Below are 142474 nucleotides of genomic sequence, written 5' to 3' on the forward strand. Positions count from 1 at the left end.
TATTTGAAAATTAAGACTTATTGCATTTACGGTTTTCCCAGAGATGGGTTGCAGCTGGAAGGGCATCCGCTGCGTAAAAACATGCTGGATAAGTTGGCAATTCATTCCGTTGTGGCGACCCCGGATTAATAAATGGACTAAGCCGATAAGAAAAAGAATGAATGAATGAATGTATTTACGGTACGCAACGCGGTGGCGCTGTAGGTAGTGCTGTCACCTGACAGCAGGTTGCTGGTTCGAGCCTCGGCTGGGTCAGTTGGCATTTCTGTGTGGTGTTTGCATGTTCTCCCTGCATTCGCGTGGTTTTCCTCCGGGTGTTCTGGTTTTCCCCACAGTCTAAAGACAGGCGGTACAGGTGAATTAGGGTTCATTCTGCTGTGGCCACCCCAGATTAATAAAGGGACTGAGCTGAAAAGAAAATTAATGAATGAATGTATTTATGGTAGAAACTTTATAAATCATATCTTTACTTTTACTGAATATTGGCAGTAAAAGACAAATCTGGATTGTTGACCCATACAATGTGTTTTTGACTTTTGCCAAAAAAGCATCTGCTAAATAACTAAATGTAAATGTAAATATACCACGGCAAAATTAATGTTTTGTTCCAGGGTCAGATATTCTATTCTATTCTATTCTATTCTATTCATTCATTCATTCATTTTCTTGTCGGCTTAGTCCTTTTATTAATCCGGGGTCGCCACAGCGGAATGAACCACCAACTTATCCAGCACGTTTTTACGCAGCGGATGCCCTTCCAGCCACAATCTCTGGGAAACATGCACACACTCATTTATACACACACTTATACACTACTGACAATTTAGCCTACTCAATTTACCTGTACCACATGTCTTTGGACAGTGGGGGAAACCGGAGCACCCGGAGGAGAGCATGCAAACTCCACACAGAAACGCCAACTGAGCCGAGCAGAGGTTCGAACCAGTGACTTAACAACTTTCTTGCTGTAAGGCGACAGCACTACCTACTGCGCCACTGCGTCACCCTATATTATATTATATTATATCATATTATTAATTTTTGTCCACTTTTCCGGGCCGGGACGAGGGACAGCAGTCTTAGGAGAGAACCCCAGACTTCCCTGTCCTCAGACATTTCCTCCAGCTCCTCGGGGGGATCCCGAGGCGTTCACAGGCCAGCCGAGAGACATAGTCCCTCCAGCTTAAACTTGAAGTTGTTTTGTCTGAAATAATACAAATGTTATTTAAAAAAACCCTTCAATTATTTCTCAATTATACTAAAATAACATCATGCCATATGACACTTTATGCCAGGCAAAAGTATGCAAGGCCATGCATTCCAGAATAATGTCTGAACAATTCAATTCATCTACATAACAAACTAGTGGTAAAACTTATTTCATTATCTTTATCTAACACACTGCTTCTTTTCTTCTTTCTTTCACTTTTTTAATTAACCATTGCTGCCCAGGAATTGCAGCCTAGCCTACATATTTTGCAATCATATTTATTACTCTGAAAGCACTTAACAAATTGCTTCAATAAAGTTTGTGCCAACTTCCACAAACCTAATGATTAAAATAACTGTCGTCCAAAGAATAGAGTTCAAACTTTTAGATAAAACCTGTTTCCATTCATGAGCTGCGTTAAACTGACATGCCAATCAAACAGTAGGTGGGCTGGACTAAAATTATAAAGGACCACTCCCTGTTACACCGTTACCCCCGCCTTCTTCTCCAGTGTAGAACTCCACAGTCCAAACCCAAACTCTGCCATTCTCCATAGCCCGGAGTTACAGGCACACTGAGAGAAGAGAGAAAAATAAACAGCACGAAAGTGAGAAGAAGAGAGAGAAAGAGAGCGAGCAAGTGATATAAAGTAACTTAAACAAGACAAATATAAAGAGAGGTTCCACGCCTCGAGAACGAACGAGAGTACACGAATAAGTTGAGTTCAGAAAGCGTGGTGGAAAACTTCTGGGCTGTGGCAGAAAGCTGTGGACCGCGGAGGATGCCAGAGCAAAGGCGTTGAAGGATTCAGGTAAGTTTGTGTGTCTAATGAGGTTAGATTAATGAGTTATGAACTTCTTACGTTTTACGCTTACGTTTTAGAGTAGTTTTCTCTCAAATCGTTTTATATTCTAGAGCTTTCGTAAATCTTTAGTTGTTTATTAACGCGATATATTTGGTTCTAATGGTAATGTACTATGTCTTACCAACTTTATAATCCTTTGGATGGGTGAACATGAAGGGTGGGTGGGAGTGTGGGTGTGTATCTGCTCTGCAATTGTCATCTGTTGCGCACGTTTTTTCCCCCAACAAAAGTTTATCCCAATATTATTACTAAAGTTCGCCATTGTTCAGCGTTTCGTAAACTTGACCTGCTCAATCACTCAGGATTCATAATTAACGCAAATTTTATTTGGATTTTTGCATGTTATGCAAAAAGATAAACCCAAGTTAAAAGAGTGCAACGTGGATAAGAACTGTGTCTGACTTTGGTTGCATGACTGTAAAATAACACGTATATGTATATACACATGTGAAGAAAGTCATCTGCGCACAGTAGTGTTCATGCGCATACTGTAACTCATGCCACGCTTGCATAGATTTTTTTTTTACTTTCCTCTCAAAATGGGTATAATCCTCCCATACCAAATCTGGTCATTGCTCAAGATTTTTTTGGACAACGTCAGCACATATTCTGCACTGTGGGTGAATTATGTTTCCATATTTTTATCCATACTTATTTTTTATGTGCAAATTAAGCTCGTTTTTAACATTCTTATTGTGTTTTAGAATAAAAAGTGAATTTTTAGATTTATTTGAGAAGCCTGTCCCAGTTTGCCTTGATTTTCGTAACCTGGAGCCCTGGCCAGGGTGTGGGTATAGTGAGTAAGAGGGGTGAAGGGAGGAGGGGGTAATGGAATGTAGTGGTTTGGAAAGACTTACTAATTGAAACCAGGTTTGAAGCACAGAGGAGGAAAGTAAGGCTTGCTATGGAGAAGAAAGAATGAGGTGTTTTATTCACACCCGACTGAGGCGTGAGTTTAGTTATGGAGTCGTTTTGCCGTAGGACAACTGATGGTTTGTTATATAACAGAAAAAGAGAATGAATAGAATGGATAAAAGAAAATGAGAAGGACATTAAGAGGAGAGTTGTTGATAAGTGCTGACAGATTTGAGATATGCATGGAGTGTTGACATACAAAAGGCTGTTTTGCAGTTTGTCTGATTTAAGATAAAAATGTTCCTGAGCAGATTTTTCATCAGTGAAACATTTGGAGCCCATCCCCCTCCTCCTGCCACACCCAAAGCTTTCTTCTGTTTTGTCAGAACAGATGACTCCACAGCAGAATAAAGCATACTGTAACACCATACAGTATTAAATCTGCACCTGATTCATATCTTATTTTGAAAGTCTAAATGCGCACAGCATTTGTATTCTCTGTTTTATGTTCTTTATTAGTAGTTGTGTAATGTTTAGTAGCGTCTCAACCTTGACTGTATTTGAAGCTTTCATAATGTTTAGTTTATAAAAAAAAGAACAGGGAGTTTCTTGCTTATCTCAGAAGATTAAAGATTTGGATGTTGAGTAGAAACACCGTTTGGGGCCCTCTGTGTCTTTATCTGATGCGCAGTTGTCCTGGAGGTTTACAACGGAGGCAAACTTTCTCCTGCTGTGTGTTGATAGGTCAGATTAAAGTGTGCTTCGTAGAACTCTCTATTCCACTGTGAAAACGGAAAGAGTCTGGACTTGCGCACACTTCCTTTGTCGTTTCCTTACACGCTTGTTGAAAACTCCATGGGAGGTGTGGCAGGCTTCACATTTGAGCATTATGTTCCTTGATTATTTGTGTTTTTCAAAAGTGTACAGGATGACAGAAATAAATTCTTCATGAAATTGTGATGATTATCCATCACAGATAAGTTGGCAGCGCACTTGTTTTTATAGATAATGCCTTACAGGATGTGGGGATCATTTGAAATGTTTTGTAATATGAAGTCTGAGCTGAAGACTTTGTAGCATTATCTTGGTACATGCCTTTCTGTTCAGACAGACTCTGGAGTTATCATTATTCCATGGTTGAGAAATATTGGCGTAACGCTAGCACAAAGTTGGACAATGCTGTATGCCTTTGCCAATATGGCTCTGAGTCAGAGTCAGGCATTCTTCTTTCATCATTTTTCCATATTGACAGAGTTGTGTTGTAATACCCGGTCTGGCAAACATATGCCTTAATGACAGGCATATTTGTAAATTTTACTTGAGGTTTTCGTTTAGCTCTTAAAATCTCTAATTTATTTTTTACACAGTCATTTTATTTTTACCCAGTAATCTACTTTTAATAATTTGTGTTTCAGATGATCCTGTTTACCACTTCGATTTAAATGTTACTGACAATAAATAATTTGACTTTTTCTGCAAATAAACATGATGCATACGTTTTTGAACATTATATTGTTTAAATTATTATTTTTTAAAATTATTATTTTAATTTTGGACTTCGGGTCAAGTTTTGCCTATGATAATATGTAATAGACTGTACTTTCATTGTATTTCTGCAATCCAGTTGGATTACTAGATTACATTTGTTGTCTGTCTTGAAATAGAAAATACGATGTGCATTTGATTAAGGCTTAGGATCACATGACAGCAGAATGATTAGTCTGTTTATAGTTTAAAGGCCTCAGTGTCCAAGGCTGCATGTCCATTTTAGCTGAGCTTTAATGCTTCAATTATGTATGAGTCCTTGTGTTTTCAGAAACGGCTATGAAAATAGCTGTTGTTTCTGACCTTTTGGCGATGGTGTATTTTATATGCACAAACCACTATTTATTGGTTATGCTGTAACTAAGGTGAAACGCATGCACTAACTTGCATGCCATGTTGCAATTACTTTCTGGTTGCCACACCTGCCATTGCAGCTTTATATAATAAGCTAATTGTTGATTTTAGTTTGTGCATTTAATTACAATAAGTACACATTAGTATGCTTATTTCTCACATGATGCGTTTTTAACATTTACCATTAGTTTTGAATAGTTTTTTTGTGCGTTCAGTAGTGTCTAAGGTTATTCAGTTATTCTATATCTTGATGTAGACCAAACATTTGACATGCAGCTCATGCTACTTCACGCCATCCCAGTAATGTAGTTATGCAGAGCTTCTTGTTTACAACAGCAGAGGGATACAGGCATAGGTTAGGTTATTCTAGGTGCAGTTTACGTGAGTTTGTTTCTAGTTGAATTGTAGGTAGAGAAGCAAGAAGTTTTCATCTGAATTATATGGATATTTAAATCCACATGCCTGTTGACTTTTACAAAGCTCTTGGCAGTGGCATTATAGACCGAACTATAAAGCCGACTAATGGCGTTTGAAATATAATGCACCCTGAGCTGGACAGGGAACCACCTTGCCATCAATCAGCGCCATGTATTTGATTGCTGACTCATATTCTTTGACTAGGTTTGAAAAGCCTTGTTAACAGGATAAACAAGTAAGCGCATGGACAAAAAAAAAAATGATTCAATGAAGGGATTGACAGACTTTAATGTATCTAAAAGGTTTATGTAAACATGTTTCTAATCTTTCAGTGATCAGGGTTATTTAAGGTAATTGTCTACAACAAGTTTTTATGTGTTCTATTTGTTCCTCTAAATTGGTCATCTTCCACAAAAAGACAGAAAGCTACAACTTTTGCACGAGAGTTTGGTCACTTGTGGGTTTGAATTGTGTCCATGTGGAAGTAAAAGTGGAACTTCTAACCAAAGAACAGTTATTCCTTTTTATGTATCAGCTCTAAAATTGTCTGCCTGCTGCAAGAAAACATGAATGATGAGCCTTTAATGGAGAAATATGACTTGCACTTGCCGCATTAAAATCAATCCTGTAATTTGCTTTGGAAAAACGTGTCTGCTAGGGGGCGAGTAACCAGGCAACTCCTGTAAGCGAAGCCAAAGGCCACAATTTATGTCGTTGCATTGTGTAATGCTCGCTGTGTGCGTGCGTGTGCTTCTTATTAAACATTACAACACTTTAATGGAAACAGTGTGGCATTAAACACTTACAGTGGCTTTTCTATAATTAGTGGTCTGGTTGTTTGCCCGAAAATATATCATTTATCTAAGCCTGAACATTGCTGAACCTTTTTAAATTTAGATTTATAGTTGTGCAATTTCTCCCATTGACTCTGAGGCAGTAAGAATTTTGAAAAAAAACAAAAAAAACAATTATTTTTATGGCATCTTTACGGCTGTGCGTTAATGTTATGAGGGGCTTCTGTTAGTCTTTATAAATGCGCAAATTGTCTTCCTTCCTTAATAATGATAATAATGTAAAGAATTAATTTTCCTTCCTCCAATGGGTGTTAGTAAGTAGAAACCATAAAAGAGTACCCTGTTTTTGTACCCAGCTCAGACCCACTGGGTGAGTTGGGTAGAGAGTAGGACATTGCTATGGAGTTAGTCACTGCAGGAGAGGCTGGGCTCTCTTCCAGTTGGCCTGACGGCTCTATCAAGGAATGCTATGACTGGAGGCCTGGGTGGGGCTCACAGCTCACTGTGCGGGCTGAGAGATGGTGTGCATGTAGTTTCTTTCTTATTGTACGAAGGGCGTGCCTCCTACTTTGGATTTGCAGAGTTTGTCGACTGTGTTGTGCCATAAACTGTGCTCCTTTTAGATTTGCACAGTTGTTGCCAAACGACCTCTGGAAGCATTGTGGTGTCGTCTGACACATCCTAGACCTGTGATTATGGTTGTGTTTAGTTCTAGTACCAGTCTTTCTCATGCACGACAATACAAACTATATATAAGTTTTTTTTTTCCTTCAATTGAACGTTTGCTAAGTTTTTTAATGCTAAGTGGCATTCTTTAACCCCATATGTGCAGAAAGTTAGTTACTAATTATTACCGAGCTTGTTTTTTAACAAACATTTTTGTCCTGATAGCTCCACCTATAGCGAGGTGACAGCAAACTTGATACAACTAAGTACTGGGGCTCGTAGATGTCACTCGTTTGAGTGTACACAGCTGCTCTGCCAAATGTTGTTCTTTGCAAACAGTGTGACAGCATAGTCCAGACTGGCCTTTATCACAGAGAGCCTATTTCAGTCCCAGCTCAGAAATAACCATGCTAATGAAACAACAGGGTAGTGAGAGGTTCTAGCAATTGTTTCCATATAGACATTTAGAGCTGGCGAGGTTCTTACTCATTTGACCCCCCACAAACTCACAAACAAAGCTGCCCCTTCAAAATAGGTCATATTTAAGATCTATTAAGCAAACTTCTAATCAGATGACTTTATTTTCCCCCTTAGTGCAAACTTTATTTCAAAGGAAACAGAGATCTTCTTTGATTATAAGATTATTACCGTTTTCTTGGGGTGAGTTTAAATGAGCACTTTTTTGAAGTTGTTGTTTTTTTGTGAATAACAGTGGAATAGTACCGGGAAACAGTGATATCAGGGCAGGTCCCCGCAAGCATGTACCTGTCTGTGCTGATTCCGGCATTTGTTTGCAGTGCTAGTGTTACATGAAGCAATTTTTTTTCTTTTCTGCTGTAGGGAAAACCTCTACATTTCATGTAACCATATATGTGATCTTCAGTCATTTTTTAAATGATGTTAGCATCACTGAAACCACTTTTAATATATCTTTGGCAAAGTGTTCACAGAAGCAAACATGCTTGTCTTGTCATGCACCCTTGCCTTAAAGGCCTGGAAGACATTTATGAAATGAAACAAATTCCTAACATTTCTCTGGCCTTGACTGGAAAACTTAAAACAGATATCTCTTTGTCCTTGGCCTCCTCCATGCAGAAATTATCAAAAGGGGATGCTAAATTGGACGAGAAGCCACAGGACAGCTTCAAAGACCATGAAGCTTGAAGGACAATTTAACAATTTAAAGATTCAGAGACAGTTGATGGCACTTGCATAGATACACAAGCTCAGTCATTTCTCTCGGCGATGCCTCGCTCAGTCAAGGGAGTATTTGATTTGGTATTTGAAAATAAGTCACTTGACTTGGTCTTTTGAACAATTGACACTTATCAGTTTTAGTCAGCTAGAAAGGTGCATTATTGAGCAAATGTAGAGCAGAGCAAATATTGAACTACATGACAGAGAAAAGGTTTCCCACATGAACTGCCCATCTGAACGTTTTAATTAAATAAAGAAATGGACTTTTTACCTGTCTAAGATTAGAGTGAAGAATAAAGATTCACAATTTGGAATGTGTAATATTAAATAAGCAACTTGACAGCATAGTTTAGCTTTGAGTATCTTTGGCCAAAGAATGTGAGTTATGGGGTTTTTAGGAGATCAAATGAGGATTTGCTCATGTCTGCTTTTACTGTGAGAGAAACTTACATGATCTTTGTTTTGCTTCTCAAGTTTCATGGCATTGACATAACAATGAATGGCTTGCAATATTTCATGTTTTTAATTTACAGTCATTAAACTACTTAGGGCTTATGTCTAAATGTGGAATTTTAACTTGCTTTTGTTACATTTTTCATTTTAGGATGGCTGAAATTCCCATGAATAAAACAATAACATCTTAAAGTGACATTTGACTTTAGTCTGCAGTTCAAACAGTTTCCTAGTGTTCAGATTGCAGGGTGGATTTTCAACCACGTGAAGATGAGTTTACTTTAAGGGAGTGATGCTGGTAAATGTATTTAACAATAGCTACTTATCAAACTTCAAATTTAAACACAAACAAAGCTAATTGTGTTTCAGAGTTTATGAAAACTAGTCTGACTATTAATCAACAGAAATGTCTAGAAGAGATGTTTAAGCTTGTGCAGGCATGTGTAAGCTTCTGTGTTTGGTTTGGGCAAAGGATAACTCCCCATTTTGTGTTCTCATATTGTTACTGTTTCAGTCACTGTCGCCCTCTTAGGGCAAACCAAAGTATAAAACAAACTAGGGTGGGGCTGCATTTTTGAAGGAAAAGGGAAATAAGTTCTGCCTGACAAGACTAGCTTAAGGGCTCGAAACCATGTCTTTTAAACCCTCTTTGATCGAGAGCTTTCAACATTAATGCATTAACATTTGAGATTTTTCCTTTTCTACTGAAAAAAAAACATTTTATATTTAGTTTTTTAATAATGAAAATACTGATATCTATCTCTATCTTTCTTTCTATAGTTACCAGAGAGTTTGAGCATTAGTACAAGTTGATGAGTTGATGTACAGTTATTTTCATTGAACAGTCTGTAAGGAATGTTAATGGTAAATTAAAAGTGCATCTAATTCTAACATGATTTCATAAGTGGCACTAAAGCGATGCCTATACAATAAATGCACAATATGTTAATTTTTTTTATTAAAATATCCAAATACCACTAGAGCACGGTTTATGTATATTGATGACTTATGCCCTTCCTTTATCCCAAATATTTAAATATAGAAATTAGCAAATTTTACTAGTGACTTTGGCCATGTCCTGTTGCATCCTAAAGATGTCATAACCTCAATTTCTGTTTAGATTTTGTAGAGAACAAGGACACAACAAAGACACTTAAATATGGTGTGCCTTTTATTAGACTTCACAGAGCAGCATTATAGCAGAAACTTAAAATGTATTTAGTATAAAACCAATGCTTCACATGATCGTGGGCAGAAGATCTAAAAGTGGTCAACTATGGTATATTAAAATCTTTGCTGTTTTCAAAACCGCACTGCACTCATTACTTATCAGGAATTGCTTTAGCATTCTCATCTTGCTTCAACGACTTTTAGTCTTATTTTGCTTCATACTATGATTATAAGTCTTGAATAATTAACTCATCCATGTACATAATTTCTACTTTCATGATTACACAGTCAGCCACGACAGCAACAAACTATGCCTTTGTTTGTTAATTAATACATGCCCATAGCGGCAAAAACTACATAGTCTGCCTTTAGTAGTTGAGATTTACCCCATTTTTGTCTTGACAACAGACCCCCCCATCCCCCCCGACTCCTTTCTCAGGTTTGTACAACTTTGTCACCTTTTATTGTGACAAGGTCACATTGTCTTTTAGTGTTGTCAGACCGGCTGATTAAAGCTGCATGTTCTCAGAGCCACAGCATATCAAATCCCCTTTTTTTTCAATGATTTATCACAAGTTTTGCAAAGATACTGGAAAGATTGCTGAAAACATGATTATATCTTGGTGTACAGAAGAAAAAAACTGTCAGTATGCATGTCAGATGTGTGAAGTCATATCCCAGGAGGTGTGGTTAGCCTATAGCATGCATAGAAAATTATATATATAAGGATGCAATTACGTTACAATGGTGTGAAAAAAGGATTTATCTGGTATTTTGAGAATGACAACACTTTCAAAATGGTCTCACTTCACTCCGATTCATGAAAATTATTAAAACACTGTAATATAATTGCAATGTCAATTTAAAAACACTTTGCGTCTGCTCACAAACAAACCTTTATTTTTGCTTTTGCTTTCCTGTAAATGTATGAACAAAATGCATAAAAAGACTTAGTTAAGGGAGCAATAGCTTCTAGGATGAAGCTTTTGTCAATCAGTTGCTCAGTAGTGGACTGAATAAATGCAGAAATGGTCTTACCTACTTTGCTTGTCTTTGAGTAGGAATTGCTGGAAATATGTTATGTCACCTAAGATTTATGAGCCAATCTGGTAGTTGTCAGTCAGTACTTTAAAATAACTGGGGGTTTCCTTTCTGCTAGTTTTGTTTGAATCTTTCAGATGCTGCACTGTTACCCGCCATTGCTAGACCTCAAAGGTTGATGTGTCTAAAAGGTGGACAATGATGTGTTCTATCCTATGCGTCTTATGATTGCTCAATCACTGAAGGCAAAATGAAGTGCCTGCTTACATGGATCATAGGAGATATTTGGAAAAGAGCCAGTTGCTTTAAGCATTTACCCTCTAAATAATTCTGTCATAGTGACTCTGTTCATATTATTGTTAAAGCCAATGGATTTATAACCTATCCATAGAAAAAAAGTAAATTTGTTACACTTAGAGGTTTTGTGTTGATTTCACATGGTTAAAATCACAATGTCAAAATATGAACTGCTTTTATTGTTTATGGAATCATGTAGTATTTATTATAAATGTCGTATGCAAATAATAAGCAAACCGTTCAGTGGTTAGCAGTGTCACCTCAGAGCAAGGAGGTCACTGGTTCGAGCCTCGGCTGAGTCAGCTGGCATTTCTGTGTAGAGTTTCCATGTTCTCCTCGTGTTCGCATGGTTTTCCTCTGGGTGCTCCGATTTCCCCCACCGTCCAAAGACATGCGCTATAGGTGAATTAAATAAACTGAACTGGCCGCAGTGTATATGTGTGAATGTGAGTGTATGGGTGTTACTCAGTACTGGGTTGCAGCTGGAAGGGCATCCGCTGCGTAACATATGCTGGATAAGTTGGCGGATCATTCAGCTGTGGCAACCCCATAAATAAAGTTACTAAGCCAAAAAGAATACATCAATTCCTGATAGCGTGAATTTAGATTAAATCATTAATTTGAGAAAGCAATTTCACTCAAATATGTTAGGTGGATAAAAGATAACAACTTCTGTTTCATGCAGAATTGAGATAAAAGTGAAAAAATAGACGAAGAAAATTACAAACAAACATGTTTTTCTCCTCTCCTACCCTCCCACTCTCAGAGTTTGCTTGTCTGGAGGCGCACTGTGAGGAATGTGTTAGAACTGTGAGAACAACTGTTGTGTAAATAGTACTGCAGATCATATAGTTTTAACACACGGTGAAGTAACTTGACAAGCATGCATTGGTAGTGCAGGATTGTTGATAGAGAGTGCAGGGTGTGGCATCATGTTAAGAGGCAGAACACATATGTGCAAGGAATAAAAAAACAACAACCTTTTGTTTAACTTATGTGGAAGTTCTTGAGCATACAGCACTGTACAGCACGTTTTCCTTTTCTCTTTTCATAAATTCTGCTTTTAGCTTGTTGCAGGCTTTGGTTTCACCTTTTCCACATTTTGTGTCTAGCCTTTTTCCCTCTGTGGCCTTTGCAAATTAATTTGCTGAAATTACATGCAGAGACTTGATATTTCTGAAATTCTAAATATTGTGCGATATGCTTGTGCAAATAACCACAAGTTCTTATTTGAAGCATTTAGAGTTTGGGATGCATGGTGACAATCAAATAGAATATAACTTTTTAAATAAGAAACTACTTTCAGGTAAATTGTTTATTTGTTGTTGCAAGACACGTTGTTTTGTTTTCTTTATAGCGTTGTGTTTATTGCTGATGCCATTCTCCCTTTAATATTCGAATGCATTCGATAGTTCTTTAGCATAAATAAAATGTTTGGTGTACAATTCAGTTGGGCCACAATTTTGTGGACTGTGCCGTGTTATTGGGCTGTTATGTCTCCTCGAACAATGAATGGCAGATACGAAATCAAGCTAACCTAAAACTATTTAAAATAGATTGAAAAAATAACTAATTATTAAGGTATTATATTTTATTTGACCATAAATTCTTTGCAGTTCTTTTATCACATCTTAAAAATAATCACATATTTTCGTACCAGCTGTCACAATTTGCCACGTCGTGTTGTTCACATCTTTTATTTTGAGGGTTTACATTAATTCAGTAATGCATTAAGGTCATTTTTTGAGTATACTTACTTTTTTGAATCAAGGAAGCATTAAGATTGCTTGAATAACTCTCATACATCTAAATTCACAAGCTGAAGATTATTGCTATTTTTGTTTACTTATTTTTTTGAACTGCATCAGGCAATGATCCAAGGATAAAATGGGAAAACGCTGCCCTTTATGGTGCATTCTTTTTCATCTGTATGTCTATACTTGTGCATAAATCTCATAGATCTCAATTAGATTATATGCCCCAATGGAATATATTATTCTGACCTATCATCGCAACATAATACTACTTCATATACATTTTAGAAAAGAAGGCCATAGGTTAAATTGACTTAAGTTTTGCTACAATAATATGTCTTTCATTTATTTAGCATTCAGTTGTTTTTTTTTTTTTTTTACCTCAGGTTATACTGATTTTAAAATGCTAGAACTAATTACACACTTTAACTTATTACCCAATCTCAATAAGAATAGGTTAGTGTGTTAGAATGTTTCGTGAAGTATGAATGTAGGTGTTTTCCTATTCAAGAAGTCCTGTGTAATTGCAGGGTGGATGATTGTGAGGGGGTGATATCTATGAAACAAAGAACTTTGTGTTGAAAGCTGGAATGGCAGGCCCTCGAGTTGGCTCCATGTTAAGCAATGTTCATCAAGCAGAGACCTTTAATGTCCAATATTAATTTTAAGAACATTTTAAACATTTTTAGATGTTTCGGTATGTTTATCTATATATAATAACCTGATGTTGATTCATTTAATGACCTTGGAATGCAGGTTTTGTATTGATACTGGATATGAGCATGATACACATATGTAGTCTTGCTAGAAAGATGTAGTGAAACTTCTGTGAGTTCCCAAATTAATACCACGTGTTAACTTACTTTGTTAAAGAGTGTATTGCCATCTAGTGGTCAGCGCTTTATTCAGAAATCCTCACTTACAAATATGAAAAAAGTTTGAATGTCTCATCTACCTATTTATTTATACACAAATCTAATTTACATGAAGACACTAATATTCTTTTTTTCTTATTTCTGTTAGGGAACGAACAAGGGCTGACACGGTCCACACTAGGGGACAGGTGAAGAAGCAACACATTCAAAGGTAACTGTTCATTCTGCATACATGTGTTGTGATGTTAATAGCTATAGCCACTCTCTGCAAGCATTATCTGTCCCCAAAACAAAGTAAGCACTGCTTTAAACACTATTGGTATTTATTTTAAATTGTTTAGTTGTATTATATTGTTTTTCCTCATTTATTTAATACACTTTTTTTTTTTTTAAAGATGGATGATGACCAGGACACAAGGGAAGTACTTTTCCCACAGTGGATGGGCGCTGATAAGCATGGGCTCACCATTGAACAGAAAGGCCAAGGAGAGATTTTTGTCAAAGAGGTGAAAGATGAGTCACCTGCTGCTCACACTGGAAAAGTTCATGAAGGTATTAACCCAAAGTAAATCTACACTTTCTGACTAGGGCTGTGCAATATGTCTTTAGATTCTTTCACAAATATAATCTATTTACAATTGACCCTTCGCTAAGCCACATCCAAAAACCGCCACCCACCAATCGTGGCTTAGCAACCGTAGCTATGCGCAGGGGCTCTGTCAAGCTTTTAAGCGAGGGAAACAGGCCAAAGCGTTGTTCATATGGATTGAGCAGTGATAGACCAACGGCAACAACTCGCACACCTCTTACCCTAAACAGATCTAAACTGTTTCCTACAAAAATACAAAGCAGGTTATTTTTCCCAGATTTTTTTTCACTCGATATTATGAGCACTGCTTCGTTTAAGCCTTCGTCATAATAGTCATACTTATAGTGATCATATTTCCATCTGTTTCAAGCTACAAAAATTACATATCAACATAACAAAACAGAGATGTGATCACAAACTAAGCACTTGCAATCAATATACTTCTATATATACTAATATTTGCTGGTTAAGAAAACCTATTTGTTCACTTCTGCTATTTATACTTTGATTTGCATTTCAATTTATTTATTTCATCCACTTAACTGCAAATTAGAATAGAAACTGTATAAAGAGCACACAAACATACTGACAGTAATAGGTACTGTACATTGACATGGGTCAATATTCGGCACAAATCCATCAATTTCGCCTTTCTGCCTGCTCTTTCTGTGAATTATGTAAAAGCATTGTTCATGTGTGTTTCCTCGTCAGTTAGTAACTCTATATTTCATTGCACAACAATAGTTTATCAGGCTTTTCGGCTAAAAAATAGAAATCACGGTTTAATTAGGCATTATTAGATTATTTTTAAATTTCACCTCTCCAGCTGTGAATTAGCTGTTAGCGTAGGAGGCGGCTAGGCTAACCTAGCTTAAATTTTTATTAAATTATTCTCTAATCGGTTGCAATTATGTCATAAAGATGCCCCTGTAATGCATACTGCAGCATTTTTTTGCCTGGCTTTCACGGATATCTCACTTGTTCGCCAAAACTGACTGTAATATCCCTGGAAATGTCTGACACCGGTGCATACACACTGTAATAGATGTGGCAGACACGAAAGTTTGACAGGCGTAGCAACGGTAACTGAGGAGGGCGGGGCTTAGTGAAGGGTCAATTTAAATAGATTTTTCCGTCACCCAAAAAAACTTAGTTTCTTGTTATAAACCTATATAATTAGGTTAAACATACAATAATTAAATAATTATAAGAAATCAAAAATGCTAAAGTAAAGTAGCTTTCCCACAAGAACATTGCAAGTTGACATTTAAAGATCAAATTGAACAAGATCTGTTTAAACCTGCAAACAAGACTTCTATAATACTGATGATAATATCAATTTAAACCATTTTATAAAGCTACAGTAAAAGTAAACTCATAATTGTAAAATAAGGAACATTTCATGATGATTTATTTTCTTATGATTTTGTACTGTTTATTTCAACATAAACATACATTCAGTGGTTTTATGAATTTTTATTTAGCATTCTATCAGTTTTTATTAATTACACACACTAGGGTAATGGCCTAAATTGTATTGCTTTTATTTGTGTTGGGCCACTGCATCTGGTAGACTACTAGTGCACTGAGTGAGTTTTGTCACAGAACGTGTTGATATTTACAGTACTGAACGTCTTTTTCGGTGGGGGGAATAAAGGAACTCAGAGAAGAGTGACGCATGAGTGAAAAACGATTCATTCAATCAAATCGATAAAATGGATTTATCGCCCAGCCCTAATTCTGATGCATTGCATAAAATTGAGAAAACCTTGTTCTCTGTTCCTCATATGTTCTGGTTCTTGGAGCAGCATTTGGCAGGATTTGTACTTTTTTTGGTCTTGGGCTTTTATCTTAATGTCCTAATGATCTTGCAGTTCAAATTTAACTTGGCCAAAAAGTAGTTTTGTTGTAAAATTCAGTTCACTGTTGTAAACAGTTTAGTTAGAATTTTACATGTTCTCCCCTTTGTCACAGGTGACCAAATTGTGGGGGCCACCATTTACTTTGACAACATGAGTTCAGAAGAAACAGCTGAGCTATTGAAGACTCTAAACCGACATAAAGTTGGATTAAAACTACAAAACAAGGGTGGAGACAAATCACCTTGCCGCTCTCCAATGGGAACGTTGTCATGGGAAGGACGTGGAAGTTTCGGAGGATCAAGTTCAGACATTCTCCTGGTAATGTGAAATTTCTTTTAAATCATGTGTTGTATGGAACTAGTACCATGACCATTTCAATCAGGAATTTTATACAATTTAAATGTTGTTATTCTGTGTTAATATTAGGCATGGGCCAGTAAAAGATTGTGATGGTATGATAACACTGGATAAGAATTCCATGGTTTCACGTTTTTTATGGTATTGTGATTACTGCTCTAAAATAGATTCTTTTTAAATGTCTGGGAAAAAACCTTTTCCCCCTTTGAACACAATATATTAATAGGAGCATTAAATATGTCAGGCTAAATAATTCAAATACGTCATTGACTTCTAATATTTTTATTAGTTTCAAAGACAGTGATTTCTTTACAATATAAATGGCATCTTTGGATATCTTTTCTGCTGGAGATAGTGTTGTACTATAAAACTAAAACATAAAAAATATCTTACATATACCCTAGGAACAGTATCGCAGAAAATTTTGTTGGTTTTAAAACCTAGACTTTTCCAACCACGGTATACCTTGAAAACGGTTATTGTCCCATGCCTAGTTGATATCATACCTGCCAACACTCCAGTTTTTTCATAGGAGTCTCTCGTATTTTAGACCCATCTCCCATTTTGTTCTGTCTCTTGGAAAACTTGGTACAGTCCCCGGATTGCTGACCTTGGTAGTACTGACCAGGGCCCTTAGTTTAAGTTACGATCTCACAACCCCACCCACAAAATTTAAATAATGTGACAAAACAAGCAAGATACTGCTGTATACATACACTTTTTATTTAACAAAAAAACTGACATTTAAAAAATATGTATTCTCATGCATCTAAAGATCCCAGATAACCAATTAATTATGCATACAACAACATATTAAAGCAATATTATTGTGAAGGATGATTATTAAACTATATTAACAAAAATAACAGCAAGCAAAAGAAAGCGAGTAAAAAAACATTGTGCACGTTAATGAAAGGATGATGCTGCAGACACGCTTAATGTTAGGCCAGTTAATAATCTGTTCAAAGAATGGGTAAAGCGAAAAGCGACGGCAACTGCTGCTGCTTAAAAACAATCTTGAGCCCTTGAAGGACTGTGGGTGCACAGGCATCACTCTAGTTTAGTTTCCAGGCTTATAAACTAACAGTCTAATCTGTAGTGACGACGAGCCAGCACTGGCAATTTAAAAACGAGTTTTAGCCTAAGTGGCTAGTGGGAGTGGCTGTCTAACCCACCACAACCGAAATCTACCCGCTTTTGACGGGTTGGTGGGTGTTAATGTAAAGCCCTGTTAATATACATTAGAGAACAGATTTATGCCATGTACCAATTTATTATGGTCAATATTTCCCTATTTGGCTTTTTGATATTTTTTGTTTATTTGTGCATTTCTTTTTTTACATAGTTTTTATAGAAGTATTGTTTAGCACATTACAGGGGGCATCTTATGTTAGGGCTGTGCAATTAATCAAAAATCCGATTTTGATTTTGGCTTCTAACGATTATGAAAAACCATTAATCAAGATAAACGATTATTACATCATATACCGCCCCCTTTCCAGCTGTACAGATTTGTTGCTCTTAAAAGTGCGAAAGACCGCATGCTTCTGTTTGTGTGTGCGGCGCACACACACAGTCAGAGGCATGCAGTCAGCATTCGGTCTTCTTCGCACACAGAGCAGAGCGGTCGCATCTAAAGTCATCTTAACGTGAGCGCTTTAATGATCAAATAGGTGTCAAATAGGTGTCAAAACGCGGTGTTTAGTGATTATTCATATTAACCCTCATTTGTGTAATAAACAAATCAGTTATGGATTAAAAGACATGTGAAAGAGAAACCATTAAAGTGACAGCGCACAATTCCTGCTGCTGTTTGTTTTTGTCATTAATCAAACAACAAAAGAAGAAAATCCCTCACTGCTCTTGACTGAAGGACTTACCTACTTTTTTTTTTTTTTTTTTTTTGCAGTGAAGATGCTTAAAGCACAGTTTGTTTCATATTTTTTTTCTGTTGTATTTATTTCTCATTCTTTTGCAGGGTGGAAAATAACTGTATATATTTATATGCAGTTGAAGTCAAAATTATTAGCCCTCATGAATATTAGCAACTTTTCCTCCCCAATTTCTGTTTAATGGAAAGAAGATTTTTTTTTCAACTTATTTCTGAACATAATAGTTTTAATAACTAATTTCTAATAGCTGATATCATTTATCTTTGCTATGATGACAGTACATAATATTTTTCAAGATACAAGCATTCAGATTCAAAGTGCGATTCAAAGGCTTAATTAGGGTAATTAGGCAAGTCTTTGTTTAACAGTAGTTTCTTCTGCAGACAATCAAAAATATATTGCCTAAGAGGGCTAATAATATTGACCTTAAAATGGGTTTCACAATATTTAAACCTGATTTTATTCTAGCCAAAATAAAACAAATAAGCCTTTCTCCAGAAGAAAAAATATTAGAGGAAATGCTGTTAAAATTCCATGCTCTGTTAAACATAATTTGGGAAATATTTATAAAAAAAAAACGCTATTAATTTTGACTTCAACTTATAGTCGTTTTGAATAATCGTGATTATGATTTTTCCCAAAATCGAGCAGCCCTATCTTATGTAATAATGTCCTTTTTTTCTTGTAGAGTGGGGATGATGAAGACTACAAGAGAATCTATAGCAAGAAGATTAAACCTAGACTGAAGTCTGAGGACCTTGCTGAGGGTGTTGATGTGCGCACAGAACGCCACAGCAGCACAAGCAGTGATGGTTGCACCATCACTACAATCACTCGACGAATAACTACCTACACAGTTGATATGCCTGGGGGCACTAGTCAGCAGATTGATCCCTCAAGTCCTGAGTTCAAAATTCAGCTCTTGCAGCATGAGCAGGAAGGGGGTGATTCTTCACAAATAGGATTACCACACAGCAGCCTTGTTAGCAGTGAACACGGGGGTAAAAATTTAGGGGACATATCTTTTGGTGGGCCCCATGTCACTGGCTCGTCTGTGAAGCACTGTAGCACAGGATCTATCAGAGCAACAAGTGAATTAGATGGCAGTGGGAGAGAGATTACAATTAATGTGTCAGACACTGGACTTTCAGGGGGAAGAGGACAAAGATTTACAGAACATTTTGTAGGGACTGAAACTTCTCTAGAAGGTAATTTCTCTGGTAGAGTAACCACAGGGTTAGAAAAACAAGTGGGAAATATTTCTTCACCAGTAGAAGCTAGTTTTAAAGCTTTAAGTACGAAAGGAGGAACAGTAAAGGGCTCTGTTCTGGAAACGCATGGTTCAGGCTTTTCCATAATTGGAGGATCTAAGGGCAGTATTGGCAGAGAATCTTCTTCTGAAGTACTTAAGGATGGATCTGATGATCTAACCAAGCTGTCCAAGTTTAGCATAGATGTTCAGAGACCCAAAGTAAACATCAAACGTTCAGAAGCCGATATCAGCCAGGGTTCTGATTTTGCTATTCCAGACATGGACAGTAAAGCCAAGTTACCAAAAGTTGAAACTAGTGGATCAGTTGTTCACTCTAAGGAAATTGGTGGTGAATTCAAGCTTCCAAATGTGAAAGGCTCAAAACAGTTTACTGTGGAAAGTCCAAATGTAGAAGCAAATTTTAACAATCAAAATCTTAAAGATGTTAGTCAGAGAGGTTTTAGCTTAACTGGAAATCAGGATTTACCACATCCATCATTTAGAATGAAAGGCACTAATTTAGAGGACTCCAATTTGGGTGCTGATATGGACATCAGTGGTCCAGAGTTTCAGGTTCAAAGATGTGAGATTAAAGTCAAAGATACCCAGTTTGATGTGCCTTCAGTCACTGGCCAGGGAATTTCAATTTCAGATGTAGACTTAACTCTGAAAGAACAAAAAAGAGGTGTTAATGTGTGTGTTCAAAATATTGAAAGCAATGTTATGACACCAAAAGTTGAAATCAAAGGACAAAGTCTTAAAGGTGTAGAGGATGGCTTTATGATGAAGGGTCCCAATATTGATGCAAATGCTGCAAATGCCAAAATAGAGATTAAAACCCCAAACATTGATATGAAGACTCAAGAGTTTAATATTGAAGGACCTGAAAGAAAATACAAAGTTTCAAATGTCAAGGTACCATCAATTTCCGGTACATCTGTGCAAAATGTAAACATCACAGGACCTGCTGGGACAGCAGGGGACTTCAGCATTTCTGCTCCAAAAACGGAAGGAGATATTAAAGCACCATCCATTGAAATCAAAGGTCCAAAATTGATGGGTTCTAATGTAGACTTAAATCTTCCTAAAGCAGAAATAGAAAACAAACAAACAGGCGTAGAAATTAGGCTTCCCTCAAAGCCTGATATTGAGGGAGCTGATGGAAAAATCACATACCCAGAATTCAAGAAGACATCAATCACTGGGCCGAATATTTCTATGCCAGAAGTCAACTTGAACATCAAAGGTCAGAAATTGAAAGGCAGTGTTGAAACATCTGTTCCAAAAGTGGAAGGACATATTAAAGAACCAGAAGTAGCAGTTGAAAGACAAGATGGTCCTGAGAGGGGTTTTGGGATGCCAATATTTGGGTTGAAGGGGCAAAAAGTGGAGGGTCCAGGTTTTGATGTAAAAATCTCCAAAGCTGATGTTGAACTTAAGGAATCAAATTTAAACATTAAAGCTTCAAAGCTTGACACTGAGAGATCTGATGGAACAATCAAAGACAATAAAATCGTTATGCCTTCTGTTTCTGGGCCAACGATTTATATGCCGGGTGCTGATTTTAACCTGACAGGCTCTAAACTAAAAGGAGATGTTGATGCGTCCCTTCCAAAAATTGAAGGAGATATTAAAGCTTATGATATGGACTATAAAGCTCCAAAACATAACATTGACAGACCTGAGGGGAAACTTAAGAGCCCTGAATTCAATATGCCATCAGTATCTGGGCCAAATATTTCTATGCCAGATGTTGACTTAAATCTTAATGGTTCGAAACTGAAAGCTGATGTTGATGTTGATGTTTCTGTTTCGAAAGTGAAAGGAGATATTAAGGTACCTGATGTGGACATTAAACCTCCAAAAGTTGACATTAAGGTACCTGAGGTGGAAATCAAGGGCCCAAAATTCAATATGCCATCAATATCAGACTCAAATAATTCCATGCCAAATGTTGATTTTAACCTCAAAGGCCAGAAGATGAAGAGTGATGTTGATGTGTCTGTTCTAAAAGTGAAAGGAGATCTAAAGGACCCTGGTGTGAACATTAAAGCTCCAAACTTTGAAATTGAGGGATCTGATGGGAAAATCAAGGACTCTAAATTGAGTATGTCATCAATATCTGGCCCAAATATTTCCATGCCAGATGTTGACTTTAACCTCAAAGAATCGAAACTGAAAGGTGATGTTGATGTTTCTGTTCCAAAAGTGGAAGGAGATATTAAAGCACCAAAAATTGAACATGAAGGCCCAGACCTTGAGGGTGGTTTTAAGATGCCAAAGATCAATATACCAAAATTCGGATCCAAGGGCCCAAAAATGGAAGGACCAGACATGGATGTAAAATTCCCTAAAACTGATATCGATATTAAAGCACCTGATGTGGACGTTAAAGCTGCACAGCTTGACATTGAGGGACCTGAGGGAAAAGTCAAGGGCTCCAAGTTCAAAATGCCTTTCTCCGGACCAACAATTTCTATGCCAGATGTTGATTTCAACTTGAAAGGACGGAAAATGAAAGGTGATGTTGATGTGTCTATTCCAAAAGTGGAAGGAGATGTAAAGGTCCCTGGTGTGGAAATTAAAGGTCCAAGAGTGGACATTGAGGGACCTGAGGGGAAAATCAAGGGCTCTAAATTCAGTATGCCATCAATATCTGTCCCGAATGTTTCCATGCCAGATGTCGACTTTAACCTTAAAGGTTCAAAACTGAAAGGTGATGTTAATGTTTCTGTTCCAAAAATGGAAGGAGATGTTAAAGCACCAAAGGTCGAACTTGAAGGCCCAGACATTGAGGGTCCTGAGGGTGGTTTCAAGATGCCAAACATCAAAATGCCAAAATTCGGATCCAAGGGTCCAAAAGTGGAAAAACCGGACATAGATGTGAAAATCCCTAAAACTGATATTGATATTAAAGCACCTGATGTGGACATTAAGGCTCCAGAGCTTGACATTGAGGGACCTGAGGGAAAAGTCAAGGGCTCCAAATTCAAAATGCCTTTCTCTGGACCAACAATTTCTATGCCTGATGTTGATTTTAACCTGAAAGGTCCGAAACTGAAAGGTGATGTTGATGTTTCTGTTCCAAAAGTGGAAGCAGATATTAAAGCACCAAAAGTCGAACTTGAAGGCCCAGAAATTGAGGGTCCTGAGGGTGGTTTTAAGATGCCAAAGATAAAAATGCCACAGATTGGATTCAAGGGTCCAAAAGTGGAAGGTCCAGATGTCGACGTAAAAATTCCCAAAACTAATATTGACATAAAGGCACCTGATGTGGACATTAAAGGTCCAGAGATTGACATTGAGGGACCTGAGGGAAAAGTCAAGGGGTCTAAGTTCAAAATACCTTTCTCTGGGCCAAACATTTCTATGCCTGATGTTGATTTCAACCTGAAAGGTCCGAAACTGAAAGGTGATGTTTCTGTACCAAAAGTGAAAGGAGATATTAAAGCACCAAAAGTCGAACTTGAAGGGCCAGAAATTGAAGGTCCTGAGGGTGGTTTTAAAATGCCAACAATCAAAATGCCAAAATTCGGATTCAAGGGTCCAAAAGTTGAAGGACCAGGCATGGATGTGAAAATCCCCAAGACTGATATTGACATCAAAGGACCTGATGTGGACATTAAGGCTCCAGAGCTTGACATTGAGGCACCTGAGGGAAACATCAAGGACCCCAAATTGAAAATGCCTTCACTGTCCAGGCCAACAATTTCTATGCCAGATGTTGACTTTAATCTCAAAGGTCAAAAACTGAAAGGTGATGTTGATGTTTCTGTTCCAAAAATGCAAGGAGAAATTAAAGCACCAAAAGTCGAACTTGAAGGACAAGACATTGCAGGTCCTGAGGGTGGCTTTAAGATGCCAAAGATAAAATTGCCACAGTTCGGATTTAAGGGTCCAAAAGTGGAAGGTCCAGATGTCGATGTAAAAATTCCCAAAACTGAAATTGACATTAAGGCACCTGATGTGGACATTAAAGGTCCAGAGATTGACATTGAGGCACCTGAGGGAAAAGTCAAGGGCTCCAAGTTCAAAATACCTTTCTCTGGGCCAACAATTTCTATGCCTGATGTTGATTTTAACCTGAAAGGTCCGAAACTGAAAGGTGATGTTGATGTTTCAGTTCCAAAAGTGGAAGGAGATATTAAAGCACCAAAAGGCGATCTTGAAGGCCCAGAAATTGAGGTTCCTGAGGGTGGTTTTAAAATGCCAACAATCAAAATGCCAAAATTCGGATCCAAGGGTCCAAAAGTGGAAAAACCGGACATAGATGTGAAAATCCCTAAAACTGATATTGATATTAAAGCACCTGATGTGGACATTAAGGCTCCAGTGCTTGACATTGAGGGACCTGAGGGAAAAGTCAAGGGCTCCAAATTCAAAATGCCTTTCTCTGGACCAACAATTTCTATGCCTGATGTTGATTTTAACCTGAAAGGTCCGAAACTGAAAGGTGATGTTGATGTTTCAGTTCCAAAAGTGAAAGGAGATATTAAAGCACCAAAAGTTGAACTTGAAGGGCCAGAAATTGAGGGTCCTGAGGGTGGTTTTAAAATGCCAACAATCAAAATGCCAAAATTCGGATTCAAGGGTCCAAATGTTGAAGGACCAGGCTTGGATGTGAAAATCCCCAAGACTGATATTGACATTAAGGGACCGGATGTGGACATTAAGGCTCCAAAGCTTGACATTGAGGCACCTGAGGGAAACATCAAGGACCCCAAACTGATAATACCTTCATTATCCAGGCCAACAATTTCTATGCCAGATGTTGACTTTAACCTCAAAGGTCCGAAACTGAAAGGTGATGTTGATGTTTCTGTTCCAAAAGTGCAAGGAGATATTAAAGCACCAAAAGTCGAACTTGAAGGATCAGACATTGCAGGTCCTGAGGGTGGCTTTAAGATGCCAAAAATAAAAATGCCACAGATCGGATTCAAGGGTCCAAAAGTGGAAGGTCCAGATGTCGATGTAAAAATTCCAAAAACTGATATTGACATTAAGGCACCTGATGTGGACATTAAAGGTCCAGAGATTGACATTGAGGGACCTGAGGGAAAAGTCAAGGGCTCCAAGTTCAAAATACCTTTCTCTGGGCCAACAATTTCTATGCCTGATGTTGATTTTAACCTGAAAGGTCCGAAACTAAAAGGTGATGTTGATGTTTCTGTACCAAAAGTGGAAGGAGATATTAAAGCACCAAAAGTCGAACTTGAAGGCCCAGAAATTGATGGTCCTGAGGGTGGCTTTAAGATGCCAACGATCAAAATGCCAAAATTCGGATTCAAGGGTCCAAAAGTGGAAGGTCCAGATGTCGATGTAAAAATTCCCAAAACTGATATTGACATTAAGGCACCTGATGTGGACATTAAAGGTCCAGAGATTGACATTGAGGGACCTGAGGGAAAAGTCAAGGGCTCCAAGTTCAAAATACCTTTCTCTGGGCCAACAATTTCTATGCCTGATGTTGATTTTAACCTGAAAGGTCCGAAACTGAAAGGTGATGTTGATGTTTCTGTTCCTAAAGTGGAAGGAGATATTAAAGCACCAAAAGTTGAAATTGAAGGCCCAGAAATTGAGGGTCCTGAGGGTGGTTTTAAAATGCCAACGATCAAAATGCCAAAATTCGGATTCAAGGGTCCAAAAGTTGAAGGACCAGGCATGGAGGTAAAAATCCCCAAGACTGATATTGATATTAAAGGACCTGATGTGGACATTAAGGCTCCAGAGCTTGACATTGAGGCACCTGAGGGAAACATCAAGGACCCCAAGCTGAAAATGCCCTCATTGTCCAGGCCAACAATTTCTATGCCTGATGTTGACTTTAACCTGAAAGGTCCAAAACTGAAAGGTGATGTTGATGTTTCTGTTCCAAAAGTGCAAGGAGACATTAAAGCGTCAAAAGTCGAACTTGAAGGACCAGACATTGCGGGTCCTGAGGGTGGCTTTAAGATGCCAAAGATAAAAATGCCACAGATCGGATTCAAGGGTCCTAAAGTGGAAGGTCCAGATGTCGATGTAAAAATTCCCAAAACGGATATTGACATTAAGGCGCCTGATGTGGACATTAAAGGTCCAGAGATTGACATTGGGGGACCTGAGGGAAAAGTAAAGGGGTCCAAGTTCAAAATACCTTTCTCTGGGCCAAACATTTCTATGCCTGATGTTGATTTTAACCTGAAAGGGCCAAAACTGAAAGGTGATGTCGATGTTTCTGTTCCTAAAGTGGAAGGAAATATTAAAACTCCAAAAGTCGAACTTGAAGGCCCAGAAATTGAGGGTCCTGAGGGTGGTTTTAAAATGCCAACGATCAAAATGCCAAAATTTGGATTCAAGGGTCCAAAAGTTGAAGGACCAGGCATGGATGTGAAAATCCCTAAGACTGATATTGACATTAAAGGACCTGATGTGGACATTAAGGCTCTAGAGCTTGACATTGAGGCACCTGAGGGTAACATCAAGGACCCCAAGCTGAAAATGCCTTCATTGTCCAGGCCAACAATTTCTATGCCAGATGTTGACTTTAACCTCAAAGGTCCGAAACTGAAAGGTGATGTTGATGTTTCTGTTCCAAAAGTGCAAGGAGATATTAAAGCACCAAAAGTCGAACTTGAAGGATCAGACATTGCGGGTCCTGAGGGTGGCTTTAAGATGCCAAAAATAAAAATGCCACAGATCGGATTCAAGGGTCCAAAAGTGGAAGGTCCAGATGTCGATGTAAAAATTCCCAAAACGGATATTGACATTAAGGCACCTGATTTGGACATTAAATCTCCAGAGATTGACATTGAGGGACCTGAGGGAAAAGTAAAGGGGTCCAAGTTTAAAATACCTTTCTCTGGGCCAAAAATTTCTATGCCTGATGTTGATTTCAACCTGAAAGGTCCGAAACTGAAAGGTGATGTTGATGTTTCTGTTCCTAAAGTGGAAGGAGATATTACAGCACCAAAAGTCGAACTTGAAGGCCCAGAAATTGAGGGTCCTGAGGGTGGTTTGAAAATGCCAACGATCAAAATGCCAAAATTCGGATTCAAGGGTCCAAAAGTTGAAGGACCAGGCATGGATGTGAAAAGCCCCAAGACTGACATTGATATTAAAGGACCTGATGTGGACATTAAGGCTCCAGAGCTTGACATTGAGGCACCTAAGGGAAACATCAAGGACCCCAAGCTGAAAATGCCTTCATTGTCCAGGCCAACAATTTCTATGCCAGATGTTGACTTTAACCTCAAAGGTCCGAAACTGAAAGGTGATGTTGATGTTTCTGTTCCAAAAGTGCAAGGAGATATTAAAGCACCAAAAGTCGAACTTGAAGGATCAGACATTGCGGGTCCTGAGGGTGGCTTTAAGATGCCAAAAATAAAAATGCCACAGATCGGATTCAAGGGTCCAAAAGTGGAAGGTCCAGATGTCGATGTAAAAATTCCCAAAACGGATATTGACATTAAGGCACCTGATTTGGACATTAAATCTCCAGAGATTGACATTGAGGGACCTGAGGGAAAAGTAAAGGGGTCCAAGTTCAAAATACCTTTCTCTGGGCCAAAAATTTCTATGCCTGATGTTGATTTCAACCTGAAAGGTCCGAAACTGAAAGGTGATGTTGATGTTTCTGTTCCTAAAGTGGAAGGAGATATTACAGCACCAAAAGTCCAACTTGAAGGCCCAGAAATTGAGGGTCCTGAGGGTGGTTTTAAAATGCCAACGATCAAAATGCCCAAATTCGGATTCAAGGGTCCAAAAGTTGAAGGACCAGGCATAGATGTAAAAAGCCCCAAGACTGACATTGATATTAAAGGATGTGATGTGGACATTAAGGCTCCAGAGCTTGACATTGAGGCACCTGAGGGAAACATCAAGGACCCCAAACTGAAAATGCCTTCATTGACCAGGCCAACAATTTCTATGCCAGATGTTGATTTTAACCTGAAAGGTCCAAAACTGAAAGGTGATGTTAATGTTTCTGTTCCAAAAGTGGAAGGAGATATTAAAGCACCAAAACTTGAACTTGAAGGCCCAGAAATTGAGGGCCCTGAAAGTGGCTTTAAGATGCCAAAGTTTAAAATGCCACATATCGGATTCAAGGGTCCAAAATTGGAAAGTCCAGACTTGGATGTGAAAATCCCTAAAGCTGATTTTGAGGTTAAGTCACCTGATTTGGACCTTAAAACTCCAGAGCTTGACATTGAGGGACCTGAGGGAAAAGTCAAGGGCTCAAAGTTCAAAATGCCTTTCTCCGGGCCAAAAATTTCTATGCCTGATGTTGATTTTAACCTGAAAGGTCCGAAACTGAAAGGTGAGGTCGATGTTTCTGTTCCAAAAGTGAAAGGAGATATTAAAGCAACCGAAGTAGATATTAAAACTCCACAAATTGACATTGAGGGACCTGAAGGAAAACCTAAGGGCTCTAAATTCAGTATCCCATCAATATCTGGCCCAAATATTTCCATGCCAGATGCTGATTTTAGCCTCAAAGGTCCGAAACTGAAAGGTGATGTTGATGTTTCAGTTCCAAAAGTAGAAGGGGATATCAAAGCTCCAAACGTTGAAATTGAAGGCCCAGATATTAAAGGACCTGAGGGTGGTTTTAAGATGCCAAAGATCAAAATGCCAAGATTTGGGTTCAAAGGTCCAAAAGTGGAAGGTCCAGATGTCGAAGTCCCCAAAACTGATATTGACATCAAAGCACCTGATGTGGACATTAAATCTCCTGAGCTTGACTTTGAGGGACCTGAAGGCAAGGTCAAGGGCTCCAAGTTTAAAATGCCTTTCTCTGGGCCAACGATTTCTATGCCTGATGTTGATTTTAACCTGAAAAGTCCAAAACTGAAAGGTGATGTTTCTGTTCCAAAAGTGGAAGGAGATATTAAAGCACCAAAAGTCGAACTTGAAGGCCCAGAAATTGAGGGTCCAGAAGGTGGCTTTAAGATGCCAAATATCAAAATGCCAAAATTCGGATTCAAGGGTCCAAAAGTTGAAGGTCCAGATGTCGATATAAAAATTCCCAAAACTGATATCGACATTAAGGCACCTGATGTGGACATCAAAGGTCCAGAGATTGACATTGAGGGACCGGAGGGAAAAGTTAAGGGCTCCAAGTTCAAAATACCTTTCTCTGGGCCAACAATTTCTATGCCGGATGTTGATTTTAACCTGAAAGGTCCGAAACTGAAAGGTGATGTTGATGTTTCAGTTCCAAAAGTGAAAGGAGAGATTAAAGCACCTGACGTGGTTGTTAAAACCCCAAAAGTTGACATTGAGGGACCTGAAGGAAAACTTAAGGGCCCTAAATTTAACATTCCATCAATTTCTGGGCCAAATATTTCTATGCCTGATGTTGACTTTAACCTGAAAGGTCCAAAACTGAAAGGTGATGTTTCTGTTCCAAAAGTGGAAGGAGATATTAAAGCACCAAAAGTTGAACTTGAAGGCCCAGAAATTGAGGGCCCTGAAAGTGGCTTTAAGATGCCAAAGTTCAAAATGCCACATATCGGATTCAAGGGTCCAAAAGTGGAAGGTCCAGATGTCGATGTAAAAATACCCAAAACTGAAATTGACATTAAGGAACCTGACTTGGACATTAAAGGTCCAGAGCTTGATATCGAGGGACCTGAAGGAAAAGTCAAGGGCCCAAAATGGAAAATGCCTTCTTTCTCCAGACCAACAGTTTCTGTGCCAGATGTTGATTTCAACCTGAAAGGTCCGAAACTGAAAGGTGATGTTGATGTTTCTCTTCCAAAAGTGGAAGGAGGTGTTAAAGCACCAAAAGTCGAACTTGAAGGCCCAGACATTGAGGGTCCCGAGGGTGGCTTTAAGATGCCAAAGTTCAGATTGCCAAAGTTTGGATTCAAGGGTCCAAAAGTGGAACGTCCAGACATGGATATGAAAATCCCTAAAGCTGATTTTGAGGTTAAGTCACCTGATTTGGACATTAAATCTCCAGAGATTGACATTGAGGGACCTGAAGGAAAAGTCAAGGGCCCCAAATTGAAAATGCCTTCTTTCCCCGTGCCAAAAATTTCTATGCCAGATGTTGACTTTAACCTGAAAGGTCCGAAACTGAAAGGCGATTTCGATGTTTCTGTTCCAAAAGTGGAGGGAGATTTCAAAGCACCTGATGTGGATGTTAAAACTCCAAAAGTTGACATGGAGGGACCTGAAGGAAAATTTAAGGGCCCTAAATTCCAGATGCCATCATTTTCTGGGCCAAATATTTCTATGCCTGATGTTGACTTTAATATCAAAGGTCCAAAACTGAAAGGTGATGTTGATGTTTCTGTTCCAAAAGTGCAAGGGGATATTAAAGCACCAAAAATTGAACTTGAAGGCCCAGACATTGAGGGTCCTGAGGGTGGCTTTAAGATGCCAAATATCAAAATGCCAAAATTCGGATTCAAGGGTCCAAAAGTGGAAGGTCCTGACATGGATGTGAAAATCCCTAAATCTGATTTTGAGGTTAAGTCACCTGACTTGGACATTAAATCTCCAGAGATTGACATAGAGGGACCTGAAGGAAAAGTCAAGGGGCCCAAATTTAAAATACCTTCTTTCACTGGGCCAAAAATTTCTATGCCAGATGTTGATTTTAACCTGAAAGGTCCGAAACTGAAAGGTGATGTCGATGTTTCGGTTCCAAAAGTGGAAGGAGATATAAAGCTCCCTGGTTTGGATGTTGAAGCTCCAAAAGTTGACATGGAGGGAAGTGAGGGAAAACTTAAGGGTCCTAAATTCAGTATGCCATCAATATCTGGCCCAAATTTTTCCTTACCAAATGTTGACTTTAACCTCAAAGGTCCAAAACTAAAAGGTGATGTTGATGTTTCTATTCCAAAAGTGGAAGGAGGTGTTAAAGCACCAAAAGTTGAAATTGAAGGCCCAGACATTGAGAGTTCCGAGGGTGGCTTTAAGATGCCAAATATCAAAATGCCAAAATTCGGATTCAAGGGTCCAAAAGTGGAAGTTCCTGACATGGATGTGAAAATCCCTAAAGCTGATTTTGAGGTTAAGTCACCTGATTTGGACATTAAATCTCCAGAAATTGACATGGAGGGACCTGAAGGAAAAGTTAAGGGCCCCACATTGAAAATGCCTTCTTTCTCTGGGCCAAAAATTTCTATGCCAGATGTTGACTTCAACCTGAAAGGTCCGAAACTCAAAAGCGATGTCGATGTTTCTGTTCCAAAAGTTGAAGGAGGTATTAAAGCACCAAAAGTTGAAATTGAAGGCCCAGACATTGAGGGTCGCGAGGGTGGCTTTAAGATGCCAAATATCAAAATGCCAAAATTCGGATTCAAGGGTCCAAAAGTGGAAGGTCCCGACATGGATGTGAAAATCCCTAAATCTGATTTTGAGATTAAGTCACCTGACTTGGACATTAAATCTCCAGAGATTGACATTGAGGGACCTGAAGGAAAAGTCAAGGGGCCCAAATTTAAAATACCTTCTTTCTCCGGGCCAAAAATTTCTATGCCCGATGTTGATTTTAACCTGAAAGGTCCGAAACTGAAAGGTGATGTTGATGTTTCGGTTCCAAAAGTGGAAGGAGATATAAAGCTCCCTGGTTTGGATGTTAAAGCTCCAAAAGTTGACATGGAGGGAAGTGAGGGAAAATTTAAGGGTCCTAAATTCAGTATGCCATCAATATCTGGCCCAAATTTTTCCTTGCCAAATGTTGACTTTAACCTCAAAGGTCCAAAACTGAAAGGTGATGTTGATGTTTCTGTTCCAAAAGTGGAAGGAGGTGTTAAAGCACCAAAAGTTGAACTTGAAGGCCCAGACATTGAGAGTCCTGAGGGTGGCTTTAAGATGCCAAATATCAAAATGCCAAAATTCGGATTCAAGGGTCCAAAAGTGGAAGGTCCTGACATGGATGTGAAAATCCCTAAAGCTGATTTTGAGGTTAAGTCACCTGATTTGGACATTAAGTCTCCAGAGATTGACATAGAGGGACCTGAAGGAAAAGTCAAGGGCCCCACATTGAAAATGCCTTCTTTCTCTGGGCCAAAAATTTCTATGCCAGATGTTGACTTTAACCTGAAAGGTCCGAAACTGAAAAGTGATGTCGATGTTTCTGTTCCAAAAGTTGAAGGAGGTATTAAAGCACCAAAAGTTGAAATTGAAGGCCCAGACATTGAGGGTCGCGAGGGTGGCTTTAAGATGCCAAATATTAAAATGCCAAAATTCGGATTCAAGGGTCCAAAAGTGGAAGGTCCCGACATGGAGGTGAAAATCCCTAAAGCTGATTTTGAGGTTAAGTCACCTGATTTTGACATTAAATCTCCAGAGATTGACATTGAGGGACCTGAAGGAAAAGTCAAGGGCCCTAAATTCCAGATGCCATCAGTTTCTCGGCCAAAAATGTCTATGCCTGATGTTGATTTTAACCTGAAAGGTCCGAAACTGAAAGGTGATGTCGATGTTTCTGTCCCAAAAGTTGAAGGCGGTATTAAAGCACCAAAAGTTGAAATTGAAGGCCCAGACATTGAGGGTCGCGAGGGTGGCTTTAAGATGCCAAATATCAAAATGCCAAAATTCGGATTCAAGGGTTCAAAAGTGGAAGGTCCGGAAATGGATGTGAAAATCCCTGAAGCTGATTTTGAGGTTAAGTCACCTGATTTGGACATTAAATCTCCAGAGATTGACATTGAGGGACCTGAAGGAAAAGTCAAGGGCCCTAAATTCCAGATGCCATCAGTTTCTCTGCCAAAAATTTCTATGCCAGATGTTGATTTTAACCTGAAAGGTCCGAAACTGAAAGGTGATGTCGATGTTTCGGTTCCAAAAGTGGAAGGAGATATAAAGCTCCCTAGTTTGGATGTTGAAGCTCCAAAAATTGACTTCGAGGGAAGTGAGGGAAAACTTAAGGGTCCTAAATTCAGTATGCCATCAATATCTGGCCCAAATTTTTCCTTGCCAAATGTTGACTTTAACCTCAAAGGTCCGAAACTAAAAGGTGATGTTGATGTTTCTGTTCCAAAAGTGGAAGGAGGTGTTAAAGCACCAAAAGTTGAACTTGAAGGCCCAGACATTGAGAGTCCCGAAGGTGGCTTTAAGATGCCAAATATCAAAATGCCAAAATTCGGATTCAAGGGTCCAAAAGTGGAAGGTCCCGACATGGATGTGAAAATCCCTAAAGCTGATTTTGAGGTTAAGTCACCTGATTTGGACATTAAGTCTCCAGAGATTGACATTGAGGGACCTGACGGAAAAGTCAAGGGCCCCACATTGAAAATGCCTTCTTTGTCCGGGCCAAAAATTTCTATGCCAGATGTTGATTTTAATCTGAAAGGTCCGAAAGTAAAAGGCGATGTTGATGTTTCTGTTCCAAAAGTGGAAGGAGATATAAAAGTCCCTGGTTTGGACATTAAAGCTCCAAAAGTTGACATTGAGGGACCAGAGGGAAAACTTAAGGGCCCTAAAATTAATATTCCTTCAATATCTGGCCCAAATATTTCCTTGCCAACTGTTGACTTTAACCTCAAAGGTCCAAAACTGAGAGGTGATGTTGATGTTTCTGTTCCCAAAGTGAAAGGAGATGTTAAAGCACCCGATCTGGATATTAAAACTCCTGAAATTGACATTGAGGGAGCTGAGGGAAAAATTAAGGGCCCTAAATTTAGGATACCATCTGTCTCCATGCCAAAGATTTCTATGCCAGAAGTTGATTTCAATCTGAAAGGACCAAAACTGAAAGGTGATGTTGATTTTTCCGTTCCAAAAGTCGAAGGAGACGTAAAGGCACCTGATGTTCATATCAAGGGTCCAGAGGTTGACGTAGAGACACCTGAAGGAAAAATCACAGGCTCCAAATTCAAGGGGCCATCATTTTCAGGTCCAAATATTTCTCTCCCAGATGTTGACTTCAACTTGAAAGGACCTAAACTAAAGGGTGGTGTTGATGTGTCCGTTCCAAAAGTTCAAGGGGATATTAAAGCCACAGATTTTAACATTAATCTGCCGAATATTGATGGTGATATACCTGAAGGAAAAGTAAAGGGCCCAAAACTTAAGATGCCATCTTTATCCGGCCCTGAAGGCTCCATTGAGGTTAATTTACCAGAAACAAATGTGAAAAAGCCAAAGTTTAAAATGCCAAAGTTTAAATTTCCGTCATTTGGGCACAAAGGTCCAAAAGTGGAAGGCCCTGATGTTGATGTAAAAATTCCTAAGGCTGATATCAAATTTAAATCACCAGATTTGGACAATGAATCTCCAGAGCTTAACATTGAGGGACCGAAGGGAAAAATCAAGGCCTCCAAATTTAGTATGCCAACAATTTCTGGTCCAAAGGTTTCAATGCCAGATGTTGATCTAAACCTGAAACGTCCGAAACTGAAAGGTGACGTTGATGTTTCAGTTCCAAAAGTAGAAGGAAATATTAGTGTACCTGATGTGGATCTTAAATCTCCTGAAGTGGAATTTGAGGGACCTGAGGGAAAAATTAAGGGCCCCAAAGGGAAAATTCCATTACTGTCAGGGCCAAATATTTCTATGCCACACGTTGACTTCAACCTCAAAGGTCCAAAATTGAAAAGTGATGTTGATGTTTCTGTCCTGAAAGTGGAAGGAGATATTAAAACACCAAAGATTGAACATGAAGGACCAGACATTGAGGGTCCTGAGGGTGGCTTTAAGATGCCAAAGCTCAAAATTCCACAGTTTGGATTCAAGGGCCCAAAAGTGGAAGGTCCAGACATGGATGTTAAAATCCCCAAAACCGATATTGACATTAATGCACCTGATGTCGACATTAAAGCTCCAGAGCTTGACATCGATGGACCTGAGGGAAAAATCAAGGGCCCTAAATTGACAAAGCCTTCTTTATCTGGGCCAACAATTTCTATGCCAGATGTTGATTTTAACCTAAAAGGTCGGAAAATGAAAGGTGATGTCGATGTGTCTGTTCCAAAATTGCAAGGAGATATAAAGGTCCCTGGTATGGACATTAAAGGTCCACAAGTTGACATTGAGGGACCTGAGGGGAAAATCAAGGGCTCTAAATTCAGTATGCCTTCAATATCTGGCCCAAAAATTTCCATGCCTAATGTTGACTTTAACCTCAAAGGGCCAAAACTAAAAGGTGATGTTGATGTTACAGTTCCAAAAGTAGAAGGAGACATGAAGGCACCAAAAGTTGAACTTGAAGGCCCAGACATTGAGGGTCCTGAGGGTGGTTTTAAGATGCCAAAGGTCAAAATGCCAAAAATTGGATTCAAGGGTCCAAAAGTTGAAGGTCCAGATGTTAATGTACAAATCCCTAAAACTGATATTGACATTAATGCACCCGATGTGGACATTAAATCTCCAGAGCTAGAAATTGAGGGACCTGAGGGTAAAGTCAAGGGCCACAAATTAAAAATGCCTTTCTCCGGCCCAACAATTTCTATGCCAGATGTTGATTTTAATCTAAAAGGTCTAAAACTGAAAGGTGATGTTGATGCATCTGCTCCGAAAGTGAAAGGAGATATTAAAATACCCAATGTGGATATTAAAGGTCCTGAAGTTGACATTGAGGGACCTGGGAGAAAATTTAAGGGCCCTAAATTTCAGATGCCATCAGTTTCTGGGCCAAATATTTCCATGCCTGATGTTGACTTTACGATGCCAGATGTTGATGTAAACCTGAAAGGCCCAAAACTGAAAGGTGATGTCGATGTTTCTGTTCCAAAAGTTGAAGGACATATAAAAGCACCAAAAGTGGATATTGAAGGTCCTGATTTTGATGTAGATGGTCCAGAAGTTGGCTTTAAGATGCCCAAATTGCCATCACTTGGCCTTAAAGGGCCAAATGTGGAGGGCCCAGAAATTGGTGTGAAAATCCCTAAAACCAATATTGATGTCAAGGCTCCTGGAGTTGACATTGAATCTCCAGATCTTAATATTGAGGGACCTGATGGAAAAATAAAAAGCCCTAAATTCAAGATCCCGACAGTTTCTATTCCAAAGGTTCCCATGCCAGATGTTGACTTTAACTTGAAAGGTCCTAAACTGAAAGGAGATGTTGATGTTTCTGTACCCAAAATGGAAGGAGATATTAACGGAGCAAAAGTTAAATTTGAAGGCCCAGGCTATGAAGGTCCTGAGGGTGGCTTTAAGATCCCAAAGATGCCATCATTTGGACTTAAGGGTCCAAACGTGGAAGGACCAGATGTTGACATAAAACTCCCAAAAGCAGGTGTTGATGTTAAAGGACCTGAAATTGAGGTCAAATCTCCTGATCTTGAAATTAAGGGACACGAAGGAAAAATTAAGGGTCCTAACTTCAAAATGCCTTCTTTATCTGGTCCACAGATTTCTATGCCAGATATTAATATCAAAGGCCCCAAAGTCAAGGGTGATATGGGGATTTCTGGACCGAAGACTGGAGGTGACCTAAAGTCTGCAAAAGTGGACATTAAAGGTCCTCATGTTGATTTAGAGAGCCCTGAAGGTGGACTAAAAATGCCAACGATAAAAATGCCAGCATTCGGATTCAAGGGTCCAAAAGTGGACGGTCCAGATATTGATTTCAATCTCCCGAAAACAGATGTTGATATGAAAGGACCCGAAATCGACATTAAAACTGCTGATCTTGACACTGATGGACTTGGGGGTGGTCTAAAGAATGTGAAGTTTCCAAAATTTAAAGGTCCTCACTTTGGAATCAAGACTTCGGGTGGCAGTCTTTCAGTTCCTGAACAGGATGTTGAGGCAACCATAGATGCCAAAAGCCCTGATGTTACCCTCAGTGGACCAGATGCAAACATCAAAGTGCCAAAAACTAAGAAATCTAAATTTTCACTTGGAGTTAGGAGCCCAAAGTTAGATGCAGATATCCCTGATGCTGGTGGTAATTTTGAAGGACCTGACATGAATGTAGATGTCAAAGGAAAAAAGGGTAAATTCAAATTGCCAAAAGGGAAAGGGAAGTCTAAAACATTTGATGCTGATTTAAAGACGGAAATGGTCGAGTTGGAGACAAATGAACCTGAAATTCACATAAAGTCCACCAAAGTAAAGAAACCTTTTTTTGGAAGGTTACATTTTCCTGATGTGGAATTTGACATAAAATCTCCAAAAGTTAAAGCTAGTTCATCTGCATCTGGAACCATGAAATCATCAGATGTTGATTTGCCATCGGCAAGCCTTAAAACTGACATTCAGACACCAGATGCTAGTTTGGACAGTCCAGATTTGAAAACGAAAGGGGCAAAAGTAAAAATGTCAAAATACAGCATGTCTAGCTCCAAACTAAAAACTTCAGACTTGGATGTTAGAGATGCAACATTGGAGATTCCAGAGAAGACCATGCATTCTCCAGATGTCAGTGTAGCAGGATCAGGGATTAATGGAAAACGCAGTGCTAAAATTGACATAGAAGGAAAAGTACAAAGTGTTGAGTCGGCAGTGCCATCTACAAATGTCAGCGGGGGGGTTATAGATGCTGATTTAGGTATCGCTGAACAGAAAGGAGTAAAAGGGAGCATTGGAATAGCTGGCTTTAATGTAGGAGGACAAAAGGAAGATACTGCAAGTGGGATAGGCTTGAAGTCAGATGCATCATTATCTGGTGGGATAGAGAATCAAGAAGGTAATTTAACATTTCCTAAAGTCAAAGTACCAAAGTTTGGTATTGCATTGCCTAGAGTAGAACCAAGAGAAATGCGAGAAGATATAGGTTCGGGTGAATTGGCTGGTGGAGCTAAAGTTAGTTCTCAAGGTTTAGAAATGCAGAAAACTGATGTCAAAAGCAGTGGTGGCAAAGTGAAAGTAAAAATGCCGAAGCTGTTTGTCAAATCTAAATCTAAAGGTGGCAGTGCAGCTGATCTAACTGTTGAGGGAGAAGATGCTGATGCTACTAGTAAAGGTGCTGCTAAAGTGTCTAAGGAGTTGAGTCTTAGTTCTGGGGAACTGACAAGTGGCAAGTTAACAGTAGAGGAAAGCTCTGGATTTAAAGTTTCTCCAAAGAGTAAATCTGCCTCTCTTGACTTCTTTAAAAAGTCACGACATCACTCATCCTCTGTCAGTGAAGAGGGAGCCTTAGCTTCACCTGTTTCTACTGAAGGGCACTTACAAGCAGAAGCTGGCAATGTTTCTCTAGATGTTGGAGACACTAAGGTTAAAGGCAAAAAAGGAAAGTTGAAGTTCTCTACAATTGGAGGTTTTAGTTCAAAAAGTAAAGGTTCATATGAAGTGACTGATGAGAGTGAGGCTATGACTGAGAGTGCTAGTGGGGTTGCTCAGCCTTCAAAGAAGTCCAGAATGTCATCGTCATCTAGCAGTGATAGTGGTACAAAAGGTAGTATTCGGTTACCACAACTCGAGATATCAGTTTCACCAAAAAAATAAGTTTTTACGTTGATATCTAGGCACAGTTCAAATACATTTATTTTATTATGTCAGTCTAGATGATTATCGTAAATCTGGCTTTCATTGTAATTATAATGCACTGCCTTATAAACTGTTTCTTCAGTTTCCAAAAATGCTCTTTACAGGCATTGATATTATTTGAATCACAATTTAACTGTAAATAAGAGAAAACTGTAGGTAATTTTAAATTTTTTTTGTAGATAGGAAATTCAGATTCAATCCAAAAATGTGTGTACTTAATATAAAAAAGAAATCGATGCGAGTTGTCATCAGATAATGTGGTATATTTTTCTATGTTTTGACTTGGTTTTGTGACTCCTTTCTAAAATTGTCTAAACACGTTTACATGCAAGAGGCATGATTTTAATTAAAACTGAAAGGATTTTATGACTTCAACTTCACATATATTTAGTGCTGTATCACATGTACTTATCACTGATGAAAATCTAATTTTAAACAAAGCATTAGTAAGCAGAATGAAGTTTAAGGGCTGTAAAAATTGTAAATAAATTGATTCAGAATAGATGCATGGGATTATATTACTTTGTGTCCCAAATAATATGGCAGTTCAGATATTCTGTTATGAAATTTACACAGAGATTATTATCTTCTAAAGTATTTATATCTTTTCTATAATTGAATTGCTTTAAAATGCACACATGGAGCAGCTGACAAAGGGCTGTGACTGGCTTTGATGTTTTAAATGATTTCAAAGGCATTTTAGTTGTATCTTCCACATTTCTTTACATCCAATTGACTCTCTCTCTTCCTCTTACTACATTAATGAAATGTCGTGCTGCAAAGTGGTGATTATACCTACAGAAATGCTAATGATTAAACAATATTTTTTAAAAGGCTAAAATGTACATCACCTTTGTAAATAGTGGGACATTTAGGCTGTATGTTTCTAACTTTTTCTTGTATCTGTTGCAAAAAAATTTAATAAAGAGTTCAATTCTAAACATGTGTTGAAAGTTGTTTACACTGTTTGCATGACAGTACTGTTTTGTTATATAAAAAAGGCTTCTATATAATTACACACAAACCATCTGATGGATAAACTTTACCTAAAACTAAAAACTATGTCATTGTTTAATCCCATTTTACTTTTTCCAAACCATTTAACTTTCCTCACTTGAACGGAAAAAAAGATATATTTTGAAGAAAGCTGGAAGCCTATAACCATTGACATCCATAGTATTTTTCAGTTTTCTTTCGTCTTTTCTGTTATGCAGAATAAAGACATAAAGGTTTGGAACCACTTGAGGATGATTAAATGGGGAATTTTCATTTTTAGGTGAACTACCCCTTTAATATTAGCATTGAAGGCTTTGGAATAGGATTGCATTCGTTCAGCTTTGGGTTTATCCATCATTCTTTTAGCTTTCTATGAAAACTTTGATGGGAGCCATCACTAAGAAAACAGGAAATAGGCTTTCCTGTACTGGCTCCAACCAGGAAATCAGGAACTTCCTTTGAGGGAGTGTAGTTTTGTTTTGTATGCAAATGTTCGTTAGCAGTACTGGGATGAGAAAGTTAAGTCAGGCAGTATTCTGTAGTTAGAAGCTGAGGAGTACAGACAAACACATTTTTCTTTTGTTCAAACGGTAAGAAGTCTTTTTTTTACCATGCAGTTGCTATTCAATTTAACCATTTTAACGGATGAAGGTGGATTTATTTAATTTTTGAATGTGTTTGATTCTTTGGTTTGGATTTTAGACCTCTGCTTTGGTATTTTTTATATCTGATTACTCTAGTTTGACATTATGGAATCTCTTTTTTTCATTTGTGCTTTGAGGTATATAGTTTAGCTTTGATTCTTGTTTTATTTCAAAGACATAGCCATGAAAAACGGTAGAGAGATGGGAGAATAGGCTATATATAAATATATATATATATATATATATATATATATATATATATATATATATATATATATATATATATATATATATATATATATATATATATATATATATATATATATATATATATATATATATATATATATATATATATATATATATATATTATATATATATATATATATATATATATATATATATATATATATATATATATATATATATATATATATATATATATATATATATATATATATATATATATATATATATATATACATATATATATATGATAATAAAAATTGTGGTAATATTTACCTAGTAATATAAACAGTCCTAAATAACCCGTGGGTAAGGCCAGACGGAATCTGCGGACATTTTTTGCTATTTCTGCACAGAATGTGTTAAAAAACCTGCAGATTTATGTGGAATTATTTTGTGAGTATCATAACCAAAATATTTTATTATATAAAATAAAAAGTAATAGCTTTCAACTTTTAACAATGCAAATCCCATAAGATTCACTTTATTCTGTGAAAAAAGCAAGTGTTTCATATAATATCATACTAAAAGACAGAAAATACTTTACAAACTGTTTTAAAAAAATCATATGAATATTTTCATATGTCAATATTATTACTGTAATTAATTAAAAAACTGAATAAATATAAGTTTACACACATTTAAACAAATAAATATACAGACTCAATGATGGGCTAAAAATCTGCGTAATTCTGTGCACACATTCAGTCTGGGCCTACCTATCGGTCATGGGTTAAGAGTGTGATTCTTTATTTATTAAAAACATAACTTTCTTAGTCCAGAAATGTGTTATACATTTCTTACAGGAATTTAGGACATTTAGGGTTATTTAAGGACATTTTGATTAGCAATAATGCGTTGAGATTTGAAACGTATCGTGCAATATTGGCGTGAACGTATTTCATTCTCCTGGCAGACATAAATCTTTCAATGTTGAAATGATAATTTAGACAAAGTATAAAATATTAAGAATGATATTTTGATATTATATAATGATATGCTTGGCCTACAGTATATTAAGATAGGACTATACAAAAAAAAAAAAAAAAAAAAAAAACACTCTGCACTGTGTTCTTGCATTTAATACTGTTACCAAATTATACATGCCCCCTTATACATACAGAGCTATGCTATGCTGTATACAATCAACTTGTTGAAACATGAACAATGAATTTGTTATTTTCAAGATAGCTGATATATTAATTCAAGCTTGTAATGTAGTTCAGTTTCAGACTAAGACTGCATTTATGTTGCTATTTTTTTTAAAAATTTGATTTATATTTGTGCTGTCGTTCAATTTTCACGGTGAGCTGCAGCTGCCTTATGTCATTATTATTCATAAACATGTTTTTTCTCTTTAAATTAATAAATTAAAAATCAAACGGCATCAAAATGTCGCCATTGAATAATTATATAGGTTCACATTATTTAGCAGATACCTGCAATTACAGTATAGCATCAAATGAGATTAGTTTGAGCATCCAGTGGAAATTAATTCATTAGCCATATGGCTTTCGTCACCTGCTGTTCGTTGCTCACATTAAGGTAAATAAATGTCCAAATTTCACAGGGTGTTGTTAATTTCACAGTTTTACACAGCTGAAGAAAGAACAACTGAATGACTAAATCCCCATCAAATGTTTAATTCATTTTTTTTCTTTTTGGCTTAGTCCCTTTATTAATCTAGGGTCGCCACAGCGAAATGAACCACCTACTTAACCAGCATATGTTTTTTACGCACAGATTTCCTTCCAGCTGCAACCCAGAATTTGGAAACACCCACACACACACACTCACACACACATACACTATTGACAATTTAGCTTACTCAATTCATGTGTACATGTCTTTGGACTTGTGGGGGAAACCAGTGCACCCGGGGGAAACCCACGTGAGGGGAACATGCAAACTCCACACAGAAATGCAAACTGACAAAGCCAAGGCTCAAACCAGCGACATTCTTGCTGTGAGTCGACAGCACTACCTACTGCCCCACCGTGTGATGATACATACACAAAAACAAAATTCAATTATCAAAGCATAAAATAGATTATTATTATTTTTATTATTATTGATGTTGTTGTTAGGATAAGTGAGGGTGCCCTATGTGTTATAGTGTCAAGTATCAGGCCAAACTTTATTGTAATGAAAGTGACGTGAGCCAAAAAACATACATTGAACTGAACAGTGGATTTTTTTCTCAGCCATGTGCACGCAGATCCACCGCAACAGGCGTCTCTAAGCCATTAAAATGGCTTTATTCCATTCATTTAAATGTTTAGTCAGTTCCCTAACGATTTTGCGATTAGATCCATAAACATACATTTTTTATCATGCCCTATTTAAAATTCACTTCGGCTCCTCCCCGTTGCGGAAGCTATGACCGCGGCGGCGCAGGACAGGTGTGTGTTCATCAGTTGTAAAAATATCAGCATTTTTGCAATTTTGTCATAGATACGGTTTTCAACATAAAATGCTTTTCAAAGTGAAGGCTGGCCTGACCACACTATACCTTACTGCTAGTTTTCACATTCTCTATATTCGCCCCTGATGACACCACAGGTTCCTCCAGCAAAAATATAAGATATCATATGCATTGTTTGTGAAAACGAAATAACGCCATTGGAAAATGTAATAAAAAACGTATTACTGTATGGTAATTCAAACAAGGCAAAATGATTAAAGATGTCAGGAAACACTTTTGATTAGATCAAGAGACAGAGATCTGTTTTTTTTTTTTTTTAAATAATGACTCATCCTGAAAATACATTTATTAAATTATGCACGTGAAATTCATTTATTGACAGATTTGTTTTGTGCACTTCAAATGAGTTTTTTTTTTAGAAAGTTAACGAATTACTCAAATCCAGACAGGAGTGTTTTGCTTGAAATATTCAAATGATAAAATAATAATAAAATAATAATAATAAAAATGAAATTATAACAATACAAAAAAAAAAAAAAAACTCTTCATGCTTCAACATGTACAAAACAAAGTTTGCCTCTAGTTTCGAATCGAAAGATGCATTTTGCTTAACGCAAGAGTTTCTATCATTTAAGGAATCTGTATCAAAATTTGTCCATTAGCTTATATGTATATTTAAGACTCTCTTTCAGGCTCTATTTTTACAGTGGATGCAATATGTATATTTATACAACAGTTCTGTCTGGTTCTTGAATATGATTGGCTGATAGCCGTGCAATATTTTGTCAGAAACATCACACAAAGGCCTCTTCACCCTTCCCTATTACTCCGCCCACATACTGCCAGCCACAAGCACGCTACAGTTTGACAAAAATTACTGTTGTTAGTCAACAAAATGTACTTTTGATGCTTTTTTTTTGTCAAGAATGTAATTGTTTAGATTGCAACTATGCAGTTTACTTGTAAGAATAGCGCCTATTTTAAAATATTTACAATTTCTCGTCGGTGGCCAAAGATGGTTGATGTTGTCTATCCACAAGATGGCGCCAGAACCGCATAAGAAGCCCTTGCTTTTTGTGTTTTCCTGAGCGCAAATAAGAAGCTGAAAAACGGAAGTGTCACGGTTTTTAAGGTGAACCGAATAGAGTCAATAAGAAGCTGAGAATAAGAAGCTGGCTGTAGCGTTCTTTTATTTCAATAATGTAACATTTTATTTTGCGATGGATGTTTGAGTGTATTTTTCTTTTCCTTTTGCCTACTCATTGTCGTTGACTGGCATGCATGTAGTCGACAGCACTTGGGAGAAACGCAGAAAGGCCAATATGAAGAGCGAAATAGTTTCTGTCTCCTTTTATTATTCCATAAAGTCTCCGGGTAAACGCTGGGACACCTGGCACCCGTCACAATACCGACGGCAACAGAGAAATACTGTAAACTGTAATAGACTGTAGGGAGAAATTTCTGTAGATGGATGGCATTTCATGTCACGTTCAGCCTTGTAATCTTAAAATGTGAGCAAAATTCAGCTGCTTTGTCATCACCTTAAGGGGGTCACACACCAGAAGCGCCGCTTCACATTACGCTATAGTACTGGTATACCACCAGTGCTGATATACAACCATATTACACTGCTACTCGTATGAGTATATATATATATATATATATATATATATATATATATATATATATATATATATATATATATATTAGGGCTGGGCGATTTGTCAAAAAAAATCTAGGTTTTTTATAAAGTTTGACCGATTCGCGATTTTGAATTTCTTTTTTTATTGTGTAACCAGTCAACTTAAAACATTACAACAACATGGCTGAAGTAACTTGAAAAACCATCTGGGTAAGGAAGATTGTTATTTTAATGGCCATGCCATACATAAATTGGTCAACAAGGTGTAAATAAATGTAAAACAAATTCAGGAGTTAAATATCGTTGCAGAAGATTTTAATAAAAAATATGTGTGTAAATATTGCAGTTGCAGAAATACAGAGGTATTTTTTTGCAAGGTTTGCTGAGCCTAGAAAAGATAGGCTGTCAGCTCGGTTTTGAATTTGTCATCTTCTGATTGATTGACAGGTTGTGATGCTGCTGCCTTTTTCTTAAAAAAAAAAAAAATACAGTGGAAGAAAAGGACTGAACATGGAAACTGTAAAGCCTAATTTAACCCAATGCGTGAAGTTGTGGATGTATAGCAGGAGCAAATAAAAGCACTAGATGTGTGTCTAGTATAAAATAATATATTTAATAAATTTTTCTTTTTTCCCCTTTTAAATATCAATCATTTGATGCGCTTTGCAGCTCTCTCTATATTATGCTGCCTGATCTGTCTGGTTTTCAACTAGGTCCGCAAAATGACGTCATGGGGCGGGTACTTTCATTTTCACTGCTACAGCTGCTGCTTACCTCTGCTCATGTTCAAACCAAAAGATCAGCGCTGTTCGAACTAAGATCGACGTCGTTTTTCACATGGCAGGTTTTTACGTCCTTCATACATGTTGAGATCGAGTTTATCAACTTAATGAGGTAATATGTCTTGACAATCCACACAGTGACTTAGCAAAGCGTGAAGTCATGTAGGATTTTACTTGTTGCATTGGTCTGAATGTAAATCCCCTCGTCAGGCAGTGCTGTGGTAGTGTGAGAGAGGACCAAAGCATGTTTGATGCAAAGGTATTAACAAAAGAAAAATACACAACTGAAGACACTTAAATGCTTGTATTTGTTGTATTTGCACCAGCTCTGCGTTGCATGCCCACAACTTCATGCATTGGGTTGAATTAGGCTGTCCAGTCTTTGCGTTCAGTCCGTCACTACCATCATTGAAACCACGACAGGCAGTCAAGCCGGTCGCACACCAGAAGTGCCGCGACACGGCGTGCACATGACAGTTTAAACTATCACACACCAGACGCGCACATTCGCATGATATTTAAACTGGAACTAATCGGATGCCGCTCTGTGGCGCGGCTGAAATATGAACTGCGTCCTGAATTGTTGCTGGGCAGCGCCGGTGTGTGTATAGAATTCTATAGAATTTTTGTTTAGAATTCAAAAATCTATGATGCTGCATGGTGCTACACGGCACGTCGCCGAGTGGCGCTTCTGGTGTTCGACCTGCTTCATACAGAGAGTAAACCAAACCGCATTTTTGCCATCATAATGTATCAAATATTTTTAGAAAAAAATCTCGATTTCTCGATTTAATATAAAATTAAATCGTTGTCAAAACTTAAATTCAAATTAATTGAAAAAAAAACACCCAACCCTATATATATATATATATATATATATATATATATATATATATATATATATATATATATATATATATATATATATATATATATAAGCAATAGGAACAGGAAGAGGTTAAGAAGGAAAAAATAAAAAGGATTTATTATAATACTCATTTTGTTTAACTTAAAAGCCAAGAAAAGTCCTTTAGTTCCTAGTGTATTGTATAAAAAAATTTACCACTGAAATCTTACAGCTGCTGGTTGCCCATGTACAAACTGGGGAACATAAAATTCTACACTTTGAAAATAAACCTACATGTGAAGTTAATAAATATGAATTGCCCATTTCGAATAAACATATTTTTAATTATGTAAAATATAAGGTTTAGCTTATAAAAGTCAATGGCATATACAGAAATTAAATACAGCTATAAAATCTACTTCACTTTTTATTGTATTTGCATATTGATTAAAGTTACTATAGTTATTTAGTGAAGAGCAGCAAACAAATTTCTCATTGTGTTTAGTTTGATAACAGAGGTGTTAATGTAAGAATGCACAGATCTATAATAAAGCATTCGACTACTTTAGTAATATTTTTTTGTTCATTTAAGAGAAAATTTGTTGTGTTTAAAGTAAAACACGCAGGACAGAGCAAAAAAAAAAAAAAAACACGAAAAAAAGAAGCACTTTTTCAAGGGTCCCTTACTGAGAGCTCCGCTCAGCATGAGCTCTCCTGGCTAAACAAGCGAAAAAAAGAAAAAGACAGCTGTGAAACATAACCAGCTTTGTCTTTTTGGAGGAAACACACTTTAGATCTTTTTAGGATAAGAGGTTTTTGAGTTATTGCCGTCTATCACTAAATGTGTCAGGAATATCGATAACAAAACCAACTTAACCACGCTCATTTCTGGCGCCCCCCTGGATGTACAGCGCCCTTAGCATTTGCCTATATGCCACAGGCCGGCCCTGGTCCTCAGCGCAGATTTGAAAGACGACGTTGCTTCTTCGTACTGTTGCCTCACTTCGCCTGCGCTTCCTTGTAATGTTGCCCTAACCTCACTTCACCGCCGCTTGCCATGTTAAAATGTGGAATGATGGTCAAGCGCCCCCTAATTTTAGAGCATAGTGATTGGACATTTACTCGCGGGGAAGAGTTTCCTCATCTCAGCTCATGGACTTACAGGCACACACAGTCAAATCGGGGAGATATAAAACACACATAAATTATTTAAACGCAAAACCGAGAAAACCGCAATTCACAAGCGTGTATTGAAATGTAGAGGTCGTACCGTACGGTTCAATATTATATTAAGAACCGTGGCATGTCTATAATATATAAATAAATAAATAAATATATATATATATATATATATATATATATCATCACCATTGAATTATAAGGTTCTATCTGCTTTCTGAATGATTTTGAGATATTGAGCTTCAAAGTTTTGTGTATGTGTGTAATATTTATTTTTCAAATAAGTCTTAAAATGTAAAGGGATTATAAAAAACTTCATATAATGTAAATAAGTTGTCATCTAATAAGAATATGTCAATAACTCAATTTTAAAGGAATGAAAGCTTAATGAATATTCTCACCATAATAGATGCCATAATCTAAGGTTAACATATTTTCAGCTAAACAATAGAACAGCCAACTAAAGGCACTGCACATTAATAAATCATTGACTATCACCAGTATAAAAATAGCAAATATTTGGATACAAATAAAGTCAAATATCTGATGCTGCAGCACATTAAATCAACATTTACTGAAAGTCTATCAGACGAACAATCTTTGAAAAAGTAGAAAACTGTCACATCACATTGCACATCAGTGCTTGATTACATAGTGATGAAAGAACAGCATTGCTTTAAATGCATTTCAAGCACACTGTATAAAAGTGAGGGTTTTAATATTTGGCTTGCATTATAAATTAACCAGGAATAATCAATTATTCAGTTAATAATCAGTTAATCAGACCAAAACAGTCTGAGCAAGTGAAACTAGCCCACATTTTTTCTTGCATATTATTTAGTGTTCAAACAGCAAAAGGTGTTTTGTACTGTATACTTTATACACTGTATAAGTTCACTAATAATTTACTGCATACTATTCACGGTCACATAGTGTGGCTTTTTCCTGAACATTTACTTGAAATAAAACACTGACTGGTTCCCTGACGAAGAAGTCAAAACAGTGATACTCTTTGGCGTTTATCTGTCACTACAGCACGAGACAGACAGTGAGAGAATAATTTTTCTGCATGGTTTACTTTGCCGAGAGGCTGAGACTGTCTCCCTCGGGATCCCGTCAGATGCGGGGACTGTGTGAGAAGACATGCCTATGTGCATGCGTGAGCGAGAGAGAGAGCTAGAGCGAGGGAAAGAGCATGTGTGTGCACACATAAAGGAAAGGGGCAGAGTGTGAGTGCGAGCGCAGATGATGCTGCTTGTGGAAGGACATGGTGCTGCTTTTGGCTTTCCTTCCTGTGCTACAAGATTTTCTCCACTAAGCTTTGACCTCTGTGTTCTGTCAGTCTGGTATCTCACCTTCTCGGGTAAGAGCTGTTCTTTATTTGCTGCTGGAATGAAAGCAGGTTGCTGTAAACGTTCCTCATGTGTGTGTGTGTGTGTGTGTGTGTGTGTGTGTGTGTGTCGCATGTGCAGAGAGACTCAGAACGACAAAGGGAAGGGAGGAGGGTGGAACAGGCAGAGGATATCATGTGTGTGCTATAACTAAGGACAAGAAGCAGACAGAGTTGGAGAAGACAGGAGAGAAGACACAAGGCAGAAGCTGCAGACATCATCTCTTTACTGGCCAGAACGGACAACAAAGACAAGAGGGGTATAGCCTCTGAAGCTGGCGATCTGCCTCGTTATTTCACCGATTCCATGTGCCACTGACATTGCATCGAAGGCAAATAGGATGTCTGTCTCTGGAAAAAAGGAGTTTGACGTGAAGCAGATCCTCAGGCTCCGTTGGCGCTGGTTCAGCCACAGCACTCAGACCTCAGCTGGGAACGGGGGCTATATTCAGCAGGAGGGTTTTGATCACCGAGGAACACCGGTCCGGCTGAAGAGTCACTCTCGGGACAGAGGAGGACTCCGTAAGAGCAACAGCCCAGTGCACAGCATTCTGGCTCCGAACCCTGGACCCACATCTGTTTATGCCAGGCCGGGCAATCAATCATGGCATCAGCAAAACATCATCCAGCAGCTCCAAGCTAGCGAGGAGCTTCCCAAGAGCAACTCACCTTGCAAAGAGGAGGCGAAGAGCGGCCATGAGGATGTAAAGAGCAATTCAGAGGATCCCTCTGAGGAGGAAGCCACAGACAGGTAAAAAAAAAGCTCAGACATGTGAAAAGGTGCCTGCTGTTGTCAGCCAACTCACACATTCAGGGTGCAAGCAGCTAAGTTTCGCCTGTAGGCATAAAAGACGTGCAGATTTTTGATGGAAATCCTGTTTTTTGCCCTTCATGCGGTAATAAAAACAGGCAGCGCGGTGCTAGGAGATGAGCGAGGTGTTATTTTGGCACAGAGTGGATTTACGGTAAGCCTCAGGGAGCTTCAAGATTGAGTACAAGTACAGTATTTAACTGTCACTCTAGTCAAGCTCATTACGCCAGTGAAATTTGCTCAGAAATGACAGTTTGTTTTATTTTCTTTCGCTGTGTTGCCAGTACTCAGGGCCGCCGCTAACACGGCGGTTTGGTCTTCTGAGAATATCGTTTTTCAATCAACTCCACCATTGCATCTGCCACCACTGTTCACCTGGGAATAGTTCATTCACATGGCATACGGGTTGTAGAAGCATGGCTCTGAAATAACCATAGATAAATTATTCATCAAGCAGACACATCTCACAAAACACAGAGGAAAACACAGAGGCGTCTGGATATAGCTGGTAGGATAGCACACTCTGTAAGCTGAGGTGGTTCGCTCTTCATTTCAGTAGCCTGCATTTTCATGACCTGAAGCAGGAATATTTCATGGCATGTTAATGCACGGACCGTTGGACTTTTAAATGTTACAGAGAGCATGCCATGATGTTAGAGACCATTGGTGCTATTGCTATAAATTTTGTGAAGGGCAACCGGATGAATTATATTTAGTGGGGATGATATTTACACATCAGTGCAGTTCAGAGAAAGACAACATTTAATTGGCTTGCTTCAATCGATCACAATTTATGAGATTATAAAGCCCTGCCTCCACAGATGCTTTCAATTCACATCTTAAGTGCTGGACGCTAAGGAGAGAAGCATCTTTTCTCACTGAGTGGATTTGTCTAGCATAAAGTCACAGCAGAATAAGACAGAAACTAAACATTTTCTCAGATAGGGATGTGGAGAGACTGACCTGCACCAACCCCGTCTTTAAATTAATGTGCCCAGACCAATATTCATTTATTCATTCATTTTCTTTTCAGCTTAGTCCCTTTATTAATCTGGAGTCCCACAGCGGAATGAACCGCCAACTTATCCAACATATGTTTTATGCAGTGGTTGCCGTTCCAGCTGCAACCCATCACTGGGAAACCTCAGATCAATAGTGCAACAGAATCTATATTTAATGAACAGTTATTTTTACATACACCTATTTAAAGCCCTTCTTTAGATGCACAAAGCTGTAACTGTTGATCACATTTTTTTTTATTTAGAATTCTATTCCATTTAAATAAGTCTTCATTGAAATAATATATATTGATATTAATTCATTGGCATTTTAGATATTTAAAGGGATAGTTCTTCTGGGATAGTAAATTAGTCATCATTTACTCGCCCTTTATGTGTTTCAGTCCGTTTCTTAGTTCTTTTAAACACACAAGAAAAGCTATTTTGAAGAAAACTGGAGATTTGTAATTATTGAGATATTGTGTTGTACTACTACTATGGAAGTCAATAGTAGTAGGTTCTCATCAGCTTTCTTTAAAATACCTTATTTTGTGTTCAAAAGAAGAAACTCATAAAGGTTTGAAACCACTTGATGGTGAGTAAATAGTGAGTACATTTTCATATTTTGGTAAACTACCTTTTTAATTATGATCACTTACACGTATCAATGCTTAATGTAAAATGTACCCACATAATATTAATATAAACATATCATTGTTAGGCTAATTAAAGAAATAATTTGAAACAAGTTAAAATACAGTTGAAGTCAGAATCATTAGCCGGCCTTTGAATTTGTTTTCTTTTTTAAATATTTACCAAATGATGTTTAACAGAGCAAGGATATTTTCACAGTATGCCTGATAATATTTTTTTCTTCTGGAGAAAGTCTTATTTGTTTTATTTTGGCTAGAATAAAAGAAGTTTTTAATTTTTTTTAACACCATTTTAAGGTAAAAATTATTAGCCCCTTAAAGCTATATATTTTTTCTATAGTCTACAGAACTAACCATGGTTTTACAATAACTTGCCTAATTAACCTAACCTGCCTGGTTAACATAATTAACCCAGTTAAGCCATTAAATTGCCCTTTAAGCTGTATAGAAGTGTCTTGAAAAATATCTAGTCTTATATTATTTACTGTCATCATGGCAAATATCAAATAAATCCGTTATTAGAAATGAGTTATTAAAACTATAATGTTAAGAAATGTGTTGAAAAAATCTCTCCATTTAACAGAAATTGAGAAGAAAAAAAAAAAAACGGGGGCTAATAATTCAGGGGGCTAATAATTCTGACTTCAACTGTATATATTTTTTCTCAGTATCTCGAAAACACTGTTATGTCCTCTTTAATTTTTTCCCCCTTTTTTGTAGTATATATTTTTAAATGTGTAAATGCCTCTTCATTTCCTTTCTTGCATATTCTGCTAAGAAGCATTGCCTGGCCATGGTTTATGCCACCCATTAAAGCTCTGCTATACGTCCTTGTATAGACACATCACCCATAGATATTTACAGGTCTATCAATATTTTAGTGTGTATTTTAACAGTACGAAAATAGAATCAATTCAAGTCAAAGGCTATAAATAAAACAGGTAAATCAGGCAAGATTTTTCCTTGTTAAACCATCTTCACATCAGTCCTATCAACATTGCCTATAAAAGCAAGACATGAACTCTCAAACATCAAGTTTTGACCCTTTAAAAGCTTATGTTAATTACTTTGCTGGTCTGAAAGCTTTCTTCGTGTTAATAGCCTTGTCTACTGATTGATATGGTCTTGTGAATCTAAGTCCCATGACTGTATTCTTCATCTACCATGTAAAAGACTTATCTTCAGACGCAAATGACATTAGCAGCAACATTAAAACAAATTGCAAATTTAATCCTGTACACTATTTCTTACCCTTGAAAATGAACGGCTATGTTTTCATAAGTACCACAGTGAGGCTATCATGCGTTGTGTTATGAATATTTAATCAGAGAATGAGTTCGAAACAAAAGAGATTTGATCCCTTAAGACTTCCACATCACATGCTTTAAATTATCATACCTAAGAGCCTTTAGGTATACAATTATATATCTGCTGGTACATTTGTTTGTTATTCTGTGTTTTTCTTCCCTCGTCCTTTTATCACTTATCATTTAGTATGCGTAAATAAAGCATAAATTTGCCTTACAGGCACAATGTGATGGAAATGAGGCCTTTAATGTGCCTCTAGACTACAGATTTTGTTGTGCATCTTTGTGGTGAGAGCTAAAAAAAAAAAAAAAAAAAAGATTTACTGGTTATTCGTTTTTATACCCCCTATGACATTTAATAATAAGGGAGATCTAAGTAAACAGGAAGCTGCTCTTTTAATGCAATGACAGAGTGTGATCATAATGCAGAAAAAAATGTATATTAAATTAGCTTGTCCATCTTTCAGCACAATCTTTTCAATATACACACACGAAGGAAATGTTCTGTTCTTATTGTTATCATGCAATATAGCAGGACTTCAGTTCGCTTGCTGATCCTATTTCCATTTCCTCCATTTGCTGGAAATAAAAATGATGAAAAGAGCATGAAAGAGCCTCCATTAACATGCCGTGTCTCAAAACAAAACGCACAGTTTGTTGACTTTCACATTTATTCATATTGTGCCAAACAAGTCAAGCTTAATAGTATAAGCGATATAAGACAGTGTAAGTATATTCATCTGATATAATGCTCACAGATTTCATTACCAGCAAAACGTCAAACCGGGGGAACATCAAAACCTTGTGAGGCAGCCAAAGCAGTAATGAATAAAATATTTTAGGGAAGAAATTAATCTGGATTCAGCCTAGAAGCTGTATTACTATGGGAATTGATGAAAAGTGCTGAATACTATGTTTAGAATGCTTCTGTCTATCTTCTTTAATATCGAGGCTGCAGACCTGCTCATCATAAATAATTCAGAGAGGTTGATGAAACATCTATCTTTTTTAACTTTGTTTGTTCAAAAGGAAAGCGAGATGAAGAGGTTTATACAGTAATATATGCTGAAATTACAGAGGTCATAGTGATTTTTAAAACGGAACTAAACCAGTTGGCGTTTCTGCTGAAATCAATGAAAGCATGAATAATGTTCAAAATGTTTATAGTACCCTGAATTACTCTATGAAGAAACCTTAATCTATGTGCTGACAATAATTTAATGAGCTGTTATTAAAGGGCAGTTATTTTACCCCTTTTTTCAAGATTTAAGATGAGTGTTTTGTGTCTCCAGAATGTGTCTATAAAGTTTCAGCCCAAAACACCCATCTGATTATTTATCATACCTTTAAGAATATTGGATTTTTTTGCTCTGAACACAATGTAGCTGGTTTTGTTGCCTGTGCCTTTAATGCTAGTTCTTCCCGCCCACTGTTCCCACATGCCTGTTAGATTGTCCCCCATTTTTGGCTGCGTCAGATAAACAGCACAGTGACAGACATGAAAGGAGCAGATCTCATGTAACATTTGCGCACGTTTTGCAATTTTGCACTGTTTTTGCACGGCAAATGTGACAGGATACATATTAATATCCACTGCTGTATAGATATCCGTTATGTTAATGTAAAATAGAAACCTGATTTAACGTCCACAAACTGGGATTAATGTGTCGTCTTTTATAATTGTTCTTACATGTGGCTGTGGTGATAAAGACGGTAAAATGGCTGTAGTTCATTACAAACATGCTCTGTTTTAACAACGTTTTAAACCTGTAAAACTCATTCTTGTTCACATTTAATGATGATTGATGATCACAGTGAGCTCCACAGTTCTTTTAATCCCAGTTGCTTTGCGCACATCCTGTCTTGTGGATATGATTATAAGTTTTATTACGGAGACATGTTAATACAGGGGGGTCAATCAATTCAATGGCGGGTAAACCGCACTCCTACCTCACGTTGTGGTGGGCCTCAAAATGATAGGGATTTGGATCCTATTTTAACAAGAAAATTTTACATAGAAACTTATTGTCTTTATATCTTCCCAATATGACAGTGGACACACTATACCTGCACACAGTTCTGTACAAACAGCTTCCAAAATATAATTTTTATCACAGGTGCCCTTTATGGTGACAGTTGACACCAAAAAAATTAAAATTTGGTTTCATACCATTATGAGTTTTTTCTTCTGTTAAACACAAATGAAGATGTTTTGAAGAAAGTTGGAGACCTGTAACCATTGACTTCCATAGTATTTATTTTTTCTACAATGGAAGTCGGTGCTTACAGGTTTGCAGCTTTCTTCAAAACATCTTCTTTACTGTTAAAGAATCATTAAGGGTTTGGAACCACACAAGGGTGAGTAAATAGTAAGTAAAATTTTTTGTGGATTATCAAAAACTGGAGAGGTTAAAAAATATGAACAAAAACGCCAACCTTTGGAACATATACCAGCATCTTACTTAATCTAAAATCTAGAATCTACAGCTACAAATATAATTGGGATTTAAAACCAGATATTGACATCCATGTGGAATTAATTCATATTTCTGTCCAACGGCTGTTTCTGATCTTTTCCAAAAGCTGAGCATAGAGAGAAATGCTGGTGTCCTACATATCCCTGCGGGCGTTGAGGGCTTAGGGCCATGCCTGTGATCTGTGTTACCATTTCTTCAACTACTCTGACAGCCGACAGCGAGCCGCTTGCAGAGGGTCATGGGGTGCTCAACTACACATTGTTATGTGCACGTTTAATGTTCATATCAAGCATTCTCATGAATAGGCAAATAGGCAAAAAGTCAACTGGTTGGTGTCGGAAAGGGAATAATCTTGAGGTACATTTTACAAAAAAATGACTGACTATATATCTCTGGGCCTCATGGTGGCACAGTGGGTAGCAAGATCGGCTCACAGCAAGAATGTTGCTGGTTTTAACTCCGGCTGGGTCAGTTGGCATTTCTGTGTGGAGTTTGCATAAAACATTTGCTGTATATATAATAATTTGGTGGTTCATTCTGCTGTGGCGGCCCCCTATTAATAAAGGGAATAAGAAAAGAAAATGAATGAATGAATAATATATCTCTACATTTGAAGGTGGTGTATTTCACCCACAAACAAAAATTATGTCATCATTTATTCACCCTGTACTTGTTCCAAACCTGTTTGAGATTCTTTTTTCTGTTGAGGACAAAAGAAGATAATTTGAGAAAAGCTGAAAACCTGTAAGCATTTACTTCCATAGTAGGAAAAATAGTACTATACCCCCCACCCCCAGCCCAAGTATTTTCTTTAGTGTTCAACATTAAAAAAATTACCACAAGGGTGAGTTAATGATGAGTTCATTTTCATCTTTGGGTAAACTATTCTTTTTAGTATATAGCATGTGTGATAAAAGCTTTTTAACATGTTCTTGAATGTGCTGTTCTCATTTCATCAAAGTTGATTTAAGGTTAGGAGAGTTCAATTGGAATTTTGCCTTTTCTCACTGTAAATACTTGCAAGTATTTACATTTGTTTTTGGATTTTTTTGTAAATCTTTTGCTATAGGCTATACAAATATATGTTATTCAGTCCTTTAAATAATGTACACAGTATTAATGATTTAGTATACAGGTCTATCTTGAACAAAAATAATCACTCCCAGTTCTGTGTTTACATTTCATCAATTCTAAGCTCTGAAAGAAAAATACAATATGAAAAATGTGTTTAGTGCATTGGTACTTGAGCAGTCCTTGTAAATGACATGCTGCCTATGAGAAGAATTTTGGCCCTGACCCTTTAATAAGGAAACAGCAGAGACTTGAGTCAGCAGCTGTTGTGTTGAATGATATCTCAATTTCCTCTCAATTGCCTTGGAAAATAATGGCACCATCTTGTCTTAGGATGAGTAGAGCTTCATTTCAGGGCGAGATTTATAGTATCTTCACAGAGCATTGATAAGTCAAGAGACATTGTCCAGGTGGAGGAATGGAAATGTAGTTTGAGGAGAGGAAAAAAATTATAAGAGGCAAACTTGATGTGAAATGATTGCTAGTTGGTTTGAAGTATTGAAATCATTGTAGTATTTCTAACAAACAAGACTTTTTAGAAGAGAGTTACAATCTTCATAAATCAAGACTTTGCCTTGCAGCTTGATTTTTTTGTGGCTTATTGATTAATCAGTGAATTACGTTTTAATGTTTTCAAAAGGAAACATCACACAGTAGCCCTGGAAATATCTTAACTTCACAAGAGGTTTATTAAAACTTTAATAAAGGGCAGCAGCGAAACAGAGAACATAGAGAAATTTTCAAAGGGTGCCAGCATGTAAACGCATCTAATGCATTAATCTGTGTATAGTTTGAGATGGCAGCAGACTGTTGGGTTGAAATCTCAATAGCCTTTATAATTAGTTTCATACCAAGTTTGCATAAATGTCTATAACAAAACACTGCTTTCATCTGTAGTGTTCTCAATGCTTTTACTGAAGCAATCAGGCATCAGCCTAATGCTTAAACATTTTATATGCACATTCAGAAATGTATGTTTTTCACAGTTAAAAGTGCCACATAAGCGACGCAGTGGGTAGTGCTGTCGCCTCACAGCAAGAAGTTTGCTGGTTCAAGCCTTGGCTTGGTCAGTTGGCATTTATGTGTGGAGTTTGTTTGCTATCAAACAGATGCGTTATAGATGAATTGGGTGAGCTAAATTGTCTGTAGTGTATGTGTGTGAATGAGAGTGTAGGATTTTTCACAGTGATGGGTTGTGGCTGGAAGGGCATTCCCTGTTTAAAAACATATGCTGAATACGTTGGCGGTTGATTCTGCTGAGATGACCCCAGATTAATAAAGGGACTAAGCTGAAAGGAAAACTAATAAATGAATGAAACGTGCCACATACTGAAAGTTTTTATTTCTGCAGCAGAATGTAGTTTGTCTTTGGAAATACAGCGATTAGCATAATTATTGATTATTCAGGATTTGTTGTCACTTGAGATCAATACATTAAAGCTAAGCAATAAATTATCCTAACACTGCTGAGTGTTCCATATTCAATCAAATTATCATTCAGCTTTTCAACATGTCTATTAGTCTCAGCATAATTGGTATATGTTCATAATTTGCATCTGCTGCTGAGAGAGTAGGAAATTAAAAAAACTGCACACTTAGCAAACATCTGCCTTCATTTTTCTTACTGAATCCGATAGAGGAAAAACATTAATTTTACAACATAACACATTCATGCATAGTGCATATTTTAACCAGTCCATTTAAATTTCTGCTTTAAATAATGGACTGCATGTTGGAAAGTTCCTCTGTCAAAACTCTCTTAATAGCATGTGATGGCACTGGTGTAACACTTTAATTCTGTAGATTTTCTATAGGTTTTAATAACCCTTGAGTTAAGTACTATTTAAATTAGAGACAGTTAGCTGTGATGAGACATTGCACTCTGAATAAACATACAGTAGTTTGAAGATAAAGAAAAAAACAAAAAACAAAATCAATTGCTAATAAGAAAAGGTCGGACCTGGAGGTTCTGTTGCACTTTGGAAAGAAGAAAAAAAAAAAAAGCTTTCATCTTCGCACCTGTTCAGCTTCTGAGGCCACTGTGTGTGGTTATGTTTACAAATATTCTCAGTTATCTTTGTTCTGAAGTGCAGAAAATAGGAACAATCCTGAAAACAGCAGCAACAACAAAAATTAAAACAACGTCTGCGGGTATTGTCTTTTTGTGAATAAAAACCTTAATAAAAGGCAAAGCAATGAATTGAAGTAAAACACCTTCGGTGCACTTCACTATATTTTAAGTACCACAAGGACAGGGTTATTATAGCTCTATATATGAAGACATATTGATATACCATGTAATTGCGTTTCCAGCCTTTCTTAGTGTGGTATGTTTAGATTTAATACATTCTAATTAAAGTCTTTGAAGATCTGTAACCTGTATTGCTGCTCAAGATGTTATTGTTGTTGCCTCATTAATAATGCATTCGCAGAAGTTGTTCACAGAATGTGGAATACTAACAGCCAATTTCAGGCAATTAACCTTTATCTTAAAATGAAATGTATCATCAGTTGACACTGTGTCGGGTGCTGGAATGTTAAATAATGATTATTAAAGAACAGTCTGTAGCATTACCACTGTGTATATTCATGATCTAATGAAAATCTTAGACGAAATCTGTTGACACATCCTTCCTCACTTCAACATAGAGATCTTAACTTTTAGAAAGTAATCACAGCCACACTTTTGATCTATTTAGTCTGGGTCGAAAGTTTGCTGGCAGGATTCGACTTTTAGATAAATGGTATGTTGAGAAAATGCATTGCAAAAAAAAGCTTTTCTTATATAGGGTTTTTGTCTTGTTTCTAGTCCAAATATCTAAAATTCTTAAATCAAAAAGCATTTTAGACAGGAGCAAAATATTGTCCTCTTTTAAAAAATAATTAGTAAAAATTAAATGTTTTTTTGTTAAAACAAGCAAAATAGGGTAAGCAAAATAATCATGTTTTCGCTTTGAAATAAGATTAAGTTGCTTACCCTATTGGCAGACTGCATACTTTAAAAAAACTCACTTAATTCTGATATTATTTCTCAAAACAAGACATTTTTTTTTTTTGTCTAAAAGATGATTCTTAGTTTAAAACTTTTTTAGATATTATATTTGGACTCGAAACAAGACCAAAATATTTAAGGGCACCTATAATGAAAATCATCTTTTGAAAGTCGTTTGGACAGAACTTTGTGTAGGTATAGTGTGTCCACAGTCATATTAGATTAATATAAATACAACAGGTCTATTTTTTTTTATTTCCTGATGTTAAAATAGAATTCAAATCCCTCCCATTTTGAGGCCGACCACAGCGTGACATAGTGTGGTTTCCCTGCCCAAAATTGATTGACAGCCGTGTATTAACACGTCTTCATATTAACATGTATAATCATATCCACAAGACAGGTGGCACGCAAAGCAACCAGGATTCAAAAATCTGTTGAGCTCTCTGTGATCATCAATCATCATCAAATGTGATCAAGAATAAGCTTTACAAGTTAACCATGTTTTTAAAACAGTGCATGTTTGTGATGAAGTACAGCGATTTTATGGTCTTTAAATCTGCATCTGCATGTCAGTACAATTATAAAAGGTTTGTGGACATTAAATCAGGTTTTATCAGGTTTGTACATAAACTCAACAGATATCCATACAGCAGTGAATATTAACTTGTATCCTGTCACATTTGGTGTGCAAAAAAGTTAAACGCACACTGTGTATGTCTGTGTGTGTGAACTTTGTAACAACATTGTGTAACTCATCGTTGCAGAAAGGCTTGAATTAACTCCACAACAAATACATCAAATACTCATTGGTAAAGTTCTTACTGTAGTATTTCTCACAAACATTACGTAAGACCTGTTACTGTGTCTGTCACTGTGCTGTTTATCTGACGCAGCCGAGGCAGAGATTGAGGCACACTCTGACAGGCATGTGGGAACGGTGGGCTGGCAGAACCAGCATTAAAGGCCCATGCAACAAAAACTGCTACAATGTGTTCAGAGCAGCAAATTCCAATATTCTGAAAGGTATAATAAATAATCCGATGGGTGTTTTGAGCTGAAACTTTACATACACATTCTGGAGACACAAAAGACTTATCTTAAATTTTGAAAAAGGGTTAAAATAGGTGCCTTATATGTAAAAAAGCATTTTTGAGGTTATGTTGATTATACAGCAACAGAAGCTTTGTGTGTGCAGTCAAAAAGGCCCATAGCTGCTCTTATAACTGCTCTTCTAAGCCTTAGCTATGACTTTTCTTCTTAAAGAGGTTAGGATGGCTAATTACAACAAATGTAAACAGGAGATGTGTCTTCTTAGAAACCAATCACTCATTCGCTAATCCCTAGAGCATGGCAGTTGAGTGCACTGTATTAGCAAAGAGGAAGTGAAAATGAATGAGCGAATTCGGATGCTGATGTAGCCTAAATAGCATGAGCCAGTGAGCAGACAGATTTATCATGAACATATACACCTACCCATAAGACTTGTTTTCTGTATGAATTTTTGTCTACATCCGAGTCTTTTTGTCATTTGTCATTTTTATTGTACTATTTGATAAGTTAAAAAATAAAAAAAACATGCTTGTTATGCAGTGGGCTGGGGTTATAAAGAGATAACTGACACTCAGTGTAAAGCACTAAAGCGTCTACAACTAGGGCTGTTATATGTTTAATGTCTAACTTTATAACTTTATTTTGGGTGAGGTATAAAGGAAGATGGTCGTTGTATTTTAAATACAGTATGTTAAAAATGTTTTTTTGCTACATTAATAAAAAAGTAAGAAATGTAAAAAAATGAGGACACATATTTGTAATTGTTCCTTTCCGTCTATTTTAGGGGTTCCCAAACTTTTCAGCCCACGACCCCCATAATAACAATGTCAGTGACTTGCGACCCCCAAAATTCTATGAGGTGGTTTTAAATATATAAACCTTGCACACAACGGCGCACACATACCAATAGACCCAAGTCTATTTGTTGTCTAATTTTGGAGACCATCCTCCATGGCCTGTATTTATTTTTAATGTACAGTACGTGAGTGCAGTAATAATGTCAGAAAGTTTAACTTGCCATAAAATCAATCTGCTGCATCTGACACTATTGCTGTGTCTTTAATATAATCACCCCAGGGGTTGCAAAAAAATTGAAAGGCTGATGGTTTTTTATTTGCATGTAGTTTTTAATGTTTATCATTAACATATTAACAATGTTACTATTAACTATTATTTTGTTCTTCAGTAGCTTATGGATAAATTATGTTAATTCTAATAGTTCGAAAATAAAAGAACAATAATAATTCAATTTTTGGAAATTGCCAAATTGGTGGAGTGGAAAGTCAGTGGATGGGGATGATTGGAAGGGCATGATGGGTAAGGACCGATGGAAGGAATTTGGCCAGGACTGCAGGGAGAACATGCAAACTCCACAAAGTAACGCCAACTGACCCAACCAGGGCTTGTACCAGCGACCTTCTTTCTGTGAGGCGAAAGCACTAACTACTGCGCCACAGCGTCACCCCCACTATTATAGCATTAACTGCAAAAACCAAGCAAATGAGACACTGAAAACTCTGTCATGAGCTGCTCAGGTCAAAAGATCCCAGTGCTAATTCAATATAGTTACAATGCTTTGTGATTTGATCAATGTGTTAAATCACATCATGTTTAGGCATCGTTAAATTTTTGCCCCTGTTTATGCCCAATCTGATGAATGACATTCAGGAACAGAGAGCTTTCTCTGAATGCTGATTTATCTCTGAAACAGAAATTCTCTTTGATTGCTGGAATTGAGCAATTTGAGCTGAAAGAAAATAGTTCCTTCGGCACAAATCCTGGGGCTTACATGAATACAGATCCATCTTAAAAATGAGGTTGAGCTCCCCCTGTATTCGCTACATCAGACCTAAAGGACACTGGGTAAAAATGCTGGAGGAATGAAGCCCCAGTTAAGCTGTCTGAGCGATAAAGATGATTTCTACACACGGCTTTGAGCGAGCACAGATAGCTGTAATCCTCTTTTAGAAGCGAGGTTCATTCATCTTCTTTTAGTTTATTGTTATGGAGTTGTCTCGTAGACACACAAGCCATATTATTAGGATTCAACATTTTACTATGAACTGGCGAATTGTAGATATGCCAGGTGCTTTAATAGATATGCAAGGCACCCTGGCCTGCTGTTTTTCTCCACCAACCCCCACTTTTTTCAGCACTGCAGGTTAAAGATTTTCAAACATACTCAGTATTTTGTTTTCGCAGCATTTGGATGGTGCTGTTTATAATTCATAAGCTGAATTATGCTACATTGTTTACAATGACAATGGAAGAAAATCTTTCCTGTTCAACGATGTTTTGGAAAAGGAAAGCAAATTGAGAAGCAGATGAAAACCTCACAGACACACAGCAGTGGTTTCAATATTTTGTTTTAAGCAGGAAAGCACTGTTGAGCATTTTCAACAAAATGTATGCACTGCGCATCGCTGAGTAACAAAGAATGCTTCAGAAAAGTGGGAAAGAGGCATTGACGTGCTGTTCTGTGAGGAATAAGATCCTGCCAAATAAAATCACTTAGGGCTGCTTCAGTTTGTTTGCAACCAGCTAGCAGCTATTTCTTGAAAGGTTAACCGAACACATGCGCAGAACACACGTGGGCAGATATGCTGACACATATTTTGTCATAAGATCCTTGAAGAATCCTTTATACCTGCCTCCTAGCAAAATTCGGGCTTGACTGACAACCACTCTCACAGCTGCACCATTGAAATGTCAGTATTTTGATGCAGTTTATGTAGATTTTATTGCTAAGCTAGTGCGCTTTAACATGTAGCACTTTTTAAAGAAATTATTCAATGCTGATTTACTGACGATAAGCATTCCTGATAGAAAGAGAATGATGTGTGCAAAATCTGATTTAAGGGAAAGTTCATCTGAAAATTAAAATTTACTCACTATTCACTTACCCTTTTGTGGTTCCAAACCTTTATGTGCTGCTTTCTTTAGTTCAACATAAAGGAAGATATTTCAAAAACATATAATGGAAAAAAATATATAATGGAAGTCAGTGGTTACAGGTTTCCAGCTTTCTTCAAAATATATGCTTTTGAAAGAATATTCAGAAAAAAGTCAAAAAGGTTTGAAACAAGTAGATGGTGAGTAAATGATGACAGAATTTTCATATTTGGGTGAACTATCACTTTAAGCACATGCTCTCTGTGTTAGGCTCTTCAAATAGCATTTGGAGAGCCGTTTGGCAGCCTCTTGTCAAGAAATACTCAGGTAACATGTAACAACTGCCCACTTATTATTGATCTGGTTGAATGGAGTGATACAGTTCAAGTTCAATAACTGCTCTGATGCCGTAGTGATATGGAGATATGATGGGTTATGTAATGCCCCACATAACACAACAAATAGACTGCTATAAAAGTCCTCTGAGTTCATGGTTTGAAATACATCATAGAGCAGTTTCAACTGCCAAGCTGTTCTGTTCATAATGCAATAATGATATGAAGATTTATGTAGAAAGAAGAGCTACTTGAAAACCAGTGTGTAACAACAAATAATAATTAAAACAAATAAATAAATACAACAAAGACATAAACCGGTAGAAAATAATGATAAAGAACTATAAAATTAAGACTGTAAACATTAACTTCAATGCAGCTGTAAGATTAATGTGTATTAAACACAGCGTGTAGGAAACAAAGGTTATAAAAATGTGGTTTTGTTTGCTATATATCATGCCTCAGGTGCACTGTGGCTCGTAAAGACCCTTTATATAAAAAGCCAATTTCACAGGCAGAAAGAAAACATTTTCAGTAAATTTACAACCTTTCAGAAAGTGATACAGAAGCAATTTGGTTCTCTGATATTGGTAGACATAAAAGTCTCCTCAGCATTCCTTTGAGCAAAAGTAATGCATCTAGATTTTACAGCCCCTCTTATGTTGGCTTATTTCCTATTCAGTGCACCCAGCTCTGTGCCAAAATGTAGTTATAATGTCACTGAGATAAATTACCCATCTATTTAGCATAAAAAACAACCCTATAATGACCAGCAGGAGTCTGGGACTAGTAGTTTGTGCTGGCCACAGTCATGATGTAAACATGCCATTATAGATATCTAAATGTATAGCAGCCGCTAATGCTTCCTTCATAAAAAAAACAAAAAAAACAAAAAAAAAACATCTGGGCCTTTTGTAAATAATGTAATGTAAATGTAATGTCTTCTTTAAACAGGCCATATGTAGAATTTAATTAGTGACACCGGGTGGTGCAGTGGGTAGCGCTGTCGCCTCACAGCAAGAAGGTCAGTGGTTCAAGCCCCAGCTTGGTAAGTTGGCATTTCTGTGTGGAGTTTGCATGGAGTCTCCAGGTGCTCCGGTTTCCCTCACAAGTCCAAACACATACGCCATAGTTGAATTGGGTAAACTAAATTGTATGTAGTGTACAGTATAGGTGTATGTCCTGGTCTTCCAGGTTGGGGGTTGAGTGTTGGGCTAATGACTCACCTCCTTAAAATTAGATGTGACAAAACACCAACATGGTGCTGCTAAATATCAGCTTCGATATAAACTTGGGAGGAAATAAGTATTAGTGACACCAGTAGCCATTACGTGAACTTTATTTCTCATGCTAACACTTGTGTGCTTGTAACATACAACAGACAAGTCAAGATTAATATTCTCAAAGATCATTTTCGTTCTTTAATTAGAAATTAAAAAAGGTTGGAAATACCTTGGCAGGAATATGCTTAAAACGAACATCCCTGCCGCCTTCGCTATATTTGCTATACTACTACTACTACTACTACTACTACTACTACTACTACTACTAATAATAATAATAATAATAATAATAATAATAATAATAATAATAATAATAATAATAATAATTTCCTTACATTTATATAGCACTTTTTTCAAAGAACTTTACACATTTTTGGGGGAAATCTCCTCATCCAACACCAGTGTGCAGCATCCACCTGGATGACATAACGGCAGCCATATTGCACCACACACCTCACACCAGGTGATTGGTGGAGAGGAGACACTTAAGACAATTATGATATGGGGATGGCTAGGATGCTAAGGTTAAACCCCTACTCTTTTTCGAAGGACATCCTGGGATTTTTAATAACCACAGAGAGTCAGGACATTCAGATGTCTCACTGAGAAGTATAGAGTCCCCCAAAATATACTAGGGCGTTAAGAACCACACAGACCGCAGGTTGAGCACTCCCTGCTGGTTTTACTAACACCACTTCCGGCAGCAACCTAGCTTTCCCATGTGGTCTCCCATCCAGGTACTGCCCTGTTTAGCTTCAGTGGTTGATGATGTGAAAATTGCAGAATTGCTATATATTGCTATATGTGCTGCATATTTTTCTCTTAATTAAAAATACACACACAACAGTAATAACGGTTGAGAAAACAGCAGTGTAGAAAGCATCTGATTAAATAGGCGAGGATATGTTTGCACAGGCTCAGCAATTCATACGGATCATGTTGACAACAATACTTTCAATTACACTTATGATTCATTCATTCATTCATACATTCATTCATTCATTCATTCATTCATTCATTCATTCATTCATTCATTCATTTTCTTTTCGGCTTAGTCCCTTTTTTATTCAAGGGTAGCCACAGCGGAATAAACCACCAACTTATCCCTTATCCAGCATATGTTTCACACAGCGGATGCCCTTCTAGATACAACCCAACGTTGGGAAACACCTATAAACTTGCATTCACACACATAACACTATGGCCAATTTAGCTTATTCAATTGACCTATACTGCATGTCTTTGGACTGTGGGGGAAAATCGGAGCACCCGTATGAAACCCATGCGAACACGGGGAGAACATGCAAACTCCACAAAGAAATGCCAACTGACCCAGCCAGGGCTTGAACCAGCGACCTTGCTGTGAGGCAATCGTGCTACCCACTACGCCACCATGACACCCAATTACATTTATGATGGTGTGCTTAAAGTTTAGTTTGATTCTTTGACACATTGCCGGTATAGACTTTTTCAATATTTTCAGCTTTATCTTGAACAATGTATAAGCCTACATTTCATAGTATCATGAATGAAACGCATGTAGACATTAGATCTTTTTGATTTTTCTGTTAAATTTCTGATAGGTCTCAATTTCTTTAAAATTGAGTTGCTGTTCACGTATTTGTAATAAAAAATGCAACATAAAAAGCCCCTCTATCACTTGATTTTCTTTCAAGCAGAAAACTAAAACACCACAATGAAACAAAATGATATTTTTTCAGAATACCAATCAAGCGAGTTTGCTTGGGCACATAAAGCTCCAAAACCAAAAATAAAAGCATATTTTGTATCTCTACAGTCTACGTGAAATACCAGGCTATTTAGTATGATCTATCATCCAGACAGCCTGAGCCTGACTTTGCATGTGGCATTAGATCAGAGGAACCCAGGACAATTTTAAATGTTTAGAAGTCAATCCCCCTTCGCTTGTAAATATCAGTGCGATCACCCACCCCTGACAGCTGACCAGAGAGATAAAGATAATGTATTCCGTATGAGAGTCACCTTGCTCATCAAGCCAACTCACGTCAAAGCAGCTCCATCTTTTAAAATGGGCCAACTGACTACTTATCACAGATATTCTGCTATAAAAAGAGCGCAGAGGTGTGTACTCTGGAATTAATGTGATTTATATGGCGGTATGCTTAAAAACTAACTCATACGATGGAGCACGTCAGCCTTCAAAGTCGAGGACACAAGGGTGAGATTCTGCTTTATGTTTCGCCTCTAAGGACGGAGTCACAGTTCACAAAACCATTGATCCAGCTTTCACAGGGATTTACTCTGTAATTAAAACTTTTACGAGATCATAATGTTTTATGCAGTTTTTAATATTCAGTCGCAGCTTTATAGTTTTGCTACTCTTGTTCAATGAAGTTGACACATTGTTTGGCAGCAAGTAATATAACCAGTTATACAAAGCAATTCGTAATTATTGCGTTTTTGAAAATGCCCTTCTCTTTGGCATTTATTAAAGAAAAGTAATCAAAATGCGCAGCTCTACTACGGTCCCTAAGGTAGCTGGAGTTTTTGAACAGTATTGTGGACTGGTTAAATGTCAGCCACAGATTTGTTCCGTGAAGGACAGCAAAATAAAGGGTTTAGATTGTTTGCTGTGAGTCAGAGGGATTATTTAGATGCAGCACAATAGCTTGTAATCTACTGGTCTGCGGGGAGAGCAGCTCAGAATTTACATTATCAAGGCTCTGTGAAGAGACCAGATCCTCACAAAGTCCTGTGCATCCGAAAGAATAAATATATAAATAAAAACACTGAAGTTTGTGCAAATGGTAATCTGCCCCTTTGGAAAACTCTGGCTTTCAATCCACTTATTTACGGAGGTTTAGTGCTAATGGTTTCAATTTTAGCTCTGACAAGTGTGAAGGAAGATATACATATAATCGCTTATGTCCAGCTGAGAGTAAAATAAGTATTTTTTATTACTTCCGCACAATGTATAATTCATGCATATAATAATTCACATTTTGTGCAAATAGACTTCATAAATAAAACCCTAAATAGCATACAACCGGGTATATGCACACAGACACAGTAAGCAAAGCCTCAGGGATTCCGGTGAATTGTCATCCAATACAAAATTGCTGCGTTTAAGATCTGATTTCTTTAAAAAAACAGCGATCTTCACTGCCTGATAGGTATATGATATAAAGTGGATATCAGACCAAACAAGAAGCGCAGCATTAAATTATATTTTTCTGCACCATGTCTTTAAAATATGGAAATTAATTTTACCCCAGTATTTTTAAGGAAGTTTTTGCCCTAGCCTGCAAATAATAATGGCATCTGCGTTTAAACTGTCTTTCTGCTCTTTTATGCTTTAACAACCAAATGTCTATTTAACTGACTATTTTTGAATTACATTACAACATTGATGCTTTAAAAGGTACCTTTTAAAATTGAAAATAATAACACAAACATTTCACTGGAAGTTTATCATTGGCTGAACAACACTAGCATATAACCCATAGTGAAGGTAACAGTACTTATCAGTAGGTCTAATTGATAAAGAAAAGCTAGGAATGTGTTTCTTTTGTAATGATGTGAACAGCATGCATGTGGCAAAGCCATTTTCCTACTATAATGCTGTTGAGGAAATTGAAAGAAATTGATACAAATTTGTTCATGTCATATTTATTAAGATCGTTCTTGCTTACCGCTTTTTAAATAATATACAAAATTCATATTTGAAATCCTGTTTAGATTTCATGGTTGTCAATTGTTAGAGATCCATTAGCTCTGCATGTTTAAATAATGCATTACCATTGCCTAGCACATATTTCAGGAATATGTACACAAATAATTCAGTAGCTTATACAAAAAAATGAAAATCAACACAAGGGTCCAAAACAGCATTTATTATACAAATCACTCAAACTAAATTATAGAAGATTGGACCAATTGATTGTGAGCAATATGAGTTATATAAATTTTCTCTTTGTTGTCTTTGAGCAAACAGCTATTGGAGCTGTAAGGATACTGCAGTTTGAAATGCACGCCTGTGACTCATACTTTGCCGAAATGCTCTTTTCTCCAACATGACCTGTCAGTCAGCAGAACTCTGTGGAGTCTCAGAACTGGTGGGTCAGTTGAAGAAAAAATAAAAGATAAAGTCACAGGCGGACACAGCAGCTTGTGCAGGTAGTAGTTTAGTTCTCCCTATCACCCGGGTAGATCAAATAGTCCCATCAAACTGTCAGAAGCCCAAATCGCAGAGTCCCAGCTCAACTGCAGTCTTCCTCTGTCCCACAGGTTGGCTTTGAGCAGTTTCTCTAGGATGAGCTCCAACTGCTCAGATGAGTTTTTCCAGGCCACAAATCATGCGGAACAGACCTTTCGAAAGATGGAAACCTATCTTCAGCACAAGCAGCTGTGTGATGTACTTTTGATAGCTGGAGATCACAAGATCCCTGCACACAGGTGAGTATTCCCCAAATCAAGCCATCTTACCTGCAAAAAAATCTTACTTTAAGTGGAAAAACAAACTGATGAACAGGACAGAAGTGAACACTGCTGAAAATGTAGTGCACTTCTACTCTAGAAATCAATTAAAATCAATATTCATTCTTAGACTAATTCAAACTATTAGTATAGCCACTTAATACATCAAAACATATGTTTGAAAGGAGACTGATCAGTCATTTAATCAATTATTCCTATTTCAAGCATGAAAACAAACACTAGAATACACAAGATATGACTTCTACAGTTTTGAATGGGAAAAAGTGTTACGGTCAATATGGTGAATGAAGCCCCACCTACTAGTACATGAACCAATCATTGATCATTATAGACTGATGTTTCTCCGGGGAAGAAGCTCGGACCAGACGAGTGCTTTTACAACAGTTTTGGTGGACAACAAACAGGCTGGAATCTCAGCGAATACTTGCTTTACAGACATAAGACATACATCCACATAAAGTTTGAAATCTGTACTTTTAAATTAACCAACTACACTTGAACACAAAAGCTTTTTGGTTTTGTAATCTATAAAAACGAACACGAGGTACAGTCCGTCCTGTTAAATGCACATTACATAAAAGCTACTACACAAACGTCCACAAATCTGTAAACAAAGGCTGCATTTACATTGCACTGTTCAAGTGACTCAATTACTATTTTTTTCTCCAATGTGGCACAGATCAGATATGGCTCATGTCCTGTACGTGTAAGAAGGAACAAATGACATGTATTCCGATTTACTAAAATCAGATTCAGGCCTTGTTCATATGTGGAAATTTATCCTATATGAATCGGATTTGTGTTCTCGTGTCTGCAGTGTAAGCAGGTCGGATTTTCACCTGTCAATGCGAGTCATGCATCATTAAAAACCATAGCGAATGACACCAAGTCCGACACTTTCATTTCAGAACAGACTACAGCAGAGTCCCAAACCTTAAACCTTATACACGAGCTCTTAAACAGCTTTTATATTGTTATATAGTACAGGTATTTAAGCATGTTTACGAGAGTGAAGAGCGCAATGTTTGCCACATAACAAATAAAAACTAAAATAAAACTAGTGCATAGCTACATCACGTGCATAAATCATGCCATGGCCATTACATTAAGATGCCAAAAGGTTTACAAAAAGCCTATATATCAAATAAAGATGGACAATTGAAAACATTTCTTTAATAAACTATATTAAAACAGCTTGTCTAGAGCTGCGAACAGATTACATACAGGAATAGAGAAAATAGCACTATTTAATAATTAGCTGTTAGTCAGCGCCCACTCTTTTTTTTTCCTGGTCATTGCGCCTTTGCCATGTGCTGTGTAAATGCAGACAATCGAATATGAGTCATCTTTAAAAGATGATGTAAGCAGGTCCTCAAAAAAATCGGATACAGTCACAAAATCGGAATTGACCATCAAGATCTGCAGTGTAAATGCAGCCAAAGAGTCACTGTTATTTCACCGTCAAAACCAAATTGTGAATTACTTCAGAAGACCAGCGTGATCTAACAAAGTATTATTTAGATGATGATGATGTGTATACGGCCATAAATGAGGTTGGTGTCGTGATCTCGTTCATTTCGAGTGTGCCTGCACTTTAACTCAAGCAACCTGAAAAATCTTAATTTTGTTTGATTTGAATGTTTAGAAACAAAACTTATGAGACAGTTGTTGTTTATTTTTATTGGTAATTCCAAATATGTATTGTAATCTTAAACTTGGCAAACAGTTTTGGATTTTTTAATGTTTTCCCACACACAGAATTCCTGAGCATACTGCCCGAGAGGTGTTTTAAAAATGGCCGTCGAGTAAAATTACTTGTCTTAAAGGGACTGCGATGAAAAGCAATCATTCATTGTATAAATTATAATTTTTTTAACTAAATGTATTTTAACTTTTGAAGTCAGTTTAATATAATGCAAGTTACTTAGAAAATGTATTTGACATTGTAAAAAAATTTAGACAGCAACTAATTAGGAGGCAAATAATGCGTTTTCAGTGTTGAGCTCTCTCAGCTATGTTTTTTTTTTTTTTGCAGCATCCCTTTACCTCCCTATCACCTCTATTGTATTACATTGTCATCAAACAAAGCAAAACTGTTTGGGAGGATATTCTTAAACCATTAGTTTTCTTTTTTTTAAAAGCTTGGGTATGTTGTTTAAATTTAGAATAAAGTTGTACTATATGGGTTTGAAACAACTTAAAAGACATCAAGATTGTTTACTATTCATTTGCAGTGGGCAAGCAACCTTATAAAATGCTCTTAGTTAACTTTGTATCTGCTGCCTTAACAGGCCCAAAAGTATGCTTTTATCTATGGAACACAAAAAATGAATTTTCACATTGTTCATGAAATAAACATGAGTCTTCATTATTCAGTAAAGCTGCACAAGAAACATAAAAGAGTTTCATGTGATTCATGAGCTGCATTCTTATATTGTCTTCTGAAGTAATATGTTAACTTTGAGAATAGTACAAAACAGTTGATCATTTACACATACAATTTTGTTTCAGGCCCTTAAGGAGTTTATTCATCTTCATAACAAAATATAGCCTCAGTGGCTTCTTGTGCATCAAGCAAACTTAATTGCTTCATCAGATCATGTCGCTTCGGATGTCTTGGATAAATCTGCTCAATTTTTACATTTCAAAAGTGTTACGGTTGAATCAACTTTCAATTTATGAAAATGTTTTAGGAAAATGACTGAAGTCTTGGTTCTGGAAGTATTTTTTCTTATAGAGTTTAAAATTACATACATTTCGTTAAACTGTTGCAAACCATTAACCAACCAGCTAAATGGCGAATCACAACATTATAAACATTTGTTTAAAATGTAGAAGTATTTAAAATTCTGAAAAAAGGTATAGACAGTGTATCAAATGGCTTTAGGATAAAATAAAAGAATAGAATAAGAGAAATAACTGCACTAATAAGAAGGATTGCACGACACATTTAATTTAAAGGAGTAGTTCACTCAAAATTTTAAAATTCTGTCATCCTCAACTTTTTCCAAACCTGTTTGAGTTTCTTTATTTTGCTGAACACAAACGAAGATATTTCTAACAATTTTGACACCCAGTACCCTTTGAATTGCATAATGTTTATTTCCCTACTATGGGTGTCATTTACTATGTGTTACCAACATTCTTGAGTGTAGAAACTGAAAAACGTTTTTAGGACCAAATGGTGATTATATTTTTATTTTTGGTGAAATACCCCTTTAAAAACAACTTTAGAAAATATTAACCAATTAATTTAAAATTACAGAATGTATTGATACAAATGTATGTAATTTTTATAGCAAAAATAAAAATATTTATTGGGCTGCTTCGTGATAGGGCTAAAGATCTTTTTTGTCATGCTTTGTTGTGAATCTTTGATTGGTGGCATTTTACATTATCATGGGTAATGTAGATCTGTTTGCTTGGATTCCACTGTTTAATACAAATAATCTGAAATGCCAACAGATGGGTTGGAATGTTAATGCCTAGGATAGGTTCAACAACAGCATAAATTATATATTATCAGCTTCTAAGCTGCAAGTCTATCTGTAGAGTTTTCTCAGTTACTTTTAAAAATCAATTTCTCTGTGGAGAAAATGAATGGTGTGTGCACTTGTGAGATCCCACTGTTGGATTTTATACTTCTTCCAGCAAGATGTAAAAATGTGCTAGAGTCTGAATCTCACACAAAGCTGTATACCTTAAAAAAGGGAATTATAGCACACATGATCTATTTATTTTATAAAATGTCATGGAAATTTAATATTTTAAAGCTTTCTGTAAAGTATTGTGATAAGTAATAGTGAAAATGAAAGATTACTCACCATTTACTCACTCTTAATTTTGGTTCCAGAGTTTATTTAAACTGTTAAAGACAAAGCAATATATTTTGTAAGAAGCTGAAAACCACTGACTTCCATAATAAGAAAAAAAGATACAATGGAAGTTGATGGTCACAAGTTTCCTGCTGTCTTCAGAATATTGTATTTTCAAATCATGAAGGTTTAGAACAAGTAAAAGCTGATTAAATGATGACAAAAAATTTAAACAACATGTTCAATTTGTGTTTTAAGAACAAATATGCAAATTACAGCACCAAGAGTCAAAACTCTGCTGCATGCTCCATTTCAAACTACTGAGCATGTTGAACTTTCTTCAAGGACTCTAAAACAGTGTTTATTTAGAGAAACCTCTCGGCCGCTGAGTGTTTTGATGCTATTCTGCTGGAAAATTCTCTGTAGCCAAAGCTCAGCTGCGTGTCCCAGTTTGACACGGAGCTCAATCAACATCACCCCAGAGCTGCATGAAACAACTTGGTGAATATAGCTGCTAAAATCGCACTGAGATCAATCTTTTTGTAGGGGAGGAATTTTCTACAAAGACAACTCCCGAGATGTTGTTTGACTACATCATGAAGTATGCGGTCACACATATAAACAATTTGCACAATTATTTGCAGACTTGTCCTGAGTGCAGTTTCAGACTACTTTGCTGCCATGTTCACCAATGATGTGAGGGAGGCCAAACAAGAGGAAATTAAAATGGAGGGTGTTGATCCTGAGGCGCTGAGAGCACTGGTTCATTTTGCATATACTGGTAAGTAGCTACAGTACATTCCACTTGCAATATATACTTTAAATATGCAGTACACAGCAAAAATGTCACAAATGTTTCCCACTGTTTCATTGATGCCAGTGGCCAAAACAGAAATTTACAAGCCTAAACTAACTGTTTAAACTTCTTATGTCTACACAGGCTAAATATAGTATTTCATTCCTAGAACAAATCTGAAAAGTTTCCTGCCTATTTTGCTCTTTTCTCCGCATTTGCAGGAGTCCTGGAGCTAAAAGAGGAGACGATTGAAAGTCTTTTAGCTGCCGCTTGTCTCCTCCAGCTCTCACAAGTTATTCAGGTCTGCTGCAACTTTCTGATGAAACAACTGCACCCGTCCAACTGCCTGGGGATTCGTTCGTTTGCTGATGCTCAGGGATGCACGGATCTTTTAAAAGTCGCTCACAACTACACTATGGTAGGACCTGGCATACAAAGTAGCTTGGATTGTTTATATGATAAATTAGCTGAACGAATTGCTTTGTCCTGACTGCTGCAGTAGTTGTAAACCTTTCACAATTATTCACACAGTAGTGATTCCAACAGTATGATTAAATGGTGCAGATTTCACAGTGAGCATTACTGTAATCTTTGTATATTTACAGATTAACTATATTAGTAAGTCTACAGCACTACACTGGCAGTATTCCCAGCATGCACTCTGGCATGAATAAATTATGTGAATGCACTGTTTTAGTATTCGCTGGTTTATGTTGCTGTTGCTATTGTTGTTTTGGCTCTTTATAAACTTATTTTGAAATGTTGTTTCAAATTATGCTTTTTAATTATTATCATCATTGCCTTTTGTTTTATAAACTGTTGATGACTAGTTTGGGTATGATTCTTAGTATGTGATTCTGAGTGGTGGTGAAAAATCAATTCTATATAGATTCAGAAATCTTCAAAATTTATCTCCATTCACTTTTAAATCAATTCTGAGCTTAGTTTGTAGCAGCAGATGATGCAGATGATGTCATATTCTATACAAACAGCAGTGCTCTGCTTGCGTCTAATTCCTCACAACTACCAACTTAACCTAAATGAACCATCAATAAAATTAGGAAATGTGCAGCTGTAAGCATTTGGCGGTTCAATCCACTGTGGCGACTCCTGAAAAAGCAGTGAATAGTCAAATAAAAGGGAGTAAGAGGGAGAAAATTAGGAAGCACTGTATGTAGGATTGAACTTGTGATCATGTATGTATATATATATATATATATATATATATATATATATATATACACACACACACACACACACACACACACACACACACACACACACACACACACACACACTGTACAACTGCTGCACCTAGGTGCACCTGTACAACTGCTTGCTATCACAAATTTCCAATCAGCCAATCAAATGGCAGCAACTCAACTCAATAAATTTCGACATGTAGACATGATCAAGATGATCTGCTGCAGTTCAACCCGAGCATCAGAACTCGAAAGAAAGGTGATTTAAATGACTTTGAATGTGCCATGGTTGTGCCAGATGAGCTGGTCTGAGTATTTCAGAAATCTCTAGGATTTACAGAGAATGGCCCAAAAAGAGGAAATATTTAGTGAGCAGCATTTCCGAGGGTGCAAATGTGTTGATGATGCCAGAGGTCAGAGGAGAATCGACAGACTGGCGACAGTAACTCAAATAACCTCTCATTATAACCAAGGTATGCAGAAGAGCATCTCTGAACACACAACACATAAAAACCTTGTGGCGGATGAGCAACAGCAGCAGAAGACCACATCGGTGCAGCTAAGAACAGGAAACTGAGGCTACAATTTGCACAGGCTCACCAAAACTGGACAATAGATAATTGGAAAAAACATTGCCTGGTCTGATGAGTCTCCATTTCTGCTGCCACATTCAGATAGTAGGGTCAGAATTTGGCATCAACAACATGAAAACAGGGATACATCCTGCCTTGTACCAACGGTTTCGGCTGGTGGTGTAATGGTGTGGGGGATATTTTCTTGGTACACTTTGGGCCCATTAGTACACACTGAGCATTGTGTAAATGCCACAACCTACCTTAGTATTGTTGCTGACCATGTCCATCTTCTGATGGCTACTTCTAGCAAAATAACGTGCCATGTCATAAAGTGTGAATCATCTCAGACTGGTTTCTTGAACATGAAAATGAGTTTAGTATACTCTAATGGCCTCCACAGTCACCAGAGCTCAATCCAATAGAGTACTTTTGGGATGTGGCGGAACTAGAGATTTTGTATCATGAATGTGCAGCTGACAAATCTGCAGTAAATGTGATGCTATCATGTCAACCTGGACCAAAACCTTTGAGGAATATTTCCATTACATTGTTGAATCTATGCCATGAAGAACTAAGGCAGTTCTGAAGGCAAAAGGGGAGTCTAACCCGGTACTAGTAAGGTGTACCTAATAAAGTGGCTGGTGAGTGTATCACAATGTATTGTAATATTTATACTATTTTCTAATTAAAACACCCCTCATGTGGGGTTTCATAGCTCTCTATCTGTATGTCCTGAATCCTGAATGTCTGGGACACTTCACAACATTTTGACAGAAAGACTAGCGTGCTTTTTTTTTCTTCTTTTTGACAACAGCTTCAGTGACGTCTCCCCATAGTTCAAAAATGGGGAAAAGAAACAGAGACAATGCCAGTGGTACCAGGTGGACTTATGTAATGTAGCAAATGTTTGTTGGGCTGTTTTGACAACAAGACAGCCAGTACAAAACAAGGCACTTTATTAGCTGTTGTTTGTTTACACTCTTGTTTGCTGTAGCAGTAGCAAGGTCCGTTGTCTCAGTGTTATTGTGTACATTGTTGTAGATGGTAAAAAAACTGTTCAAAATGCAAAATGTTTTGTAACATGTTTATTTCTATGACATGACGAGAATTTAAGATTCAAAGCCACATTAATCAACAAAGTGCATATCACAACATATGAAAGATCACTGCAAACTTCTTACTTGGAGTAGTTAGTTTAAATATCTAAAAAAAAATTTAATTTCTGAAAGAATGTCAAATTAAGTGAGTTTTTAACTTAAAACAAACAAAATAACCAAAGTAAAATAATCTTGTTTGAAAAATATTTAACTTTCCACATTAGCAGATTATTTAGAATATTTTAAAGAAAACTAAAATTTAATTTGACTTCTTTTCTTTTTTTTTTTTTTTAAAGAAAATACTTTTTAAATGAAGAATGTTTAGATACTTAGAATAGAAACAAGACAAAAACTCTCACAGTGCACTGTGAAGTCTGAACTTGCCATTGCTTGCATTGCGTCTTTCTAACCCCATATGATTGATCCTTTTCTGTGGAACACAAAGGGAGAAATTTATGGCAGAGATTTTCAAGGCAAGATTTTGAATAAATTACAGAATGGAATGTATTTTATGACTTCGGAGTGCTTGGAATGGAGTGCATAATACATACTGAATTTTTAAAAACCTTTTTCCACCCTAGTGTTGTTTTACTTCTGTTGTACAGTATATACAGTAGTAAGACCCTTTTAAGTTGTATTTCACTGACCAAACTAAACTCATAAGGGTTTGAAAAATAAAACCATTAGGATTGATAAATGACAGAATTGTTATATTTTGTCACCTTGGAATTATAAGGTTCTATCTGTTTTCTGAATGATTTTGAGATATTGAGCTTCAAAGTTTTCGCAGTCCATAGCAAACCGTTTCTGCGTAACATTTGTTTTTTTTTTTTAATAAAAAGTCTTGAAATATATACAAATTATAAAAAACTTCCCTAAAGTAAATATGTTGTCATTTAATAAGAATATGTAAATACCTCAATTTTGACAAAAATGTCAGATAGAACTTTATAAATCTAAGGTGACAATTTGGCTGAAATACAAAAATGAATTCTTGTTAGTACCTAATTTTTTTCTCTGCATGGTAGAAAAACAGCTTCAAACCCGAGTGACTGACACAGAAAATCCCAAGCATAAAATTTCTCGATGTGACATTTTGTATCTCTGCATGCGGTCAGTTTAAAGGGTTGTGCAGAGCTCTTTGATGTGTGAGAAATATAGCAAAAGCAGCTTTCAGTTGAATAATGCCAATACATTAAGTATTCTCAGGAGCCCAAGGATCCACAGAACACATTTGCTTGATGGGCATTTCTCTGCCCAAGTGCGGAAACAACTTAGGAAGATAGGTGTTATCTCCTGAAGGACATCTGCACAGGCTGTTTACAAAGGCCTTTCCAGTGCAGAGAGGTTAATCTAATCAGGGGACACAAGCAGGAAAATTTCCTGTTCAATCGCCTCGGTAATGAACCCAGCGTTAACAGAGCTTCCTGGTTTGCTCACCATGGTGTTCAGATTAAAAAAAATGTCTATTTTGATAAGCTTGTTTTTCCTCGTTTCTGTCTCCTCCTGGCATCCTGATGTCTTTTTGAGAGAAGCAGCAGTTACACGGCTTAATATCTTAGTTCAAGATTCGATGGCCTGTAGCATGCTGGAAGTCTAGGTATTTTTTTTCGACTGTAAAAAGAAAAATTAACTGTCGTTTTCAGTCATAAGAGGAAAAAAAAAAAACATTTGCAGAATAAAGCAACTTAGATGAATGACTGACAACACAAACACTGCCCCCGGTTATATTAACCCTCATGCATAAGTTTTGGCACAACCCATTAAATTCTCACACCCTCCCTTACGATTGGATCCATTTAAGTCTTATAGAGCCTTGTGCCTCTCACGCTAATTTGGGTGCAGGACCTGTTACTTGTTGTTCAGTTGAACGCCCTCTCCTAAAATACGCCCGTGAGAAGCTTTTAAACGAATGTTTGCAGTGATTCAGAATTAATGTATTCAATTAATTGCCAGGGTGCTTGTGATGGTAATTACGAATAATGAATCTATATCAGTGTCGCCAGAAGAAGTCGAGTTTAAATCTATATTGAGGAGGGGCTGAAAATCAATGCATGGCACTCATTTAATTATGTGTGTCTGAGCTAAGCTTCGAGAGCCCATGCATGGCTTTAGAGAGACGGTGCTGTTTAGATCTGATTAATGATCAATAGGATGTTTACTACCCTTATTTGCAGCAGAATCAATGAGGATTACTTCGGATGCACAAAGGAAACTCTGAAAGTGCCATAAGTAATGAACAAGCTTGTTAGAGAGATTTCCGGCATCTTCTTCTCATGCTGCCAGTTGAACCTTGCAAAACGGTTTTATCAGAGGGCAGACTTGGACGTCCTTGAGGGCTCATCGGAGCAGATCATTATTGCGCTGAGATGAATGGTGAAGAAGATCTGAGCGAATGGCCTTTTTTTTGCTTTACATTTTCTGCAATGCATCATTCAAAACGAGATGTTATATATTTAGTGTCAGTGCTCTCCGCTTGTTAAGTCATGACATATTGAATATTGTTTCCGAATGCTGTCTTTACCATTTATGAGCACTATTCGTTTATAGCACAACATTAAAGGAAGCTTTTAAAAACAAAGTACACACTACCTTATCTAGACTCACTTAGAGGAAATATATATTACTGTACTAGCTGGGCTCACATCATCTTGTCATTATCATAATTTTGTGTTATCATAATTTGTAAGTATCATAATTTAAACCTGAAAACAGTGACATGTGAACACCAGGTTTAGAAACTACTACACGATATACAACTACCAAATATAAGTTTGATATTATTTGACATTTTCCAAACTTGCAGCTAATTCCTGATGAAATACATTGCATCACATATATGCATGTGTTAATGACCCCTCTCTCTTGCTCTCTTTTTAAAATTAGGAACATTTTCTAGAGGTCATTCAGAATCAGGAGTTCCTCTTGCTGCCCACAATGGAAATTGTCAAGCTTTTGGCAAGTGATGACATCAATGTTCCAGATGAAGAAACTATTTTCCAAGCCCTGATGATGTGGGTTCGCCATGATGTGCAGCATCGACAGCAGGATCTGGGAGTGTTGTTGGCATATATCCGACTTCCTCTTTTACCACCCCAGGTTTGCCAAAACAAGCAAATATAGCCGACAATACATTGTTTGAGTCAAAATAATCAGTTTTTTTCTTTTATGCCAAAATAAATAAATAAATAAATAAATAAATAAATAAATAAATAAATAAATAAATAAGCATAGATTATGTTTTGTAAAGACATTTGCAACACAGGCTCATTCTGAAAACGTAGTACTATGGACGTTTCTGAAGGCCGGTGCATTTCATTTTTTTAAGCGAATGATACAGGGCGGTAATGACGCCTTCTTTTTCGCGCTTACCAGCTGGCCGCTTACCTCCATGTGGAGGGCTTTCCTACCGCAACCAGTTTGTCCAGTTAGCTCGCCGTGTACGTTGGTGGACTTGAGACACAGAGATGATTTGTCCATGACATCAATGACTGGGTTTGAGTCCAGGGAAGAGCGGTTCCAGAAATCAGGTAAAACAAAAACAGAATCTAAAAAAATAAAACAAACAATTGAATAACAGGGTGAGAGTGTAATAAAAATCAGATGAGGGCTTTTCTTTTTCTGGACGGCTTTTGTAAATCGTTGGTTGGTTTTAGGGAAGTAAGTGGGTGGGTCAATCGATAAAATTGGTTAGGTTTAGGGTAGGAGGAGGGTGGGTCAGTCGATTGGCCGGTCGCCCAGTCGTGCATTCAGTCATTCAGTCAGTCAGACTGACGGTCTATCAACAGCAGCCTCTGGTGGGTTTACGCGAGAACAGCGCGAGCGCGAAATGCACTTCGAGAGAAATTTGAGATGCAAAAAAAGTGCACACAGAAGCCTCTCATGGATTCGCGAAAACAAAAACTGCACGTATTTTCATGGTCTCCAGAAGTGTTTATGTGACTACGTTTTCAGATTGGGTTGAACATTTTGTACGTCTTACTGTAAATGTATTCATTTTTTTTATTATTATTATCATTGTTAAGGGCTTAATTCAGATCATTTTCAAAATAAATTTTTCCCATGTTTAGATGTTTTGAAACCTCAGATTCTAGATTTTCTAATACTTGTATTCCAGTCAAATATTGTCTTATTTAAACAAACAAAACACACATCAATAGGAATCTTATTTTTTCAGCTTAAAAAATGCACCTATCCAGGGTCACATATACAGTTTTGAAGAGAATTTTAGTTTAAAAACCTGACAGTATGCTAACTAAAGCTGAAAATTATCTCTTGTTAGCAATCATCACCTGAATCTTGTTTATTTCCTTTTTAATTTAGCTTCTTGCGGATCTGGAAAACAATAAGATGTTTTCTGAAGACCTGGAATGTCAGAAGCTCTTGATGGAAGCCATGAAATACCATCTTCTGCCAGAGCGCCGTCCCATGTTACAGAGCCCAAGAACCAAACCACGAAAATCCACTGTTGGATCACTGTATGCTGTTGGAGGAATGGACGCCTCTAAAGGTTCACATATAACTATTTATTTCTGTAAAAAAAAAAAAAAAAAACATTTAAAAGCATTATCTCTCATTACAATTAAAATACATTTTAAAATAATTTTTCAGCATGGGTCATGCTCATTTTCAATTTCTGTCCCCTGTTTTACATCTATTATCAAAGCATTACACATTTCTAACCAACAATAATCAGGTCTTCTGTCGACTTCAGGGTCTACAACAATAGAGAAATATGACCTTCGCACAAACAGATGGATCCAAGTTGGCGTCATGAATGGACGAAGACTTCAGTTTGGGGTAGCAGTGATCGATAATAAACTCTATGTGGTAGGAGGACGAGATGGGCTCAAGACCTCAAACATGGTGGAGTGCTACAACCCAATAACTAAAGTGTGGTCCACCATGCCTCCAATGTCAACCCACAGACACGGATTAGGTAAGTTCTTTAAATGTTTCAGATGTTTGTCTAATCTTATTAGACAAACACACTAAGGGCTCTATTTTGATGGTCCATGCGCAGAGTGCAAAACGCAGGGCGCAAACGCTTTCAGGGCGTGTCAGAATGCGTTTTTGCTAATTTAAGGACGGGAAAATCCGCTTTGCGCCATGGCGCATGGTCTAAAAGGGTTGAGTTTATTTTCTTAATGAGTTATAGGTGTGTTTTGAGAATAAACCAATTAGAGTCTCATCTCCCATTCCGATAGGTAGAAATTCCAAGAGCCAGCTGCGTCGCGCTATAAGCGCATTCGCTATTTACAGGACGTAAAGTAAGTCAAGGTGGAAAAACCTAGCATTTCACAAGCAAACAGTTAACAGTTTTTTAACAGAAAACTGTTAAACAGAGCATCTACTGCGTGAGAATGAGAGATAATGGATCACTTTCACTTTCGCTCTTGGATAGGGAAACCTTTATGCACAGACATCAATTAGTCTATAAATAATTACTTGCATTTATTAAGCACAAATATTCATTTCAAAACTATTTCTAAATTCAGTTCTAATTTCCAGCAAACGAATAAATGAACAATAATAACAAAGTGTGTTCAAAAAGCAGTGATTTTTTCATATTTATGTAGGCTAGAAATAGTATGTTTGTAATATTTTAATCCTTTATATTTATATCCTATATCTATTCTTATTATATCCTATATATATCCTTTATATTTAAATTTTTTCATATGTAAAGATATTTGCCTATTGCTCTCTTGTGTGTATTAAGCAGTGTGTAAGCGAGGCGCAACTCTGCGCCGGAGTTTGGACCGGGTTTGTTTTGGTCTAATGAAAAATCTATTGTAGTTTCTCAAAATAGCGACGCGCCAGCAGTGCGCCTCAGAACGCCTTCCTTTTTAGATCAGAACGCCTATGGACGCACATATGAGCGCTAATGCATTTGGTATTTAAACAGCATAGCGCCTCAAAACGACTCTTGCGCCAAGCTGAAACTACCAAACAAGTATTGCGCCGCGCCCTGTGCCACATTGCGCCGGGTGTATGATAGGGCCCTATAACTTTCACTACAACTATATATTTGTTTGCCATAATTTACATTGATTTGAGTTACTATAATTTGAGAAATCTCTGGTTAAAAACCTCTTATTTATGTTCTAAAGATGAACAATTTAATATGGCTTTGGAATGAGATTAGATTTAGTTTTGGTTTGAACTAGCTCTTTATGATAATAATCATATTAAAGATATTCTATACCATTCTCACATTTAGAACTGCATTCTGTGAGCTGCAATTTGTAAGGCTTTGCTCATGAATAATAATTAGCCATGTTCACCCAGTTGGCCTAACTTATTAGCTGAGAGGAATACACTGCTAATCAGCTAGTGAAGAAGAAGAAATCCTACTATTATGAGGGCATACAGTTCATGGATGAAAATTTATTCATTTATTAAGATAATTGGCTTTACTTTATAGGCTACCAAACCATGTCTGCATGACTCAATTAATATTCATGCATAATAGCAGTTTTATTCATATTCACACCCGATTTGTTTTGGTTAAACAGTAGCTCGATGGAGCATGCAGTGGAACCGAACACAGGCATCAAGATGCGTTTCAAGATATTTTACCTTTTAAAATAGGTCCATGGTGTGAGGCACTCAAAACGTGACTGAGAGTATTAAATGCAGATGAAATGCAAGGGCGCATCTTTTGATGTCTCATTTTAGTAAAAGCAGTCATTTTTAGAGGGAAATTTAATTTGTGCGTAAAGTAAGACATTTTATGGAGATAATTATATGGCTTACTTTAAAGCTCGTAACATTGTATTTGCTTGTTCAATCTGGTCCAGTTTTAAGGGGCAGAACAAGCCAGACATATGGATCTATAGAGGAAGGTAATAACACAACACGTCAGTGCTTTTAATCAAATATTTTTATGTACACTATAGGTGTGATTTAAGCTTTTTTTACAACATACACTGTTTGAAATGGTGCCTGCTTTGATTTAATAATACTGTAGTATTTATTTTAAAATAGATGGTTTGCTGTGAATCAACAAATCAGAGTTTAATATATGATTTTAGGCTAATTTCTAATGTAAGTCCTGTGTAAATTCTAAACACAAGCATTTGTAATAAAAATGACGAAACACTGCAAGTTGTTTCTGATTGGCATGGTTAGCAAGGCATTATAAATAACCAATAGGGTGCTAATTTAATTATGATTGGATTACATTTAGTAGCGTACACTTTCATGAAAGCATATGCAGTTGATTTGTAAGTGTTATTATAACCTATATTTAACCCTTTATCAGTTGAATGATATGGTAAATTTATTTATCGACATTATTTAAAGTATCATTCTTTTTAAACTCAGCATGAAATCAAAATATAATATGTTTATTTTGCTAGCACACATTGTGGGTCTTAAAGCTGATTTATACTTTCACCTGGCACCATCGCGGACCATTCCAGATTTTTTTAAATCAAACTTTGATGCATCACTTGCTAATGTTCATATCTAGGACAGTTCTACCAATTATAATTTGAATTTTAATGACAAAAGATCATGGGTTTCTCTACAAATATATTTTTTCATGATGGTAAGAATAAAAGCAAACAAAGTGTACTCTTACTAAAAAAATACATTTATATTTAGCCCACTTCTAATTCACACATTTCTGTCTGGCTAGTTTGTGTCCTCTACTGGTCCAACATTCCTGACCATTATCATCAATAAAGCCCAGAAAAACAGGGCATTAGTATATTGGAAACCAAAAGGATCAAATCAATGACTCTATAAATGTTCAAATATTTCTTTCCAGTTATCGAAGAAAAAAAAAAAGTTAATAAATGGTTTTAAATTCAACATTTTAAAATGTAATTCAGCGCAAAATGGGTGAGGCAGTGGCACAGTAGGTAGTGCTGTCGCCTCTCAGAAAGAAGGTCGCTGGGTCGCTGATTCGAATCTCGGCTCAGTTGTCGTTTCTGTGTGGAGTTTGCATGTTCTCCCTGCCTTCGCGTGGGTTTCCTCTGGGTGCTCCAGTTTTCCCCACAGTCCAAAGACATGTGGTACAGGTGAATTGGGTAAGCTAAATTGTCTGTAATGTATGAGTGTGTGTGTGTGTGAATGTGTGTGTGGATGTTTCCCAGAGATGGGTTGCGGCTGGAAGGGCATCCGCTACGTAAAAGCTTGCTGGTTAAGTTGGCGGTTCATTCCGCTGTGGCGACCATGGATTAATAAAGGGACTAAGCCGACAAGAAAATGAATGAATGAACATCAGCGCAAAACCTGTAAATGATGGAAAAACATATTCAGTAATTATGTATTAAAACCACCTGGGTCTTCACTTTTGCTTAGGCTTCCCTTTTCGGGTTAAAAGCAATTCTCCCTTGGTGTCACAGTAGCACAGTGGGTAGCACAATCGACTCACAGCAAGAAGGTCCTCGGCTGGATCAGTTGGTATTTTTGTGTGGAGTTTACATGTTCTCCACGTGTTTGCGTGGGTTATAGGTAGGTCACTATAGGTGAATTGGGAAGGCTAAATTGTCTGTAGTGTATGTGTGTGAATGTGTGTGCGGGTGATGGGTTGCAGCTGGAAGGACATCCGCTGCATAAAACATATGCTGGATAATTTGGCAGTTAATTCTGTGGTGGAGACCCCGGATTAATAAAGGAACTAAGATGAAAAGAAAATGAATGAATGAATGAAACTTATCCCGTTAGTTTTTCTAAACTTTTTAACAAAATCTTTCTTTGTTTCCCACGTCTGTTGCAATTTCTAGGCAAGAATTAATGGCAATGGTTATTCCTATGATCACGCATGGACGGATCATACTGTAGATGTCTGTACAGGCATACCTGTTTCAGACAAAATGTCTTCAAAGTGATTCATATTCAATTCAAACGCGGCGCTGCATGAACAGTTTGCTTAAGACCTAAACTATATGCGCTCCGTCAGCCCAAATCATGATGCTCACACCCAAAGGGAACCTCCACAAACACCATGATGACGTCACAGTCGCCGCACACATTCAAGTGTCAAGTATAAATCAGCCTTTAAGGTGAACAATAGATCTGTTTGGCTAATCTTTAATCAAAATCTGACAATTTGCTTACTCTCTGGAATGGCAGTCCTTCTCTGGTGATGTCAGTTTAATTACATTATCAAAATATGTTTAGCCATGCCCCTCCAACTGTTTGTTTGCTGCAAGTGAAAGATGAGCGGAGAAGTACAAAAATAAAGCTCGCCTTCTACTCAGTATTTCCCTTTAGTTGGAAATACATCATCATAATAGAATAAAAGTCCAAATTACACACTCCAGTGTTTTTTTTTTCCAATAAGTATTGCAATGAATGCCTCATAAAGGGTTATTATATGTAGTTTGCAGTGTGAAGTACTGACTTTCGTGACACGTTTTACTTGTTCCAATTGATATGCAAAACACTAAATTCACTAACCTTAACATAAAATTGAAATTCATAAAAAGTATATGTTGCATTTTAAAACAAAGCAAGCATTTATTTCAGTAGGCAAGGCAAACTGAGCATAATATGAACTGTGTGACTCCAATGCCAAACAACAATAAAATAACTGTACAGCCACACATCAAAACTGCCACATATAAATTAACAAAAGCAATCTGGGCTACACATAAAAATGTATATAAAAAATACAGCAGGTACTTTAAACTCATAGTGGAGAAAATGCACTGCACAGTAATCCCATAAAAATGACAGTCAAAGGTTGGTCATTGAGGTCTGCAGTGTGCATAGCAATATCAGAACTAAAATGTCGGTCAAGAGACGATTTATATGTCAAGACCCCAAAAGCGACAGCCAGAGATTTATAACAGAAACATGAGAGACCTTTTCTGTAAAGGGAGCGGCGAGATGCGCCATGAATACTTAATGCTTACCACAGCATCTCACGGCTCTTGTCCTCGAGCTGGACTGAAAGAATGATTTAACTACTGATATCTGGTTAAAAGGGAAGTGCTTTTGATGTTCGTTAATATTAACACCATTTCCACCATTTGCCAATTTAGCTAAGGCACAAAGACAAATCCAGACAGTTGCAGAGGGATTGTGCATTGTCTGATGGACGACGTGCACCCGCAGAAGCTTTATCTTTTTCTGTTTTTTATTTATTTCTTTGGGAAGGAATTGCTGTGCTCGAGGGCCCCATGTATGCAGTGGGAGGTCATGACGGATGGAGCTATTTGAACACAGTAGAAAGGTGGGACCCGCAGGCCAGGCAGTGGAATTATGTGGCCAGTATGTCGACCCCGCGCAGCACTGTCGGAGTCACCGCTCTCAATGGAAAGTAAGGAATTCATTTCTGCACCATGATTGTAAAAATCACTTTTCCTTACAGAATATCTAAAAAATCGAGCATAATTAAATTCACTCTGGGTCTAAAATAAATGCCTGCCAAGCGTAAAATGTGAGTTTAAATTGGTTTTGGCAGGTATATCAAATGATGTTAATCGCCAGTTCAATGGTAACTTTTTAAATTAAGGCAAGGCACCACAGTCAAAATCAATGTTTTTGATGCATCAGCCTGTTTTGAAATTTTATATTATAGCTTTTTTAGTCTAATGTAAAGAAAATACCCAAAAACCTATAAGAGTTCTTTTTGTTAAAATTTTTCAATTACATTGTTTGAATTAAAATTGAACCTCACATTATTCAATGTTGATTTTTTGTGCTAGAAAGATATGCAAAACAGAGCATTTTCATTTAAACCATGCGTCACTTGCATATTTCAACTTAACATAAAAATATAAATATGTAAATATTGTAATATGTAAATATATATATATATATATATATATATATATATATATATATATATATATATATATATATATATATATATATATATATATATATATATGTGAGCAATATCACATGAGTAGCAGTGTGATGTGGCTGTATATCGACACTGGTGGGAGGCTTTTGTTACCTTAGTGTGCCACCAGTGATGATACACAGCCACATCCACTGCTACTCGTGTGATATTGCATTTGTACAACAGTTCGACGGCATAATTGAGTATTTAAAAAAGAAAATGAAAATAAAAGAGTCTAAAAACCTTTTTGTAAAAGGACCTACTTTCTTCCACGTTGTTACTTCACTTCTGTCACTTTAGAGCTAGTGTTTGAATGATTCTCCTGCATAATGTCAAAGTGATGACAAAACAGTTGATTTAGCTCACATTTAAAGATAATAAGGCTAAATGGCATAAAATGCCATCAATCTACAGACATATCTCCCAGTAATTCTCTGTTGCAATCAGGATATCACAATAATTAACCCTGAAAAAGCTGAAGGAGCACAATCACTACCAGATTACTGTTGTATTTGCAATAAGGAAAAATGCTAAACACATGCAGGCATTTCTTCTTTCTTTCTGTTTACTGAACTAGTCTGCATTCAGTATAATCTCACACTCAACAAACTACAATTACTATGGTATAAAAACAACACTACATCAAAAAAAAAAAGAGAGAGATCGACTTAGAAAATCACTTACCAGATTTATAGTGATTTGATCAGCTGTAGTTTAAAATTACACTGGGTTTATCCTCCTCTAAGGGCTTATTATGCGGTCTCTTTCACCATCTTGTGGATGGTGCTGCATAGTTGCAACCCTAACAACTACATTCTCGCCCATAAGTACAATTATGTTGTCCAGCAGCTGCAATATTTGTCAAACAGCTGTGAGTTTATTGATCTGCTTTCACTCTGTGTGGTCAGAGTAAGACAGAAAGGTGGAGAGGCTGTAGTAGTTCTGGTATTGCAGAATATCACATGACTATCAGCCAATCCCATTCGAGAACCAGACAGCACTGTTGTATATAAGTCAGAATTATTAGCCCCCCAGAATTATTCGCCCCTGTTAATTTTTTTCCTTAATTTCTGTTTAATGAAGAGCAGATTTTTTTTAACACATTTCAAAACAAAATAGTTTTAATAACTCATTTCTAAAAACTGATTTATTTCATCTTTGCCATGACGACAGTAAATAATATTTAACTAGATATTTTCAAGACACTTCTATACAGCTTAAAGTGACATTTAAAGGCTTAACTAGGGTAATTAGTTTAACTAGGCAGGTTAGGGTAATTAGGCAAGTTATTGTATAATGATGATTTGTTTTGTAGACTATTGAAAAAAATAGCTTAAAGGGGCTAATAATTTTGTCCCTTAAAATGGTTTAAAAAAAATCCGCTTTTATTCTAGCAAAAATACAACAAATAAGACTTTTCCACCCGAAGGCAGGGAGTACATGCAAACTCCACACAGAAACGCCAACTTAAACTACCTACTGCGCCACTGCCTATATATATATATATATATATATATATATATATATATATATATATATATATGTGTGTGTGTGTGTGTGTGTGTGTGTGTGTGTGTGTGTGTGTGTGTGTGTGTGTGTGTGTGTGTGTGTGTGTGTGTGTGTGTGTGTGCGTGCGTGTGTGTGTGTGTGTGTGTGTGTGTGTGTGTGTGTGTGTGTGTGAAGAGACATTACATTATTATATTAATCTGTTTGCAGTCTCTAATAGTAGAAAAGAAAGGTATTAACATAATGAGAGTCGGGAGGTGTTTCATTCTGAAAGTAAATCCAGAGAAAAATGAAATATATATATGTTAATAAATATACATATAAATATTCATGTAAATAAATGAAGTATTAAGTCAGATTTGAACTCTTGATGCACTCAGAACAGAAGAGTGAAGAAAGAGTTTTCTGTCAGTATCAGTTTGTGCAGTGTGGCGTGACTGATCTCTTTTCTCCGTGGATCCTCCTCATGATGAGGTCTGAATTAGGTTCTGTATCCAATATGCAGCGTAAACCTGAACTGCCTGACGGGAGTTAATGGGCTTTGAGACCACAGAATCTCCAGTGACTTTTGCATTGAAGTCACCGAGCTGCTGTTCGCTCTGTCCAAGAAAACACAGGCAAATCCATGACAGACGACTCATGGGGCATTTCTCTATGCAGGTCAAAAACAAACCCTTAAGAGCCCAGTGTCCTACTTCTCTAAATGATAAATTGATCAGTCTTTGCAGCAGGACACATCATAGGTATCTTTTCTAGTTTCTATAGGACAGGGGTTTCAGCCTCATCTGACCCAGAGATGCCTGGAAAAGGTTTTCTGCCAACCAGAGAAACCTCTAATATAAATTTTATATTTTTATATATATATATATATATATATATATATATATATATATATATATATATATATATATATATATATATATATATATATATATATATATATATATTAGAGGTGGGCCGTTATCGGCGTTAACATGCTGCGTTAACGCAAGACTCTTTTAAGTTGGGTTGGAAGCTGGGTCAATTCTATGCAAGCTATGGTGACTTTCACCTTGATATTTTAGCACGGATGTATACCTGACCGGTGAGCCGTCTGATGAAAAAGTGCCCTTTTAAATCAAATAAGCAGGATGCCTGACTTTAACTGCAGTTTGGCAGTTAACTCATAAACATTTCATTAATGCCCCGTGACAAACTGGGGTATTAGACGCAAACAAGGAGTAAGGACTGTTGAGAGTGTTATGAAATTGAATAATACACGCCAAATGGAAAGAAAAAAACATCCGCGTTTCGCGATGTGCGTGTGTGGGTTTGTGTGTGTGTCATAGTAGAACAGTTTTCAAGCAGTTTGTAATGCATTTTGGGTACAGGAGATGAGTCCCTGGTCTAATGCACTACCTGACTTGAGAAACCCATTCTCAAAGACTTATTATTTTGATAGCACACATATTCTGAATGCATTCGGCAGAATTCAAATGAGCCATTTTAATCTAGATTAATTCCCAGATTAATCTAGATAAAAAAATATGTACATCTTTGGCCACCTAAAATATATATAATAAATTCTTTTGTAATATACATTACAATGATTATTCATTCATTTTCTTTTTAGCTTAGTCCCTTTATTAATCCAGGATCACCACAGTGGAATGAACTGCCAATGATTTTTATAATAATAACTAAAATCAGGCTTAAATGTCCCCTGAAGCGGCTTGAAATCTGCAGCATATATTGCTCCTCCCCCTTAAAAAAAAAATTGCCAATGGCATTTTGTTTATATCACAGCATTTGGGGTGGAATTCAGATGGATCTGATATGTTTTTGGTCTGTGCTGGATGAGAATGGACCACATGTGTTAGTGAGAGTGCTTTGGCAATTTGCATGATATTAACTCAAAACCAAACTTTATTGACTCTAATGAAAAGCACTTTTGCAATATCTGAATAGTTTCTGCCCTATAAAGTGCACTATGTTCCATTCAGCATATAGACAGTTGTGATTGCGTGTAACAAAATTATTTTTGAATTTCCTGGTTAGGCCTTTCACAATTAGTAGATAACAGTCTTGTGTTATTTTATACAGCAGATTGTTTCAGACTACCATAATGGCTGCATTTGCTTTAAACAGCAACACAATTACAATACAGATAAACAATTCTTTTCAGATTGCATTTGTACTGCATCTCAGACTTCAAACACCATCTATAGCTTTTTAGTAACAGATATTTCTATTTTTTCCCTGTCATGTGTGTTATTAAGTCTGTATGTTACATGAACTGTATGGCATTTTGTGTCTTAGGCCAATTTGCTGAGATTGTTTACAGAATGCAATAACATGAATGCAATAAATTTAATATTTAAAGTGTAAAATCACAACTTAAAAAAATCAACTAATCTCAATTTATAACAGTTAATAAATAAAAAAACACATTTAACATACAAGTTCATGTTTAGGTTTCACAGACAAACATGTCATGTACAGTATGATTAACATAAAAAAATAGCAAAATTACAATTTACATATACAGTTGAAGACAGAATTATTAGCACCCCTTTGAAATTTTTTTTGCTTTTTAAAATATTTTCCAAATTATGTTTAAAATAGCAAGGAAATTTTCACCGTATGTCTGATAATATTCTTTTTCTGGAGAAAGTCTTATTTGTTTTATGTCAGCTAGAATAGAAGCAGTTTTTATTTTTTTAAAACCCATTTTTAGGTCATAATTGTTAGCCCCTTTAGGCTATTTTTTTCAAAACTCTACAGAACAAACCATCATTATACAATAACTTGCCTAGTTACGTTACTCTGCCTAGTTAACCTAATTAACATAGTTGAGCCTTTAAATGTCACTTTAAGCTGTATAAAAATGTCTTGAAAAATATCTAGGAAAATATTATTTACTATTATTTTTCCAGTTATTAGAAATGTGTTATTAAAACTATTCTGTTTAGAAATGTTTTGGGAAAATATCTCCGTTAAACAGAAATTAAGGAAAAAATAAACAGTGGGGCTAATAATTCAGAGGGGCTAATAATTCTTACTTCAACTGTACATATTCAATTATTGGAATTACAAATCTGCACATATATTTTCAAATATAATAACTATATATATTATGTTTATCTGTATATATTTTTATATTTTGTATGGGCCCCAAAACAAACAATTAATCAATCGCATAAACACAAATTCTTAGACATATAAGTGCTTTTTATTTTTTATTTTAAGATAACAAAGTTACTTTTAAAAGTAATGCATTACAATATTGAGTTACTCTCTAAAAAAAGCAACTAATTGTGTAACTTAGTTAATAGTAATAGTAATGCATTATGTTACTTCTAAATTACTTTTGCATTACTTTTTCTTTCCTGGCTGAGGCTTGATCCCTTTCAGAACTTGCAGCTCTGCATTCAACAATGCATTGTATAACATACACCTTAATTTTCTTTAAAACACATAAAAAAATATTAATGTAGGATAATTTTATCTTCTGAGAACTTTCTGACCCCAGTGCTATATGTGCCATATATACAAATTATTGGAAGTTTAAAGCGATATGTTTACTACTTTTGTACTTTTTGTGTCATTAGTTAAGTAAAATCACTGCCCATTGAGACAATTCTCTTTTCCTTTTTTTGATGCTTTCAAAATAATAAGAATACTTCCATTGCAGAAATGTAAGGCTCTGGCCTGCCATCTTTAATTCTGTCTGTTCCCATGTGGAGCGCATTCTCTCATTACTTAGAAAAGTAACTCATTATATAGAAAAGTTCTATTATTACATAACTCCATTATTTCTAAAATTTTACACAAACACTGCTTGTCGGTCACACAGCTGCTTGGTGCCGTCTTGTGTCTAAATAATATGTAAGTCAGTATATGCTCCATTCCATTTTTGCTTCTGTCAGCTTTGTGTTAAAAGATTTATATACTGTTATCTTTCAGAACAATGTTTTGTGCCTAATTTTTATGTTTTGTGGCAAGTAGCCATGTAAAAATAAAAATAATCCAGACAGTTGTTATTGCAGAATAAAGCCCAGTTTTATACAAAAGCCTTGTCAGCCTTTATTACTTTATACATTTTATTTATAAAATTGAGACAGTATTAAATTCACAAATAAAAAAAGAAAATAGTGATTTTAAAATTTACTTTAAACACTATTTAATGTGTTCTGCATGATTTTTTATTTTCCCACTTTGTATTGGAAACTAAAACTTATCTCTTTTAATGTTGCCATTCCTTTTCAAAAGGTTCAAAAGATGTTTAGGGACTGAACACCCTAAAACTGCTGCAGGTTTAATTTTGTCTTCGTTGTTGCATTTTGCACTTCAAAATGTGCCACACATTTTCTATTGTTGACAGGTCAGGACTGCAGGCAGGCCAGTCAAGTACCTGTATTCTCTTCCTCTGCAACCGCGGCTTTTTAATGTGTACAGAATGTGGTTTTGCATTGTCTTGTTGAAATATGCATGGGCATGCCAGGTAAAGAAGGCAGCATATTGTGCTACAAAATCTTTATGTACTTTTGAGCATTAATGGTGTCATGAATGGTGTCATCTTTGGTCCATCACATGACTTCCTTTTTTCCAAAAAAAAAAAAAAAAAAACTAAAATACTTATTCACCTAACCACATAACACATTTCCACTGCGTGATGGTCCATGCCAGATGCCTCGGAGCCCAGAGAAGTTAATGTCGCTTCTGGACACTGTTAACATAGGGCTTCCTATTGGCACTGTACAGTATTAACTGGAATTTGGGGGTGTAACTACACATTGTGTGTTAAAAAGAGCATTCCTCAGCCTCCTAGATTCATGTTTAGTTATTTTACCTTAAAAGCATTAAAATAAAAATTATTCATTGCTATCAAAGTGAAATCACTAAATCTACACACATGAGCCTAGAAAAAATAGACAGACAGACAGACAGATTGATTGATTTGATTTTTCTGTAACTGTTTTAAAGCATACTGGCTAACAAATTACTAACAAATTACACATCAACTTCCATGATCTACAGTAAATGACCCCAGTGTTCTGATGATTTAGTAAAACCTGTATATATTTGCAGGTTGTTTGCTGTGGGCGGACGCGATGGAAGCTCATGTCTGCGATCAATGGAATGTTTTGATCCTCACACCAATAAGTGGAGCATGTGTGCACCCATGTCGAAGAGAAGAGGCGGAGTGGGTGTGGCCACATATAACAGTTTCCTGTATGCCGTCGGAGGACATGACGCTCCAGCTTCAAGCCATTGTTCAAGACTGTCAGACTGTGTAGAGAGGTAAACTATCATAGCAAAGCATCTGAAAAAAAAACAAACAAAGCCAACACTTAATTATCTTCATTAAAATGACAACATAAGTCCACAAAATGCAGGCCTGGTAGATAGTTATGACTGCCAAATACTATAATTTGCACATTTATTTGAGATTTTGGACACACCTTACTTTCTTGTGAAATCCCTGTTACCTTGTTATTGAGCAATGTGGTTGAAAACCACAGTGAATTTGTAATCTGGTGTTATACACCTCCTGCTGGTGATGGTCCAAACTACAGCAAACAACTGCTGCAGTGAGGAATAAAACATGAGAGTCGATGATGACACAAAGCACACGCGCTTACACACACACAACTATGGATTAAAATGAGACCACTTGAAAATTGTCCAGGTTACTGTTGGGTGGAGAGAATTTATTTACTACACTGTTATAAATTTTATGATCAATTAGTCCTGACAGCATGTTTTTAGGTCATAGTAACTTTTTAAGCTACGCTAAATTTTTAGTTACGCAGGCTGTTTTAAGTCAGTTTAACATACTATAAGTTTAATAGACTCAAGGATAAAGGCTAATTTGATTCAGCTTAAAGCATTAAGGCAACCAGGATTTTTTTTTTTTTTTGCAGTGTAGTTTAAAAAGTCCACAATAAATTATGCTGTCTATTAAAAATCTAAAACAAAAAAAATTGCATTATTAAATTAAATATAAATAAATTAATAAATAAAAAAAAAAAAAATCAATGAACAACTACCATTAGAACTCCAAACTCATTTAACCTCATTACTCAGTTATTACTCTGCATGTTGAAAGCACAATATACTTCATTGTTAGGGATGATAATCACAGGGCTTGTGTGTTCAAAGGCTTCCACTGTCTAGATTACAGACTCGCTGCTTTTTAACTGCTCTATGCAATTATCTCTCATTTGATTCAGTGGCTTGTGCACAGGTTGCTGTACTGAGTCTCATACACTCAATGCTGCATTTACAGGTATGACCCTAAAACAGACACATGGACCACAGTGTCCTCTCTGAGCGTCCCGCGGGATGCAGTGGGGGTTTGTCTTCTGGGAGACAGGTTATATGCAGTCGGAGGCTATGATGGTCAGTCCTACCTAAACAGTGTTGAGTCCTATGACGCACAGAACAACGAATGGACTGAGGTGAGTGAACTGAGTTTCTGTTACTGGTGCATTTAAAACAGCAGCCTGCAACATATTTGATTCAAAGGGTTCACAATAATGTTTTTGTTTTACCGAATAAGCATTAAATAGTTAAAAAATTATTAATAAATAGATTGTATTTATCATTTCTGCCTATATAAAAATGATTTAGAGATTGTCTTGACTAGAGAACATAGGGGTATAAATATGAATCTACACAACGTTTGCAGTTTTGCACATTTTAATTAGTCTTTGTCAAACAGATACAGTCCTTAACATTGAGAACCACCTTAAATAATTAAATAAAGAAAACAAATAATAGAAAATAAAAAAACAGAACAAAATAAGATGCAAGGGGGTGTATTAAGACAGAATATTTAAAAATGCTTTATTTATTATAGACATTTTGTCAGCTTTAATTTTTTTCTTGAAGTTTAGTGTATATTTATTCATTCATTTATTCATTTTCCTTCAGCTTAGTCTCTATTTCAGCGGTCACCACAGCGGAATGATTCGTCAACTATTCCAGCATATGTTTTACACAACAGATGCCCTTCCAGCTGAAATCCAGTACTGGGAAACACCCATACACACTCTCTCACACACACACACACACACACACACACACACACACACACACACACACACACACACACACACACACACACACACACACACACACACACTACGGCCAAGCTAGTTTATTCAATTCACTCATACTGCATATCTTTGGAATGTAGGGGATCGGGACCACTGGAGGAAACCCTTCTTGCTGTGTGGTAACAGTGCTAACCATTGAGCCACCGTGCCTATTTATGTTTCGAAAGATACACAGAAAACTGTTGTTCAAGCAACAAATAATATTGTCTGAATTTTGGTTGATTTAATTCTTTTTAGATTTATACACCCACAAATTAAGTTTACCCAAAACATTCAGTTTACCCAAAATTAATATTCTATCATTTACACACTCTCGACTTATTTTAATTTGTTTCTGACAACACAAACCACTGACTGTTATTCTGAATCTTGGACCTTAATTATGAAAGAAAAAAAATTACCAACGTAAAGGCCTGAAGCACCAAAAGCGGCCCATATTAAAGTTCATTTTAACAGTATTTTGCCCGTTTTTGTCCATGAATTTTCTAATTTTTCAAGAAAGGCTAGAAAAAATTGTGAAGCTCCATATTATTATTATTTTTTAATTGTTTTTTTTTATTCAAATGGCCAAATTCTGACTAAGGAAAGCTGAATGTGCTGAGTTTGTCTAATAAATGACAACAGGCTACATTTTTTTCTAAAAAATATATATTGTAATAACTTTGTATTATTTATTTCTTTACTAAAAATCTTTAGTAAATATTTTGGTGTATTAAAATTTGACCATACAACAAGCTAATCTAGCTAGAAATAGTGCTTAAAATGTCAATAAATGGAATATTTAAAAAAATAATAATTAAGATAATTAAATAGAAAATAATAACTACGAAAAAGCCTACTTTTGAGAAAAAAAGAACCACCTCTTTCACCAGGCATGCAGGCTATGGGCCAGCAATACATAATTTCAATTTTACAGTCCCCACATTTATTAATAGTTAATTATAAAAGGGGAAAAATATCCTGCATGTATGTCCTGCAAACCCTTACAAAATCAATTTGATTAAATGCATACTTCTGGAAGTGGTCGAAAGTGGACAAGCTCAAAACATTTTTGCAACATTCATTTACTAGTGTCTGCTATGATATTTGCATAATGATATCTAATTGGCTGATGCCTGTGTATGGAAATATTTTAAACTTGTGGCACAAGCACTGCCTCTGACATGATGCAACTAACCCATAATTCGATTCAGCTGCATGATATCACACATTCAGAATAAAAGTCTTAGCTAAGTCCACAGTCTTTGCTTCCATTGTGAATGGACCTCTATTGATAAAAACTAAATACCAAAATTAATATGCATAAAGGCAGTTTTAGCTTTTATTGTTTGACACTCATTTGCATTGTATTATATTCTGTGAATCTTACTGTAATCTAAAATTTAATTTCTGTTTAAAGTATTCAAAATTAATATTCATTTAAAAAACAGTATGCCAATATTTAAAATTTTTTTGTCTATGTATTTACAATGTTGTCTGCAAAGAAGTAACACACCTAGAAATGTTCTAGAGCAGAGATGCTCAAACTAGGACTCGTGGGCCAAAGTTGACCCATGGTAACCTTTGATTTGGATGATGGGGATGGTTTAGAGCAGTGGTCACCAAACTTGTTCCTGGAGGGCCGGTGTCCTGCAGATTTTAGCTCCAACCCTAATCATACACACCTGAACAAGCTAATCAAGGTCTTACTTGAATCATCCAGGCAGGTGTGTTGAGGCAAGTTGGAGCTAAACCCTGCAGGGACACTGGCCCTCCAGGACCGAGATTGGTGACCCCAGGTTTAGAGACTATTATGTCAAATTAAATGTAACCTTTTATTTGTTTGTTTTATTGTTAAGCTACAAAAAGCTGACTGAAATTAAATGTTTTAATTTAAATGATGTCAATTGATCAGATTTAGTTTAAAATGTACATGCTGTCACCTGATGGATCAAATCAAAGCAAAGGCAGATTCTGCTTGACAAGTGTATTCAGCATTGAAATCCACTTTTTTAAATGTGACTGTTTCTGTTTTTATTGAATTAAGTTATCATTTATACACTTAATACAATTCAAAGTAATGTTTTATATTTATTCTGAAATATTAGGAAATAAATTAGGAATGACCTATGGCAACTTTAATGTAAAATAGTTTGGCATATTTTTGGTACATCTTTGGTCCACGGCTATTAATGATATTTGGTTTTTGGCCCTTCATACAAAAAAGTTTGGGGACCCCTAGAACATCGAACAAGTCAAAGCAGCCAGCTTTCTGAATGTTCTTTGAATGCTTGGATGATGTACGTCTGTGAACAGGAAGCAAAAGTATTTCCTGCCATTCATCCAGCCATTTCCACTGTGACAATAGCATGGAACATTATGAGGTTAACCACTCTTTCCTCAGACAGCACGAGATACAAACGCTCTATTCAAGTCTAGTTTGCCTCCTGTTTAAACTTCCCATGGCTCTCTCTTGCTCGCTCTTTTATAAGATTACCTGTGTTATAGCAGACACTGCGGAGGAGGCTGGACACTGGTCATTAACCTCTGTCTCTTGTTTTTCTAGGAGGTTCTTCTAAACATTGGAAGGGCAGGGGCTTGTGTGGTGGTCGTCAAACTGCCTTGAAGGCTCAGAGTCCCCGAACTGTGACCTCTAAAAGAGGCCTGCGATGTCAACACTTGGAATGCTCTTTTCCCGTAGTACACAAAGATCATCAAAGCTATCATCGACACTGGATTGACCTTAACAGATTGCAGTTCATTCTGTTTTTTCGCTTGGCACTATTACAGATGAGAAAAAAGGAAGAAAAAAATGCTCTTAAGATTTTACTTATACGAGACAGTTTCATGTTTTATATCGAGAGAAAGGAATACTTTTAAAAATGCCTTTGAGTTACGGTTTTCCATTTTAATATTTACATCTTGTTAACCCCATCACATTTTTGACATTGCTCTCTTTTATCTATATGAGAAATCAAATGTATTTTAAAGACAGCAGCATACTTGTTTACTTGTGAAATTTTGTGAAAAAAATGTATTTTGACCTTAGATAAACAATTTTAAAAGACCACTGTGAATACTTCAAAATGTACGCTCGCAGCTACACTGCAAAAAAATGCTTTTCTTACTTAGATTTTTTGTCTTGTTTCTAGTCCAAATATCTACAAATTCCTAAATCAAGAAGAGTTTTCTAGACAAGCAAAACATATTGTCTTTTTTGAGAAATAATATGCCAATATTAAGTGAGTTTTTCCTTAAAACAAGCAAAATAATCTGCCAATGGGGTAAGCAAAATAATCTTATGTCAAAAGAAAAAACAAGATTAATTTGCTTACCCCATTGGCAGATTATTTTGCTTGTTTTAAGGAAAAACTCACTTAATATTGGCATATTATTTCTCAAAACAAGACAATATGTTTTGCTTGTTTAGAAATTGCTTCTTGATATAAGAAATTTTAGATATTTAGACTAGAAACAAGACAAAAAATCTAAGCAAGAAAAGCATTTTTTGCAGTGTAAACATTCTGGTTTGCCCAAAATGTTTGTGGACATTCATTCACAGAGTTCTCATCTGAATACACTTTTTGTCTGAAACTAGATTCAGCACAAAATAACTTTATAAAGTTTTTAAAGTAGAAAAAATAAGCAAAACAAAAAAACACCAAAGTAATTAGCATGTGTTGGTAAGTCATGATTTTAATGGTAATAAGGTTTACAGTAGAAAATATACTATTATATCATATTGATATTTCACCTATATGTAAAGGTTTTGTAATTTGTATTGTATATAGTCCTGTGTACATTATCATCATGCATATTGACAAACTATATGTTTGAATGCCATTATTAAATATTTTAAAGACCCAATGAAATCATTTGACAAACGTTTGTTGAAATATACCATATTTTAAGCAGATATTTTGTGGGATATATATATATATATATATATATATATATATATATATATATATATATATATATATATATATATATATATATATATACAGTTGAAGTCAGAATAATTAGCACCCCTGAATAATTAGACCCTCAGTTTTTTCCCCCCAATTTCTGTTTAACAGAGAGAAGATGTTTTCAACACATTTCTAAACATAATAGTTTTAATAACTCATCTCTAATTATTTTATCCTTGCCATGATGACAGTAAATAATATTTTACTAGATATTTTTCAAGACACTTCTATACAGCTTAAAGTGGCTTTTAAAGGCTTAACTGTATTAATTACGTTAACTAGGCAGGTTAGTGTAATTAGGCAAGTTATTGTATAACGATGGATTGTTCTGAAAAGAAAAAAAATTAAAACTTAAAGGGGCTAATCATTTTGTCCTTAAAATGGTGTTTAAAAATACAATAACTGCTTTTATTCAAGCCAAAATAAAACAAATAAGACTTTATCCAGAAGGAAAAATATTATTAGACATGCTGTGAAAATTTCCTTGCTCTGTTAAACATCATTTGGGAAATATTAAAAGAAAAAAATAATAATTCAAAGGGGGACTGATAATTCTGACTTCAACTGCATGTATATATATATATATATATATATATATATATATATATATATATATATATATATATATATATATATATATATATATATATATATATATATATATATATTCAGTAGGCTTTAATTGTTACACAGCTATGAAACATCAATGCATTTCTGTGATAATTTGTATTACAATTACACTAGCAAATAAAGCCCTGACACACCAAGTAGAAAGTCTGATTATCTCTGGTATACCCATTTTGGCTGTTGCAGACAAAAGATGACCAACATGAAATAATCATGATAATTTTTTTTTTTCATGGCTCCTGTGATCCTACATTATACAATAAGAATAGTTCAAATATAGTTATGTAAAAGTCATGCAACCAAAGATAGTCAACCTGAGCATTTAAACATGTGAATACATTCTTTATGATGTGAGCCATCTAGAATGATGAAAGTGATCAGCACTGTTCCTATTCAAAATGGTAAGCAAGCATTGCTATGTGGCAGCGCCTTTGAAATTGTATACTGAGTAGGTACAAAATTAGAATTTTTACTTTCTTCACTACTGTTTTGTAAAAATGTTTTGCATACTATGAATATGGGTAGAATGAAGGAAATTTGGACTTACTATACCTACAGTATTCCTACTTATCTATTGCCATTTGTTGTTTTATTTCACTACCCCTTCTGTTGCCTTATTGGATAGTAGGCTACAAAGCACATCAGAATCTCAGTAAGAGCAAGTCATGTAAATGAAATAATTCTATGAATTCTGACTGTTTAGTTAATGTACTATACTTTATAGTATGGACATATTTGATTTCAAATATAGCCCAATTTCATTTCTGATAACTGCAGACAAGCATTGTTTTCTTTATGCAGACTGTATCTGCAAGTTGGTTAGCTGACACAGACACAGACACAGACACAGACACAGTCACGTTTTGGTGCATCATGGCCCAAGATGACTACAGAAATAAATGACGTGCATTAAATGCCACACAACTCTTGATTTCATGGGGTCTTTTACCGCAATGTCAATTCAGCCATTGCAACTGAGTTGTAAAAATGACTGCTTTGTGCTGTACTGACATTCATTTGCTTTTTGACTGCCATAAATTGTTTTATTGAAGAGCCTCATTAACTGGAATGTAACATGCTAATCAATACTAAGTTTACTTGTGTGATGCATTTGTAATACAGAAATGCTTTCATTGATTTTTTTCATCATTTTGTATGGCATGCTGAAGAAGTTAGAAATAAAACGTTATTCTCTTTTCTGAGTATTTATTTATTTTTTATCTGACTGGGTTTTGCTGCAAACCCTAATACTCCAGTGGCCTCCAGTGGTGGTCTCTTGTACAGCATTGGACTTATATTGCCTCATCTGTGGTCGCCTTGCAATGTCTGTGAAACTAATAATGGATTCTGTTTGAAAATGAAAAGGTAACAGCCGAGTCATCTGCAGCAAAATCATCTAGTCACCAACAACACTGGTAGTTTATGTTAAACATCATTGATTAGAAGTCAAAACCCAACGACAAAAGCAAGATTGCTGCAATGGTCAATAAATCTAGTACATGGGTAGAATCATTATTCTACATGGAGGACGTCCATAACTGGATCAATATGAAACGAAAAGAGGCAATATCATTTCAATCAAACAGACTTGCAGACCTGCGAGGTTCACCTAAGAGGTTCAAGGCTGGAAAAAAGAACTTCAATTGTTGCGGTGTAACCTTTAAAAAATTAATACGTTATTTGTTGATATCTGAAATGTCAAAAGATGAAAGTGACGTGAAAGGACAGAGGGACGTCCAAAGCCAGATCGTATCTTATAAAATGAATAGATTGCAATTATATTCTTTGTTCTCCAACAGAGCAAGAGCAAAACAAAGACTGAACATTTCAAAGGGAATAAAAATTGATTATTAATGCAACGCAATTGCTGCAGCACATCAGAAGAAGGATGGAGAGGGAGAGCAAAAGGGCAGAAAGACTGCAGGTGTTGTTTTAGTCCCTCCAGATGTTGGAAATGGCAATATCTGAAAAGCCTTCTGAAATTACCTGACCTCCAGTTCATGGCCTCATGGAAAGCCGTGTCTGCTTCATCCAAGCTGGAACTGAGAAATCAATGGCGAGACCTCTGAATGAAGGTAAGAAGTACAAAAAATATATCCACTCGCAACATTTCACTTCTCATCCATTTTTTTCAACCCAGCTCTCAAATTGCGGGAATATATTCTGAAGCTTTTTGATTTACAATAATGCAGCAAATGTAGCTCAATTTCATCTCGCAATAAAGCTGTTGATGTGATTTTTTTGGACATTACAGAAAAGTAATCTAAGTTTCTGTCGATATCACTCAGACCATCAAATTACTTTGCATACTGATTGCAGAGCTCAAATAAGAATTCAATATAAACACGACAGCCTGGACTGCATCCAGTAAAACTTCCAGCAGACCTTGCAATGACTTACAGTGAGAGACTGAACACGGCTCCTAAGAACATGGCTTTACATTTTGATGTGTTTGCATAATTGTGTGTTTACAGCAGATGGTGCTGTTGCGCTTCTAGTTGTTTTATTTTAAGTTAAAGTCTAAAAAAATTCTAACGGCCAGCTCGCTATCCCTGCTATGAACAATCAATGTCAACTTACATCAACTAGGTCAAGGGCATGTAATTGAGATAATTCTGCTGCATAGTTATTAGGAAAGGCTGATGAAATACGAAGAAATGATATATACTGTATACCTAAAAATGTCTACACCCTGCTTCTCATTATAACAAATCATACTTTGTGATTTGCAAAAAACAGTGAGTCAAAGTGTAGATGCCTTAGAGTTACACCTTGGCACCCATAATTTATTGTCAACCAGAAATTCCGCTATTTTAAAGTCCCTGAACAGATCGAGAAAGAGCATCTTAGCATCTTAGACACTTTGTATTCAAGGAATTGTTCACCAAAAAGGAAAATTCTGTCATCATTTACTTACCTTCATGTCATTCAAAACCTGACGGTGTCTATTTTTTCATGAAGCACAAAATTGTGGGAATGATCATTATACAGCTCTTGATTTACAAGGACAATAACATGTCAAGAGAATGTCAAGCTCTAGCAAAAATATGCCACATCTATATTAATAAATCAATGTAAAAACTGGTCCATCTTTCTTGCAAAAACAAATTTTACAGATTAATAATCAAGCACACATTATGCAGTGTTTGACTTTTTTAATGTGATTATTTTCCTTTACTTTTAGTTGTTCACTTAGGCCTTTTATCCAATCATTTTTCTCAGCCACCTGATTTTCTCTCGCTTGCCACTGTCATCTTCTGTCTTGCTTAATACAGGTCACTCAACATTCAGAAATTTCTTAATATTATAACAGACTGAAGAAGCCAGGAAGTGTTTTACAGTTCAAACTTGTATTTAATGAAGTTTTTTTTTTGCACGTTGCAGACAGAGTAATCCTTGTGCTCGCTGGCAAGCAGCAACTCTCTCACCATAAAAAACATACCTGTCTTATGCAATGGGAACCCCCCCCCCCCCTTCCTCTCGAGTGTGCAGATTCACTTTTCCTGAAAATCTAGCCCATTAAAACCCCACATTACAAATACAGATACATTCCAAAATAAAACACAGGAACTGTCTAAAACCTTTTCTAGCATGCTACAATATCATATGACTGCAGTCAATGTTGGGTAACTTAAAAATAATGAATTACTAATTACTCTATTAAACTAGATTTATTTTAAAAAAATAAAGAAGATAATTAAGTAAGAAAAAATTTAAATCCACAAATAGTATCAAAGAAACAACGGCATATTTTATACATAACATATTGTCATTGTGTTGTCAGACAAATGTAACCTTTGAAAAACTTATAATATAATAATTACTATAAAAAATCTCTCTCTCTCTCTCTTTTTCTCTCCATATATTGTCATGAGTTGGCTTCTCACTCAGTTAATATTTACTTAAACCATGTGCGATTGTGATAATTTAATTTTCCAAATAAAATTAATTATTCAGCAAAATATATGAGCATAACAGAAATACAATTTCTTCTCTTCTCTGAATTGAGTACTCGGTTTCATTTATGTATATAATTTAAGGCACATACTGTAACTGTAATTATAATTAAATTAAGTTACTGAAACCCCTACTTTACATTTTTAGCAGGTAAGTAAAGTAATTACAGCTGCTAATTAGCTTATAACTAATTTCACCAAACACTGACTGGGCAGACTGACAGCATTATATGAGAAAAATACTTGAACCGATACTATACTGTCTTCTGCAGATCTGCATCAAACTGAATCACATCCTGCAAAGCTAACACTGGATGAAGACACTGCTGCACTACTGAACTTGTTACACTTGAAGTGTGTTTGAAAGATGATAGAACATTGTAGCAGTATGGTAAATCATGCTTTAAATGTGCTAGGAGTGTGCAAAAACACACAGTGTGCTAAACCATGCAAGATATGTGTTAAATCATGCTAAAACATGCTAGCATTGTGTTAGATTATGACAGGAATATAAAGGTACAGTAACAATTTCCTTCCTATTTCCTCACATTCAAGTGGTTTAACTTGAATTTCTTTCAACTGCTGTAGAATGTTAAGGAAAAACAGACATTGACTTTTATACCATTTTATTTTCTTATACTGTGGATGCCAGTGGATGCTTTCCACAAGAACATTCTTCAGATATATCTTCCTTTGTGTTCAACAGAAGATAGGTCTGAAACAAGTGGAGGATGACAATGACAGAATTCTTATTTTGGGTGAATCTGTGCCTTTAACAATATGTTCAAATGTTATAGCAATGCCTGCAGAAACATGCCAGCAATCTGTGAAAACATGCTAGCATTCTGCTAATATGTACTAGACATTTTAGATACACATGCCAACATTATGTTAAAAGGTTTGTTAATGGGTTAGATCACATGAAACTATTTTCAAACTGTTTTAATAAAGTTTCTCAATGTTTGTTTGAACCCTTTTCATGGGTGGATTTTACCATTTTCCTTCTTTGACACATTATGTATTGTCACTTTATAAATAAAGGTGACTTTTTGTGTGGCTTATGAAGAACTTCAGGAAAAATTCTGAAGAACACATAGTCCTGAGAAGATGACAAGGAAACAAATTATCACCATAAGGTCGCAGCACAGCACAAACTCAAAACAACATCCTCTTAAAAAACAGTTCACCCAATAATTTATGCACCCTTAAGTCATTCCAAATCTGTAAGATTTGTCATGCTGTTGAAATAAACAGTGACTGGAGATTTACATTTTTAAGTGCTTTCGGTTTTGTTTTCATTAAAATATTTTTTTTTCCTTTTTGCCTTTTTGTTTCTAAACGTGTTTTATCATAGTTACTTATTTTTTTAAAGAGTAAAGTGTTGAAATGTTAGCAATGCTGGAAAAAAAAAACATGCCAGCAATCTGTGAAAACATGCTAGCATCTTGCTTAATTATACTAAACATTTTAGAAAGAATGTTAGTTGACATGCTAAACCAGTGGTCACCAAACTTGTTCCTGGAGGGCTGGTGTCCTGCAGATTTTAGCTCCAACCCTAATTGAACACACCTGAACAAGCTAATCAAGGTCTTACTAGGTACACTTGAATCATCCAGGCAGGTGTGTTGAGGCAAGTTGGAGCTAAACCCTGCAGGGACACTGGCCCTCCAGGACTGAGATTGGTGACCCCTGTGCTAAACCATACATAAAACAAATATATATTTCAAACTGTTTTAATCAAGTTTCAATTTTAATGTTTGTTTGAATCAGTAGATATTACTCTTTTCCTACTTTGACACAATCTATATTGCTCTATACAACTAAAGCTAGCTTTTTCATGGCTTGCAGAAAACTTCTGAAGAACATATAGCCTTGAAAAGATGAATATTCTAGGGTTATGAATCAGACCTTTATGGTATGCATGCATATATTGTTCCTAAAACAAATATTACAACTGTTCAACAGCAAAAATAACAAAGGTTATTTATATCCTGCAATGTCAAGGCAAATAGAAAATTCCAATAAAGCAACATTGCAATGTATTTGATTTTCTATAGAATGTAGGTCTACATATTGAAAAAAGTTAGTAATTGCTGTCAAAAATGTCAAAAGTGACAAGCGATGTAAGAAGCACTGCTGCGCCAAAACCACCTCATTTGAAAATGTCTTAATTGCTATTCATATGCTCTCAAAGGTATTTTCTGCCGTGCCAGAAAATGACACACAGCATAAGAGGCAAACGTGATGTTCGTCAGATGTTTTGAGCCTGAAATGGGAGGTAGAGACTTTGTCTCAGAGGCTGAAATGATGCACTGATTGTCATTGGTTTTAACGAGATGTGACAGGAGGAATGTGCAGATCAACAAGCTTGAGAGAAGAAGAAATGAACCCATCCATCGCTTGCTTGTACAGGCTTTGTGCTGTCTTTGAAATTATGCATGGTAGGCCTGTCCACTGACTTCAGATGATATAGACTCAGTCTTTCCATTGTCAAAATTTACATTTTCCTTCTTCTCCCTCAAAGGCAGTCTTCTGATGTCAGGTAGACTGCTGCCAACTCGCCTGAGAGCCCAGATTCAACATTTGTGGATTTTTCACCGGAATGAATGCAATTAGACTGCTTTGTGGGTGTAAACTGTCCCTAAGCATAAACTACGACACAGTGCAATCTATCATTTTAATGGGCTTCAACTTCCAAGGGAGACATTCTGTAATTCAGTGACTACATACTCTGAGTCACTATTACAAACACAAGAGGACTCAACCTCCACAAATATGAATGCCAATTTCCCAGACAAGCTCATAAGTGAACTTTTAACAGAGGTATGAGTGACAAGCGTTTCAAAATCACCCAAAAGAAACCTTGTGTATGAATCGCAGTGGACTTTATTTTGCAATGCATTTCTAATCGTCTGTAACGTCTGAAACAGTGAAGACACAACTAATCACACTTCAGCAAGGAGTGCATGAAGCAAAAATACATCAACCTTGACAAAATGTCTCCATCTGAGCTGAGCTGAAAAAACTGATTGCCTTTAAATATCCTCCCAGGAGCTGAAATGATCAGAAAAAGTCTTCGCCAAAACTCAGGAGCAAAGAATGGGAAACATAACACTAACATAAGGCCAAGTTTAGAACCCCAAACACTTCTAACAACTTTAGAAACATTAGTAAATAACAGGCTGCAATTACATCAGAAATGCTCCCCGGGCTGTGTCATGATTATTAATTAAACACCCTTCTAGATTCATCTTTGTCTGCTGTCTGACTCCAGATTTAGGAACAGTGACAAGCTGAGCGCAAATACAATATGTCTCACATTTTCTGAGCTAACAAAAATATAAATAGCTTGAAAAAGAGGCAAGAAAACAAATTATCACCATAAGGTCGCAGCACAAAATCAGATAGCAATTTAATCAAACTTCCCCTTAAAGGAACAATTCACCCAAACATTCTGCCATCATTTATGCACCCTTTAGTCATTCAGAATCAGATTTTTCATGCTTTTGAAATAAATAGAGAATGTATATTCATGTTTTCAAGTGCTTAAAGTTTGGTTTTCACTTTTGTTTGGCCATTTTAGCCTTTTGTTTAATTGGTTGTTGGGGTTTCTGATTGTCAGTTACTGATCTCAGAATATCACTGAGCCCAGGGCTTCCTCTCATTTGAAGAGCGAGAGGAGAGTTTGAGCTCGGGTAGGTCTCAAGAACTCCCCTGCTTGTGAACTGCTGAGATAAATCTGACTAAGAGTTGCCTTAAGATGCTATTTTGAAGTAGTTAATTTACTTGTGGTGTATTTGTTTGGGTGGTGGGAGGAAACTGGGAAACCCGGGGAAAACCCAAACGAACACGGGGAGAACATGCAAACGACTGGCTCAGAGAGGAGATAAACCACTGGTGTTCTTGCTGTGAGGCAACAGTGCTAACCACTTGGCCGCTGTCCGCCCTATCAGAGAAGGGGAGGAGTTGGGGTGGAAGGGGGAATTCTTCAAGACGAAGTTGACTGGAGTAGAAAGCTCTGGTAATTTACAATGTGTCAGTATTCTTCCGATTGGTGCAATATACTGAGCTGATGCGGTACCAGACATGTTTAATCATAAGCACACAATCCTCTCGAAATTAGTTTGTAAATAAACCACACTTTGTAAGGTGGCCGAAAGCTCTTAGCTGCTGCAAGTTAAGAAAACACATGCAAACAGATAAACACAAACAAACTGAGAAGACATGTTCATTAGTTTGACAACATACATGCATGCAAGTTCTCACAATATATGCTAATACAGAAACATGCTGCAAATAGGCCACAGAAGTTCCCAGTGTCAGGGAACCTCGAAAAATGATGAACCTGGCTGCTTCCTGTTAAGAGTCACAGGTACTCTCGGAGGACAACAGGTAACATCCAGGTTTGTTGCTTTTTGAGGTCTCTCGACACATTCTATTGTGGTCTGCTCTATTTGCAGTACATTTTTGCATTCACGTGTGTTGTGAGACTTTGCGTGGACATGTGTTGTCAAACTGATGAGGATGTTTTTTTTTTTTTTTCAATTTGTTGGTGTTGTTTTCTATTTGCATGTGTTTTCTTAACTTGCAGTGCATTTGAGCTTCCTTTGCCACCATCTTTTCTGTTCTATATAAATAATCTTCTTTTGTTTTGGTTGAAATCTATAATAAAGTTGATCTGCACTTTGTTAATCTCATCTGTTTTCCTCCTCCAACCATTAGACATGATACAATTCATTAGCTATATTGCAAAAGTCTTATATGATGACATTTACTATTTTTATTTTTAGATTAAAGGCAACTGGGAGGGATTCTGGAAGCCGTCCTTTGTCAAATGCTAGCTTTATATATTTTTAAAAAATTCTCTGGAACATAATTAAAATAAATTGTAAGCACATCTCTTTTTGTGTCGTGTCCTTTGGCAGCCCAAATAAAGAAACAGAACAAGCTTTGTTGAAATAGCAGCCTTTGGACGGCATTTTAGCTTTCTCTGATATAACATTACATCAACCTCTGGCCACAGCCTGTCACTGTGCAGGGTGTTTGTGCAGTGTGTATGCATATAACCTGAAGTGTTTGTGATCTCACTAACCTGAATGTATTTATTTGTAGTCCCCAAACAATCGCTGTGTAGGATTTGCTAAGCTAACTCTGTAAAAGCCAATGTTTTCCTTTGCATTGAGCTTTTAGCGTATTATATTCAGAGATGTTGTTTATATTTACACAGCTACATTACACATGAACTAAAGTTTAAATTAATTATTTTAGTGGAACACCCCTTTAAATTGTTTATGGTTGACAGTTAGCTTTCTACGACTCCCACATGGTCGCCCACTGAAGCTAAGCAGGGTTGTGACCGGTCAGTACCTGGATGGGAGACTAAATTGGAAAGCTTGGTTGCTGACGGAAGTGGTGTTAGTGAGACCAGCAGAGGGGCCACCAACCTTTGGTCTGAGTGGGTTTAAATGCACCAGTATAGTGAAGGGGACTCTATACTTGACTAACTGCATCTTTGTTTAATGTTTATTGCCTTTTTTCATATTTATTTTGTGTTGTCATTTGTCACTTTATGTACACTGTAAGCTTCTGTAGCCAAAACAAATTCCGTGTGTCTGTGAAGCACACATGGCAATAAAACTGATTCTGATTCTGATACTGCTGAGTGGGTGCCATCTTTCGCATAAGACATTAAACCGAGGTCCTAACTCTCTGTGGTCCTGACTCCCTGAGGGTAAATAGCCCATGTTGTTTTTTTAAAAAAGGCAACGTAGTGGCGCAGTAGGTAGTGTGGTTGCCTCACAGCTAGAGGGTCGCTGGTTCGCTTATTCAAGGCTTGGCTGGGTCAGTTGATGTTTCTGTGTGGAGTTTGCATGTTCTCCCTGCGTTCGTGTGGGTTTCCTCCGGGTGCTCCGGTTTCCCCCACAGTCTAAAGAAATGCGGTACAGGTGAATTGGGTAGGCTCCATTGTCTGTTGTGTAAGAGTGTATGTGGTTGTTTCCCAGAGATGGGTTCGGCTGGAAGGCAATCCGCTGTGTAAAAACATGCTGGATAAGTTGGCGGTTCATTCAGCTGTGGCGACCCTAGATTAATAAAGGGACTAAGCCGACAAGCAAATGAATGAATTAATGTCTTTTGAAAAAGAGTAAGAGTTTAACCCTGGCTTCCTGGCCAAATTTTCCTACTGGCTTCTGTCCTCCTAACCATTCCCACATCATAATTGGCTTCATTACTCTGTCTCCTCTCCACCAATCAGCTGGTGTGTGGTGTGCGGTCTGGCGCAATATGGCTGTCGCCGCGTCATGCAGGTGCATGCTGCACACTGGTGGTATATGAGGAGATTCCCCCAATGTGTAAGGGTGTCTAGAAAAGTGTCTAGAAAAGTGCTATATTTGTAAGGAATTATTATTATTATTATTCGCTGATAATCTTCCCTGAGTGACTTTTTGACTTTAAGCCAAAAATTATTTTGACACATGCAGTCATGAATCTGATATCCCAAGGACTCTCATAAATGTGTAAAGGAGAGCTTTCAGCAGATGTATGTCAATATTTTCAATAAAAAACAACTTCAATGCAGTATTAGTACATGGCTTTAGAAGACTTTAAATATACTGTAGCGTATGAATCATGTACTAAATTTATAGATACTTTATAATGTGTTTGCATCCTTTCTAAAGCTTGAAAAACCTCCATTTATTGTAACTGCATGACAAATAAGACGATGCAGTAAATTTTCCCAAATTTGCTTGTTCCAAGAAAGAAGTCAGATTTGCAACAACATAAAATAAGCAGTGAAAGCATTCTTATTTTGGGCTGGACAGTCCTCTAAAGCATAAGACTATAAATCCATGAATATTAAATAAATATATTACTGAATCAGTTGATAGATCAACACAAAAAACACCCTGAGCGTCTCTTTTGCTCTGCACAGCTGTAAAAAGTAGAGAGAGCTTAATCACCACCAGTTTAGGCGAAAAGTAGGCATTCTACCGAGACCACATTGTTAGCTGCTTTTGTTGGTGAAGATGAACTACCCATGACAATTAAAGTTCCAGGCCATTACTTTGCTGAATAAATGGTTACCCGCAATGCTTAACTGTTCTGAAAAGACCTCAGGCTGGGTTTGTCTAGTTCCTTGTCAATTCCCAGAGATATTTCCTTTTTCTATGTGTGGAAAAAGCCTAAATAACAGGCCATCATCCTGTTAAACAAGGCACCAAAACAGCTCTGTATGCAGAAAGATCATTATTACTCTTATGTAACATAATTTAACAATAAATCATATCAAACCAAAAGACCACACCGCTTTATTATCCCTTAGGAATTGTGGTACAATCTGCTCCGACTGAATCAGACCTAACCTTTTAAGCACTGTACACCTGCACATTCAGATGCAAAGCAGGTCACTTACAGTTATTCACATCGGCCACTGTCCCAAAATATTCCGAGGATAATCACAGAAACCAGAGCAGAGGTGGCAGTGCTTAACCTTTGGGTCATAGTCTATAGCTGCCAGCCAGGGGATGCAAGTACTGCAGCATAGCGAGCTAATTTAATCACTTTTGGATCGTTTTGTAGGTGGAATCACTGTGGGAAACTGCTTCACACCGTGCAAAGCCCAAAGCTTGAACGCACCGCCAGAAGGTCTGCTCACGGCAGCACATACTGCACCTGCCTGATCCAGGTTCAGAGTCTGGATTTGAGCCTATCGCTGTTAACTACTTCAAAAGATTAATTTGATCTTACCGTGCATTTCGCAAAGGCGCTATGGTGCTTTGCATAAGTCGATATACTGTAGTATAGCCTTCAGCTTCAAAATTTGAGAAGACAGATTCTCTTTAAATTCAGCCTCGAAGCATCTTTCCCCACCCTCATTTTTAATGTGTTTAACAAGCTTTATATAATTTGTGGAACCGAGTCATTGTGTAGCTGGGAATAATAAACTTTTAGTCTGTGCATTCTATTAATTGGGTTTTCCCTATACAGATTATGTAATGTACAATATAAAATATGTAATTATTTCAAGAATCTATCCAATTTAAAAAACAGCATTACTAATGTTTAAGAAAAACTTAATAGTTTACTGTTTGCAATTCTAAACAGGTATTAAAATACACTTATATATACATACAACTATTCTGTCTGTCTGATTCTTGAATCTTAGTTGTTTAGATTGCAATTATGCAGTTTATTTATAAGAGTAGTGCCTTTTTAAAAATATTTACAATTTCTGAGAGAGCTTGTCGGCGGCCATTGGCCTGCCATTGAGTCAGTAGACCAAAGACGGTTGACGTTTTCTATCCAAAAGATGGCGACAGAACTGTATAATAAGCCCTTACGCTTAGAAGATTATAACAGTCTGATTTCTAACTACAGCTAATCAAATCATTATTAAACTGGTATGCATACCTGCCAACACTTAAACCGGGAGTATAACATATTTTAGACCAATCTTCCGCAACCATCTCGTTTTTTATTTCTTCCGAAGTTCTAAAAGTAATTAAAAACTGTAATTATTTTTTTGGAACTGTTATTAAGATACCAGGATAGATTTCAGCTATTGCAGCGTTTAGACATCTGTCCATGTAATGTTGGTCTGAGTTATTAAACCCAAATTTGTAATAATGATATCTGAAACAATCATGCATTTACATTTCATTCAGAATTTTATTTTATATACTATTACTGGGGTTTCTGGGGTCTCAGACATATTGTACAGACATTATTCAGTTTCACCAGAACAGGCGATTCAAGTGTCTATAGAAATGGAATTTCTGTACTGTGAGTGTAAAAGAAAATTTTGATTTAATAAAAACAGACCGCAAGTCTTTTATTTTGTATGTCCTGGCTCAGTATTCAGAAAGCAAACTGTTTTCTTGACTGAATGTTCAAACAGCACACATGCGCGTCCTTGAAAGTTAGCTTCCCCACCACGGTTCACACATGACCTTCATACAGTACAACATCTCACTACTCGAGTCTCCATCGACCTTAACCCATTCATCGCCCTTGGCAAAACACAAACATGTACACACATTAATCTTTTGCCCCACACAAAACAGATTTTTTTTCTTAGTCCTTTGATTTAGTCTGAGACAAACTCTTTGAATGTGCAAAAAGACTGCAGAATCTCCAATAAGGGCAACCAATCATTCCTGGATTATATTCAGACAGGCTCATGAAAAAGGTGAAGGAAAGTGGAGGCAAAGTGAAGGAGTTCTGGTATTAAAAGCCTGATGAAGGAATGATTATTACAGACTCAATGGCACTTGCCTCTGACCTTCTTTGTTATTACAGTCCTGGGGTTTGACTTCAGAGAGCCCCACACAGCAGTTCATGTCTAGACAATCAATCACGGGTCTCTTAATGAAATTAGTCAGTTGTCTTTTATCACAAAATTGCAATTATGTGGACATAGGGGTGAATTTTAAATAATTTTTGTAATTTGCTTTGAGTGGATGGTGCAATTCTTGTCCCCGGGCTCTTTGTAACCTCTAATACGAAATATTCTATGACTTTCTTATTTTCCTCCCAATTTAATGGTAACATTTTAAACCAGACATCATTATTATTATTATTATTCATTCATAATGGTAATATAATAAATTTGTCCTTGTTACCCTCAAATTCACATTGTTAGAAAAAATCCTAAGAAATACCCAAGACTGTGCAACAAACTTTTTAAACTAAAATAACTCCTATTTGTGATTAATTTATAATAACTATTATTTTAAATATACAATAGCAATTAATTCAGGACTAGATCTTAGTTAAATTAAGGTATTTAATAAGCTTTAAAAATGTTTTAGAAAAGTACATTACTAAAGTGCATCTTGCTCTATACTGACGTATTTTTTTATTCAAAACATCTCAGTGTCACAGGTTATTTTTGATATAAGACAGACCAAACATGCATTTTAGTTTATGATATTTGTGATGTTACTTAGTCTGACATAATCTGAAACACCAAGTCCTGCTGGATAATACCTATATAAAATAGATAATATACAATTAAAGCCAGAAGTATTAGCCCACCTTTGATTTTTGATTCTTTTTTAAATATTTCATTTGATCTTTAACAGAGAAGGACATTTTCGCAGTATGTCTGATAATATTATTTCTTCTGGAGAAAGTCTTATTTGTTTTATTTCGGCTAGAATGAAAGTGGTTTTAAATTTTTTAAAAACCCATTTCAAGGTCAAAATTATTAGCCCCTTTGAGATTTTTTTTACAATAGTGTACAAAACGTCTGCTGTGTCTTTCATACCTGTCATTCACATTACAATGTAAATGTAATCCATAGTATTACAAATAGGAATAAAAGGGTGTAATCCATAGTATTACAAATAGAAATTAAAAGAAAAATATATGCAATATAAACTGATATACATTTAGCTTAATTAATAAATTAAAAACCCAATTAATAGATTAATTAAAAAAGTACTTCATAAATAGAATTCAAGTTTAAATCTTAAAATTGCCTAAAGGTATTTTTTGTTTTCCTGTTTGTTTATTGTTGATGATTTAGTTTTATTTTCTGAATTTTGTGAATTGTGAAGATGTATATTGTTACTTTGCCCTTAAGAGGTTAAATTTGAGCTCACCACTGACCTATCAGGTGAAAGGAAATGCGTGCAGCGGAACGACGTAAACAACGTCAGTGACGTCAGAGGAAGAAACGGAAGAGAAGCGAGCGCATGGAAGCTGAGATCGGAAAGCTAATCCAGCGAGAAACGAGTGAAATCCTGTCTTTTAAACTTGACAGAACGTCTAGAAAGATATTGATAGTGATTCATCGGACCTGATTGTTTGTTGATCTTGCGATATTAAGTTGATATTGACGCGGATGCAGCGAGGACACGGATCGCGGTTGTCATCGCGTGCAATGAGATGGCGGGCCACCCAACGGATCTCGATTGAACACATTCACGGTGAAATTGCAGCGATTGCACCTGTTGTTTAATGTTTCATCTTCATGACAGAACTGTGCTGGATGACAGAGTAAGCTGGCATCACACTTTCTTCCTTTTCACCTGTACTGTGGTATGTTCTGGGCAGCAGGACGGTAGGACTCAATTTATGGATTAAAACCGAAACAATACTTTTCCTCGTGATTTCAGAGACTGATATATAAAGTCTACAACAAAGACTGTTGGAATTAGCCTTCATTGAACTGTTTCTGAGAGTTATATTGTTTCATTATTGTTTTTCATTTGCACTGTATTAGTGTGAAGACAAATTGTTATTTTATTTCATAATTGTGATTTATTGATTGTCATTTGGGGTATTTATCTTTTGTTTTGCAAGCTGAGTTGAAAATTTGAGTATTTTGCTTAAACTAACATAAAATTAGCTGATACTACATGTAGTTTACTTCTAATAGAATAAAGTAATATAATTAGGACACGTCAATTAGCTATAAATAAAAATAGGTCAAACGTTGTACTTAAAATAAGCTAAAATATATATATAAATCCATAAAATTGAAATAAATAAACCAGTTTGTCAGAGAGAAAGAAAAGATTAAATAAGAGGTTTTCAAGAAAGGAAAAAAAGAGACAATTCTTTCTTTTGTTTATTTGGTTTTCATTTTTTATTATCATTAAGAGGGTTTATTGATAACCAAGTTTCTTTTCTTTGAAAGAAGTTGTTCTTCTTTATTGTTTTCTTTTTCCTCTGGAAAGAGAAATTAAGACAATTATTATTTTTATTTCTTTCTTTATTATATAAAGTTCATTATAGTTGAAACTAATCCCTGTTGTCTGTTCTCTTTAGTCGGTCTCTCATTTCTGCTCCTACGAACCTACAGTACTGGTCCACGTTTTCCCTCAGGTTCACGCAGTCTAAGCAGTTGTAGTGACGTGGGTGACCTGAGGGTGGCGCTACAGTTTGGCGAGCCAGCCAGGAGCAGTAAGTAGAGAGTGACTATAGTAAGAAATCAGACGTATTTAAATAGACTTTACAACGTAAAGATGGAAATCATTGAACAGGAGAACATTAAGGTTCCAAATTCACTTATTGTAAGCGGAACTACAGACACAGAGAGTGATATTGATCTGACCGAGCATCTAGGTAAATATGGGTGCATAAATAGAATTGTCCGCATTGACAGTCCTGGGTCCCCCCATCACAAAAATGTGATAGTTGAATATGAGAGTGGAAGTGCAGTGAAAATCCTAGAGCCCCAGTTACCATTCATTTTTGAAAATCCACATCAGGCTGATATTCAGTATGAGATCAAAGCTTTGTCCAGTATTTATGTTGAAACCGTCACTACTAGTGCCACCAAGGGCTATATGGAAAAGTTGAAAAGCATTGCAAAGCTTAGTGGTAGGCGTTTTGAGGACCTCTTACAAGAAGAGCTTTCTAAATGCAGGGAACCCGTTGCACAGGCTGATGACAATACTACAGATGTTGCCTCTGATTTGCGCTCAGGTATTCCTCAAGTTAACCCTGTTCAGGAGAGCCAGGAAATGCCTATGGGTGCTGCATTTGTTCCATTAGTTGGAACGAATGTTCCTAATGTGAATCCCCCAGAGATACAGCGTGTTGTAGTTGAGCATATTGTGAAGAGTGAAGAAGCTACTTCTCACATGCATGCTCCTCTCAAGCTAAGATTCTTTTCTGGGCGGTCCCCTCGTCCAGCGAATGAGGTAGACTATGAGATTTGGCACAACAGTGTAGAACTCATGCTACAAGACCCAGCCGTGTCTGATTTAGTCAGATCTAGAAAAATTATTGACAGCCTTCTACCTCCAGCATCAGACATTGTGAGGACGCTAGGTCTGCATGCAACGCCTAGAGCTTATCTTGATCTTTTAGATTCAGCTTTCGGAACGGTGGAGGATGGTGACGAACTCTTTGCTAAGTTCTTGAGCACAATGCAGAATGCAGGAGAGAAGCCATCACAGTTTTTACAGCGATTGCAAGTAGCTCTTGCACAGGCTATTAGAAGAGGTGGTGTGCCCTCTAGTGAGGCTGATCGACACTTAGTAAGACAATTCTGTAGGGGTTGTTGGGACGATGCCCTCATTTCAGAATTACAACTAGAACAAAAGAAGGCCAATCCCCCTTCCTTCTCAGAATTGTTATTACTGTTGCGAACAGCAGAAGACAAAATTAGCACAAAAGAGCTCCGTATGAGAAAACATCTTGGTGCATCCAAGCTGCGAACATCCTCTTACTCTGTGTGCGCTTCATCGGATGAGGTTGTATCGACTCAGACTATTGTTTCAGATTTGAAAAAGCAAATTGCAGAGCTTCAGAACCAAGTTGAGGGTTTAGCGAAAGCTAAAAAGCAAGCTCAGTGTGCTCCAGAGGGCAGAGTTTGTGACTTGCAAAAGCAAGTAGTAGGGTTGAAGGGTCAAATTGTTGAAGCTAAGCCAAGCAAGTCTGCAAAAACTCAATCTGCTACTAGGATGAACAAAACCCAGTCCGTGCAAACAAACTTGAGTGAAGTTGTAAGCAGTGTCCCTCTTAAGCAGCTGAGTAAACCTAAGCCGTGGTACTGCTTTCACTGCGGTGAAGACAGTCATATTGCTTCTACATGTGATCGTGATGCAAATCCTGCTTTGGTAGCTGCCAAAAGAAAGCTTTTAAAAGAGCGGCAGTCGTCCTGGGAGGCACAAATGGGGTCATCCCTTCGCACTCCTTTAAAATAGAATCAGCTCCAGTTGTGGGACAAACGGGGGCTGAAAAATGTAGCAGGCGTCCCAAGAATAGTAAATTTTGCAATCACCATGCTAGCAGTAGAAGCAAACCTTTTATTTTGCCTAAGGGCTTGGTAGGGGCAAAATGCACTGCTGAAGTCTCTATAGCGGGTCAAAAGTGTAGTGTTCTTTTTGACACAGGTTCGCAGGTAACCACTGTTTCTCAGACCTATTATGAACAGAATTTGTCTCATCTAGAGATAAAACCGCTTGAACATCTTGAGGTGGAAGCTGCAAATGGACAGTTTGTTCCGTATCTGGGCTATGTTGAGATTGATGTAGTGTTCCCAAAAGAATTCCTTGGAGCAGAGATCACACTTACCACTCTTGCTTTGGTCACTGCAGATACTAGCAGTAATGTCCAGTCTCCTGTTCTTATTGGTACAAACACTCTTGACTTAGCCTATGAAGTCCAGTTTGATTCTGAAGTAGCCCAGCCTTCACATGTTTTACCGTATGGATTCAAAGTCGTTATGAATGTTCTCAGACACCGATTCAAGCTAAAAACCAATAGCATGATTGGACTTGTTCGAGCCCAGGGTACAAAGCCTGAAGTTGTCCCTGCAGGACAAACTCTTGTGCTTGAGGGTTCAATACATTCCAGAGAGCTTTCCTTTGATAAGTGGGTTCTGATGGAGGCTCCTCTTCAGTCTTCCTTGCCTGGAGGTCTTTTGTGTGCATCTTCTCTTGTCACTCTTTCCCAGAGATCATTTCAGAAAATCCCAGTGATCCTGAAAAATGAAACTGAGCATGACATTTTAGTTCCTGCAAAGAGTGTCATTGCAGAATTGTATTCACTGCAGAGTGTGAATGTTAAAGAACCTGCCACAGAGTCCAACAGTCAGGGTAAAGAGTTACCACCGTACACTTTGGATTTTGGTGACTCACCAATACCTAATGAGTGGAAGGAGAGAATTTCACAAAAGTTGTGTGCGATGTCAGATGTTTTTGCTCTTCATGATTTAGATTTCGGCAAGACTGATAAAGTGACGCATCGCATAAGGCTACATGACCAAACCCCATTTAAACAGAGAGCTCGCCCCATTCACCCGCAAGATTTTGATGCTGTGCGGAAACATCTGCAGGAGTTATTAGATGCCGGTGTCATCCGGGAGTCGGAGTCCCCTTTTTCTTCACCGATCGTAGTTGTTCGGAAAAAGAATGGGGATGTCCGTCTCTGTGTTGACTACCGTAAACTTAACCTGCAAACGATCAAAGATGCTTACGCTTTGCCAAATATGGAGGAAACTTTTTCCGCTCTTACTGGTTCTCGCTGGTTCTCTGTTTTGGACCTCAAATCTGGTTACTACCAGATCGAGGTTGAGGAGTCCGATAAGCACAAAACCGCTTTTGTCTGTCCGTTGGGTTTCTGGGAGTTCAATCGAATGCCGCAAGGGGTTACGAATGCTCCCAGTACCTTTCAAAGACTGATGGAACGGTGTATGAGCGATGTTCATTTAAAAGAGGTCGTTGTTTTTCTGGATGACTTGATAGTGTTTTCTGACACCTTAGAGGAGCACGAGCGTAGGTTGTTGAGAGTGTTGCATCGCTTGCGGGAGTTTGGGTTGAAGCTTTCTCTGGAAAAATGCAGATTTTTTCAGACTTCTGTGAAATATCTTGGGCACATAGTGTCTAGCAGTGGTGTAGAGACCGATCCAGACAAGGTTGCGGCACTGAAAACTTGGCCTGTTCCGAAAAACCTGAAGGAACTCAGATCATTTTTAGGTTTTTCAGGGTATTACCGCAGATTTATTCGCGATTATGCTGCCATTGTGAAGCCTTTAAATGATTTGACGTCAGGGTATCCGCCGCATAGAAAGAGCTCTAAAGTTAGGGAACGGAGAGATTACCACAATCCCAAAGAGCCCTTTGGGAGCCGTTGGTCTGCAAATTGTCAGAAAGCGTTTGAAGCCATCATCGAAGCACTTACTACTGCTCCAGTGCTTGGTTTTGCCGATCCTAAACTTCCGTATGTTTTACATACGGACGCCAGCACTGTGGGGTTGGGAGCGGCTTTGTACCAGGAGCAAGAAGGGCAGTTAAAAGTAATTGCTTATGCCAGCCGTGGACTTTCTCGAAGTGAAGCCCGATATCCCGCTCATAAATTAGAGTTTTTGGCCCTTAAATGGGCGGTAACTGAAAAATTCTACGATTATCTGTACGGTAACCAATTTACTGTAGTTACCGACAGTAATCCACTTACTTATGTATTAACCTCGGCTAAGTTTGATTCTACGAGCTACAGGTGGCTTTCCGCTCTTTCAGCATTTTCCTTTAAATTGCAGTACAGAGCTGGAAAACAGAACATAGATGCTGACAGTTTGTCCAGACTTCCTCATGGTGCTTTAAAAAATGATGTAGCATCTCAGAAGGAACAGGAACGAATTCGTCAATTTGCACTGAACCACCTGTTTGATGATGTCCAGACCATGTCACCTGAAGTCATTCAGGCCATATGTGATAAGCACATTGTCTATTGCAAGTCCGTGGATTGTGGTGTTACTCCTATGACTTTAGTTGAGTCCCTTGCAATCCATGTTGATGCAATCCCAGGCAGTTTTGATCATGATAAGAATAATTTTGGTTGTCCGGTAGTGCCAACATTTGGAGAGAATGATTTAAAAGAAAAACAAAGATCTGACCCCATTATCCGTGAAGTCATTGTCCAGTTAGAAACAGGTGAGACAATCCCTCCTTTAGTACGGAAAGAACTTCCTATGCTCTCTTTGCTTATGAGGGAACTCAGTAAGTTGGAGTTGCAAAATGGAATCCTCTATCGGAGGAGGCATGATGGAGATACCATCACTTATCAGCTAGTTCTTCCTGAGTCTTTGCGTAGTATGGTTTTGACATGTCTACATGATGACATGGGGCATTTGGGTGTAGATCGTACACTGGACCTTGTGAGATCTAGGTTTTATTGGCCTAAAATGCTTGTGGATATTGAAAGAAAGATCCGGACCTGCCCTAGGTGTGTTTGTCGTAAATCTTTACCAGATCATGCTGCACCTTTGGTTAATATTCAAGTGACTCGACCCCTTGAGCTAGTGTGTATGGATTTTTTGTCCATTGAACCAGATTCCCGAAACACCAAAGATGTGCTGGTTATCACAGATTTCTTTACCAAGTATGCGGTTGCTGTTCCAACTTGTAATCAGAAGTCGCGTACGGTTGCTAAAGCTCTTTGGGAGAATTTTATAGTTCATTATGGAATTCCTGAAAAATTACACAGTGATCAAGGGGCCGACTTTGAGTCAAAGACTATAAAAGAACTATGCGAATTGATGGGAATTCATAAGATTAGGACAACCCCTTACCACCCCAGGGGGAACCCCGTCGAACGATTCAACCGTACTCTTTTAAACATGCTCGGTACTTTGAAAAAATGTGACAAAGTACATTGGAGTAGTTTTGTGAAACCTCTTGTTCATGCGTATAACTGCACCAAGCATGATTCTACTGGGTTTAGCCCCTATGAATTAATGTTTGGAAGGCAGCCGCGGTTACCTATAGATTTGGCATTTGATGTTCCGCTGAACAGAGAGGAGTACAAAACTCATTCGCAGTTTGTGCATGATTTGAAGTGTAGGTTGAAAAAAACGTATGATTTGGCAATGAAAAGTACTGCTAAAGTTGGAGAAAGAAACAAAGCTCGTTTCGATAAGCATGTTGTTGAATCTGTTTTAGACATTGGGGATAGGGTCCTGGTAAAAAACGTGCACTTGAGGGGAAAACAGAAGTTGGCAGACAAGTGGGAATCACTTGTATATGTTGTTGTGAAAAGAGCGGGTGATCTCCCAGTGTACACTGTCAAGCCAGAGGGTAAAGAAGGCCCTCTAAGAACGCTTCACAGAGACCTTTTACTGCCTTGTGATTTGTTACAGTTACCTGAGGAAGTACTTGCGTTGCCCAGTACTCGGAAACGTCCTCCAACTCGTAAAAACCCCTGTAACAAAGTACAAGACCAGGTAGATTTTGACTCTGATGATGATGACAGCAGCTTAGAGCTGATGCACAGTGATCTTTTAATACCGACAAACATAACGTTTACTGAGGTTTATGAAGCTGGAACCGGGCCACAAACTGAGGTTCCCTCAATTCCAATAGTTCAAGACACTGTCGGTCACATTTCAACTGAAAATCTACCTGTTTCAGCAGACAGTCCCATCGAATGTTTACCTGAAATAGAGAATTTTCAAATAGACAATGCACCTACCTTGAATGTTCTACCTGTTGATGATCCAGATGTTGTGGAGTCTGATGAAAACTTACATGCAGAGGTTCCTGTCAATTTAGGTGACCAGCAAATACCTGTAGGGGAAACTGTAAAAGTTAGTGAGCATGTAACTGAAACGAAGAAACATGAAAATGATGGTAATGTTATCAGGAAGTCTGATAGAGTTAGGCAGAAACCACGGATTTTTACTTATCCTGAATTGGGTAACCCGTTGGTCTCTATAGTGCAGTCTCTTTTTCAGAGTCTTAGCACGGCTGTGACTGACTCCATCATTGAAAACAACAGCTTTACAAAGGCAGCTGATGCAGTAGTCACACAGCCTGTTAGTTTCATGCACAGAGACGTGCATAGAGTTAACGGGGGAGGGTGTAATCCATAGTATTACAAATAGGAATAAAAGGGTGTAATCCATAGTATTACAAATAGAAATTAAAAGAAAAATATATGCAATATAAACTGATATACATTTAGCTTAATTAATAAATTAAAAACCCAATTAATAGATTAATTAAAAAAGTACTTCATAAATAGAATTCAAGTTTAAATCTTAAAATTGCCTAAAGGTATTTTTTGTTTTCCTGTTTGTTTATTGTTGATGATTTAGTTTTATTTTCTGAATTTTGTGAATTGTGAAGATGTATATTGTTACTTTGCCCTTAAGAGGTTAAATTTGAGCTCACCACTGACCTATCAGGTGAAAGGAAATGCGTGCAGCGGAACGACGTAAACAACGTCAGTGACGTCAGAGGAAGAAACGGAAGAGAAGCGAGCGCATGGAAGCTGAGATCGGAAAGCTAATCCAGCGAGAAACGAGTGAAATCCTGTCTTTTAAACTTGACAGAACGTCTAGAAAGATATTGATAGTGATTCATCGGACCTGATTGTTTGTTGATCTTGCGATATTAAGTTGATATTGACGCGGATGCAGCGAGGACACGGATCGCGGTTGTCATCGCGTGCAATGAGATGGCGGGCCACCCAACGGATCTCGATTGAACACATTCACGGTGAAATTGCAGCGATTGCACCTGTTGTTTAATGTTTCATCTTCATGACAGAACTGTGCTGGATGACAGAGTAAGCTGGCATCACACTTTCTTCCTTTTCACCTGTACTGTGGTATGTTCTGGGCAGCAGGACGGTAGGACTCAATTTATGGATTAAAACCGAAACAATACTTTTCCTCGTGATTTCAGAGACTGATATATAAAGTCTACAACAAAGACTGTTGGAATTAGCCTTCATTGAACTGTTTCTGAGAGTTATATTGTTTCATTATTGTTTTTCATTTGCACTGTATTAGTGTGAAGACAAATTGTTATTTTATTTCATAATTGTGATTTATTGATTGTCATTTGGGGTATTTATCTTTTGTTTTGCAAGCTGAGTTGAAAATTTGAGTATTTTGCTTAAACTAACATAAAATTAGCTGATACTACATGTAGTTTACTTCTAATAGAATAAAGTAATATAATTAGGACACGTCAATTAGCTATAAATAAAAATAGGTCAAACGTTGTACTTAAAATAAGCTAAAATATATATATAAATCCATAAAATTGAAATAAATAAACCAGTTTGTCAGAGAGAAAGAAAAGATTAAATAAGAGGTTTTCAAGAAAGGAAAAAAAGAGACAATTCTTTCTTTTGTTTATTTGGTTTTCATTTTTTATTATCATTAAGAGGGTTTATTGATAACCAAGTTTCTTTTCTTTGAAAGAAGTTGTTCTTCTTTATTGTTTTCTTTTTCCTCTGGAAAGAGAAATTAAGACAATTATTATTTTTATTTCTTTCTTTATTATATAAAGTTCATTATAGTTGAAACTAATCCCTGTTGTCTGTTCTCTTTAGTCGGTCTCTCATTTCTGCTCCTACGAACCTACAGTACTGGTCCACGTTTTCCCTCAGGTTCACGCAGTCTAAGCAGTTGTAGTGACGTGGGTGACCTGAGGGTGGCGCTACATAAACATGTTCATAGAAAAGAGCTCCAAATGTGCTGCATAACAGGGATGACCCTTAACTTGCTTCTAAGTCCATTCAGTTTAAGTAAAGTGAAAGAGATTTGCACTTCCTATATAATAGGAAAGTTTTACTTAAGGGCCACCATAACTTGGTAGACTGCATGGTATATAATTGACAGAAAATTATGCTCAGAATAAAAGAGAAAGCATTAGAAGATGCAATTAAACTCAGCGAGAGTTAATAGGTATGATGCCGTGAAGAGGGACAAATTGAAAGGCATGCTGTGTCTGCCAATGAGGGATTTCTTGCCAATGCCTTTGAGCTTTTCAGTCACAGTCCTGTCACAGGGAGTTGAGCAAGAGCAACCAGCATCCTCTGTGACAGAAAGCTACTTTCATTGTGTTTCAAGCTATAACACTCTCCCAAAACATGCCCTTCACAGTGTTTTCAGGGGAAAAAAGCACCTGGATCATGCCTTGCCACTTGGAGGATGGGCTACATAAAAGCTAAATCTCCAGCGTGGCATGTTAAGCTCTGATAATCTGCCGCAGTGCACACAAGAAACACCACAGCATAACTAGGCATCACCAGGACACGCCACCTGCTTGGAATATCAGAAGGCTTAATTTTAGTAGACTTTAAAAATAAATGTTTTTTTTATTGGCATGTAGTTCCATTAACAAAATCTTAAAAGAGAAATTGAGTGCACTGATTCAATACTTTATAGTGCTGTCTTCTTTGACATATACAGTATAAAGTGGGTATAGTGTAGGAAAGTAAAAAATAAAAATAAAAATAAAAAGATACACAGTTTTATATGCTCAGTCACAATCTTAGAAATTGCCAGTAGAAGCAAAAGCAAGGTTTTGACCATATTTGGAAAGGTTGTTAATTATTAATGAGCTATTCTCTGACACATGGCAGTTATTGTCAGTGCCTGCTCTCTCTCTCTCTCTCTCTCTCTCTCTCTCTCTCTCTTGCTCAGAAACATGCATGCATGCACACAGGCACACACATACATTTATTTAACAGTTCAGAACACACATGACCCAAGGATTAATAGCTTTTTTGGAACTTTTTAATATTGGTCAATCCAACACTAATAACTGCAGAGAGATAATTGCAGAGAGATCGCTTCCCACATCATTCAAATCACATGTATGAAAGAATTTTGTCTTCCCAGTAAAAAATAATGATGATGGAAAAAGTTGTGGTGGGACCTAAATGCTTTCTCAGGTTATTAATTAAAGATGTTTTTTTCTGCTATCCCATGATGCCCCGCGAGAGAATTCTAAAAAGGAAGTGAATCGACTCAACTGAGGCAGGTAGGTCAGGTGATCATGACTAAATAGCGGATGTAGTGCATCTGAATTACATTCATACTTTTCACATTCATACTGTATGCACTTTTCTAATGGCTGAGTAGTGTTTAAATTCAAATGCAGTACCTATTTAACGAATTTGGGGACCACAAAAAAATACAAATACTGCTATTTCTTCTGTTTCCGTATTTTGGCTACCAAAGGACACAACACACAGAGAAAAGTGCTCACAGTTTAATTTAAATTATGTTCCAGATAATTATTTTTTATATATATAGCAAGCATTTGACAAAGAAGAACTTCCAGAACCTCTCACAGCTCAGTGCTGGCTTCAGCTAAAACTCCTCAAAGGAGCAGCTTTAACAAGCAGAAGCTGTGGATTGTGAGCCACAACATGTAAGTAAATTTATTTGTTAAATTTGATCTATGATTCAGTGTCTAGCGTTAAAGGTATGTTCTAGCAAGGATGTAAACAAGTGGAAATGCTGTTTGGCACACTAACAATTTTGCTAAAAAATTCATATTTATCTGTCAAACCACTGTAAACACCTACAATCTTCACCAGCGCTGCAGTGTCTCTCTATGCATGTCTCTCTATACAGCCGCATTCCCAGGATTTGTACATCTCAGATAATAAAATTGCAAAAGATATGTGATTGTTTCATATTACTTACACATGCTTAGTCCAGATATATGTGAAAGACATGTAACTTGTTGAGTTAGGTAATAAAAAATACAGGATAGCTCGCCTCATGTTGCAGCAGAAAAATCAATCAAAGCTCATACGGGTCGCATCCCACATCTTGCTCTTTTTCTTCTGTCAACAGTGTCACTGTACTATACAGAAGAACAACTTAATTCGAGCATCAGAGTAAGAAAAATAAACATTGGTCCCGCGCACATGTGTAACATGCGTCTACACTGTTCACACATGAACACACAAACTCAAAATGGTGATTCTCTTAAAGGAGCCACACCCTATTTTCACAAGTTACAGACACTTCGTCACTTTATGTCACGTTATTGACATATTCTTATGAATTGATAACTTATTTACATTATGGGATGTTTTTTTTATAAGTTGTTTACAGTTTGAGAATTTTTATTAAAAAAACTAATGTTACACATACTGTTTGCTATATAGAATACAAAAACTTTGAAGCTCAATATCTCAAAATCATTCAGAACACAGATAGAACCTAATAATTCCAAGGTGACGACTTGTAAGAATGTATTTTAGAGAACAGAAATGAGGTTCATCCTTTTCTGTCTGATTAAGGCTCAAACATATACTGCTAACAGCTACTCTGACTGACAGCACAATATGTTAGCTGACCAATCAGACTCTCTTGAGGGCGGGCCTTTCAGAGGAACTAGGGAATGTTTTCATGTTAGCAGAGTAACTGCATATAATCAAAGTAAGATATATGAAAAAATACTGTGATTTTCTACAAATGAAGCATAAGCACACAATGCTTTTAATCGTATAAACACAACCAAGCCTTACCACCTCTTAAATGCATTAAGTGTAAAGCTGCACAAATAAACATTAAACAATTGTGATCTCAATTCAAGCCTGGGCAACATAAATGATAATGATTTGCATATTTTTATCAATCTTTCGAAGTGCTGCATTCAAATCTGTGTTTGACCGAGATGTTTTTACACTTCTTCAGTTAGTTACAAACAATTAAATAACACATAAGTACTGGCATAACAGTTCAGATGTAAACAGTGATGTTCATGGTAAAATCACAGTTTATTGGAACTTGACGATGATGAATGTTGTAGCAATTACATTGATTAATTAATAGGTGGTGAGAAACAACCATCAAAATTATGTCCCTGAAGAGTTTTTTAAAAAAATTATCCACCTATAATGAAACATGAAGTTTTATGTGTGAATGGTTGAATCGTTAATTGAAAATAAATATGATTTGATGCAATGTTAGATTTCTATATTTAGCATTATCACCCACAGTAGCAAAGATCTTTAACCGTATAGAATATTTCCCTTTTTTATCAGCTGGTTCTTTCTTGATTTTTATTTTTTATAAAAAAACCCAGTTCTAAGTTCTGTTTGTTAAAACCAATGGTTTGTGCAGTAATATTTTTGTATTAATGGAAAGCAAATTACATTTGTCATTTTTTGCTTATCCAAAAATGGTCTGATCCATGACTCAAAAACTGTATTGTGATCCGAACCATGAAATTTGTGATTCGTTACACGACCAATATATATATATATATTGAATGCACTTATTACCCTAACCTGCCTAGTTAACCTAATTAAACTATTTAAGCCTTTAAATGTCACGTTAAGCTGTATAAAAGTGTCTTAAAAATATTTAGTAAAATATTATTTAGTGTCATCATGGCAAAGATAAAATAAATCAGTTATTAGAGATGAATTATTAAAACGATTAAATTTTAGTTATGTGTTTAAATATTCTCTATCTCCGTTAAACATAAAATGGGGAAAAAATAAACAGGGGGTCTAATAGTTCAGGGGGGGCTAATAATTCTTCTAATAAAACTTCAGTTATATATATACAAACACACACACACACACACATATATAAACACATACAACAAAAGAAGACACATCTTTTCAGTGGCTCTTTAGCAGAATTACTATTAAACCTTTAAGAAAGGTTTATATTTTAGGGAGTGTGCACCTTGGCATTTGCACAGAAACTCTAAAACATATTTGGGGAACACATTGGTGTGAAAATGTTCTCATTTAGAAACTTTTGAGATTGTTGGTGTAAATCAGAAATCCACCTGGCCAATGTCGTTCCTCTGTTCCGGTTAGAAATCATCCCTGTTGACACAGCCAACTCATGTCATTAATATCATATTCAAAGGCATCACAGCAATGTGAGTCACGTCAGTGCCAAGAATGTCCTCCAGAAGCGTGCATAAATTACTTTCAGTGGCTTGCACTGGGTTGGTAGGCAAGTGATCCATCTGCGCTCGTAACAGCTGAGGCTCACTGCAACGACAAATCGGAGGGCAAGGCTTTCTTCCAGCATGCTCCCATAAGCTTAATAATGTGCCATGTGGAGAATGATGTAACATAAAGACACAGCAAGATGTGCTGCGGCTCAGAAAGATGGACTCAAAGGAGCTGATTACTGTGGATCATCTTGAACGCAACAAGCACCCGAATCTCCAGCGAGACTCAAAATAGTGTTTGACGATGGTCACAGAAACAAGAGAGGGTTTAAAACACTCACAACTGCACTGAGTGTGATCATTACAGCAGCTCCTTAAGGAAAACCAATGGCAAGAAAGTTTTTCGTTGTTGTTGTTTGTGGTGATATCGCTTTCATTTGAATCGTTAGGGCCATCATATCATATAGCTTTATTTAAAAATAAGCAATGCTGTAAATCCAAAAAAATAGGTACATTCTATGCTTCTTGTGTTAATTAGGAGAAGACTGTCATCTTAATTTACATCACATTAGGACAGATCAGCTCTCTTTTGTCACATTCTTTCTGTGGGCTTGCTTACCATGTGATTGGATATTGGCCTTCCACAAGATGGCAACATTGACTCATCCTGCAGCTTTTTATAGTGCGCTAGTCTCTTAGGCAGCTGACGAACCTGTGAGTTTATGCTGCTATTCCACCTGCTGTGAGAGCAGGAAGAAAAAGCGCTTGGTTGTTCTTTTCCATGTGTCCTTTTCACTTCAGGCTGCCAATATTTGCTAAGGTATTCTGATTCCATTACAGAAGAAAAACATTGCTTTAGTAGGATGTTGTGAGATATAAGTTTCTCGCACATTGTGACCACTTGAATCTCTAGAGTACCCAGGTAACTAAATTGTCAGGCATAAAGATCTGAAATGAAATCAGTTGTAAATTTCTTCCCTGCATTCCACCTCAATCAATATTGAGGGAAGAGAAAAAAGTGCTTTGAAAAATTGGAGGACAGAATTAAACATGAATATTGCATAGCTGAACTACGTGGGCTTCCCATAAATCATAAAACAGTTCTGTGCTGAAAAGAATTCCTTCTGTTTTCTTTTTAACACTTGTAGTTCCACATCAGAATTTACTTCACAGGATTAAAAGCTGCTGGTAAGGATTAGGTCTGGCTAAAATTAATATTTATTAATTTCGCAATTTGCTTTTAATTCCGCTTCAGTAGTTTTCAAAAGTGCAGAGTTAATAATTAATCAAATTAGGCTGGTACCTCTTCTTAAAAATATTGATCAACGAAAACTCCTTGAAGTCGGCCTGAGGCGAACTTTAACAGCATGTGGATCTACCAGTGGTAGGGACATTTAACATAGATGAACATCTAAATTATTCAAACAAAAATGAATTAAAGAAATACATTTATACAATCCTTGAAGCTACAGGATTAAAGATCTGAAGACTTTAATGGACAGCGCCAAACTTTTCACATTTACAGAGCACAAGTCATGTTTCAAATGTCAGGCTCATTCCACACAAACTGTTAAATTTAGACCATTTCAATGTGGTCAAACTGTAACAAGAGGCAATTCAATCATAACCTAATGTTAAAACAGCTATCATAACATTATTTATCAATATGTGGCTCTTTCTGGATTCTTGTAAGCTATAGAAATTAAAAATGTAAAACAGGAAATACATTGGACCTATTGTTTTTGTTTACACCAATCAAAATGGTCTATAAGAGTCCTCAAGCATACCTTGTGTTTGTTGCACTAATATTTTAGTAATATTTTAGACACAAAAAACATACACAGAGCTCCCATTATGAGACTTAACAAAGGTTATTTGGGGGTAGTTTTCCTTCTGTTTGATAAAAGATGTGGTACCTTGTGCTTTGGACATCGCAGAGGAGGTTTTAGATAAAAAAGGCTTTTAGCCACACTAGTGAATAGAGACTAGAGCTCTAGAGGGCTTTGAGGAATGATGCTGTACTATCACAGCATTAAAATGTAAAGGCTTCATATACTGTAGCTGCATCAATATATAATGTTGTGAGTAAACAGAAAGGGTTTTAAAAAAAAGTATAACATGACTGTGGTTGGCATTAGAAAAAAACTTGTATTTCATATCATCTCCTTTAACACAACGCTAAATAATTAACATCTCTGTAAACTATCTGCTGCCTGATCAAATGCAGATGATTTGTGCACTGCGTTGCAGAAAATGCTGCCAAGATCCTTATCATGTGCCGTTACATTTCATTATCTTTGGCCTCTCTGGACAAAAGGCAAAGAGAGGACGCTGTGGCATTTCATTTTATACTCGATCTCGTAACCTCCAGATGTTCACCTCTAAAACATTTCCGCAGATACAGGTAGAGCTTAATGACCCGAAAATCGCCTGGAGTTTGGGTAATGAAGAGCAAGCCCTGTTCGCTTTTAATTGGGACTTTGAATTGAGATTGCCAGGTAATGTGCTCCATGCATCATGAGATTAAAGAACAAAAATCTGCCAACAGATATTTTGTTTGTATGAAGAGCAGACCTTCACGAACCGCACTTCATATAATTGTGAGGGGAGAAGTGCTGTGTCAAAAAGGTGAGTCCGCCAAGACCACATATCAGCTGCAAAATGTCAACCAGAATTGTAATTATTCAGGGCTCTAAAATTAGACGTCAAGATTCCCGTGACAAGGACTGAGCACCAAGGGCCCATTGCGGCAGATTATAAAACACAATGCCCTTTGAGTCAAGCTTGTTATTCCTTTGACTATTGACTGCTTTTTTTGATAACGCTGTCAGTAGGAGATGAGCAGTTTGATCAGATGTCTTTTGAACCTTTCTTCTACACAGATTACTTGTATGATTGCTTCGACTGGACAACAGCACGGCTCTCAGGTCCAGGGTGAATTAGGTTAGGAATAATTGACAGCGGACTGCTGAATTACTAGAAAATAATGCACATCTGAGGACGTGATGTGGCTTTGACACAAAGCAGACAGTTATTATTTCTAATGATTCAGTGGAACTGATTATTTCAATTAATACATTTGTTCTGCTAATACTACAATTACCATAGCTAAAGAAAACGTTCAAATGTTGTATACAGTGCCAGATTTACATTTGGGCTAGATAGGGCTAAAAGAGGAGCCCTTGAATGACTGGAAAATGGGCATCTTGATGCTGGGAAATGCCTCTTTGCGTAATGCATTCGGTTGTCAAAAATGTGAAGCATTTGGCTTTCTAGTATTCAAAATCATGATTCAACTTCTCTGGACTAGGGTTGCTGGCCCAATATGAATTTTGATTAGCCCTGGTTTAGCCCCCAATAGGGTGACCAGATGTCCTGTTTTTCCAGGGACAGTCCCATGTTTCATCTCTATTTTTAGTATCCCGTGAGAACAGCCCAATCACAGGTAAGAAAGCTTGACATAGTTTAAAAATTACAATTCAAACACGATTCTTAACTTGGATTAAATTGCAGTATCAGAAGCCAGGATAGGTGGAATCATGCTAAATGAACTCATAACTGAAGAACTATCTTGAGCCATGTGCTCACACACAATTCTTCTCTCAGATATACAGATGAAGTCTAATATTGTTAGACACCCTGTTTATTTCTCCCCCAATTTCTGTTTAACGGAGAGAAGATTTTTTCGACACATTTCTAAACATACTAGTTTTAATAACTCATTTCTAACAACTCATGTATTTTATCTTTGCCATGATGACAGTAAATGACATTTGACTAGATATTTTTAAGACACTAGTATTCAGCTTAAAGTGACATTTAAAGGCTTAACTAGGTTAATTAGGCAGGTTAGGTTAATTTTGGAAGTTATTGTATAAAGATGGATTGTTCTGTAGATTATAGAAAAAATAGCTTAAAGGGGCTAATAATTTAAACCTTAAAATAGTTTGTAAAAAAATCAAAAACTGCTTTAATTTTAGCTAAAATAAAACAAATAAGACTTATTATCTTATTATTATTGAACATACTGTGAAAATTTCCTTGCTCTGTTAAACATCATTTAGGCAATATTTGAAAAAGAAAAAAAAAATCAGGGGGCTAATAATTATGACTTCAACTGTACATTGTAAACAAGACAGTGTGAGACCAAAACGAGACAGTGTGAGACCAAATCAAATATTCACACAGTTATCAAAATCTCCATAGTGTGGACTATATAGATAGGGCTGAGTGAAATAGACATTCAGAACCTATAATCGATCTAATTTTTCCCAGTAAATTAATTTAATTACTTTCCCTACCGTGTGTGGAGTCACATGACCATAATCTGTTAAAGATGATTTATACTTCTGTGTCAAATTCACTGAAATTGTCTGAAAAATAATTAATTTTGTTCCCAAAAGTGCAAGTTATCTATTTTCACTTTTTTTTATAAGGAAAAGTGACTGTTGGTTTAAGGCAATATGTGTTTTAATTTCAGTTGTTCAACTTTGATGTTCGATAAATAATCATAAATAGTTTGTTTCCTTCAATTATTTTAAAATCAAGCAATGCTTCTTTCATTCCAAAGTATCTTAAAACTTGTAATATGTGAGCATATTTACTGAACAAAACCTGTCCATGAACTATGAGGGCAGAAAAATTAAATAAATAAAATAATTGTTCATTAGTTTAAATCAAGTTGAAATGTTCAATTTAATAGGATATTGATTTTATACTGTAACAAATCCAGGGTTCCACACAATTCATTCATGTTGTCCCAACACAAATCGATTGAGTTAACACTTTTAACAAATGTATGTGGATTGAACATAAAAAAAAAATTAAGTAGTTTGAATGAGGAAAAAAAAAAATTTTTTTTTTTTGAGTTTAGGTCAAATCCCCCAGCTCTCTTTATATAAAGCATATACAGATGATTATGGCTCAGTTTTTTAGATCAGGGTTGTCTAAAGTCAGTCCTGGAGGGCCAGTGTCCTGCTGACTTTAGCTCCAACTTGCTCCAACACCCCTGCCTGGAAGTTTCTAGTATACCTAGTAAGAGCTTAATTAGCTGGTTCAGGTGGGTTTGATTAGGGTTGGAGCTAAACACTCCAGGACAACGGCCCTCCATGACCGAGTGTGGACATCTCTGCTTTAGATAAAAACTAATATGACTGCAAGGGAAAAGGATGCCTGATGCTATTCATTCACAAAAGCAAATTTTTTGAAGTTCCCATGGATTTTAAAGGTATCATCATAGGGATTTCTGCTCAGCTAAAGTTTCCAGGAAGACAGTAATGGGAAGAGCCTTTAGAATGTATTTATTTTTAAGTACTCATTTCATTTTAGAGATGTACTGTTTCATTTTCATGTCTGGAGTTATTGGATTCATGCGATCAATTATACATAAATAAACATTTTGTATGTTAGGACTTTACTAAAAATAAGAATTAAGTATAATAATCAAATATCAAATTTGAATTAAATTGTAGAAAAATGTATAATAAAAATCATCTGCATATTAATACTTCTATCCCAACCACTACTACCACTACTACTCAATCATTTTCTTTTGGCTTTGTCCCTTTATACAGGGAAATGAACCACCAGCTTATCCAGCATATCATTTTTTTTTTTTTTTTTACAACGGATGGTCTTCCAGCTGCAACCCAATATAGGGAAACAACCATACACTCTCATTCACACACACCCATACAATTTAGCCAATTTAGTTTATTCAATTCACCTATACTTCATATGTTTGGACTGTGGGGGAAACTGGAGCACCCAAAGAAAACAAATTCCAACAAAGGGAGAACATGCAAATTGCACACAGAAATGCTAACTGATCCATCAAGGACTTTAACCAGCGACAACACTGGTAACCACTAAGCCATCGTGTCTCCCTTACTACTACTACTACTACTACTACTACCACTACTACTACTACTACTACTACTAATAAAAATAATAATAAAAGCAAAATAATAATAATAATAATAATAATAATAATAATAATAATAATAATAGGAAAGAAAGAAAGAAAGAAAAAGATGCTTTTGGCATGGAAATAAAAAAGGGGGTCTTTGCTATAGCTCCAGAGCCCAATGTCTTTTTAATCCAACCCTGGCTGTACATCAAGACATTTGTCAGATTTTTTGCACATCATCCAATGCATTTTGTTATGTTTTATTTTTATTTTTAACTGTTGGAGGCTGTAAAATAACTAAAATAGATTGGCGTAAAAATATGGAACTGTAATGTGGACAAAAAGACCAGTCTGCAAGTACTTTAGCCATGCGTTTTTCAGAAAATAATCAAACACTTTATAGTGTCCATCAGCCAGTCAGTATCAAGTATTTCACAACTCCATAGTATAATGTCCAGTAATTACATGTGCAATAACTTTGTCAGTCCTCTAAAGTCATGACGATTGTTCCCCTTCAACATAAGAGCTTAACGCAGAATAAAGTAGGTTTCTCTTGCTAGTTAAGGGTGCTTGTGTGACAGGCAGCTGGTGACAAGCTGAAGCCCAGATGCTGCTGCCCCACCTCTGCTCAGCTGTCCACACTGGAGACGGCTTTGAACAGCCTGTTACCTCCACACAGCACCAGGGAAAGCAATCAGCACCACTGGAGCACTTCTCTTGGACCAGATGGTGAGAAAGATGAATCACACCATTATATTAGAGCCCAATGATTCCTTAGATTAATCTAATTATACCCCTTCTTCTACCTTTCTTCAATCACTAAAGATGTCTGATGGCAACGCCACTCCCTCCATACGTTTTTACAATTATAATGATTCTATCTCATACAGCGTTTGACCTTAGTTTCTTGCAATAATGGATCTGAAAATTGCTTCTTTAGAGTTTGCCCATGTATTCATAGACATCTAACAAGCGTTACGGTAGCTCATGAAGAGGGCCATTCATCTCAGTAAGAATCTCTGAAATTTGAATCAACTCAAGTTTTCAAAAGGAAACGCTGAATCCGTTTTCTTAAGTCTCTTTATTTTTTAAAGGAATATTTTAGCCTAAAGCAATCTGTCATCACGCACTCAACCTCATACTGGTAGTCATACTAAGTGTTCTTGTAATACATGCAAGCTAGGCTCATTGGAAATACATGCCTGTGGTGACATTTTTGAAAAATGATATCAAGTTGCTTATGGCACATTTTGCAACTCTTTTAAAGTGAAAATGTCAGTGCCAAGAGTGCATTCAGTTTTATCCAAAAAAAAATGTGTGAACTTGTCATCTTTTTGTGATGATTGGTTGTTAAACGTATTATGGCAGTTTGCAAATTAAAAGTCCAGTGAGCGGTGCTGAAAGGTTAATGCTCTATATGAGATGAAAAAAAATGTAGCTGAAACAACCGTTCTATTTTAGCTTGCATCACAAAGTCTTTATGAGCTTTTCGGTTGTGAAGCTTTGTAGGATTTGCACTCGAGCACTACAACTTTACTATGTCAGAGAGGTCTGAACATGAAGCTGCTTATAAGATGCAAAACTAAGTGCTGTTTTAGAGACGGTGTATTTTAAAAATCTGCTGATAACATTTGCTTAACAGATTTTCCATGTGTTTGAAATGACCAATACGCAAAATAAGTAATTAATATTTTATTCTATTTTTACACAATGATAACAACAGCATAAAGCAAAACATGCTATTTTATTCATGTCAGTTTTGTCAGAACTGTAATTTCAATGCAATGCTTCACCTGCAGTGTCAATCATCTTGCAAAAAAGAAAAGGTAAATAGTATGTAGTCGTTCATGTTAAAGGTATTGCATGTATGTTTTTGACTCTTCTAAAGCCAGTGGCGGACCCAGAGGGGTGTCTGGGGTGTCCCTGACATCTGATTGGCCACCCTGCTGGCAGTTCCTGATGCTGACATCTCATTTGTCTACAGAAGTTTTAGAATTTTGCCAGCAAAGCTCAAGCTATTTTCAAATCAAGTAAGACAAATAATAATACATCATAACATAATATTTATATTATGTTTTATAGTGTGTAAGTTAAGGAGGCACATATGACATCAGCTATTTAAGATTAGAGAGATCTATTCGCTCTTTAGACAGTTCATGCTATACTTCGTCTGTGCTAATATTACATGCACATTCAATGTATATGTACTGTAAGATATTATATTTTATTTATGATGCTCAAATGTTTCCATAATATGGGGAAGTAACATTAGGCTTGCTGTTTGTGAGTTAAATTTATTTGAAATGAAATAGCCAGCTCATATAATGTTTTTTTTTGTTTTAGATCAGTTGTTGATTTTAATGTGCAGGTATAATAATGGATATATTTAATTAGGATAGATATGTTTTTAACTGGATCAGATTGAACCAGTCAGTAATATTTTTGCATATGGGTCAAATAAACATGAAGAGAAAGGGCCAGATATCAGACTTCTTTATAAAAAGCACAGGCAGACAGATCAGGTTCAAACATACCCTACCCTTTGCGCTAGATCCCACAGCCGCTCCATACCTGAGACTAGTCAGAGTCAGTGTGGTCAGACTTCAGGTCCACCAGCAGGCCAGAGCATTTACTAGGCAATCACATGTTTCAACCAGTGTCAGATTTTAAGCAGAGCTTCAGGAATGTTCCACCAAAAAAAAAAAAATAAATAAATAAATAAATAAATAAAAAACATTCAAATCCTGGCATTGCTTATTAGCTCACAGCAAAGTAAGTAAATTATTATATTTTTTATTTTGAATTATATGTTGGTAATGAAATAGATTTGGGTTTTCTAAATACTTTCATTGCGTTTGTGTGTGTGTGCATCTTTGTATTTGAGTATAGTGTGTGTGTGTGTGTGTGTGTGTGTGTGTGTGTGTGTGTGTGCGTGTGCGTGTGCGTGTGTACCCTCTATAATAGCAGTGGCCACCCCAATAAAAAAATTTAGCTCCGCCACTGTCTAAAGCATAAAAATTCTATAACATACGAAGTAACATACAACTTTAGCCAATTATATTTCAGCCCCCAGGTTGCCTTGTTGGAAACTAGCATATCTGATTCATTAATTCAGAAAGGATCTCAAAGCATGTGTCCGTGACCGAAATGCAACCCCCTGTGGACAGTAGCAGAATTCAAAATGAGACGCAGATTCAGAGTTCCACATGAGGTTAGGAAATAGCAAATAATCTAAATATTACGAACATAAACATTAGTGAACAGGTTACATTGTAACCCCGCGTCCCAACAACATGGTACATGACAAGATTTGCAATGAAAAGCAATTTGCCTGTTTGCACCACACCAAACACGACAAGAAATTTAAATGCAGCCATTCAGAAGCAAAGAATAGCACACTTACTCACCAAATGGTAAGGTTTATAATCGAATTAATACATGTTAAACATCTTTAATTAATGATGAATAGTTATATGAACGTAAACTTTTGGATCTTATTCAGCTGCCCCCCTCACTTTTAAAATGTCCGCTATGCCATATACAATACAATACAAAAATATGAAGGAATCAGCAATATTGCTGGACGGCATTGACATTCATGATAAAATTGTAATAATAAACATATTTATCTAATTCTTTAGCATAGAAATCATATTGTTCCGCCAGGCAAATTTCATTGGGCTGCATAATCAAGAATAATGACTGAAGGAAGGCTTGGTTCTTCCCTCATAAATACTTTCTTACTAATAAAATTAAAGAAATCCACTTTAAAATATTGCATAAAATACATCTGGCGAACTCATTTGTTTCCAAATATGTTGATATTTCAAATAATTGTACATTTTGTGGTTAGGATGATGAAACAATATGTACATTTTTTTTGTATGTGCGAATTTGTTCTAAAATTCCTTTGCACAATCTTTTAGTTTAAAATAAATTATTTGTTATTACTCGAAATTTGCACATACTGTAAATCTAAAGAATTTATCTTCAACTTTTTTTTTTATCTTGGTTGGAAATGTTTTATACACACAAAAAAAGCATGGCTTCAATCCCTACCTTTAGACACTTTCTGATTGAAGTTGACTCACTGCTCAAATCTTTCCATATGTGTAACAATATAAATGTGTCAGATATTGGTACTACATGAAGAGCTGTTTTCAATTGACTCTGATTAGAGATAGATAGATAGATAGCTTTTCTCTAATGCTGTTAATTTGTTTATTTTCATACACTTTTATACAATTGAAATCTACTTAACCTTTTCTTAGTTTTGTTATTCTTTTTTTTTCTTTCTGCAGCTTATGTAGCTTGTATTTTCCTTTTTCTTTATATCTCTCTTACATTGATCTCCTTATTGTGGTTGTATATTTTCATTCTTGAATAAAAATAAATAAATAAATAAATAAACTTACAACAATAAAAACAAAGCAGCTTTTTATTTACTTTAATTTTTTAAGTATACTGTTTTTTTTTTTAATGGGCAACACAAAGAAAATGGAACAAATGTAATGATTAATTTTGAAACACATTTAAAATTAATAATGAGACTTAAAATATATCTTCATCTTCAGACAGCAATAAATAAATAAATCAATAAATCAATAAAAAACATTTGGTGGTTTGGTGGTATTTGGTTGTTGTTTAAACAAGGCTATAGACCAAGGATTTGTCTACTGTTGATTGAATTTAGCTCAGTTATGATCAGATTCAGCGTGAAAGCTAATATCAAATCAATCAAAATTTGATCAAACAACTTCCAAGCCGTTTTCTCAGTTGCAGATTTAGCATGTTTACACAATTTGTTCACGCTGTACCCCAAACCTACAATCTCAGTACTGGCATGCACAGCACAGTTAATTTCCCAGGTAAATATCGCAACACAGCATAGTGATCATGCTCACTCCATAACAGAAACTAGGTAACACATTTGCAAGGAAAACACACATAGACTGTGAATATTCACATATTCACAAAGTAGCTGTGAAAAAAGTCTTAATATTTCTCTTACAGTATGTTCCCCTTAAAAAGACACAAAGAAGACACACACTAGAATAACATAAGTGTGAGCAAATGTGACAAAATGTATTTTTGGATGAACTATCCTTGTAATGAAAACAATACTAGAAATATTACAAAGAAACTCTGTTGAACCTGGACTGCATTACAATCTGTCATATCCTAATTAGAGCCAAGAGAAAATGGCTTGTTCTCACTCTCAGTTAGGTAGTAGCTGTTCTCAGAGCACCCACGCTTATAACATTCACAGCTCTTGCCAACATAGGACCGGGTAAAGATAAAGACTGCTCAGTTAATTGAATCCAACACAGAACTGTAGGCACTTTCCAAAGTACTAAACATGACAATATTTGTTTATGTAAGCACATAGTGAAGTTCATCCCACAATCCTCCTCATACTGGCAGCTGTGAACCATGCATGCAACAAAAGTGGCAGCTTGCCTTTCCAAAAAAGCTAAGGCCTTCTTAATATATATCACAATAAAATGTCACATGTTCTGTGTGGTGAGAAGTACATGACCACATAGCAATGACGCACATTTTCGGCTGGATGTCAGACACATGGCTTGACCTTTCTCCAGACTGAATGTTCTAATGGGCAGCAAACAAAGGATGGCCAAGCATACCTGAGCTAACCTGTGCTTTGGTCTGAAGTATTAACACCTAGAGTTGAAAATATAGCCATAAGCTTTAATCATGGAAATTCCCGAAAGAGTCTAAATTAATTTGCAATGCATTGTGTGAGTAAAATAGTCACTTTCTTTCTATTTTGACCACGGTCCCGACGAAACTTCTTTATTTTAAGACCTTATCAGCAATTCAATCTTTTTAATCTTCTCTGGTATAAAGAGAGGTAAAACACATTGGGATGGTTCGACTGTACTGCCGCTGGGTATAAATCAACACTGGCAAAAGGACAACAGTAATCACATTCACCTAATCTCCCATGACAGATTCAGGACATGCTTTTCATTATAGCAAAAGTGGATAACTGAGCAATAAGCACTGTTTCAGAGTTTACTCAAATCCTGCTCAAACTAACAAAGAGATTCTTGCTCCTTAGTGGTTGATGATGCACTGTATTTGTTCAGATTTAAGGCAAGAAAAGGTGCTGAATTTTTTATACACTCTGATACACCTTTCTTTTCAATTTTACATTTACTTTATCTTTGCAACGGCATGAAACTCTCATAAGAGTGTTATTATAGTTTTAGCAGACTGCTTAGGGTTAGTACAAGTGGCCTTGTAGTTGCAAAGTCACATACAGTGATGCCAGTAGAACATTTTGTCGCCTTGGAATTATAAGCATTCTATCTGCATTCTTAAGTATTTTAAGATATTAAGCTTCAAAGTTTTTGCATTCCATAGAGCAAACAGTATGTGTGTAGCACTGGTTTTTAAATAAAAAGTCTTAAAATGTAAACAACTTATAAAAAAAAAAAAAAACACCCCTAAATATAATTAAGTTTTTATTTAATAAGAAAATGTCAATAACTCTATTTTGACAAAAAAGTCAGTTAGAACCTTATAATTCTAAGGTGATAGAAATGTGACGCTGGACCAAAATAACAAATTAATATTGTGAGTGAAAATTATAGATTTTCTCAATATATAGATTTGGTTTTATATTGCAGATTTTCAGTCTCAATTTTCAAAAATTAACCCTTATGACTTTTTTTGTCGTCGTTTTGTTTTTCAGAGTCAATTACTGAACAGTATCAAGAAGACATCTACCAATACTGCAAGGTGATAATAAAATTACACCTATGCTATTCACATACAGTGTAGTTTTTTAAAGTGAAAACAACATCTGAACGTGGGAGTGAACCTCCAATATTTGAAATGTGCTCTTAAGTAATAAAAAATAATAATAGAGCATCAAAAAGACTAGTTCAATTTAAGTTCTTTAACTATCAATTCTGCCAGAGCCATTGTGTTTTATTTTTGTTAGAAAGGCTGCTTTACTGAGCATGTTTTGAAGTGTTGCCATGTCCACTTATTTTTAAGCAATGCTTATTTAGCTTTTTTATTCTTGGCTCATAAAACATTTCATTTTATAATAGTTAATAAATTGGCTGGTTAAGATAACTTGGTTTGTGGCTTATTTTCAAGAAAAGTGTTTCAGTTTTAAGTTTATTATTTATAAGCTTCAGCTGGGTCAGTTGGCGTTTCTGTGTGTTGCATGTTCTTCCTGCGTTTGCGTGGGTTTCCTCCGGAAGCTCCTGTTTCCCCCACAGTCTAAAGACATGCGGTATAGGTGAATTGGGTAGGCTAAATTGTCCGTAGTGTATGAGTGTAAATGAGTGTGTATGAATGTTGCCCAGAGATGGGTTGCAGCTGGAACGGCATTTACTCAATAAAACACATACTGGATAAGTTGGCGGTTCATTCTGCTGTGGCGACCCCAGATTAATGAAGGGACTAAGCTGCAAAGAAAATGAATGAATGAATGAATGAAATTAAACTAACTAAAATGATTTGTAATATAAGATTTCTTAAAGTGATAGTTCACCTCACTATTTACTCACCCTCAAGTAGTTCAAAACCTTTATGAATTTCCTTTTTTTCCGTTGAACACAAAAGATTTTTGCTGAAAAACCATTGTCTGTGTAGGTTTCCTCCGGTTGCTCCAGTTTTATCCAAGGACATGTGGGATAGGTGAATGGGACAAACCAAATTGACTGTACAGCATATGTGAATTGTGTAAGAGTGTGTGGGTCAGGGGTGCCCAAACTCTGTCTTGGAGGGCTGGTGTATTGCAGATTTTAGCTTTAACTTGCCTCAACACCTATGCTGCATCCCATTGCGCCCTAAAAGTATGTACTTTTTTTATCAAGAAAAAATATATATTTGAGTGTGTAACAAAAGTATCCAGGCTTAAGGACATACAATACTACTTCTTCGTTAACATATGTTATGTTGCTCAGTTATGAGCCCTGTCAATCATCCACACATCATCCATATTTCTTTCATATTTAATTTCCTACCTTATAGGAGAAGCAGCAGCAGGGTAATCTCCCATTCACGAGTCTTTCATGCAAAGAAATCTCCTCAGGTCTTTGGATAATTGTGCATCCAGACATTAATATCCAAACACATTTTATATAAGTTCAGTATTAATGTTGCAGAGGAAATATACTGTAACACAGAAAATGCGATTTAAATATATTCCAGTGGGCTAGATATAAATTAACAGTCATACAAACATCTTTACCGAAGCTTTTCTACTTGACGGTTGGTCTCGCACGTCCAATGTGTTTGTGGTTTACAGTATTACACTTTTCACCTACATTTGAAGTTCTAATCAAATTGACATCCAAACACGCAATGTACTGTGTGCAATATCAGTGATTAGAGTATGGACGGTTTTAAATTTTTACCGAAAATAGTAAACCATACTGGAACTTTTGGCATACTCTTTTCAACATACTACGATTTGGGACATACTAATTATATTTTCAAACACTTTTTAGGTCAGATAGTATGCAAATTAGGACACAGCACAAGCCTAGGAAGAGCTTGATCAGCTGGTTCAGTTGTGTCTGATTGGGGTTGGATCTAAACTTTGCAGGACATCGGCCTTTCAGGACTTTCTGTTTCCCAGAAGCGGGGGATGCATGCGTTAAAGCAGTGGTCACCAAACTTGTTCCTGGAGGGCCGGTGTCCTGC

At 36.6% G+C, this 142474-nt stretch overlaps 2 protein-coding genes across 6 annotated transcripts; both read left to right on the forward strand.

The window, feature by feature from the left end:
• Window positions 1–1752: 1752 nt before the first annotated feature.
• On the forward strand, window positions 1753–38755 carry ahnak (AHNAK nucleoprotein). The gene is made up of 5 exons (XM_087281532.1): window positions 1753–2021; window positions 13642–13704; window positions 13889–14045; window positions 16057–16262; window positions 18882–38755. The coding sequence occupies exons 3-5, from the start codon at window positions 13889–13891 to the stop codon at window positions 37770–37772; spliced, it is 19254 nt and encodes a 6417-aa protein (XP_087137658.1). The 5' UTR covers window positions 1753–2021; window positions 13642–13704; the 3' UTR covers window positions 37773–38755.
• A 349-nt stretch (window positions 38756–39104) lies between these two features.
• On the forward strand, window positions 39105–99065 carry klhl4 (kelch-like family member 4). 5 transcript variants are annotated; one of them, XR_015506829.1, is made up of 12 exons: window positions 48126–48716; window positions 68107–68274; window positions 72776–72912; window positions 73149–73345; window positions 78688–78900; window positions 80125–80311; window positions 80516–80740; window positions 85918–86080; window positions 93185–93397; window positions 94386–94557; window positions 97763–98268; window positions 98699–99061. XR_015506829.1 is itself a non-coding variant. In XM_087280559.1 (11 exons), exons 2-11 carry the CDS (start codon window positions 68132–68134, stop codon window positions 97820–97822), a joined length of 1710 nt encoding a protein of 569 aa, XP_087136685.1. In that variant the 5' UTR covers window positions 39339–39400; window positions 68107–68131; the 3' UTR covers window positions 97823–99065. The 5 variants fall into 5 exon arrangements, 4 of the variants coding, with proteins under 4 accessions (NP_001314940.1, XP_087136685.1, NP_001103927.2 ...); XM_087280559.1 differs by lacking the exon at window positions 48126–48716 and adding an exon at window positions 39339–39400 and having other exon boundaries at window positions 97763–99065; XM_087280558.1 differs by having other exon boundaries at window positions 97763–99065.
• The last annotated feature ends 43409 nt before the right edge of the window (window positions 99066–142474 follow it).

The sequence above is a fragment of the Danio rerio genome, chromosome 14 (genome assembly GCF_052040795.2).
Source record: "Danio rerio strain M-AB ecotype USA chromosome 14, GRCz13ab, whole genome shotgun sequence".
NCBI classification, from domain to species: Eukaryota; Metazoa; Chordata; class Actinopteri; order Cypriniformes; family Danionidae; genus Danio; species Danio rerio.

Bases quoted from the DNA above. Each gene is read 5' to 3' on its own strand.
- ahnak (XM_087281532.1), top strand. From the start codon at position 13,889: ATGGATGATGACCAGGACACAAGGGAAGTACTTTTCCCACAGTGGATG. The intron at 14,046-16,056 runs GTATTAACCCAA...CCTTTGTCACAG, and splicing joins CACTGGAAAAGTTCATGAAG to GTGACCAAATTGTGGGGGCC. The intron at 16,263-18,881 runs GTAATGTGAAAT...TTTTTCTTGTAG, and splicing joins CAAGTTCAGACATTCTCCTG to AGTGGGGATGATGAAGACTA.
- klhl4 (XM_087280558.1), top strand. From the start codon at position 48,307: ATGTCTGTCTCTGGAAAAAAGGAGTTTGACGTGAAGCAGATCCTCAGG. The intron at 78,901-80,124 runs GTTTGCCAAAAC...TTTTTAATTTAG, and splicing joins TTCCTCTTTTACCACCCCAG to CTTCTTGCGGATCTGGAAAA. The intron at 86,081-93,184 runs GTAAGGAATTCA...ATATATTTGCAG, and splicing joins GTCACCGCTCTCAATGGAAA to GTTGTTTGCTGTGGGCGGAC.